Source organism: Microtus pennsylvanicus, chromosome X (assembly GCF_037038515.1).
Source record: "Microtus pennsylvanicus isolate mMicPen1 chromosome X, mMicPen1.hap1, whole genome shotgun sequence".
NCBI lineage: Eukaryota > Metazoa > Chordata > Mammalia > Rodentia > Cricetidae > Microtus > Microtus pennsylvanicus.
In genome coordinates this window covers 76,263,751-76,384,424 of record NC_134601.1, presented here as the reverse complement: position 1 = coordinate 76,384,424, position 120,674 = coordinate 76,263,751, and the positions used below count along the sequence as shown (strand labels likewise).

Genomic DNA, 120,674 nt, shown 5'->3' with positions numbered 1-120,674 from the left:
AAGTTTGAGGCTCACCAGGACAATAAAGCAAGTTCTTGTCTCAAAAACAAAGCAATATCTGAAGAGATGGCTTAGCAGTTAAGAGTTCCTGCTGCTCTTTCAGAGGACTTTGATTTGATTCTCAGCATCTACATGGTAGCTCACAAGCACCTAAACTCCAGTTCCAGAAAATCTGACACCTTCTTCTGACCTCTGTGAGTACCAAGTGTAATGCTCTACACAGGCATACAAATAGGCAAAACACACATGTACATAAAGTAAAAGTTAAAAACAAAGTCTGTTTTTATAAGCAAGACATTAACAAAAATGTTAAAGCTCCTTTAGCTTCAAAGAATGTGAAAAAATATTACCCAGTTTTATGAATATATTTAGCCAAAATTTGTCTTTTAAAGAAATATATGATGATTTTCCTTCATTCTTATGAAATGAAAAAAATTTACCATCTTAATTCTTTTTCAGATCTTGGAAAGACCCAAGTCATTTGAAGTGAATGTTTGTGTGTGCAATTTCTCCTTACAACAGTTTTAAAAATTTATCAGCTGAGAAGGAAAGCTGTGTATGTGCTACTACAAACTCACACTTTGCCCTCCTTTGTTTCTCCAGTAGTTAGGCAACATAAAGAGTTTTAATTGGTACCAGGCTTCAACAAAGGAGTCATAGGTGTATTTCATCCAAATTCAAAGCATGCCAAATTAGTGTCAAAGGGAGACAAGAAAAGTTAGACACCATGCTATTGGGGGCAAACCTGTTGCCTGTTAGAGCACAGTCACTTCATTCATTGATTCTGACTTTGTACTTATACATAAAGCTCATTAGAATGATATACACGTGAGCTTAAGATGTTAAGCAAATTTTCACTTAAATATTCTGTGAAATCCAAATACCTTGTTGTTTTTCTCCTTTTCAGAACCTTATTTGAGAAAAAAATTTCACTTTTAAGAAGAAAAGCACAATGCAAAGAAAAATGAACTTTAAAAGAGGTCTGTTAGTTGGAAATCATTTATTGCCTCTATAAAAGTTTAAATAAAAACTCTACAAAAATTCACATTACAATCTGATATGGTTTTAAAGAGATAATATGCTTCAGAGGTAGTACCAGTAAAATGGGATGCAGAATTGCTAGAAGGGATTACTCAGTATGTTAATGCAAAATAAAATTTCAATGAGGAACAATATATACCCCGTATACAGTTTAATGAAACAATCATAATTATATCAGCATGAAAATATCCCTTTTCTCTTTCCTCCTTGGCAAATGTGTTCTTAATAAAGATTTGTTTATGTCAACTGCAGGTTCACAAGTTAGTAGGCTATTTCATTAGAGCATTACAAAGCATAGCTTGGTGACGGGCGAGGCACAGTGATATCTATCAAGGTTAACACAACTTCAGAAAGAAATTAACTATCAATTTGATACACAGCAATGGTAACTCTTCAAAGAACAATAGCTTTTTTTAATTTTGGGAATTTGAATGAAAAGAAAATTGACTATAAGGTCACACCATTCCTGGCATTTTATCACGACCTCATGGATAAAAGGCAGCAGATAAAGATTTCAGAATTTCTTTCAAAGGTGATTACAATCAGGCTGAGAGGGGCTGAAAACCCCTCCCCCCAAAAGGAAACTAGTCATTTTTATCATCCAGTGTCTGTTTATATCTACCACTTAGCTTTTCTCCTATAAACTGATAAGACTGCCCAATGTAAGGGTCTTAAAAGTAGATGTTTCTGTCTTTGCAAAAATGAACTCTTGGTCATCTTTTGAGGTCTGGGTATTAACTGTATACTGAACACAGGATGTGACTAGGCCAGAGCCTTTTTTCTCCAATAGTAACAAACATTTCTATCACTGATTACAGTTGCAGTGTAAAAGTCCTGTTGATAGCTGACCTTACAACAAAACATCCCCCAGGTTCTCTAAACAGACCAATTTTCCTTTAACATTTTCTTTGCTTGTGTTAATTTTCCTATTCTCCAGGGCAATTGCAATTCTCATTTTCTTCTAACTAATTTTAACTTGGCTGAATGAGGAAGGTGCCTTCTTTTTGTTGTTATTGTTATTTCAGGGTTTGTTTTTAACTCACGTTTTAGAAGGTAAGTGCTCTCAGATATACATTATATGCTTTGAAATTGCTTGGTATCCTAAGCTTAAAGTAAACATTTAAATGCAGTTCAGTAGGGAAGAAATCCCATTTACATTTGCTTCTCTGAATGATACTTCTGATAGTATAATATGCTCTAATATTGTCAAAGCCTTAAAGAAAGAAATACTACTTAGATGATTTTCACTATGATCCACAGACACGTTCATGAAAACAGTCAAAAACTATCATTTTTCTTGTTTAAAAAATCTCAAAACCAAACATGTATGTGAAAATTGTTTCCATTATAGTAGCTTCGTATCTGTCCTCCTGAAGTACTTTAGGATTGAACCTGTGGCCCTGTGCAAGTGCCAAGCTAGCTCCCCAGTTTTATAATAGTTTTTTTAAAAAATATTTGATCTTCTTCAAGGTCTGTGTTATGTATTCAATCTGCCAAAATATGGTTGTTTTGACATTGCTGCAACTATTTCTTTTGGGTATGGCTACAGAATATCCCCACTAATATATTTTTTAAATGTTTTAATTCCTATGTTCATAAAAGATATAATTCTGTGGCTGAGAGAAAAACACCAGGATAAAAGTAGTCCTAAGTAGACTGTTAGGACATATAGCTTCTAGGTTAATGAAACTTTAGGAATAAAAGTATAAGTTAAATGTCTTCCCAAAATTATAGATATAATATTCCTTCTAAGTAGCACATCTATTAGAATTTTTAAATCAATTACAACTGATAGTTGAACACCTTTTATTAATATCGATGAAAAGGTTGACAGGGAAACATTTCTTTGTATTTTGAAGCCCAGCTTTCCTCAGTCTACCCAATGTGAGGTATCAGTGTTGTGCCATTGTACTTAGCTAAAATCATTCTTTTTGTAATCCATAGATTGATAAGAAATCCACTGTCTGATTCAGTGTCTTTTCTATAGTAAGAGCGCCATGAATGTTTTCTTTTATTTAGTGACAAATCTTTAAGTGTAAAAAATAAAATTATGAGTGTTAAAACACATAGGAAAGACTCACTCTGCAATGAAGGCCGACTAAGAAGGGTTTTAAATTCAAGCAGTTTATAAGTTCAAAGATAAACTCAACCTCACTGGAGAAGATTGTAGTAGAGATTTGAGACTAGAAATTCATTCATAATAGGATCTCATGGTATAACCATAGCATATCTGACCCCAGAAATTTCTTCATACCAGGATCTCATGGTATAACCTTAGCACACTTGACCCCAGGAAACTTGTTCATACTAAAAGAAATAGAATGGTGAAGGTAAAAGAAACTAAAATAAATCTTATGGTGAAACACAGCTGTCATCCTAGAGTTTTGGAAACAGAAGCAGGAGCAGTAGGATTCAAAAGCATCCTCAGCTACATTGGGAATTAAAGGCTGGTCTGGGCTACAGGAGACCTTGTCTAAATCCTCCATATCACAAAATAATGGTTTCTGTATTTTTTGTATACAGGGGGTGGGGGACTCTTTATCTCCTGGATAAATTTATGTGACTGAAAAATTTAACCCGAATGTTTGAGGTTCTGTTGCTCAATGGTCTTTTCCCTGAATGGAATTTGATTTGTCAGCAAGGAATACCAAAAGTTGTTTGCAAAGAACCACATGACGGTCAGCTAAAGAGCATGTAGCTGACTACTGAAATATTTCTGCTGACAAAGAAGCCATAGAAGCTGTGTGGAAGCAATGTAAAATCAAATAGTCGATAAACTGAATGACCATCAATGAACTTTACTTGTATATATTGGGGAGAAGGGACATTTCCAAGTTAAAGGCATTTGCGACTGCCTTTCTGTATTCCGAAATTGGTATCAGGGAATACTGAGATCAGAATCAGCCACAGTTAAAAAAACTTAAAAATATTTAAAGCTTGACAACTAGAACAGTTATCTAGCTGCTTCACTCTTCCTTCAGGATTAGATAATAATTCAATCATGTAATTTAGTTCCACAAACAAGGTCACAAATATATGACAGTGAGCTTAGGGAGAAACTAGTGTTTTCCCATCTATGAATCTTAGTATTCCCATCTGGTATTCTAGAAGGGAAGATCTGCAAAGGGATGTCTATAGTGTGCTACCATCTGGTTCCAACTGACAGTAACAACTGGGTGTTCATAGAATAGCATCCAGGAAATTCAGAGGACTTTAATTTACAATCAAAGTAGTATAACTCTTTTTTGATATTGTTGTTGGCTGATGGCTCTGTACAGGCCTTGTATGGAAATGAGGTAAATTTTGTGGCAAAGTTGTATGGCTAGAATACAAAAGAAAACCAATATCAGCGGCGTACTTTGATTTCCTGCTTCACAAAGTTCATGATGTGAAAGAATATTATGAAATTGTTGGTAAACTTGAAGTATTTGTGCAATATTTTCTCTAAATGAATAATATAAATTTACTATATAGTAGAGTGTAAATCACTAATACTGATCATTTTCAGTACACAAGAATTGAGATTAAAACTGTCTTTTATAAAGTACCGTTTTTGTATACTTAAATGTTTTGGCTTTTGTTGGTTAATTTACTTTCCAGAGTACTTTCCACTCTCCCCAGTTTTAGGTTTAGACAGAAGAATACCAATAACTTAAATTACATTCTAGTAATTGTTTCAATTTCTAACCATTATCTTAGGTCAAATTCTCATAGGAGTTAAAAATAAATCCTAGAATTCATCTATGTTAAACATACATTTAGGTTTTGTTTTTTTTAATTTTCAGCCCACTTTCCTGAGTACAAATGTATATGGATGAAAAGAAAATGAGAGGAGAAGGAAGCTGCAATGGCTACAAAAGTAAGACTAATAAAGCTTTAGCAACCTAGTAATGTTGAAATATGATTAATTTTATGTCTCTGGTTGAAACTTCTACTAAGATTCTTCTTAAACAATAAGCAAAAATCTTTCAAAAATCAGATATAATAGATTTCATGGCTGAATTGTTTAAAATTAAATATAAGTTTTCTAGGATTTTATAGAAGTTTTAAAAACACATTTCAAGTATTTTTACATTTGACATGCATTTTTATTGTAGCCATTATTTCTTGTCCTTCCTTTACAGAATATGCCTGTTTTAACAATGTGTTTTTCCAGTTGAAGATTATTGGGGAAAAATATAGTTATCTTGAAATGCACACCTGTTAGGCAACCAACAGAATACATCATATCCCTACCCCCAGTCACAAACTGTCTGAGGCATTTTTCTCTGATAACGAAGACACACTGAATGAGGTATCATCAGGATCCGGTGAGGCGTGACTGAAATCCATCTCTTCTAATTCAGGAGGTAAATCTGACAGCAGTGCCTTATCAGAAAAAAAATCAATTGTGGTAGATTAGTATGCAGACAGATATTTTTCCAACTTTATGTTAATAGTTGTAATTCTCTTGTTTTAATTTACTCCTATGGATTTAAATAAAGAAACATTTATTTTAAGGATCTTACACAAGTACTTATCTAAAACAGTAAGTTTTCATATAATGCTATGAAAGAACTACATATTAGATGCCAAGTATATGGATTATGTGGAGTAGAATCTTAAACAAAGGAGAAATCAAGAGGGAAATGAGCATGCATTCTGATGAGACCTGCAGCATTCAGAGTGCTTTAGAATGGCATGGGTGAAGCCATAAGCAACTATCCCAAACCAAGGATTTTTTAACCATAGGCTTTTAAACGGTTGCAGTAAGTGATTTTCATACTAGTTTTGTGTGTTGACTGCTCACTGCTAAAGGGCTTTAAAATTTCATTTTTTAATTAAAATAGTCATGCCTAGCTATGATATCATTTAATGAAACCTGCATTTCAACAAAGATCTATTTTGTTCTTTGTTAAAAGAATAAATTTAGTAGTTAGGGGGAAACTCTTCTATTGTACTTTAGATAACATTTTAACAATTTGAAACTATCGTGTGGAGTTTTTGTTTGTTTCCTTTCCTTAGACTATGTCCATACAGGTGAGGGGGAAGCACCTACCAGGGTCTGTTCAATTATGGCTGTTGTAACAAGGTATCTATCTGCTCATTTCTTTGCTGTGACAATTAGGATATGCCAACATTCTTGAGCTAAGCTTGACCATATTCTAATTGTTCCATCTGTATTTGTAGAACATGTATCTATACTAGAAAAATAAACAATCAAGATTTATGTGCTTGACAGTGCTCATGCTCATTTAACTTTAAGAAATCAGAAGTAAAACAGCATAGTCTGTCTGGAAAATTTTCAACAGCATTACTTGTATTGTGGGTTTGGGAAGTATTAGTAAACAAGAATCAAGGCAACAGGAACAAATGTAAGCTGGCCATTGTCCAATTAAGGAATGGAAAGATGGGGTATGCTGGGAAAAAATACACTGTCAAAATAAGACATGATTCTCCTCAATAAAATAGTGAGTTACACATCCTTTAATTTTTGCCTTGCAGCACACAAATGACAAGAAAACATTTTATTTTTTTGGTCAGGCTATGTAATGAAAAACTAACTTATATGTGGAGAAAGTTATTATTTATTTTGTACCACTAAATTACCCATAGATTTCTTGCTGAAATTAAGTGCACTTCCATATGAACGTACCATAAAGATACCACTTGCTTTCTGAGGTACTAAGCTGCAGTAATATGGCACATGCCATTTTCTTCTAGAAGAGTAAGCTACTGCTGATCCAGTTCAGGTACAATGGGGCCTTTGCTAATGTTGGCTGTTCAGAATGTGAGTGGGTACATCAATCACTTGATTGAGCTTGCTCTACAGTTTTGAACATGCCATATTAAGAATGGAAAGGGGTTCAAATTGGCACTCATTAACCATGAGCTTTGTATATGGGAAGGTCAAGTGGATTAGAAAATTTCATACTGTAAATTCTAGTGGAGAGATGTACAAACTAGAAAAAAACATTGCTATTTATCTTTTCTTTGTTGTATTGCATATAGTTGGCTGACTAAAATAAGAATAGAATTTAAAATGTTCAATAAATGAAGTAGTTCATAACACTTTTGATGTATAGATTGCACCTCAAAATTCTTTCAATATCTTACTGGACTGCAATATCGGGGCATTAAACAAGTCTCTGCTGATGATTAGAGTTTTCTTTTCCACAGAGATATAAGTAAGCACAGTTAAATTTCCTCTATTCTCCCATCCCCCATGTGGCAGATTGAACCCAGGATCTAATTTACTCTGGAAAAAACACTCTGACAATGACTCACATCTACAGCCTCAATATTTTTTATTACATGTTCTTCATCAGTAACAACTATTTTCAAGGTCTGACCAAGTGCCATTTTTTCCCAAGAGATCATTAACACTTTCGCCAAATATACGCTCAGTGTCTGTAATACTTATTCTAGGCTGTAAGATGTGAATGTAAAATTGATAATCATTCTTATCCTCCTTGCAGAGTGGAGAAATTGAAGTTTAAGAAAGGCAATCGATCTGGCTAGGATCACACAGTGAATTATCAGGGGAAGAAAGACTATAACTAATGACTTAGAGCAATGTTGGCAACATTATCTGGATGTTAAAATGGCTATTATTGATTTTAAAAAGACAACCTTTAGGTAATCTAATGTTTCAGTAAGAAAGTACCATATCTAGTTTTTAAACCCTGGACTTCTTTATTTGGGCAAAATAGTCCCTAGATCGCTCATCTCATTCAACTTATCCATGTCAAGATTAATGAAAGAAATACTGTATATTTTTTAAAAATAAAAAAGTAATGGCAAATGTTTCTATTTTACTAGGTAGAATATAATGTATTTCCAGAAATAAACTTCTGAATATTTCAAAGTTTGATCATTATTAGTTTAAGAGAAAACTTGGATTATTTTTGTAAATCACCACTCGTATCATATATGTAATCATATGTATAATTCATTAGTTTTCTGCATTAGAGGCAGAGTCCAGGCTGTACACACGACCTTTCTGTTTTAAATTTCCAAGTAATTACAGGTGTCTATCACCACCGTATCCAGTATAATTTATGCTTAGGGAATGTATTTTAAAAATCATTATGCTCAATCTTGTGCATGAAAAATAATCACAGGTTCTATTTAAGCTGCTGATTCTATAGGCTGTGGCATTTAGTATTACTTTTATATCATTCTCTACTTCAGCCCACACTGTGTTCATGTCTTACTTCAGTAGTCTTTTATCAGAAGAAAACTAGAAAAGGAAAAACAAAAGCATGTTAGTTACTTTTTTTATTTGTTAGTAATCATTGGGAAAGACAAGATATCCTGAGTGAATTGGGAGCATGGGGACACTGTGGGAGGATTGAAGGGGAGGGAAGAGGCAGGGAGGAGAGCAGAGAAAAATGTAGAGCTCAAAAAAGAACTAAAGCAAAGCTATGAGCTTATTTTCAGATGTCAAGAAACAAAGACATTTACTAGTTAGCTGGTTATGAAACTGAATTCAAAATTGATACTGGATTTTTTGGACAAGAAAAACTTTCTAATTTAGCCTAAAGTTGGAGCTGTTTGTGTGTGTGTGTGTGTGTGTGTGTGTGTGTGTGTGTGTGTGTGTGTGTATGTGTGTGTGTGTGTATGTGTGTGTGTGTGTGTGTGTGTGTGCACGTGTGCGCGCACGGGTATGTATGGTACGTGTTCTACAGTTGTTTGAAATCTATTATTCTATTGAAATTGTGTTCAATACTATAGCCGGGCGGTGGTGGCGCATGCCTTTAATCCCAGCACTTGGGAGGCAGAGGCAGGTGGATCTCTGTGAGTTCGAGACCAGCCTGGTCTACAAGAGCTAGTTCCAGGACAGGCTCCAAAACCACAGAGAAACCCTGTCTCAAAAAAAAATCTGTATTTTAGGTTTATATAAGTCAAACATACTTTATTTTTGTTGTCCTTTGCTTGTTTTAAGGTAAGGTCTTAGTTTATGGCCAAGCGGAACTCCAACTCAAAACAGCTCCCCTACCTAAGCTTCACTAGTGCTTGAGTGGTGGCATAAGCTACCATACCTAACCTATTAATACATTTTCAATATGCCTTGAAATGTGCAAACCATGCATAATAAAGCAATAAACTTAAAGAAAGGGATCCAAGGCAACTAAGGTCATTTGTATTGTGCTCTCCACGTATCGTCGGAGTTGAATGAGTAAATTCATACATGTGGGAAATAATAGTCATGCTGGCTTTAGTCCCATGAATGAACTCTCCTATTTTAAATTTTGTAGCTCAGTATATCAGTTAAATATATGGAGACCTTGTTCTTTGTAAGAAAGGAGAATTATGGGATGTTCAGACATTAACCTTTTCCCTGGAAATGTCTGAGATGGGCTATATATGCATAGCCTTCTTGGAGTATAAGACATCAGTGATTTTATTTTTGACAATTTTGCTGAATAAAATCTTCTAAGACTATTTACCAAATTATAGTTACCTGTATCTCATACTACTTACATGGAACTTCTCTTATAAGGAGTTAGCATGGTGATAAATAACTTAGCAGCAAATTTGGAATCATTTAGTGTTAAACATAATATTTTATATTCGGCTAAATGAATGTGTGTATTTTTCTTGAGACTATATTTATATAGTCTTGAGACTATACATCAGGTTTTTCTTGAGACTATATGTATATATAGAAAAACCTGAGGGATAAATGCAATTTGGAAGGAATCTATAAACAAATATCCATAGCAAAAACAAGCCATTTCATTTTTGGAGTGGAGGTTTCAAACATTCTTACTTACATTGCAAAATATTATACACTATGCTCACAAAGAATTTCACAAATAATTTCATGCTTTCTTAGTGAGAAGCAACACATCACAGAACAGACTGTCCAAACATTTGTGAGCTCCGGCAGCTGCTACTGAATAAAGAAATGCCCACATTTTCATTCAGAAAAAGCTTCCCAAACATGCTATCTACTTATGGGTCGAGATAGCTCCATCTCTACAACATTTTTGAGGAATTCTTTAAAATGAATTTTAAAATTTGATTTTCTCTACTTAAAGGCTTTCCTGAAATTAAGAAAATATTCTAATTAGCTATTTTGACTGTGTACTCTAGTAGCATATAAAAAATCTGAACACCTATTCTTAAGAAAACTATGTTTCAAAAGATCATAAAAAGAACCATTTGCTCCATGCAACTCCAAGCCAGAATGGAGAATACAAGTGAAGAGATATGAAGCGTCCAATATGACATGCCATTTTTCAACTTGACACATTGTGGCTTACTGGTCTCTCATGGGACTTACCTGCTGTTGTTCCTTATCATCAGCTTTCATAGCCAGAATCAGGTTTCTAACAAAAGTCTGGAGCTTGAAGTACTTTTGCTTTTGAATCTCAAGCTCATTTTCAATGAATCTGACTTCTTCATTCTAAAGGAGAAAACACCAAACAATAAAATTACCCCTGTGTGTGTTTGATGAATAGGAAAACTAAAAAGCAATCAGAGTATAGAAACAATAAAAAACAATTTTAACCAGAAAAGAATATAAAATACAGCAGGAAATTATTGTGGTATTCAAAGGTTGCTGTTTAAACAAACCATCAATAGAAACAATTTACAAATAGATTCCAGGAAGAGAAAAACAAGAAAGACTTATCTTCTTGGAAAGAACTTTCCTATATCAAACTCAATTAGAAGATGTGAGTCACTGAAGACCGGCCTTAATGTGTGATAACTTCTGGTCTTCTATCTGCTTGTGGATGCAATGTGACCAAGCAACTCACACTTCTGCCCTCATGCCTTTCTTGCCCTAAGAGGCTGTATTCCTTTGAACTTGGAAAGTTCCCAAACAAAACCTTCCGTTAAATTGCTTCTTGTCTGGTATTTGATTACAGCAATGAGAAAAGTAATGAATCCATAAATGAATAAAAATATTGTCAATTTTATTTAATTGTACATTAAATTTAAGAGGTGAATTTCACTGTGGAGACTTTTTTACTCTATGGAAGTTATGTAATACAGTACACTGATTAAATAAAAGCATACACAATATCTCTAATAATAATTATAACAACATTAATAAAATTTAAGCTGGACATTGTGGTACATTCTTAATACCAGTACTCAAGAGTTTGAAGCCAGGTTGGGATACATACTGAGATGCTGACTCAAATCCCAACTGAACAAAAGAAACTTAATTCCTTTCATCTAATAGAAGCTTGGCACCATTTGCCCATCAATCATCTCCCAATCCTCTCACCAAGCAGCCTTGGGTGGCCACCATTCTATCCTGTTTCTTTGAGTTCAATTGTTTTACATTTCAAATATAAGTGAAAAAAGTCATACTTATGTTTCTGTGGCTGGTTTATTTCACTTCTAAAATTCTATTTATGCTTCCACAGATGGCAAATAATCACTTTTGTTTAATAGTATATGTGGAGAAGATTATAAATAATGTACATTCCCACAATTATTTGAAAGGCAAAACTTAAGGTTCTTACCATAGAAAATAAGTATTTGAAGTGATGGATATATTGATTAGGTTGATTTAATTGTTTTCCATTGTATTCATATATCATACCATAACCTTGTACCTCATGAATATATATAAAGCTACAATTGGTCAGTTTACAATTGAAATATACATTATGAAAAAATAAAAATAAATAAAACCAAATATCAATCAGCCTCCTTGACAAGAACTATAGAAGTAGACAGAAAATTCTTTCTACTGGAGACCTGGTCTCAGAGTATAGGAGGACTTTAAACAGCATTTGTTCAAAAAGCTTCCTAAAGACATATTAAAATTAGTTGATTGTATGGGTATTTTAGAATTTCGGTCAAGTGGATGTTGTGGTATTAATCACATCCAATCTGTGAACATGTTTACTATATCACTTATTAGCTCAATTTAAACCTTAATTTATGTGATGAAACTGCTTCCTTCCAGACCACTTAATAAGTGAAACATCTGTCCAAGCGAAATTTCTATTCAGTCACTAACACAACTAAGTTCAAAGTAAGCACTCTAGAGAAATTCAACATGTTTCTGTTATGATATGGTTTTACTTTTATTAGAAGTCATTGTCAGAGATTTGTATTAATAAAATGCTGGCCAGAAAATGATTTTCTTCTGTTTTGTTTGCTTCATAATTGATGCACATATATGTGGTATATGTATGTGTGGTATGTGTGTGCACATACACATGTGTGAGTCTTTCTCACTCTCTCTCTCTCTGTGTGTGTGTGTGTGTGTGTGTGTGTGTGTATGTGTGAGTGCGTGTGTATAAGTCACAGGTTGATATCAAGCATTTTCTTCAGTTGCGCTCCAACTTCTTTTCTGAAACAGGGTCTCTCGCTGAACATGAAGCCCACTATTTCAGCTAGCCGCAGTTAGCCCTTTGTCTCTGCCTCTCCAGCACTGGGCTTCCAGGTATGTTTCACAGGCCAGGCTTTTCACATGGGTGCTGGAAATCCTAACTCAGGTCTGTCCGCTTCCTTAGCAAGCCCTTTAGCAATTCACCCATCTTTCCAGTCCTTGTTTTGCTTTTGCTGTGCAGTTGAGGGTACCCTTGACTTGCGCTCCACTTCCTAAGTTCTTGGTGTCCAGGTGTGTACCAGCACACTAGGCAGAAAGCCATTTGAATACAGGCTCTATCTATCATTATTTAATAACGACTCATTTGCATTCAGTCTGCCTGAGCTGTACTCATAGTCCATCAGAAAACATTTTAGAAACATTAGTTCATATTTGCAAAAGTCACGAAAGCATCTTTTCACAGGAGGATCTCTAATTTTTCATGCAAATATTTCCCTTCTTCAGTATTTATGAAATGTTTGAAAAGCATAAACAATTTTAAGATAATTTAATATTGTAGACATTTTCTTCTCGGAAGTGCTTTTTGCAAGCCAATTACATGCTTCCTAGATTACAGGCAGTAATTTATGTGTGCGTTAGAGATTTTCTTAAGTCAGTGGAGTACTTAGGAAAGCAACTAATAAGACAATAGCAGACACCGACTTTTACAAAATAAGGCCTAGTTTATTTTTGCTAAAAAACCTTCCCCACATTCCCAGCAAACTGTTTATAATTTTGCAGGATGATTGCTGTGAGACACAAGGCTGCAAATATGCCAGAGCTTTGATCTCTGGGAAGGGTATTAACAGCTACCATGCCTGATGTCCTATTTTATGATATAGTTACTCATGCCACAGGTATTGCATCCTTCAGCTTTCCTCATAAGGATTTGGGATTAGTTAACCCCCAGAAATATGAATTTCTACCGATGCATCTCAATCAGAATGCTATAACAACTAAACTTTATATTAATAAAATGCACTATAGAGAACATTCTTTTAGTTTGTTATAATAAATCCCAAGCACAGAAGATGAATTCAATATGGGAAAGTTTAAAATGCTGGAGCTTCTAATACTAATTGAATTTATACAAATAAACACTTGGGAGACTATTAAAATTATTTCCAGAGACAAATTAATTTATTCAATTACTTTCTAAGCAACTGCTTACTAAACATCAATGTGCCAGGCTCCCCATCCAAGTAACACATAGGTGATTAAAATACATTTCTGCCTTCAAGAAACTTATTATGAATATACTTAAGAAATGAAAAAAATAACTTTCACCCCTAAACAAAGAACACTAGTGTGTTTATTTAAATAGAGTATAGCAACTTTATTCGAGGTATTAAATTTCTAAACTGATATGTTCTACAGCAATGCTCAAAATATGCAATGGCAACTCCAGGCCCAACTTTCACAGATGGTAAATGGAAGCATATAAAAATAATGTATAGATAAATAGATTTTTGCTATATATGTGTAAAAATATTGTGAATTCAAGGAAAGAAGCCTAAATGTGATGGAGGTAATTATAAAGAATGACCCATTATGGGATCTCCTGCTCCCACACTGGAAAACATTGGATTACTAAACTGTCTATTAGAGTTCAATGCAAGCATTCACTGCCTGTTCTGCTCTTCCCTCCCCGGTCTTTAGCTGCAAACTCTCTCGAGTGAACTGCCACTGAAAAGGGGAGAGGTACGTCCTGGAAAAGAATCCTCTATGTTTCAGTCCAACCCTGTTTGACCTGTTCAGGAGTGCTAAGTGGGGCACACTTAACAGCTGTGCAATCCAGTCCTCTCGCCTGCACTTTCCACAGCCAGTGCCAAGCAGTGACCTGGTCTGCAAAGTCATTTTAATCCTGAACTCAGTAGTTAGAAGTATTATATGACCACAGGGGAGTATTAGTATGATCTCTTCAAACTGAAAACCAGCAACTTTATAATTCAGCTAGTTGGGAATACAGTTTATTTTTATTGAAAATTTATTCATTTTTAAGATAAGATCACATTATATATTCTAGGCTGGCCTTGAATTAATGGAGCTCCTCCTGCCTCAGACTGGTGAGCGTTGGGATAACAAGTAGAACCTACTATATCTACACATAAATACAGTTTAAATATATAATTTTATTGTGTTCTTTGACCACTCAGAAATAAATTTCAAGAGACAATTTCCCTTTGTGTCTATAACACTCAATATTTTAAAGCTTGTAATGCTATGAACATTAGGAAAACAAAATGTACAATGGTCTAAAATTCAGTTAAACTAGTCTAAAACTGCAAGGATTTTTTTTTGATGAAAGTGAAAGCTGTTTTCTAATTAAATGGTGGTCTTTGTTACTATCATAAGCTTTAGATTTTGATTATACTCCACAAAAAGAAACTTGGTATTTAGAAAGAAGCACTGTGTGCCAAAATTTCAGAAAGCCCAAAGTTTCCTAGCAAGATAGGCTGCTGAGTAACAAGGGGAGAGCACTTTCACACAAAAAACAAATTGACAAACAGATTGATAACTTATGTCAAAATTGAGTAAAAACAAAATTATTCGTGACACACTATCAGAGGATGCCTTCCAATTTAGTAACAAGTGGCATTAAGAAAAGGTCATCTCTATTCATATTCACCCTGTATTTTCATTGGGAAGTATTTTTCAAATTCTTAAAAAATGATATCAGGTATAGTCTTAAAGACAGTCTTGGAAGAAACTGAAATCCAATATAAAATTAGCAATGGACACTGGAAAAGAAATTCTTTCATTTCCTAACATGTTCTTGTTACTGTTGTGTTTATTTTGTTTGAGGGAGGGTCTTTCAATGTTGTCCAATCTGGTTTTAAATTGCTGAGCTAAAGTGATGCTCCTGCCTCATCACCACATATACCTGGGACTTCATATACACATCACCACCTCTCTCAGCTTTACCATAAATTTCACATTTACCATCACTATATGTTGTTCCCACTTGAACACAATCAATGCCAATTTTTAAGCCAGTAAACACTTGTTATTAAAAACCATAACAACCAAACAAGCCAGCAGTATTAAAATGTCCAACATTTTGACTAATTTTCAAGTTGCCTGAGATAATCAGGACAGAGACCCAGATTGCCTAGTCTATCAGATGGGGAAATCAGAGGCACTATAAATCTTTTCCACTCAATAGTTCCCCTTAATGAGTTCAGAACTTGAAATTCCCTTTACCTTATAATCCAGGAGAGAATTCACTTGTTCTGCCTCAGAATTGCTTATCATGTCACTTTCTTCATCATCGATAATTTCTATTTTCTGTAACATAGGCAACAAATATATATCAGATCACTATACACAATGTGTCCAACATACCTATATAATATTTAGTTTTGGTGACAGAGAGATTTAGGTTATCTGGATTAAACTTTGATAATTGGCTCCTTGCTTGGTGTTACACACAAGACGTGTCTGTGTTACCTCTTATGTCTTTAAGGAACTAATTTTTAATCTCTCTCTCTCTCTCTCTCTCTCTCTCTCTCTCTCTCTCTCTCTCACACACACACACACACACACACACACACACACACACACTAGAAATGGGTTCCTTTACTGTCTCAATATGACCCTTCCTTCTAATGAAAATGTTAACATATGGCATGTATCCCAAAGGAAAATACAAGGTCTAAAAATTCACATATTTAATGTGCTCCATTAGCTAGACATTTGAAGCAGCCATCTATGATAGAATGCTGAAAATTGCATGGGGATTTGTTTTCTTCATTGGACAGTAACAAAGAGAGCAAGGAGAGGACAGAGACGAGAGAGGTTCCCCTAGCTTCAGAATTAAGGCACAACAAAAAGGGCTTGTGAAGTATCTTGTGTACCATAGATAATAAGTAAATATCTGTCAAAAGGTAAACAATACATCTCAGTGCTGATTAAAATAATTACCAATAAGCTCCAACTGGAAGGATAAAACAAATTATTTAATAAGAAAACCTTTTAAAAAATAAAGAAAAAACCAATAAAATCAGTTTAAATATTATCCTTTGCATGTGAAACAATGTAGTTAAGGGGAAACAAACTGTACCTTAAAACATTTAAACACTGCCAACCAAAAGTGAGGTTTAAAAAGAGGAAAGATAAACCAGATTTAGTCAGTAGTCAGTGTTTTAAGAACAAGCACACTAACAGCAGCATGTCGTAGGCAGAATATGAAATTAGACTTTCTACCCGGGAATATATATTATATATCTATATTATATATCTATCTATATATATATGATTAAAATATATGTGATTAAAAGTCACAAACAAACTTCGAATCATCGTACTTGATATACTGCCTTTGAGGAAATGATATCATCACAGGGCTTTTGACCTGCTTTCTGTGAGTCAGGGACAGCTGCAGTGAAATTGCCTTCTACCACTGCGTGGAGATATGTCTAATGCTTTTTTTTTTCTATTAGAATCAGGATAAAGTTGAGTCTTAATCATATCAGTCTTCTCTAGGCTTTACACTTCATACTTCTTGTTCTAAGGCTTTAAGATTTGCTACCTGTTTGGATTGATTCTGGAAAAATAGAGGTAGGCATTTAAGAAAAGTAGGTACCAACAGCCACAGTATGGAGTTGTGCATATAAATGGGTCTTATATGTCTCTTGGATTTGTCATCCATGAATAATTGGAGGCACTCAAAAGTTACAGGGAGAGAAGATCAACATTTGAAAGTTTGAAGTTTTGTCTCTGAAAATCAATTGTTCTTGAAAAATTAGGTGCCAAAATGACTATGAGTCATAGCATGCCACGACTTCATTTATTATTTTTAGTTGTCTGCTGCTGGGGAGATTCAATGTAGAGAAATTCAGGCTAGAAGTGAACATATCTTTGGAAGAAAAGATATTTCAATTGTAAATAATTATTTATATTTAATATGCTGCAATTAAAATCTAGAGCAGAAGGAGATATTTGGCAAGATTTTAAATATTAGGAGAGTTCACTGTGGAAAACAATGATTATAAGTCATTTAAAAAAACCTGCCTTAAAATCAAACCTAATTTTTCAATATGTCTGTTGAATTAAAAGTCAATGAAATGCAATCCAGAACTCTATTTTAGATGTAGAAAATAATGCTAGATATTGTTGGTATTTAACAAATATGAGCCCAAATATATATTGTATGTGTTCTGCTTTTATTAAATAGATGTTTAGGATTATAGGGCCAAAGAAATAACATCTGTGATAGAAGTTACAATAAATTATGACATCACAACTACTTTGGAAACGAAAACTCCATTATATGTGCAATTTTAATGAAAATTATGCATAGAACATTGATTCAAAAGCAAAAATGAAAATGTAATGGAGTTTCGTTTTTGTGTCTGGCATTGTTTAATACTATCTTGATTTTTGTATCATTTTGTGGGGCCAAAATATAAACAAATTCTGCTAAAACAGCTGCTAAGGGAATATCACTATATGTTTACATTTTTTCCAATCCAGTTTAATCCACACACAGCCTGTTCCTGCTGCTATTCAAATTCTTAAAATATTGTCTTTCTTTCTTTGCTGTGATTTTGAACGCAATTACCAGAGTCCAATTTAACCAGGGAAAAGAAAAGTTTCCAAATACAGTTATAGATAGGTACAGTCTAAACAGACAAACCCTTGGATGCAAGCACTTGTACTAACAAAGGCTTCCTCCACAATCGCCACCTAAACTCCACTTCAATTCTGCCATCTGTCAAATGAAATGAATCTGCTCCCTTATCAGTGTGTTTAAGAAAAATAACTTGTTATATGTAAAATATGTCATATTTGAACTAAGTTTTAGATTTTCATACTTGGAAATCTCCTAAAGTTAAAAAATGAGAAAGGGTTTAAATTTTACTTATTGAACACTGAAAGATATATTAAAATCATAGGGAAAAAAGCTCTGCTTTAGTTTACAGAGTAAAACAAAACTTTATTCTGATAATATAGATGGTGTCATCAACTGGCACAATGTTCCTAAAGTCCATCCTGTAATGAGGAAAAAATTTCAAACTACATACCACATTATCTGCGGATACTGCCTGGTGCTCTTCATCCTTCTGCGTCCTGGTCTCATCAGGGATGATGTCACTGGGCTCCTCTATAAGAAAAATAAGTGAAGATTTCATATCTTGTATCTCAAAACTTCACTGAAGTTTTAAAATAATACTTAAATAATGCCTCCTTTACCAAAAACATACACATGGCAAATCTATTACAAATGTGCTTTGTTGTGAATTTTATTCATATCCAAGTCACGTATAGTTTAGTTAGTTATGTGGATGGATAGAAATACAAGGATTATTATCACTCTTCTATTTCTAACAGAAAAGATGAGAGAAAACTGTAGCTTTAACAGTGGACAAGTACAGAAGGCATTTAAGTACTATGAAGTTGCTAAAAATGAAATAAAATGACCTACTAACAAATGAAAAACTGAAAATGATAAGATCTATGATGTAGGTTTACATAATTTTGTATTTGTAAAAGAAAAAAGTAGGTTTTTAATGAATTAAAAAAAAGAATGATACCATTTGTGCTCAAGTGTTTCTGTTATTATGCCTGGATAGAATTATATATAACTGCAATGGTTTTTACTTTAATTTTTAATTTTTTAAATTCTGTTTAGTTAAGCTCTTTTGTAACAATACTCATTTTTGTTTTCTTTTCTTTCCTATTTTTTGTTGATAAGGTCTTATTACATAGCCCTGGCTGACAAAAAACTAATGTATTAGCCTTAATGTTTCAACAATTTTCCCACCTCTGCATCATAAGTGGTGAATTTACAGGCCTTTTTACTACGCCAGGCTTTGCTCATTGTAATAAAACAAAAACAAAAATTTCCCAATAAATGGCATAAAATTACAAAGGCAGATTTCCAATTTTATGAAAATGCAGGTTTATTTAAGTACTAGTATATACATGCTTACTGTTGTACATACTTGTACATATGCAAAGAGAAAATACTTGCAAAAATATGCCCTTGCTCTTGTTTACACAGAGTTTTTCACTAAGGAGTAAGAGTCTTTCCATTTCCATGGTACTTCCAAGTATTTCCTACAATGGAGATGCATTTTTTGGATCAAATTCAATATTTTACAATAATAAAATAGAGACAAATGATACTAATTTAGAGGATCTAGTCTAATAAAAAGCCCTTTGTGATGAGCTTCGGCAAATGCCTGCTTCAAGGCCAGGGTGAGTCTGCATACATTACCCCCTAACCTCTTTATTTTATAGTACCCTCTCCCAGATGCTTTCAAAACAGAGCAGCAGTGCTTCTCTCTGGCTCTCTCTTCTCTTCACAGCAATGTCATGGAGATTATTTGAATAAATATTAGTAAAATTCCTCAGATCCTAGGTAAACAACATTTTAATTCAATTTATAAAGCAGAACAAAAATTTTTATCAGCCCTCCTAAGATTTTTCTAATCCATTCATCCCCACGTAGAAACATGAAGAAGGATTAGGAGAAATTCACTTAGGAGAATTGCTTATGAGAATTCAAGTGTATGCTATCCAAGAAAACTTCAGCCGAATTATAATACAATGTTTGGTATAAATTCAATTTAACTTTCTTATCTCTACCATACACTTTAAATTAAATTTTATTGTATGTACGTGTGGTATATAACACAATATACATTTATATAGCAGAAAGACCACTATAATGAAGTAAATGAACATATTTATCATTTCACAGTTTCCCATCCCCCAGGCAACACCTGCTATCATCACATACTGAAAATCCTGACTACACAATACATTATCATTAACTATGGTCTTCACGCTCTTCATTAGGTTTTTTCTCTTATTCATCACAAACACTGCAAGTTTGTACCCTCTGAGCTGTATCTCCGTTCTCCCCTCCCCATTCAAAAACCCACTGTTGTATTATATTTGATTTATTTGACCTTCCTTGCCCTGCTATTTGCTGCAACACGGATGAACCCAGGGGATGTTAACTAAGTGAAATAAGCCAGACAGACAGAAAGAAAAAAAATGCATGATCTCATTTATTTGTGAAATGTAAGGCAAGTCAATTTAAAATTTTATAAAAGCAATGAATCCTAGACAAAGAAAAGTTTACCTAGTCATTATTTAGACATTTCAAGTCACAGACATTTCAAGTCCTACATAATCAGTGATGCAATGAAATGGAAAGAGGGAAATTTTTCATTAGCTTTAGCTGCAGATCTGATATTAGGTACAGTGGTCTCAGAAGAGGGGTTATATTGCTCACCAACAAGATCATTACTGGTACTATTCCTTACAGGATTGCTGTACACTTCTTCAGATTTACTCAGAACTTTATATACAGTTCTGGTTCGCTGACAGCTTATTTATGCATGGTTTGATTATTTTAGGAAATTTAAATAAAAGCTATTTTGAGGCTTCTGAAATAAGAAGGTGCAGAGTGATAAACTGAATAGGGGATGCTTCCTTCTGCATATAGATACTTGCAGCATCAACGAAAGTTTAAGATCCAGACACTGTCAATGTGTTTTGGTAATTCCTCAAAACAAGCAGCTTTGTTAATTGAAAAATAAAAAATAGAATTAATCAGTGAAACTTTAGAGGGCACCCTATGTAAACCATGGGGAGTTATCTTTTAATGTATGCACTCTACACACTCCACATACTAAGATACAGTTGTAAAAGAGGCACTTCTACCAATGTAATGTTGTATCAATTATTTCTATACTTTAAACCATTGGCCTCTCAGGATAGTGAAAAATCTTTAAATTTCTCAATAATAAATATATTTTTGTAGAAAACAAAGTTAAAATGAAGGAGGTGAGTTAGCCAAGTATTATTTTTGCTGAAGTTTCCAAGCTGTACATAAGGGGTGAAGCCATGTAGCTTTTCCTTCCTTGCCAGATCAGTCCACCCATGCCTAGCTTCACTCCTCCCAGGAAAAACGGAAAAGAAATGGGGAAGCGGAAGGTCAAGCACAAAGTAGAAATGAGTTGAGTCAGAAGGTCTGTGTCAGGGACCGACAAGCTTGCTCAGAAACAAAGGATTGCATGTAAAATTGTTAAGGGATCATGAACACTTTTGGTTAGCCAGCAAAGCTAGCCCCTTCTCACAATTTGAAGGAATATATTTTTTCTTGTAAAGACACTGAAAGAAACTGTTTGGTTTTTTCATGTGTTTGGTTTAACATGTATTATAATGTGCAAGCACCAATTTAAAAGTCTTTCCCCTTTTAGACATTTAAAATACTCTAATCCTGTTAAATTAACAGTTGTGTACAAGGACTATGAATTCTAGTTGTTAGGTTTTTGAATTATCTTTATAACTCTAATAAGACATCAATGCAAATCCCAATGTAAATATAATCTAGCTACATTTTCCCAAACTGGAAGAGAATATAGGTCAGTGCATGTTAGAGCTAGGGTATTAGTCTCAGCCAGACGATATAATTAGTTCTTACAAAAAGATCACATAGCCAACTCAGTCAGATTAGTATTCTCCATCAGCAAAATGAAGAAATTGTACAGGCCTAGTAGGAAACAGCACCAAAGAGGCTCCTTCCAGTCTTTGAAAATGCTTTTCTGCTGCAATTTCTGATGAGAATGAAAAGGTTACTGTGCAGTTGTGAAAAATAAGCCACCAGGGGAATTGTTTACGTCTCATCCTGTGTTTTTTGATTCATACATTAAATGCTTTCTCTTCTTATTCTCATTAGGTCTTTATTACTATGCCAGCTATCTAGACAGCATACTATTATATGACAAAGGATGCCAGTAGAGGAGCAGTGGTTTATTAAATGCAGATCATTAACACAGACCTTCAAATTAACATGCACTGTTTTCGCATTAAGTGCTGATTTTCTAAAATTCTGGTTCAGGAGGGGAAGTAGCAGTTGGGAATGAAACTCTGCACTTAGGGGCCTATGCCTTTTGATTCCTCAGAGTATGCCCTCATAGCAAGCTTGCCTTTTCAGGGAAACATACAAACCTCTTTTTCCTTACTCACTTCAAATAGCTGTCGGGCATTGGGCTCTTAAAGACCCCATCATGTAATTACTGCTACCCAAGAATCTCCAGGCACATAGAATTTTGGAAAGACTAACAGAAGACAAACACATATTTACTAGACCAACCATATGAGGACAAATGACCTTAGAAATCATACAACATTTTTTTCTTAATGATTGTGAAGCCTGCATCAGTTCCTGCCCCTCTAAGTTCTGCTATCATTTGTAGCCTTAAGTGAGAAAGATGGAGGAGGGTAGGAGAGGAAGAAGGAGGGAGAAGGGAGCGGGGAGGAGAGAAAGAGAGAAAGAGGTAGAGTCAGAGAATATTCACATTTGATAATCTTCCAAACACCTGGACTTAAAATTCGCTGTCCTCTCAACAGTGACAATTTTTCTCTGTCCCTATCATTATTCTACTTATTACAATTTGCCTGCCTGCCCCTTGGGCACGCAATTAATTGCTTTTGCAAAGAACCTCTTAAAGACTGATTCAATGGCCTCTCCTTTCTACTCAATTTCTATGATATCATTGAGATATCATAGACCCCTCTTATTTCTGAAATCTCTTTCTTTCCTTGGTTTTAGTTACGGCACACTATCCAGCTCTGTTCTTCCTGAAGGTTCTTTCAGCAGCTATTTTTCCCCCTGGGGCCCAAAAATGTAAATATTTCTCAACATACAGTCTTTCTCCATTGTCTTGTCTTGTTTTGTTTTGGGATTTTAATTTTCTCAATCAAAACTCTGCTTCTGTGGCGAGGTACTAATTAGCCTCTGTTTGTCAGATTGCTGTTTCTTCTCCCTACTTAAAGCTCTCTTTTGAGTTCCAGACCCATATTACCCAACAGGTCTCTGTGTATTTGCTGCTATTTTCTAAGCCTCAGAACTGCAAACCAAATTAATCTTTACAATGATAGCCTGACTATTTAATGTGATAGGAGTAAAAATTTTGCATACATTTTGAGGAGGAAATTGTGAGAAGATATAGCTAAAGAATTTTACAGTTCATCTAAAGCTAAAATAAAAACTTTACCAGATAGTAAGTGATTTTATAAAGCCACAGTTAAAAACAGATAAATGTAACATAATAGGAAGTTCAAAATTTTCTCATGTGTTTATGTATGTGTACCTGAATATGCATATGTATAAATACATAATTAATTTTTGAAAGCTGTACTGAAATTAACTGGACAAAGAATGAATTATGCAACAAATAGTGTACAACCGTTGCTGAACTATTTGGAAAAGTAAAATTAGGTATTTTCCTCACACATCTTAAAGCAAAGTAAATTCTCAGTGAAATTAATATAAAATTGTTAAACTAAAGCCATAAGGATGCCAGAAGCGAATATATGAGTTTATTTTCACAACTGTATGCAAGAAGAGACTTTAATTAGGAATGTAAAGGAAGAAACCACAAGGGAAAATATTTCTATGTCTGACAATGTAAAAATTATACCCCAAAATTTTACCATGAAAAATCAGAACCAGGAGGTTTCATCCAGAGAAATGACAAATTCTAATTCAAAATAATCAAATCCAAACTTCATCACTTCAATAATACATCTTGTTATCCTACACAATGTCATGTTGATAAAGCTATACCATTAATAATACTTTGATTATTCTTCTAATCCCAAAAAAGAGGAGTTGTTCACCTTGCTCTTCAACCTGGGGTGCTAATGTTTTGTAGTCACCCTCCTCTCTACATTGGAGCTTCTGAGGTATCTAAAGTAACTGGTTAACTAACATTCCAGAGCTCACAGAAAGACTCAGTAAGAACACAAAAGTTATGGCTGCTGCCAAATTTATTCTTGATCTAATTGCTAAAAATGATTTTGTATATTCAGTTATTACCCTAACATAAAATTTTATATCACACAAATAATGCCACTCTTGAAGATGACTAGTATTGATAGGCAAAAAAGCACACGCTACTCATCCAAGCTCCTGGGAGGTAAGGGTTGGGAAGTCCAAGACCAGTCTTTTGCAGCACAGTGAGTGCAAGCCAGTTTTTCTCTTTAGCTCTCTCTCCATGCATGTTGATATGAATATATATGTGTAGATGAATCATAAAAAGTTAAAAGTCAAGGAAATAAACAAGGGGTTGGTGAGATGGCTCCATGGGCAAAGCACTTGCCACATAACCGTAAGTGGGGACAGTTACCATATAACCATATGGAGTGGAGTGGGGATGGTTGCCCACCAGTAATTCTAGTCCAGTGGATCAGAGGGAGACAGGGAATTCCCAGAACAAGCAAGCTAGAACAAGAAAAGAGATCTCTGGGTTTGTGTGTCCCTACACACATCAAACACATGTATACACACAAAACAGATAAATAAACCAGAAAATAATTTGCCAATATACTTAACTGATATCGATGAAAAAAAAACAAGCAAATGAGAGGTTCTTAATTTCTAAAGCACAGATACAAAAGGACTATAGTTTTTATTATCAGATTCTGAAAAGTGCATAAGAAAGACACACTTACATAGACAGAAAGCAGGTTAGTATGCTTGATGCTGAGGACAGAAAAGGCAGTGAGTCAACATGGGGAGTTTCCTTCGTTGATTACAAAAAGATCTAAAATAAAATTTTAATGGTATAGATCTAAAAACTTTACTAAAAATGACTGGATTTTATATTTATGAGGAATATTTTCATGATATATAATGTAAATATGATACCAGGACTATTTATTTCTGTGCTCGAAGTTAAATCGAATATTCCTCTTGGGTACATGGTATTAATCTTGGCTCTAGCACGCAGACTTATTCAGGGAATCATTGAGAGGTAATACAAAGATGAGCCTGTTTAACTTCCTTTAATAGGAAAAGAAGGGAAGTCTAATGAGCAGAGTTAAATACTTTGCCTGACACTGTACAGTTTGCTAGGGGAAAAGCACTGAATGGCAACTAGTATCTCAGCTCACAAGCCTATTATTCATCTTAATATACCATACTTGTTGAAATATTTGGAAGCTCTCACCTAGCTGATTAGAATTCCAAACGTAATCATTTACCTGATTCTAGTATAAGGACTATTGCAATAGCTAACATTTTTAAAAGTAGGGCATCACTACTGTGATAGATGAATATTCTTTGTGATGACTTGATATGGAAGACTTTTTACATAGAAGCATTAAAAACAAATCTGTTTCTTTCAAACACTTGGTCATATGTTCTGAACACTCTTTACTTAAAGTGCAGTACCCTGAAAAGCAAGTAAAAATATAAGAATTTTCCAAAGGCTGTTATTAGGAGACGCAGTAAAGTACCTTGAGAGCTTGCTTCGGACAAACAGATGGACACTTCATCATTTCTGTCATTATCCTCTCCTACTTCAGGCCCAGCTTCCTCTCCTGGTGTGAGTGCAGACAAAGAACCAGACTCAGGCTGCTCAGAGAAATCAGCAGGGCCTCCTCTTGGAGGTGGAACTTCAATTCCCATTAAACGATATTTTCTTCTTCGATTCCCAATCCAAGTCTTTGTAAGAGAAATATAAGCAATTTTAGACAACCCAGGCATTAGAATAACAAATAAATGAAGCGTAAAATATGATTAGAAAGGACACATAAACACACGAAGCACTAAAACTTTTATGGCACTAAGCAAAACTAAAAAATTGTTTTTAGCAAAAGAGAGTATCTATTTAAATATTTAGACTTTCAAATGACATGCAGGCTATTAAACATTGCTTTTGTTCCTGTTTTTATTTTTATTTCTAAGGAAAATAATTTACCAAATTCTTAAAATGGATAAATGAATTTAGGCTTACAGCTACAACTGTCGCTCATGTTCCCTCTCTGTATATCTTTGGCTTCAAAATACCTGCTTCTAGTAGTCTAAATGTTTGTTTTTATTAGACTTAGAACCAATTAAAGATGGTTATTTTTTTAATCAATATTTGGAACCAAACTCAGAGAGCCAAATAAACTATTACTGAACTATATCATTAGTCTCAATTTTTGTTGCTTTTGTGCAGTCTTAAAGAAAGACTCCCACCCTGTAATCCAGGCTGGCCAGGAGCTCACAACACAGCCTGTGCTACCTTAAACTAAAAGCAATCCTTTTGCCTTCGTCCTCTCAGTGCTAAGATTACAGGTACAAGAAACCATGGCTAGCTCAAATACATTTTATCAAGATAAAAAATAAATGAAGAGTCACAAATTTTTCAAATTTCAGAGACATATTTTGTTTATTCTTCACTTTGCTTCTTGTGAATTATGACTTAAAGTATTATAGAACAATATCAAAAACAGTAGGCCAAGTGTGGTGAAACATGCCTGCAATTCTAGCACTTGGGAGGTTGAGGCATTGAGGTTGCTGTGAGTTTAATGTTAACTTGGGATACACAAATAGTGCCAGGCCAGTCAGGGCTACTTGGCAAAACACACACACACACACACACACACACACACACACACACACACACACAGAGAAAACTGGACATATTTTGTGCCCAGATTTTGGCTATAACATATAATATTCCTATAAAAAGTCATATATAACTTTTTGTATGGATATAAATTTTCATTTTATATTCTTTTTAACAATGTATGAAAGATCTTTCCAATGTTTAATAATATCAAGATATATGTATATATATTATTCTATTATTCCAGGGTTTAATTATATTGTTATGCTGAGTATTGAACCCAGGGTTATATTTATGCTAAGCAAGGCTCAATCACTAATATTCATGGAATTCATTTTGGTTTTCCTAATGACTGGTAATGTTAAAAATCATTCCACATGTTTGTTTGCTATTCCTATAGCCTCTTCAGTAAAATGTGTCTTCTAACTGAAGTATTTAAAGGAGTGTTTTGCATTTTTTAAATACTCTGTATTAATTCTTTGTTAGATATGTGGTGGACAAATATTTTATCCCCGTGTATAGCCCGAATTTCTATTCTATTTCTGCAGCATAAACATAAAACATCTTTAAAATCCACCTCCCCTGAAGTTGTTGGTCAGAGGTGACCAGATAAGCTCAAAATAATGCAGGCTGCTGCCATTGCTCTTGGTTGCCTACCAGAACGTGATGGTAAGACTTTATTGCTGAAGATACTCCACACTATAGTCACAGAACATGGAGGAATTAAGTTAGTACCAAGTAGGAAGCTTCCTCCTGGCTGACTAGCAGTCATGGTACCAGGAGATGTCATGTTGGGTGCTGAGAGCAAAAAGTCCTCAAGGGTCCTAGCGAGCTGTGAATGCGATGAGGTCCACTGCTCATCAGTGTGGCAAGATGCTATCGCCAGTGAAACAGTGGCACAAATGTTGTGGGAATAATCAACCATTTTCTGATTGGATTAAAGGCCTGCTCTATGAGAAAAAACGCTTACCTAGTTCTGTAAATCCGGTCAAGAACCCGTGGGTCGGGAGATCACAGGCCCCAGAGGGGACATAGTATCACACTGTCTTGAAATTTGTATCCTTTTTGCTGTTCTTATTCATTCATTCATTTCTTTGTTTATTTTTACATCCCAACCAAGTTTCGCTCCTTTTCTTCCAGTTCCTCCTCCTTCCTCCTCTCCTTTCCCACTCACTCCTCCTTCTTTGCTTTTCTTCAGATAATGGATTTCTGTCAGTCAGTCATGGTATAACAAGTTGCAGTGAGACTAGCACCTCCTTTCCTACTAAGGCAACCCAGTGGGAGTAACTGGTCCCAAAAGGCAACAGAGTCAGCAACAGCCCCTGTTCTCACTGTTAGGAGTCTCACAAGAAGACAAAGTTACACAACTGTCACATATACACAGAGTGCCTAGGTCAGTCTCATATGAGCTCATTAGTTGTCAATTCAGTCTCTGTGAGCCCCTATCAATGCAGGCTAGTTGAGTCTGTGGATTTTCTCATGATGTTCTTGACTCCTCTGGCTCCTACAGTCCTTCCTCTCTCTTCAACAGAATTCCCTGAACTTGGCCTAATATTTGGCTGCCATCAATTGCTGGGTGAAGCCTCTCTGATGACAGTTGGGCTAGGCAACAATGTATGATGATAGCTGAATACCCTTAGGAATCATCTCATTAATCTTTTTTCTTTCTTTGCCAGTCATGTTTGGTTCTATCCAATTTGTGTCTTTATACCCACAGATTGGTACAGTTCCCAGATCTCATTAGAGAAATGTCTTTGTGCAGTGCATGGCAGTTAATGTAGAAACTCACAACTAATGAAAGTATGGAGAATAAGGGTGCACGGTGTGTATACAACAAATGAGACATCTATATTCCACTCTTCTCTCCAAGGCTCAGTGAGTATTTCAGAAGAAGAAACTGAACAATTTTAAGAAGAGAGACATACATAGATCTAATCTACAAGGGAAGTAGAAAAAGACAAGATCTCTTGAGTAAATTGGGAGCATGGGGACCTTGAGAGAAGGTTGAAGGGGAGGGGAGAGGGAGGGAGGAAAGCAGGGAAAAAATGTAAAGCTCAATAAAAATCAATAAAAAATGATTAGAGGTTTGGAGGGAGCAGAATGAAGGACAGAAGGTCAGGACATTCGACTGTGGTTCTCATGAATTCACAGCAGATGTGGTTGGCTACACAACTTCAAGCCAATCAACATTTCAACATGGAGGATAAGTGGCTCACTCTTAAACCTCTACCCTAAGTTGAATAGGTAGGTATTAGCAGTTTCTGAGGCAAGGAAAGTGAGTTTTCTTTAAGGTGTAAGCCACTGGCAGGTTGACAGCTTCCAGTTGATGGCTTTATATCCATGAGTGTATGACCAGTATAAACTGGACTTTTTTTTTTAAAAAAAAGGACATGAGAGATAGAAAGGGAGTAGATCAGGATAGAAAAGATGGGAGGGAAGTGGGATGAGTAGATGTAGGGGAAACTGTGTTTAGCTATATTACATTTATAGAAAGTAATCTATATTTAATCAAAGGGGAAAAGACATGAAATTGGGAGGAAGTGGATCTGAGAGAAGTTATAGGGTTGCTGGGGATTAATATGATCAAAATATATCATATATATGAAATTTTCAAATGATTAATAATTTCTTTTGGGTTTTTGAGACAGTGTATATTGCTATAGACTTTGTAGATACAAAATAAACAATAAAGGAACTATATAAACAATTCTGTACACACATTGGATAACTTGGATAAGATGGAGCAGTTCTTTCAAAAGTGCGAATTACCACAGTATGAACAAATTACTTGACTAGTAATTTAACTGTTAAGACAATTTAGTTCAGCATTAAAAACTATCCTGTAAAGAACTCCCCAGAACTCTACAGCCTGCAGATAGTTTCATGCTTAATGGTAAAAAGTAGAAGAATCTAAAAAAAAAATTCTAATGAGAGTAAACAAGATATCCATTCTGATTACTTGTCCTCAGCATAGAAGTGATTTTAACACACATACCAGTTTATGGACAGTACAGGAGCATACACAGACCAGAAAGGAAGAACTAAAGCTCAACCCATTTGCAGAGTAGAGGATATAGTTTATGATCCCACGGAATACTCCAACAACTAGTGAGTGAAATTAGCAAGTGAGAATACTAATCATCACAAAGAAACCAATTGGCTTTCTATGATCTATGTAGTAAAAGTAAACATACTGACCTGGATATGTTAGCGCACATCTTTAATCCTAACACACTCTGGAGACAGAGGCAGGTAGCTCTCTGTAAGCTTGAGGCCAGCCTGGTCTACAAAGTGAATTCTAGGACACACAGGGCTAAATAGTGAAATCCTGTCTTTAACAAAAAGTGAACAGACTGAAGTTATAATTAAAAATATTCCCCAAAGCTACAGAGAAAACCTGTCTTGAAAAAAGCAAAAAAAAAAAAAAAGATATTACTTTCTTCCTCCTTTTCATGGTTCTAAGGATTAAACCTAGCAGGGACAGTAGGTAGACTCTTTACCCCTGAGATATACTCCCAGTCCTCCACTTTATTCTATCCCCCCAAAACAAAATAATTACACAAAAACTTGATACAATATGTATATATAAGACTCATATGCTAAAAGCTACAATAATTTAAAAAGGAAACGAATTAGCTAAAATTAAGTAGAAGGAAGCCATATTTAATACATATTAGATTAAGGGAATGGAATAGAAGACTCAAAAATTGGGTAAGTATGATCGGTTATTTGGCTTCCAACAAAGGTGTACAACGTATTCAATCAAGCTACAGGGAGTCTTTAAGAGGCAATATTGGACTAGTTGTATCTCCATCAAAAAATAAATAAAAATGGACTTCAACCTAAATCTTTTACCTTATACCAAGATGAATTTAAAATAAATTACAGATTTAAAGTTCAGCCACAAATTGGACAATACTCTGAATATATTCTAAAGTTTAGTTTGTGTGTGATGTATATATGTATAGTGTGTGTGTGTGTGTGTGTGTGTGTGTGTGTGTGTGTGGTGTGTTTCCATATCTGAATTCAGTACATGTCCTATTTTGCTGGTGGAGGTCAGAGAAGAACTTTGGGTGTGAGTCTCTGGCTTCTACCATGTTCAAGGCAAGGTCTACCTGCCTGTTGAGCTTCCAGAGATTCTCCTGCTTCTGCCTCGCATTTCACATTAGGAACAGTGTGATTAAAGACATGTACTAACATACCGGCTTTTCATGGATTCTTGGGATTCGAACTCAAGTCCTTAAAATTTGCATGGCAAGTGTTTAATCACTGGACTATGCCCCCCCAAGCCATTTATTCTATATTATAATTTTGTATGTATATATTAATGTGTGTACACCTATTTAAGTATATAAGTATATCACTTTCATGTGCTGTTACTCCACACTATGTAGAGCAGGCTGGCTTTATAGTTGTAGAAAAACAAGTGCCTCTGACTCCCATGTTCTACAATGAAAGATTTATGTTACCACACCCTGCCCGATCATATGACAAGGGCATTTGTTCAACTATGTTCATAGCAGCATTATTTGTAATAGCCAGAACCTGGAAAGAACCTAGATGTCCTTCAATGGAAGAATGGATGAAGAAAGTGTGGAATATATACACATTAGAGTACTACTCAGCGCTAAAAAACAATGGCTTCTCGAATTTTGCATGCAAATGGATGGAAATAGAAAATACTATCCTGAGTGAGGTAACCCAGACCCAAAAAGATGACCATGGGATGTACTCACTCATAATTGGTTTCTAGCCATAAATAAAGGTCACGAAGTCTATAATTTGATACCCTAAAGAAGCTAAATAAGAAGGTGAACCCAAAGAAAAACATATAGCTATCCTGGTTATGGGAAGTAGACAAGATTGCCAGGCAAAAAATTGGGATCTTGGAGGTGGGGTGGGAGGAGGGGTAAGGGGAGATGGGGAGAGAAAAGTGAGAAGGGGAGGATGGGGGGAACTTGGGGAAACAGGATGATTGGGATAAAGGAAGGTTGGATAGGGGAGCAGGGAGGCACATATCTTAATTAAAGAAGCCATCTTGGAGTTGGCAAGAAACTTGGACCTAGAGGGGCTCCCAGGTGCCCAGGGCGATGTCCCCAGTTAGTTCCTGGGGCAGCTGAGGATAGGGAACCTGAAATGACCCTATCCTATGGCCATACTGATAAATGTCTTGCATGTCACCATAGAACCTTTATCTGGCGATGGATGGCGATGGAGACGGGGACCCACACTGGAGCACCGGACTGAGCTCCCAAAGTCCCAATGAGGAGCAGAAGGAGGGAGAACATGAGCAAAGAAGTCAGGACCACAAGGGGTGCACCCACCCACGGAGACAGTGGGTCTGATCTATTGGGAGCTCACCAAGGCCAGCTGGACTGGGACTGAAAAAGCAGGGGATAAAACCGGACTCTCTGAATATGGCGGACAATGAGGGCTGCTGAGAAGCCAAGGACAATGGCACTGAGTTTTGATCCTACTTCATGTTCTGGCTTTGTGGGAGCCTAGCCAGTTTGGATGTTCACCTTCCTAGACCAGGATGGAGTGGGGAGGACTTTGGATTTTCCACAGGGCAGGGAACCCTGACTGCTCTTCAGATTGGAGAGGGAGGGGTAGAGGAATGGGGGGAGGGGGAGAGGAGTGGGAGGAGGGAGAGGAAAATGGGAGGCTGGGAGGAGGCGGAAATTTTTTTCAATAAAAAAAAGAAATTGAACTTATCATACAGTAGTGGTTACATACTTAGAAAAGCAAATAGAAACCAAATTTGTAAACAAGTGTTACAAAGAGAGCAAGCTAGACCATTTAATCAAAATGACATAGTATAGCAAAGACTTTTTCATATTTAACTAAATCTTTCAATTTTATAGAGGGAAAGGAAAAAGACCGTGTAATAACAGGACACTGAATTAATCTCCGGGTGCTTATTCCCTCTACCTCTTCTTCTTTATAGCAATAGTATATCACTATATAGCTCTGGGCTAGCCTAGAACTTACCATGTAGATGAAACTGGCCTAAAAAATATGCTTCTATCTCCTGAGTGCTAGGCCTAAAGCTATAAATCAAATACTAGCACATAAACTTTATCATTTTAACCATTTTTTCAATGCCAGGGTTAAAGCTATGCATACTAAGCACCCTACCACTGAAATACACTCCCAGTCCCCTAAAGACTTGACTTCTTTTCCTCAGTGCTGGGGATTTAACCCTGTGTTTTGCACATGCTAAGCAAGTGCTCTGCCTCAGTGTTCACTGGCATGAAATTAATGTCTGTGATGAACAATAGAAGGCAGGTTTTGTGACTTTTGTCATAATTCCACCACTTAGGAGGCTAAAGGGAGGGAACTGTTGTGATACAAGGTTGTTAATCTCAGCTACTTAGCCAAACTACAGAGTGAAATTCTGTTTTAATAAACAAACAAACAAAGAAAATAGCTTACTATATAATTGAAGAATATTGGTCTGTTTAAAGATATTTCAAGTCTATCTATACTCCTCCAAAAATAAATATAGTCTTAAATTTTAAAATGTACATTCATTTTCCAGGCAATTTATTAAAATTTTACAAAATGCATAATCATGTATTGTTTATACAAACATTGGGCCATAAAAGGGTACATTTGGACCTGTCCACAATAACCCAAACACAGATGGAAAATACAGGCATTATAAAAGAATTGCAGCAAGATCGAAGATTTATAAATACTAAAGGTTTTTGAGTATTTATAAGTACCCCAAAGCAGTGTTCCTATATAGTTTCTCTACAGCCTTGTGAAATATATTTCTGCTTATGACTAACTTAAGCTCCAAGACATTAAAGCACCCGCAAGTTCCTTAAGAAATCTGTAATTGAGCAAGGCGGTGGTAGCACGTGCCTTTAATCCCAGCACTCAGGAGGCAGAAGCAGGCAGATCTCTGTGAGTTGAAGGCCAGCCTGGTCTACAAGAGCTAGTTCCATGACAGGCACCAAAGCTATACAGAGAAATCCTGCCTTGAAAATCAAAAGAAAAAAAATATGCAATCTTTATACAATACCGAACAGAATGTTCTGGCACATGGTATGTGCTCTGTGCACAGTTGTTAAATGAATAAGTTAATGAACAATAGACAGGAATCCAGGAAATAATATTTAAAATTTAAGAGGCACACATATGTAACTAATAATACTTAATAAAAACCCTAGGAATCGTGTGCCAGTAGTCAACTGCAGTCTGTAAATAGAGACATTTGTCTTGACTTTCAGCAGTGAGACCACAGTCACATGGCTCTTATCACAGCACAGAGTTATAATTGTTTTATTTGTTATCAGCCATTGCTGTTAATATGTTATTGTACCTAACCTTCTCATAGACATGTATACACAAGCTAAAATCAGTATACAAAGGGTTTCAGTTTCAGAAATATACTAGAGGTCTTGGAATGCATCTTCCATGAATCAAGGAGATAATATGACATAACAAGCAAAACAAATCTAAAATGTCAAAAATTATACCATAAGTAATGGTTGACTAGGCATCTAGAAGCAAAGCTCACTTTAGCAATCAGTAACATGAAGGTCCTCTGTTCTTAACAACATATGAGTAGTTTCTTCTGAAATCTCAAGAAGATATTTTTCTGGCAAAAATTCTTTCTCAGAGCAATTTATCAAATATTGCAGAAAAAGTCCACTTGAAACCCATCATGTCTCCAAACTTTCCCTCTGCTGTTAGCATGCTAGCAAGTTAGAAATTTGTTAGAAAGAACAGGAGATTTTCCCCAATTTCCTCACTATTAGATGTTTTCACTAATTTTAAGGAAAAATAAAATATCGCTTCATCATTGTCTTGAATATTATGAGTTTTTGTAGGTACAGTAGTAGATTATGCACACAGTAAAACCTGATTGCGGTCTTCATATCAATAGCACTGTCTTAAAAGAAAAAAGAAAACAAAAAATAGTACATTCCTAAAACTCACTGAGAGAATCCTTGCCAGGAATTCTAGGGCTATATTACCTTGCATTTGGGAAGCAAACTTTTTTTTAAAAAAAAATAATTTATCATTATGTCCTTTGTTTGGAAGTACAAAAGGTCTCGTGAAGCCGTGAAACACAAAGTGCTTATTATCACCAGTGGCAGATTCAACATAAAATTTGCAGAAGGCAGAGTAGAAAGAAATGCAGGTTAAAAGGAAGAATCACAGAGGAATAGTTGTGTCCCTGGTAAAGAAAGTAACCAATACAGATAGGAGTGAGTCATCAGATTCAGAAAACATATCTTCAAGATGACAAAAACCGATACTGTGGGGAAGTACTGAGAAGGTTTGAGGAAAAATGATCAAGTTTAGAAAACTAAACAAGCAAACATGCAAATATCAAAAGGACAACGTAAGAATGATACTGTGGTTGCTAGCACATGAAAGGCTGAGGCTTCCACAAATTCCATGGCAGCCTAGACTACATGATGAGTATTAGCCAGCCAGAGCTACACAGGGAGACCTTGTCTCACAAACCCCAAAGCAAAAACTAAGTAGATTTGATGTTCCAAGGGAGTAAAGTATATTGTCCTTAAAGGAAAACAGAATTGTACCACATCGTTGGAAGGTGTCGAGTATTTACATTCTAATGATGTCAATTTTTTGCAAGTTTGTTTGGAGGGTCTCACAGGAAGTGCTACTACTTATATACCTTTCTCGGAAGAATAGTACACCTCTTTTGAGGATGCTTGCCCTTGTTAATGAATCCTCAGTTTCAGGAGGAAGACATATAGAGCTGTAAGGAAAGAAGGGGACTTCTGCCTAGCTGACGGAACTGGCTGAATCACCCCTGGTTTATCATGCCAGATCACCCTAACAACCTAATGTTCACGTTGAATATTATACTAAACAACATTAAGGGAGGATATTAGGGAAGATATGAATATAAGTAAATGGAAAGATTAAGGAAGCAATGTCAGAAGATTTTTTTAAAAGCCTTAAAATTTATAGCAAAAATTTAACAGACACTAACATGGAAAAATAGCTTCAAAAAGTGGAAATGTAAACAGATTTGTGAGAGCCAGCTGGATATTCCTCATGTTTGTTCTCCCTTGTTTGAGAGTAATAACAGGTTTATTTAGCTGAGCCCATGATTGACACAGTAAAACTCTATTTGTAGCTTCCCTTACAGTTTGGTTATGACCATGTGACAAATCTTTAGCCAATTTGATGGAAGTGAAAGTGTTTAATGATAGTTTCTACAGTCTCTTTTTGAAAGACTATTGGTATTTTCTCTGCTCTCCGTTGTATTACTAGGAGCTATATATGCCATCATTATGGATCTTGAAGAAGTGTTGTACCATACAAGTGACAGAAAAAAAAGATAGAATGCATTAGTATCTCTAAGGCTCCTCTAGAATTTCTATACTAGCTGAAGACAGTATATCCACTGGACAAAATTGTAAGGGTTTGTCTAAGCCACTTTTATTTTGAGTGTTTCTATAATTCACAGCTAATTCACAGATGGAAGTAAATACCAAAGGAATCATCAATGGAACAAAAAGTGTTTGACTTCAGCTATTGTAAAGACAGGAGGGGAAGAGTAGGTAAGTTTTTAAAACAAATTCTACAGAACTTGCAATGTGTATAACTTTACCTTGAAACTATTTAGCTGTTTTATACAAATAACTTAAAGGAAGTTAAGACAATTGCGCTCACAATGTTCCCCACAAGAACCATAGCTTAACAAAACCCCCAGTACCAGGCACAAGAAATTTCCTTTCAAATAGTTGGTCATGTAGTCCCAAGTAACTGCTGAAAGCAGCCCCTGGTTGCCTCTCAGGTTTTGAAGGGGATTCTGCTGCTGAAGACACCACAACTTAGGACACAGAACTCAGCTGGTTCGAGCTGCATCTGACCCGAAAGCCTCTTTCCTGTGCCCTAGTTTCTATGGTTCCAGAATAGGCTATGCGAACTTTCAAGGGAGGGAAGCAGCTAAATAGTCCTACCCAGCTACATCATCTAGGAATCATGACACTGACCATGATGGTAAGATATACATAAAAGCACAATAAATGGCACACTCATGTCAATGGCAATCAACAGGTGTCTTAATTGGACTTAAGGCCCACTCAGTAGGAGGGAAATCATGCCTGGTATTGAGAGTACAGCTAGCTTCTCAGGGCCATGAACCTTAGAAAAGAATCTATTTCTGCCACTTTGCTAGACCAACATAATTCTTTACTACATTCTAAATAAAACTTATCCTACCACCCTTCATCAATGGAGCCCCTCCTTACAGCAAACAAAGACTACCATGTTACAAGTGGACACAATGCAAAGATCAACAGACTGTAGAGAGCTCAGCCCTACCAGATACATCTGCACAACATCTCCCCTGTATCTATGTCTCAGGGCATATCATGGAAGAGAGGGCAGAAATAATGTAAGAGTCAGAATACCAGGAAGTGTGTGGTGAAACAATCCACCCATAAAATGGCGGCATCAACAAGACTGGGACAATGGCAATAACAATGGGTACATTATTATGAAAGGGAAAAATTTTGTGGGGTCTCATCCCTAGACAAAGAACTAACTATATATAGGCAACTTTCTGTGGAGAAGGAGAATTAGCCTCTCCTAGGGATGACCCCTATCCATGGTTGTTTAATGCAAAATGATCAGCCCTGAATTCATATACATAAACAACAAGGGACTCAGTAAGTTGTATTTATGAATTTGAGAAAGTTTGCGAAAAATTATTAACAAATAACCTCAAAATGCTGATTCCCTCCCTCCCTCTCCTTCCCCCCTCCCTGATCTCTCTCTATCTACATAACACTGATAATCAAAGAAGAGGTTATCAACTTGAGAGTTGGGGAGGACATGAGTGGGTAACTGGGAAGGGGTCAAGGAAAGAAAAGGGGGGGCAAAGTGATAGAATTCTATTTCAATTAACAATATATTTAAACATATCTAGTGCTTTATTTATTATTAGTGTTTATGTATATGTGCACATATACTGTATATGTATAGTGTGTGTGTATTCATGTTCAGATACACACATGCCACAGTGTGCTTGTGATAATCAGAGGACAATTTTCAGGTGCAACTAGTTCTCTTCTACCATGGTAACTGAGGCTTAAGTGTAGGCCATGGCTTAGAGAGCAAGCATCCTTGATTTTTAAAAATAAAACTGAAAAAAAACACAAGCCCCACATTTCCCTATTTGTGGTCTTTACTTAGGTTCTCCATTCTACAATTCCACATTCATATGGTCTCTGGTATTTTTTTTTCTTTTGGATCATCCTCTTGCTGTACTCAAAACTCTTTGAAAACAGGACGTTTCTGATGCATTTCTTTTTCATTGTTAGTATACACTCTCACACAGCAGCATACTCAGCAACACAGGATTGAAATTGATTTACACCCAGATCAAAACAAGAAAAAGCAAAGCTCTGACTAGGACAGTACGTGTTTTTAGAGTTGTATTTATTTTGAGAGAACTTTGCCCCTCATCTTCTCTTTATATTTTCGGAAAAAAAATGTTATTTCATCTGGAAGAATTTTATGTTTTGTCACTTGTTCTTTAAAAATACTTCCCTCGGGATCTTCTGAGATGACCCTTAAGTATGGGCTGAAACCATGTAATACCCTTGCACAAAGCCAAATGTTATCTTTTCTTCCTACCTCTAAGCTGAATGAGAGTAGGAAACTCAATTGGGGAAGTCTTTGTAACACAGAAACCAGTAAATGGGAAAAAATACAAAAAAAACCCTCCACAACCAAAAGAAGGCACCAGTTCCTTAAAGAAAGATTATTAAATATTTACAATACCATAATAATCTCAACCTCATATAAATGCTCTTCAAATGGCATACAAACTACTATCCCCACAATTGATTAGTACAATTATTTTCATCAATTATTTATTGTAATACACGAGATTCATTTCAGATCATTTCATGCAATTTTTCTTTTTTCTTTACTCTTCTCTCATATATTATATCCTGACTGCAGTTTTTCCTTCCTCTTCTAACCCCACCTCCCATCTTTCCCATATCCACTACCTTTCAGAAAAGAGCAGGTCTCCCAGAGATAAACCAAATATGGCATATCAAGTTTCAGTAAGACTAGGCACAAACCCTCATACTAAGGCTGGATGAGGAAACTTAGTAGGAGAAAAAGGATCCTAAAAGTAGGAAAAGAGTCAGAGACAACCTCTGCTCGGCCTCTTAGGAGTCCCATGAAAACAGCAAGCTACATAACTGTGACATATATGTAGAGGACCTAGGTCAGAACCATGAAGGCTTCCTGATTGCCAGTTCAGTCTCTGTGAGTCCCTATGAGCTCTGGTTAGTTGATTCTGTGGTCCATGTTGACCTGGTTTCCTTAACTCCTGACTTCTACAATCCTTCCTCCCTAGTCTTCTGCAGGGTTCCATAAGCTATACCTAATGTTTGGATGTGGCAGTTTTCTTTTACATAGTATAGTAGTAACACTTTTAAAACAGTTTCAATAAAGAATGTTCGGTATATCACACAATTGACTCATTTAGCATATAAACTTAAGATTTTTCAAGATATTAACAGATATGTGCATCAATAACAACAAATTCTGTAAATAATACATAATGACAAAAAAGAAACTCTATACCCATTACCACTTATTACCTTTATCTCCCTACCCCTAGTTCTTGGTGACCCCAATTTACTTACTGATTCCACATATATCTGTTCTGCACATTTCATATAAAATTAATCATATACTATGTGAGCTGTTGTCACTAGATTATTTTCCTTAACAGAATCCTTTTAAGGCTTTTCCTTCTTGAAGCATGCATCAACATCAGCTTTCTTTATATGAACCTACTCTATTCTATTATATGCCTATACAATATTTTATGTATTCATTTGAAGGACATTTACCTTATTTGCACTTCAGGGCTACAAGGATAAGACATATCTGTGTTTGAGTTCTCTTGGAGGACCTATGTTTTCTATTATGCAAGTATAAAGCCGGGAGTAGAATTACAAACACAAGATAAATCTATGTTAAACTTTTGGAGCACAGTTTTCTGAAGTGGAAATGTAAACCTCTAACATTCCTATCAGCGGTGAGCATTAGGGTATCAGTTTCTCCATGTCCTGACCTGCCTGTGAGCATCTGTATTTTTAATTATATCCATCATGGTGGATGTTACTATGTCACTGAGTTTTGATTTTAATTTCTATAATTCTGTATAGGTGTATATATACATATATATATATTAATGTTAAATATGTTTTCATTGGTTTCATGAGAATTTTATACTTTGGGGAAATGTTTATATATAATATACATAAAATATTTATACATATAACATATAAATAGCTATTTAAAAATGCTTTATTTGTCTTTTATTACTCAGTTGTGTTATTTATATACTCTGGACATAATTTCCTTATCAGATACATATTTTGAAAAAGCATGCCTTCCTTTATGCAGGTCTTTTTATTTCATTAATGATATTGTTGGCAATACCCCATGCTGCTAGTTTTCAAGCTTTCATTTATGCTCCTCATCAACTAAGGTATGAAAATTACTGAACGTGTCTTACCCGAACTATTTCGCAGTCAACATTTAATTCAGTCGCAACAGCTTCAATCTTCTCTCGACATACAGAGCCCAGGCTGGTCATACCATTGTCCCAGTACCTCTTAAGGGTAGCCAAGTCTCTGTCACTGAACTGAGTACGGTCTTGGAGCTAGAAAACACATTTAAAATTGATTATGATCAAAGGAAGCAATAATATTGAGAGGGTTCACAGGGTGGGAAGTAAAAGTACCAAGTTAAGTTCATTTGCAAAATTAGCAGGTTTAAGGGGAACACAGGAGTAAGGAGTTCAAACTGGCCTCCCCCAAAAAGGCATTCTCTATTTATCAAAGCAATAAACTTGTAACAAAGAACTTTTTTCAGTTCTGGAACAAAGGAGAATCCTATACTCCATAAAATGTTATCTTCTCTTTCAAACTGGTGGATCTTTAAGATCTCATATTCCTCTATCTAGATGTAAATTTAAAAAAAAAAACTGCCGGGCGATGGTGGCACACGCCTTTAATCCCAGCACTCGGGAAGCAGAGGCAGGCGGATCTCTGTGAGTTCGAGACCAGCCTGGTCTACAGAGCTAGTTCCAGGACAGGCTCCAAAGCCACAGAGAAACCCTGTTTCGAAAAACAAAACAAAACAACAACAAAAAAAAAAGAAAAGAAAAGAAAGAAAAAGAAAAGAAAAGAAAAGAAAAGGAAAAACTTCCTCAGAGAAAACCTCAGAGCCAGGTCTCCTTGTGGCAGAAAAGGACTTATTCACCTATCCCACAGTTACCATTATGTATGTTCTAGCCTGTGCTTTTTGGATTTCTATGAATTCTGAGATGACTACCAGCATGAGGAGAGGAAGTTAGACTACCCTCACTTCGGCCAAACTGTAAATTAATTCAGTTGCTTTTTTTAATTTCTATTTATTAAATTGTTTAAAATACAGAGAAACTGAGACTATGAGTTTATGAACCCAAGTTTCCACCAAAATAGCAGATAGATTTTATGAGTTTTACCATTTCCTTATTATGAAAATAAACATTTTCATTGTTTTAAATTTCCATAATACAGTATACTAGTATGAAAGAAATAGAATTGTTTTTAACAGACAGCAATGTAATGTTCTTCACTATGCAAACATGTTCATTACAACAAACAGATAAACAAGAAGATAATTTAAATTAACAAGCTAGAATAATACTTAACATTTTAATTCATATTCTTTCAAACTTTTTCCTTTACTGCACACATTCCCATTCATATATTACAAAAGAAAACAATGATGGGGGCTGGGGATAACACAGCTCAATCAATAAAGCACTCAGTTTGCATGCAGAGGGACCTGCTTTGGGTCCTAGGTACTCATGCAAAAGCCCAATATAATTGTGTGCTTTTGTAATCCTACTGTTTGGGAGTCAGAAACAGAGAAAAAAACAAAAAAACTTTGGGTCTCATTGGTCAGCCAACCCTAGTCTAACTTATGAACTCCAAGACAATGAGAAACTCTGTTTCAAAGGAAGTCTATGGAATCCCTGGTGATGACACACTGGCCTCTACACACAAGTCTAAATTTGTGCACATATGTATACCTCGAACATATATGAACACACACACACCAAAAATAGCATCCATCAGTGTGCTGCTTTATAATGATAATCCAGAGTTGTTGTGCAGATAGAAAGAGAAAGATTGAAGTCATCCAAAGTACTTGATTCCTAAGAAGTGATTTCACACATTTCTGACAACTTAAATTAACCTATACATATTTCATAGCTTGTTTCATTTTTTTCTATTAAATTCTAGCAATGCTACACAAAAGGTAGAGAGAAACTATAAATCTTTTTTCCCTCCCAGTTGGGCCAAACTGCAAACAATTCCATTTGTTTTATCAATTTGTTTCTTAATTCATTACAATGCAGCAGGTTTATAAACTTAAGGACCCCTAGTAATATACTGAATTTAAAAGGCAAATAAGCAAAATGTAAGAGGACATTTTAATTGTGAAAAATGAATAATATTTATAGCTTCAACATCTTTTGCTTTTAGGCTTTTAAAAAACACAATATACCACATTCTTTATATATTGTTTAATTCAATGAGTCTTAGACACACCCCTAGGAAGTAAACTAGGAACTTGATAGAATAATGACTTTCATTTTGCTGATAAGGCAAAATGAAAGGTCAAAGGACTCATTCAGTAGGGCACAAAGGGCTCATTGAAGAGGTTGAAATAAAAATATATCTAACTTTTATCTATAAGCTTTATCCCTATGATGTATACAATTATATTACAGGGTACTATAAATATCTAAAAATTGGATATATATATACATCCTGAAATTTTCTATGTGTTTGTGTGATGTGGTAAAGGAGAAGGAAAGAGGAAGTGAGAAGTAGAGGGTAGGGAGAAAGAAGGTGGGGTACAGTGGAGGGAAGGAACAGTGAGTTGGGTGGAGTGACAATGGAAGAGAAAGAGGGAGGGAGCTATGGAGGAAGGCAGAGACAGACAGACATATAGATAGATAATAGTGATTTAGAAAATGTTTCAAATCATAATGTTTGGGTTATGAGATTGTAGCATAGTATTTTCATCTGAGCATAATATGACTTTCTCATTACCACCACAGATCAAAGATAACACTGATTCCTTCATCAGGTAAGGAAATAAAACACAGTACTAGAGACTCTACTAATGGTAGTGGAGCCACCAACCCTCTCTGGTAGTGCAGACTGAAGGGTATAGGACCTCAACAGGGACTAGAATCAGTGTGCCTCCTCACTGCAAGAACCTTCAGGAGTGCTAGCATATACTGCAGATTAATCAAGTGCAGGGCTCTGTGAGGCAGCTCAGCGGTTTTCTTCCCACATATTCTAGGATGGGCATTTGTATGGTGCAGGTGGCTTTGAGCCATCCATGCTCCAGTACGTAAGCACAACAAACTCACTGATTCCCCAGGCTGGATTTGCATGGAATCTTTCCTCTGGAGCAAATAGCCATTTGTTCATTTTTCCACAGAAAAAGCAATGCAACGGGGGCTCTGGTGCTGCCTTTTGCCTGAGATAAAGTTCACTTAACTCCACGCTAAAACTACCCTTTGCATAAGTCTTACTCATATACCCTTTAGCATTTTATTTCTAACTCAAATTTAACATGGAGGACCTCCTAAATCAGATTCAGATAAAAGTGGGAAATAAAATATGTACTGTGGAGATGGTACTATGGGCAAAAGCACTAGCTGTGTAAGGATAAGAACCTGAGTTCAAATCTCCATGTCCCATGTAAAAAGCAGTGTAGACCAGTTAACCCCAGCACTGGGAAATGAAGCTAACTGAACCCTTTATGTTTACCAGCTTAGCCAATCTAGGCAAAATGGCAAGCTTCAGGCTTAATGAGATTTTCTTCTTTCTGTTTCCATGTCTTTCCCCCGTGTGTGTGTGTGTGTGTGTGTGTGTGTGTGTGTGTGTGTGTGTGTAGATGTGTATTATTAAATTCAATTACAAGGGGCTAGAAAGATGGCTCACCAGTTAAGAGCCTATACTGTCTTTTCTTGTTCCAAATTTGGTTCCCAGAACTGATACTGGATGCTTCACAACTACCTATAACTCCATTTCCAAGGGATCTAACCCTTACTCTGGTCTTCACAGGCAATTGCAAACATGTGTTGCACAAGCACACACTCAGGCAAACACACATACACATAACTTAAAAATAAACGTTAAAAATGATTAGTTAAATCGGTTCCTTCTTTCTTAAAAAGTTAAATAACATTTATTGTAAGTACTATTACTAAATCATACATTTTCTATGAATGAATCCAAACATGTCATCTAAGTTTTTTTTCTTGATCAAAGGGTATAACCTTAATTTATTTGTCACCTAGACTTACATTAGATGATTATTCTACAATGAATGCACAATAGTTGTGTGGTTAAAATTCTCAAAACGGAGAATAAAACCAACTGTTGAAGATTCTAGGGAGATTCAGATAATTCATCACAACTGCCGTTATGAATATTTCCATGAATTTCCATTGCGCCAAATTCTCCAGTGCGAGTTAACCTACATTACTGTCAGAATGGAAGGCATAATGAACAGAACACTGAACACACTCAGCCAATTAATTTGTAATTCATTTAGAAGACATCCAAAGCTGATTCATTCTTTAAATTGAACTAAATAAAACCTGATTTGATTTGCTAGAAATGTGCTGGGGTCTCAGCATTAGTAATGCTAAAGGTGACCTATTATGACAATGCCTATTAAGTAGAAGCTTATGAAAGAGGCACGGTTATTTTTAAAGCTCCTAAGAGCATATTTTAACTAAGAAAATAAATAAGGTAATAAAAATCTATTAGCATTAAAACTGTGAAGACCATTTAGAGAAGGAACAGAGTGTGTGGACATTTAAAGGATAAGGTGAATTCTCCCCCAAGGAAGCCTGAAATTGAAGTCAATTTTGTCTTTCTATTGGACTCTCAGGCCAACTTCAATTTATGAGACATACTGAAACCTAAAGTGCTGGCTTAGGTAAAACACATGGGCAATTATTTGTGTAAAGGGTAGCATTCCAAAAGCTCGGGGCTTTGTACACATGAGAAAAGTACTGTCAGGAAGCTACCCTGAAACATGAAATACAACCAAATAAAAACAGAAAAGTATAAAATCAATTACTATTTCTCCTTTCTTCACCTACAAACCTAAAATTATAACACCAAATATAACAAGTAATAGTAGATTACTCCACAACAGTCTAGAACTAATGCAAATACAGAGCCATGTGCAGTGGCTCATGCCATAATGCCATTATTTCAGAGGCTGAGGCAGGAGAACTGCCTGAATTTCAGCCTTAACTGCACAGCAAGCATTAGGATAGGCATAAGCTATGTGTGAGATTCCCTCTCTTCTTACCACACACATGTGTGTGTAATTATATGTGTATGTATTTATATGTATGTACATACTATATATTTTTATCTAAAAACCTATAGATGTAATATCAAAAAAGCAGTAGTAGTTTCCTTTATATATATACACACATATACAAATATATATATATATATAATATATATACAATATATATACAAATATATATATAATAGCTCATATTACTACAAATGGCGCCCACGTGGACAACTGCTTTCACATAAAGCCTGAGACAGCTTGGGAAGTAATTCTAGAACAAAATGACAGCTTTGTGCATGGTTTCTTGGTAGCAGCACTCTCTCGGGTCTACTCTGCTTGATAGAGGCAAGCAAGCGCTCTCGTCTAAGAGAGGCTTCCTGACTCAGCTTTAGCTGCAAAACCCTGCAGCTCTTAAGAGGTCCAGCCATGAAACACTTAAATGGTGTTGATAAAAGCCGACTGAATGCTTGTTTTCAGCCATAGCAGGAAAAAAACTGCAGCATTTAAAAATGCTGGCTTTCTGGGCTATCTTGCCAGGGCAAACTCTGACTCTTTTACGCAGGCAGTTCGTGTGGTTTGCAAGCACAGGCTGCTGAAGCTCACTTGCTGGCAGGAACCTTGAAATGCCATAGAGTTGTGGCAGTAAACATGGCTATAGCCTGTATATCTGCCATGAGGCTGGAAAGCTAAGGAATGGACTGGATCTAGCTGGCAAAGCCACGGCTTTAATCCCACCCATATTGCTCAGTAATTTAAAGGCTCGTGTGGTCAGAAAAAGAGAGATATACAGTAAAGAGAGATTCAAAGACAAAATTTCTAAATGGTTTACTGTGTGTTAAAAATATATGCAGGCTAAAAGTTGAAGTTCTTAAAGTTAAAAAAAAGGAAGAGAGTTGTTGTGTGTGGTAGTACACAACTTTAATCCCAACACTTGGAAGGCAGAGGGAGATTGACCTCTGTGACTTCAAGGTGTGGTAGCACCGCCTTTAATCCCAGTGCCTAGAAGGCAGAGACAGGCGGATCTAGAGTTCAAGGACAGCTTGGACCACAGAGTTATTCCAGGTCAAAGATATACAGAGAATATAAAATAGAAGTAAAAAGAAATGAAATAGAGATTGAAATAGAGATTAAACTAAAGCCGCACAAAGATGGAAAATACACAGGGACTTTTGATACTGTATGCTATTATGCTCTCTTTGAATTGTTTGAATGTTGAGGAAGGAGCAACAGCTGCTAAAAGATATTTGTTTATAAATGCTGCTGAACTAATCTAACATAGATATTTTGAAAATGCCTTGACTTTGAAATTTGGATCGAAGGACATGAAGCTTTGGAAAGGAGTTTCTTATTTTGTTTTCACAGAGGATGAGACCCTGTTCATTTCTTCTATTCTGATTTGGTATGATGGACCACGCCCTCCTGAAGGGTTGTTGTGAACACCTTCAGAAAATTGCTTCGTTCAACTGCCAACTTAGATGAAACTAGCACATAGGTTATACCATGAAAGACCTCATTAACGACGCCCCCATTCAGCAGGAAGCAGTTTGGAGAGAAAAAACTGCGCCCATGTTCCCAAATATGGTTTATAAACATTCTTTAACATTTAAAGGGGGATATGATATAGATATGAATAATTTGTATTAGTATAGATTTTGCTTTATTGATAGAGATTTAAGGTCAATTTTGTTATATGTATATGCATATTTCTGCTATTGATTAAGATATTGTGATTGTGTAGTTCATTTAAAAATGTAATATATAATTAAGAAATAGGTTAATGGATAATCATCAGTAATGGTCAAGCTTGTAGTCATGTTAGTTAGATTTTCTAGATATATAGAGATACATTTCAGTTAGACAGACATTCTTCATATCTTTCAAGGACTGCAGAATATGGCATTTAATGTTTTAATAACTTAGGACTTTTCATGACAATGAGACACTCTGCCCCTGGCAGCACCAATCTGCTTCAAGAAGAAGATGGGCATCGAAGAGGATCCTTATGGAGTTTGATAGCCATTTGGGCAAGAAACTGTTCTTGCCTGGACTATTGCATAAAGTGGATACAGAGAACCTGCAGAGAGAGGACTACTGAACTTGCCTAAAGGTGAGATGATCTTTCGGGGTTCCTGATTCATGAAGGAGTCTGCAAGACATTCTGCAGGACACAACAGATAGTGACTGAACTGACTTTGAATTTTCCTGCTTCATGGAAATGTCTGCTGGAAACTATGGGCCTGTAGGCTGAAGATGGATGCCCCAGCTGTACAGAGGAACTTTGGGTGACTGTCCAGGCAGCGAGATGTCTCTGTCATTTCTAGGGTTTGAAAATTGCTTTTTTCTTGTTTGCTTAGGTAATATTGTATCTTTCTGGAGTCTTTGATGGAGTTAAGAATAGTTAGTTATAGTTATAGTTTTCATTAGTTATGATAAAGATTATTGTAATTTTTACTTGATAACTGTTTTGTTATATGTAATTTTGCTATGTTAAAGTTAAGCCTTTTTTTTGTTTAAACAGAAAAAGGGGAAGTGATGTGGGAGTGTCATATATCAATCTGTTGATTTCATTGGTTAAGCAATAAACAAACTGCTTGGGCTCATAGCTTAGAACATAGGTGGATGGAATAATCAGAACAGAATGCTGGGAGGAAGAGGAAGTGAGCTCAGACTCGACAGCTCTTCTCTCGGGGGCAGATGCCTCAGAGAGATGCCATGCCCCGCTCTCGGGCAGACACACGCGATGAAGCTCCGACCCAGGATGGACTTAGGCTAGAATCTTCCCGGTAAGACCGGTGCTCACAGATTATTAGAGATGGGTTGATCGGGATATCAGAATTAGCCAGTAAGTGCTACAGCTAAAGGGCCAAGCAGTGTTTAAATGAATACAATTTGTGTGTTGTTATTTCGGGGCATAAGCTAGCAGGCGGCCGGGGTGCTGGGGACGCAGCCCCACCGCCCCTATCACTACATATGGGGACTTGCTGTCAGATTTCTTTCATTTCTTTTTTCTTTCTTTTTTTTTTGTTTTACATTTTAGGAACTGAGCCCAAGAGTTTTGCATACAGGTCCTTACTATTGACATACATCTGCCATTTGACTTAACTTTTCTTCAAAAACTTATTGTTTCATGGCCTTTTGGCTAATCCTAAGTAAAATGAGTGGTGAGCTAAAAGTGGCATTGCCCAAAAATTTGACATCTCAAAGCAGTTTCAAACAGCATGTAAAATACAAAGAGAACACTTTGGACTGATAAGAAGTGGGGCAGAGACCTCTATTACTATAGATCAGCTTAAGATATTGAATATATGCATAACTAGAATTCCACTAAAAACTGTCTTTTTAAATAAAATTAAACATTGTCTTTGAACATAGTGGAAAACAGTAACAATAAAAATAGAGGTATTATGGCTAGTTATATAGTTTCAGTTGGTAAACTACTCCCCTAACATGCATAAAGATCTGGTTCAATCCTCAATACTTCTTAAACAGGGCATGGTGCTATACAGGGATAATACCAGCACCTGAGTGATGAAGATAGGAGAATCAGAAGTTCAAGCTCATCGACATGCAAGTTTAATATCCAACCATCCATTTGTTTTAAACTTTAAAAAGGAAAATTATTTGTCCTTCATATATGTATAAGAACAAACTAGGCCGGGCGGTGGTGGCTCATGTCTTTAATCCCAGCACTCGGGAGGCAGAGGCAGGCGGATCTCTGTGAGTTCGAGGCCAGCCTGGTCTACAAGAGCTAGTTCCAGGACAGGAACCAAAAGCTACGGAGAAACCCTGTCTCGAAAATCAAAAAAAAAAAAAAAAGAACAAACTAGAACAACAACAAAGCTCCAAAAGTATTACACACTTAGCCCCATCACTTTGATATATACATAAAAGTTCTCCAGCAGAATATTAAAAGAGAAAAGTAGCATAGATCCTTCTTATGATGCACACATATTAAGGACTTAGAATTTTTAATAAAGAGCAAGTCGTAATTTTTCTCTTCAGTGACAATTAGCTGGAATCAAGAAAATCCTAAACTTAAATTTAGCTCCTTGTCTTCCTAATTGTGGGCAGGTGATGTAATTTCTGAGGCTTACTTTCTTTATCCTATAATGATGGGATTAAGACTATCTTTCTCTTAGCACCACTAAAAGGATTAAAAAAGAAATTCTATGCAAAATAAATCAGGCTCATAATCACAAGGACTTTATAAGTGTTATTCTGACTCCTACTTTCTCCACATGCATATCTCCATCCTAAACGAGAAAAAGGTACAAGATGTTTAGAAGTAAACTTAATTCCAATGAGAATCCCAGCTATGTCTGGGGAATAACCATGAATAGAAAGAGCAGTATTAGCTAAAACTGCCTGGAATTTTCCCAGCCCTCTTGTAAAGGGCACCATACCGTGAATATTGCTTTCATATTTTAGAGAGCATATATTTGCATATATTCAAAATACTAGGTGTGGCCAAAATGTTTCCTATTTACATTTCAGTCACAATTTTTGCATAGCTTGAATGCCCCTGGATGATTTGTAGTATGGAAAGGATCTGATTTCCTTTCTTTTATGCAGCTATAGCTTCATTACATTTTTTTTAGAGATTTTAGGAAATCTCTGTTGACTAATTTAAATTTTGGAAATATACACTTTACAGGTAAGTATTGGAGCTGAAGGGGAATCTGCTACAGGGTCATCTAATTGGGCATCTCATCAACTACTCATTTCTACCATATTTATTTCTAACTTCTTACAGATATTAGACACCGCTTGTGTTTTCCCATTTCTCATTTGCCAATAGATAAAATTAAGATGAGATAAGCTAAAAATAAATTATATTAGAAAATTTACACTATAACATAATTTGCAAAAGTTGCTTTGTTGATATAATAGAATGATTGTCTACTCTTTTTTTTTAATAGAATGAGCATGTAGATGTCTTGTGAATAAAATAACAGGTACTGGGAGAGAAAGAAGAAATGTGTTATAAAATTATAGATCAATGGGTAAGTATAGCAGCAAATTTAGTAGTAGAATAATTAAGAAAACTTACACAATTTTATATGTATCACAACCTTAAACAACAGAAAGTGTTGTCATATCTTTCAATAAAATAAATTTTGGCATCATGAATCATTAATCAAATTTAATGCATAATTTAAACACATAGTTGAAGAATATAAAATTGTGCATAATCTGAAATAAGAGAAATTAGCAAGCCTTCCATTAGATATTTCATCAGTTAATTAGCATTATACATATGCCATGAATGTGCATATATAAATGCAGAATGGGATACACACACACACACACACACACACAAACACACACATAGGGCGAATGAGTGAGAGAGCACAGCACTATTTACAACCTTACATTTCCTTTCACTAAAATCTATGTATGACCAAAATTCTATATGAGAATTTTGAACATTGATAGATTTTTGTTGTAATTCTTCTGTCTTTTAATACCAATTCATTTTATACACCTTTTGGTGTCTGTTGCATTAAATATGGTATGCAAAGAAAAAAAAGATTTATTTAGTTCACAGTTCTGAAAGTTCAACAGCATAATATGCACAATCTTCTTGGAACTCCCAAGGGTCTTCCTATTGGTTCATAGCATACAGAAAACAAGAGTGCTACAAAGAGCTGTCTTGTATATTATGCTTTAAGCATTTTCAGCTTCACTCAAGTAAAAGTACAATAGAGAACCAAAAATTAGAATTTTGTAAAATGTATTTAAATTTTCAAAGCTTTATCATAGCTATGACTTAACTGTGCTCTTATCTACAGTAAGTATGAAGTATCAGCTGTGATGTAAAAACAAGCAGTTCAATTCAATAAAATCTGTGTGCATCTGGAAATTTCCTTGCCATTCCATCACTTGTCTAAAAGTCCCAGGTGCAAGACAAAACAGTGGTAATTACTTTGACAATATATTTAAAACACTTATTGCTTTGAAATGACAGTGTTAAGATAGCTCCTCTCATTAAATTGCCTGAACTTAGACCTGCATTACTTGCACTAAAAATGTCACTTTGTTCTCTAGCTTCTTGTCTAATCACGTGTTTTTTCCCTCTTGTACTTGCCCACTTAATTATGATGCTGCCTGATCATCACTAGAACTGAATTGACACTGGTGCTATTCCCATAAACTTTCAGAAATAAACACATGGATCATAAGGGACTAATATGAACAATTGGGAAATAATGGAGAAATGGTTAGTTTTGAAAAATATACAAGCCAACCATGATGAGTTTTTAAAAATTAAAAAAATTTAAGTGGATCAATAACAGGTAATGATGGAATCTACAATAAAAACTTCTCAGTAAACAAAACAACAGCATAAATATGGTATTAGTGGTAAATTCTACAAAACATTTAGAAATCATTGACATCAATTCTTCTGAAACTCTTTGAAAACACCATACAGAAGGTAAAATTTCCTAACTTGATTTTTAAGACCAGTATTAACTGATACCCGTGCCAGACAAGATATCATGATTTTATTTTATTCTGCTTTTTTATTACTTTATAAATAATATCAATCAAAATTCCCACTTCCTCCCCTCCTTCCACTTCCCTCCTGCTCCCCCACTCACCCTCCTCTCACTCCTTCGGTCCTAAGAGAGGGCAAGTCACCCTGCCCTGTGGGAAGTCCAAGGCCCTCCCTGCTCCATCCAGGCATAGGAAGGTATACATCCAAATAGACAAGGATCCCAAAAAGCATTGAACAAATGCTTTTGTAGTATGATTGGGCAACTTTTGGGTATGCCTGAACTGGCTGTATCCCGTCTTGAATATCACCATAGAACCTTCATCCAGCAACAGATGGAGACAGAGACAGACCCACATTGGAGCACTGGACTGAGCTACCAAGGTCCAGTCGAAAAGCAGAAGGAGAGAGAATATGAGCAAGCAAGTCAGGACCATGAGTGGTTGGTTCACCCACTGAGACAGTGTGTCTGAGCTAATGGGAGCTCACCAACTCCAGCTGGACTGGTAATGAAGGAGCATGGGATCAAACTGGACCCTCTGAATGTGGCTGACAATTGGGGCAGACTGAGGGGCCAATGATAATGACACTGGGATTTGTCTCTACTGTATGGGGGGTTGAGAAAATGGGAGAGGGGAAGAGAGGGGAGAGAAGGGGAGGGTTGGGGAGAGCTTGGGGGAGTGGAATGGTTGAGATGGAGGAAGGACGAATATGGGAGTAGGGACGTCATCATGATTTTATGCCATTACCTGCTAAGTAAATTTCATAAACACAGATAAAATTATTCAAATCAATAACAGAGAAATGGAGCTAAGCATGTTCGCTATACATTATGATCAATTGGGATTTATCCAAAAAGAAGTATGAGTTTGGTCCAACACACAGAAATCAATCATACAATATATTAATAGAACTAAGGAGGAAAAAAAAATCTCACATGATCATGTTAATTGGCACTGGAAAATTGTGTCAATATTCTACATGTTTTAATACATTTTTTTCAAGTAGTTAGCAATAGAGGACACAGGCAGTACTTGTACTTTGTTACTACCAATTTCACTGCTCCTTGAAGTATATTAAATAAATTAGTATTCTGTGCAGAACTCATATATCTTTAATTTTTGAGAGACAGGGTCTTATACACCCTGGCCTGGCCCTAGACTCTCTGCTTTGATTGACCCTGAACTTTGGATCTTCCCATCTTCAGCTTTTGAGTCCTTAGATTACAGATACATACCACCATATTCAGCTGTATGTGGTATGGGTTGGACTTGTAGTTTTGTACACACTAGGTAAACATTCTTATATCAACTGAGATATACTTCACCCATGGAGAACTCACTTTTAAAGACTTTTCTCACACAATACACCCCAACTGCAGCCTCGTTTCCCTCCGCTCCTCCCAGTCCCCATCCCACAGATTCATTGATCCTCTGCTTCCATTTAGAAAAGAGCAGGCTTCCCAATGATATCAACCAAATAGGGCATAACAAAATGAAATAAAATAGGCACAAACCCTCATATCAAGGCTCAAGGAGGCAACCCAGTAGGAGGGAAAGGGTCTCGGGAGCAGGCAGAAGAGCCAGAGACACTTCCTCTCTCACTGTTAGGAGTCCCCCAAACACTTCAAGCTAAACAACCACAGCATGTTTGCAGAGGACCTAGCACAGACCCATGCAGGCTCTGTGATTGATGTTTCAGTCTCTGTGAGGCCTCAAGAGCCCGGCTGCTTAGTGGATTCTGTGGGCGGTGGGAGAACTCACTTGATTTAAAAACTTATTACCAAACCACACTAATCAATACAGTTCAGTACTTCAGAAAGATGGAGAAACACCAATGGAAAAGATTGTTTCCATAAGAAAATGCATGCATCTCTGGTCAATTAATTTTTGTTGTTTTTGAGATGGGGCCTCATTTAGCACAGGTTGGTCTTTGTTTTGCTATGTTGTTGAGGATGACATCAAGTACTGATTCTTTTACCTTGACCTCTCAAACTTGTGCTTAAATGTGTGCCCCATTATACCCAGCTTTGGTTAGTGGGTTTATGAAAATCATGCTAAAGATCATTCACTGGAAAATGCTGGTATGACATCATAGTCACATACATAAAATGAAGCTGGATCTCTACTTTGTGCCATATAAAAATTCCCTTAGAACTGAACAACACCTGAATGTAAAAACTACAACTATAAAATTCTTAAAGGAAAATACACACGTACATCAATTTGTTTTCCACTTGGTAAAATAGATTTTTAGACATGACACCAAAAGCATATGCAACAAAAGAAAAAAAAAACAGAAAAACTGAGCTTTATAAGGACTAAAGATTGTAGTAGTTTAATAATTTCAGACCTTATATCAAGGTCTTTGATTGCCTAGGCAACAATTTTCTCAATAGAATTACAATGGAGAAAAAAGACAAGACAAAATAAGTAGGATTACATTAAATTAAAACACTTTTGCATGACAAATCAATTACTAGAGAGAAGAGAGAGTCTACAGAATGGGTGAAAAACCTTTGCTAGCTATCTTAAATACCAAAAAAAAAAACCAGACAAACTGGGCTGGGGATGCAAAAGAATATTTGCCTAGCATACACCAAACTAACAACTGCAGTCCCAGCACTTGGGAGGTGGAGGCAGGAAGATCAGGCATATAACTCAATACTGAATCAAACTGGTTACATGAGATCTTGCTTCCCATAAATAAGCAAACAAAACAAAAATTGGTGAACGAACTTAATAGATAGTTCACAAACCAAGTATAAATGACCAATAAACTATATGTCTTTAACTATCAGGTAAATGAAAATCAAATGATATTGAGATTTCATATCACCCATTTGAATAGTTGTCATTGTAATCAAGAAACAAAGAACAAATGCTAGCAACGGTAGAGGTCTTTATATAGTGTGTGAATATAAATTAATAACTTACTACAAAAATCATTAGTGACCCCCCCTGCCAAAACAACTAAAACTACAACTATCATATGATCTAGTTATACCACTCCTAGATCCTTAAAGGAATTAATGTCAATAGACAGCAGAGATGGCTATATATTCAGGTTTGTTGTGGTGCTATTCATAATAATTGGGTTACAGAATCAGCTTAGGTGCCATGGATGGATTACAGATAAAGAAGAATGTAATAATGTTGCTGTAGGAAAAACAATGGAATTGGAGATCATCATGTTAATTGAAATAAGCCAGACTCAAGATGACAAATATCACATGTTTTCTCTCATACTTGAATCTAGATAAAGCAATCAAAAAACAATACACCAGGAAAACAGGGATTATCTGAGCATAAATAAGGGATTTGAAGGAAAAGGGAGGGGAAGCAAGAGTGAGGGAATAATAAAATTGTTATGTACGTATGTATGAAATTGCCACAATAAAACCCATTATTTTTGCTAGATATATGATGCTAAAAATAAAAACAGAAAAACATAATGTCTGAAGCAAACAAAACATTAGGCTTTTCACTGTGCTTACTGTCCATCAATGATGAAGAATTTTGACCGCTACAGGCTCCTGCTTCTGTGATGCTCTATCTCACAGAAATATCAAAAACACAGAGACAAGTAACCAATTAAGCCCTCTGGAATTGTACACCAAAAAGAAAATGACTTTTCAAGTTGCTTATTCAAGTACTGTGCTGCAGAGATGAGAAAAACAACTAATGAAGAGGTTCCAAGGCAAAATGTCATATAAATGGAAGGATAGAATTGCAGCTTATAGAACTAGATTCTTCTTTATATATATGATTATATATAAATACGTAGATATGTGTGCCCATGCATGCATGCATGTGAGTGCATTGAATATAGAATCCCTCAGAAGTATTGGATTTTTCTGGAGCTATAGTTATAGGCAGTTATAAGCTGCCTAATGTGGGTACTGGGAATCAAAATTGGGTCCTCTATGATAGCAGTATGTGCTCTTATTGCTGAACCATCTCTTCCGCCCATTAGCAATATACATTTAAGATGCACAGTCATTTTTGCTTGTCTTCATTCTCTTATCACAGTCACTGAATACCCATCAACTGTATGGACGAATAACATTTTGCTTATCTGTCAACTAAATAGCATACCGGTTATTTACAGTTTTTGATGATTAAAAACAAAGACGCTATTAATAATTATATTTGGATGGACATACATTTTCTGATTGGTTGAATAAATAACAAGGAATGACATGCTGCATTATTGGAAAGGCTATTTTTTTTTTACTTTCTAAGAAACTACCATACAACCTTCCAAATTGGTTACAACACATTTCATTCTTGTTGGCAATAACTATGACTTATTATTTTTTTAAAAATCAGTAATTTATATTCCTAGTTTTTGGATATACATTTTCTATTAAGTACATGCCTTTTTAATTGTATACATTTTAAAATAACATGAAATTTCTTCATATGGACCCTGCATAAAATTGCTTTTTTATGAAACTTTCAGATTTTTAAAATATTCTTAAGTTGTAATTGTATTTTTTATAGCTTAAAATCTATTTGTGCTAAAATATATTCTTGCTTGGGAACTATTTTTTAAAGTCTGGAACTATTCACTCCATTATGATTTTAGTGAAATAAATTATAGTAACTACATCATTTTCATCAATCATCTTAAAATGTGATTCATATTAGCATTCTTAAAGTGTTAGATTCTGGTTGAACTTTTAGTTGCTTCATTGTTGAAGAATAAAATAATCCAAATCTAAAATAAGGAAATTTAGAAATACTGATACTTAAAATAAGGGTCGAATGGAATATTTTTCACATTTTAAATAACATTTAAAAGGCTCAAACCTGGGTAGAACACTTGCGTAGTACATGTGATGTCCTAGTTTTAAACCACAAAAGTAAGGTAGAAAAGGAAAACCCAAATTTATTTTGTTGGCACTGAGAATGAGCTGGGTTGTTTTGTTTTCATATGAGGATAAGACTCGATAGGCAAGGATTTAGATAGGAACATTTCATTTGCATCTTGCTAGCTACTTCTTCTGGTTAGGCAGGGAATTAGACGTGAGAGAATCAAGGTTAACTGTGTCACTTGGTTAACTGTGTCACTTAAATATTAGAATGTCCCTTGTAGTTAAATATCCTTGAAGGTACAGTTGTGTTTTTCTCACTCCATCAGAAACTCAGGGAGCACGGAACTCTCCCAGTTCTAACACAGGCACACTAACGAAGGTCTCCATTCTCAAAACACCCTCCCTTCACCGTCTCACTTACTTTGTGGTTTTGATACTCCCTTTTGAGCTTTTTATGAGGATCATGGGCTATTGTAAACCACCATAATTTAAAAAAGTGGAAAAGGGGCAATGCAATACATGACTATATTACTATTCTCATTAATATTCATAAAATTATTAAAAGTCCACAACATAGAACCCAGTGAGGTGTTAGCTACCCCTTGAGGTCAGCCCCTTTCAAGTTCTAATTACTCTCTGAGGTGAAATATTTGCTTTGCTTTCCTAAATAAACTTTTATTCAAACATTCTGTGTCTCTTGGCCAAGTCTTTTCTTTTGAGAAGACAAGATATGGCGGGATGGGGGAGACCAGTATAAATACATTGTCAAGACTGATCATAGTGCTCAAGATCACTTAGAGCCAGTCTGCAAGTAGTCAAATCAAAACTACAAGTTTGCACCATCAAACCTGGTGTTTTTTTTTTCCAATTCTTTCTCTAAGACAACATATTATAAAATTATCATTGAAATTTTATATAGTCATCAAAAGACCAAAATCTATGTCTTTACTTCTTTTGAACACATGTAGAAGTACCTGAAAGATTTCAAGTGCAAAGTACATTGATTTCAATGTATTGATTTGAATCTGAGGGTGTTTTTTCTTATTTGTGTGTTTTTACTAATTTGAATACACTAGAGTAGAAATGGACAGCATTTAATATAGATATTTGAACTGTCTGATAGGCCAATACTAAGTCATAAATTATAGAGTTGGTAATCAGGCTAAGTGACATTCTGGTAGGCTACATGGCCACATAGACAATAACCTATTTATAGCCATGTATAGCTTTCTTTTAACTAATTTGTTAAACTTAGTTTAAGCTTTCTAGAAATAAAATGTCTATATACATAATAGAAAATTCAAAATGTTTATCATAAAATGTGAAATGTTAAACATTCAAGTTTCATATAAAAGTTGCCCAATTGCAGTTAAATGTGTTCTACACTTAACAATATTAAATCAAACGAAAACCACATTACAGTAAGGGAAAGACAGGAAAAACTGTGTGTGTCTGTGTGTGTGTGTGTTTCTGTTATAGACAGGATCTCATGTAACCCAGGTTATTCTAGAATTCACTATGAAGTTGAGGATGGCTCTGAACTTCTAATCCCCCTGCCTGAACTTCTCCCAGTGTTGAGACTGACATGCACCACCACATCCAGCTCATGTAATCCTAGGGGTTGAACCAAGGGCTTTGTGCATGAAAGGCAAGCACTCTACCAAGTAATCTACATCCTCAGCCCGTGTGTTTGTGTGTGTGTGTGTGTGTGTGTCTTTTGATAGGGTCACATTATTATGCACCTCTGCCTGGCCTGGAACTTACTATGTACAACAAATAACTCAAACTTACAGAGAAACCTTTGCTTCTAAAATGTGCTGAGATTCAAGGTATGCACCATCATATCCCACTGTGTGCTTTCTAAAGTCACCTTTTAAGCAAACCAGATTGATAATCTCACTTTAAAAACTTTAGCACAAAATTCTTAGTTTTCAACTAACCATTTAAAAAGAGCTTGTTTTAGTAGGCAGTGAATTGTTCTAAACATATGACTCAATAAAAATAATAAATTTCTTAGATTACAGAGAATACTTGAATTGTAAACATACTTATAAAACAGATTCATATTATTAAAATCTATAGACCTTTTATGATGCCTATTACAGGCACTTGTGTTTTTCTAATCACAGAGCTATGATACACGTACAGAACACAAAGCAGTCCTATGATTCAGCAAACTTAGAACCAAGTAGCGCAGCTTTTGAAAAACCATCAGTTAATTTTTGTTCAACAGTTAACTGATACTGTGGTCAAATGAGCAAATCTATTATTTTCAAGTAGAGAATACTATAACATTGATGATGGCTTACTACTTCCAGTATCACCATAGGACTCCAGGGGCTGCTAGAGGGAGTGGCAATGTCTGACCAGACCACAGGAGCATCCACACTGGGGTGACTGGCTCCCTTGTCTCCTCCTTCTCAAAGCACAATACTTCAAGTATGCAAGAGGAGAAGTCGATTTGTCTCTACAGGAGTCCGGAAGTGTAGGTGGCTGCTTAAGCCAGAGTAGGGCTGCAAACAAATTACATAGAGCAAAAAAGTAGCCACAGGGGTAAGATTGGATTCGGGACCCTCCTGGGATTTCCAAAGTACCTGTCTTGTGTGGTGCTGGGGCGAGGCGGGGTACGTGGGAGGCTTTGGAGAGCAAGAAGTTTTTCAGGGATCTGTCCATCCACAGCATGTAACCACTTGAAGATTGCATGTAGGGCAGGGCTGTCTCTACTCCAGTTCTGTGGAGCTAAAAACTCCAGTCTTTACATGTTTTCTTCTTGAATGGATTTCCCTCCTCCCATTTCTTTACCTCCTGCCTATGTCTGTGTACTTTGCCTTTCTAACAGTGCTGGGAGTCAGCAGGGGTTTTCTTGCTCATTTTAATTTTCCACTACAATAAAATAAAATAAAAGGCCTAGGGCTGAGTTCGGCTAATCTCAGGAACTCTCAGACAAAAAAAGAGGTGTGAGTCCTAGGCACCAGAATTGTGCCCACAAAAGAATCCCTCCTCCTAATCCCACAAAAGAATGGTATGCAGGGGGTGTGCCGGCGGCGAAAAGTAGGCAGGGAGCCAGTTTGCTGGCTGGCCAGTAAAAGAAGATCTTTGGGAAGGTCCTGTGGGTCCAGTCACAATGGGTACCAGATGGCCCTGTGTGGGAAGTTAGGTAGTGGATTTCTGAGACAGGATGGATTTGGTGGGAAAGTGGAGGCCGGGGTATAGGTGGGGGGTTTCTGGGCAATCCCACAGTTCATCCCCATTGGGGGCCAGCTGTGCTTTAAATGCTGCTACCATGCGCAGAGAGGAAGAGCTCAGTGGAGTCCCTCCTGAAAGAAAAGGCTTGGTGGTGGTAGTGGTGGTGGTGGGGTAACAGGCTGTTGAACAGAGATATGACCATTTCTGTCTTTCCGACAGAGGATAAGGCACCTTCTTCCATTTCTTTTATCCAATCATAGCTGCTGCTTGTTGGAGAACTGCATAGGGTATAGAAATCATGACGGGGTTCATATCTACGCCTTTTTCCATCAGCCTGGTTGCGGTGCTATTGCCTGCTGCTCATTTTGGTGCTGGCTAGGCTCAAATAATAGGTCAGGTGGTCGCATAATTCTTCTTGCAGCTGAAACATTTGGGTCAGCTCCGTGATGCGGAACACACTGGAAGCAACGAAGCTCAATCGAAATTGGTGCAGCAATTTGAAGGGTTCGCTGTTTTTCCGGTTGCCATCCATTTCTGATTCATTAAGACTGCCACTTTGCTCCGCATAAAACTCTCGCATCAAGTAATTCAGGTACATAGATAGCCATCTCCTCGACTCCCATGGTAATGTGATACAGCCACAAATATAACAAAAGATACATGCGTTGTACGGCCGTGGCGTGGTATCTACCATATGTATTTTCCTGCAGGATGTCCTTAAATATGATACTTAATGATGGTTCAATGCCAAAAACCTGGCACAGCAGTTGCTGTGCCTTAATTTTGCTACTTTGGTCAGATTGGACAACGTGTTATGCTGCGCCTTCTAGCCTAGTGGACAGTCTTTGGACATCTGCTTGACCTTGGCATTCTCTTTATCTCTTCCTAAAACCATTATCCTTGTCCTTGACACTAGTTTTTCCTACTTCTTAAGCTCTGGTGTCTGCCTGACTGCAGGTTGAACAGCTGTATACAATGACATAGGAAAATGGCCACAGCCCCTGAATAAAATGGCGCAGTGCACCGAGAAAAGTTCCAAGGTGCTCCAATCCCAGTGAGGAGGCAGAGGGCTCCCACAGGAAGCTGGAGGAGGATTTTTGATTGGTTTGTTTGCTTTCAAATTGTATTTATCTGTGTCTGGAGTTTAAATGCTTTTATTTGCTGCATGCACAAAGCATTGTCTGCATTACTAGGAGAGCTGAGAGACGATGTCCCCACATCATGATCATATCTCCCAGTTTACCTCACAGGGATTACATCTTAATAGACTAACAGTAACTAGCAGGGAAATTCTAACCACAGGTATAGACACGTCACTCACTTCCCATGGTCCAGAAAAAAAAAGAATAATTATGAATGGAGTGGGGGGAGGCAGACATAACAATGGAATGGGAGAATCAGTATAAGAGCAGTATGAAGAGGATGGATGGGGGTGAGGTAGGGAATACAGGGAGGAGCAGCTAAACTAAGGGGCATTTGAGGGGTTAGATGAAAACCTAACACAGTAGAAGCTTTCTCAAATATATAACTGTATGAAGACAATCTAAATGAAACTGCCAAATTACAGAGGAAATGGAGCCTCACCTGGACATCTCTTGTCATCAAATGAAGCCTCCAGTTATGGGAATGGATTACATCCAATCCAGTTTGTTGGCCAAAGAGGTCTCATGAGATCCCCAAAACAACCCTGCTCATGAAGAGGCTATTTATTGGCTGCTCTCCATAAAGTAACATTAAGGCCCTAGTGCTGAACATAGAGGAGTAGAGCTGGTGCCTTCCTATAGCCTTCACCCCTATGGACTAGTGTTCATGGTACTGGAAGTTACTCTGTTTGCTACCATAGGAAAAAGGTAAACACCAACCCGGCTACAAACCCGTTGACTTGCCTGCAAGATATACTGGATGCAATGGTGTCACAAAACTTGTGGAGGCAACCAACCAATGTCTGATTTGATTTAAGGCATAGTCCATGAGATGGAACCCATCCCTGATACTGACTGCTTGGTATGGATTTGAATAGGGGGGAGAAGTGTGAGAGATCTGGGAGGAATTGAAAGAGGGAAAACAGTAATCAGAATATAATGTATGGAAAACAATCAATTTTCAATAAAAGAAACATTGAAATAAACAAATAAGCAATTTTATTTGAGTGGAAAGTTTAAAATTTAAAAGTAAATACAATAAAGGAAATGAAGTACTCATGATAAAAAATGAGATTTTCTTCTTATGGAAAGCGCATACCATCATTTTTTTCTAAATAGGTAATTAAAAAGAGAGTGTAGCTCACTTATTTCACTGGCTTTTCAGTTGTAAAAAAATATATGCACATATATTTATTAGATAAAATTTTACTTTAAAAATATTCATTGATTTGAAATATACTCCATATTTAATTAAATGTGAATAGAAAAATAGGAAAAATTCATTTAATGTTTTGTTTATAAAGAGCAGTCCAAAGAGAAAAAGAGCTCAACCAGTAAGAATGTTAAGTCAAGTGTCTGTAATTTTTAGAAAAGCTCAATTCCTATTAAACTTAGCCATTCAACTTTTGAATTATGATTACACATAACTGGGACAACTTATTTTCCCTAAAGTTTTAATATCCCGTTTTTTACATAAATAGGGCTGATGAGACGCCAAGGACAATGGCACGCGGTTTTGATCCTATGCAATGTGCTGGCTTGGTGGGAGCCTAGCCAGTTTGGATGTTCACCTTCCTAGATATGGACGGAGGGGGGAGGACCTAGGACTTACCACAGGGCAGGGAACCCTGACTGCTCTTTGGACTGGAGAGGGAGGGGGAGAGGAGTGGGGGGAAGGGGAGAGGGGTGGGAGGAGGGGGAGAAGAGTGGGAGGAGGGGGAGAAGAGTGGGAGGAGGGGGAGGGAAATGGGAGGCTGGGAGGAGGTGGAAATTTGTTTTTTTTCTTTTCTTTATTCTCCTTTTATCAATAAAAAAAAAAACCTTCAAACCAGACTAACGCTTTCTGTTTTTGAATTATTCGAACTGTGATTGTATACGTCAGTTTACAACTTTTCAAAAGGTACACCAAACCAGAAAAGCTGGTAGACATTTTAAAACTGTTTCAGGGTCCTTTTCAGGTCTGCAGTGTAAGTCAGGCATATGGCTGACTCATAGTAAACATAACTCAATTAAGAAATGATTACTAATGCAATGGACACTAGGCCAAGCTAGAAAGTTCAAATATGGCTGGCAGTTAAGAAAAACAGTAAGAAAAACTGATGAATGTGGTATTATTGCCTAATATTAAATGCTATAAAGAAATTTAGATAAGGAAATAAGATAAAGAGTGACTTAAGGTGTAGAGTTCGGGGCTATGAGGACCATAAAAGGAAGCTTCTCTGAAAAGAATTATCTTCGAGTCAAGACCTAGATAATGTCATAGACACACACAATGATGTTTCTGATAAAAGATTTAAAAAATTTATTTTTATTTGTGTGTATGTATGTGTATGTGTAAGAGTTTATGTGCACTATGTGTTTTTGGGGAGACAGAAGCCAGAGGACATCAAATCCCCTGGAACTGGAGTTATAGGCAGTTGTAAGTGTCCAGTGTTTATGCTGAGAACTAAACAGGTTCTCTGCAAAAGCAGCAGCAAATGTTCTTAATAACTAAGTTATCTCTCCAACCTCCCCATGTAGGTATACTTTTTAAATTAATATATCTTCCATTTTATAACCTCAAGTTATGAGATGGCTACACCAAAATCAATACAAAGCAAACTAAACAAAATTCCAGTAAGCAATTCTCTCCCATGACTGTGTTTTTGTAAGAATTTTACAATTCTATTCTAATGACTGAACTTATGTTATCAAATCAGAATTCTTTTGCCCTATATCTCAAATTAACAGTGCTGATTTGTATGGAAACTAAGAAAAATATGAAACTAAAATTTTTGTGAGACAATCTGTTTAATTTGCGTCTAGATACAGAGGATAGAGGTGTAAGGATATAAAATATTTAGGAAAGGTTGACATCACTTCTTATTAAAAAATATTACTGTTACTTTTTCTTTGTTTAAGACAGTGTCTCATTGTGCACACTTGGCTGACCTGAAACTCACTATGTAAACTAAGCTGGCCTCAAATTCACAGTGGTCTGCTTGCCTCTGCCTTCTGAGTTTTTCTTTTAAAAATCAGATTACAAAGTAGCAGGTTTATGTCATACTTACAAATATTCTAAAAATTAAATTTGTTTTACAACATATTTCTATGATTTTGCTAAATACTTTTTAAGTTACTTTGATTTTTAGGAACATAATATTTGTACATACTTATGAGGTGATTAGAAAACTTTTACTATTTGTTTATGGTAAATAGGTTCAAAATATTCTATGAACTATTTGAGACACAGAAAGAATTATTTTTAATTATATCAACTCCATCGTGCCATAGACTACTAGAACTCATTGCACTTGTGTGGCTATTCTTCAAAGAGAGTAAAACTAGAAATTGAAATTTTTACTTTAATGACGAATTTATATGGTACTATTTCATTGCTTTATTTTTTCTGAAGAAGAATCACCTGTGCGAGTTTAAATTATTCCAAGCTATGGGCAATGGTACACACCTATGATCCCAGTACTTGGAAGGTGGAGGCAGAGGATCGGGAGTTTAAGATTATCCTCAGCTACAGTGAGCCTGGAGATAGCCAGAGCTACATGAGACCCAATCTCAAAACTACCTAAAATTAATATTCAGTATCTAAAATATTGCAATCATTTAGCACTTTACTATGATTCTCAAAAGTCTGGAAATAGTGTGAATTTTCAAAAAGAGTTTCAGTTCACTAGGAATGCATATAATTAAATGTGACTTCAAGCTTTAAAATTTTCTCCTTTGTTACTATTTTCCTGAGTAAATTATATATAACATAAACTACAATTTTAAGAAAATGTCAATGTACCTATTGAAGTAAAAATAATAGAAAGAGCATCATTAAAACTGTAAATAAATTAATGAAGGCTTCATAGTTCTGTTCTTTTTTGGAAAAGTCATCTAAATTTTTAGTAAGATTAATTTGGTTCAATTAATGCCAGCCAGTGAAATCTGATTACTGTACTCCAATCAGAAGAGCCAGGAGAGTAATCCACAAGGTTGCATCATCATAAGAAACACATGGGACATGTATTAAGAACACACTTTCCAGGTTTCCCCCTAGAGAATCAGGGGGTGGAGTTCAAACACGTACTATTCTTTTTAACAAGCCCGTAGACTCCACCATCCTAACATACATATTTCAGTGGTTCTTATGGTCAGACAGTGTTGTAAACAATGTGCCCACTAAGTGAATCTTCCAGTTATTGACTGCTTTCTCTAGGTTTGTCCTGAATTCCAGAAGCAAAAAGAGATGGTCATTCATTTTCAGTTGGCTAGATAAAAGTATACCTTCCTTATACCTCCAAACTTGAATGAGACAGACACGTACATGCCTTCATTATTCCATATTTCTTTTACACAAGCCTATGGAAACCCTGAAGGAACAAAAATTAAAAGTAAACATGTTTCTACAAAAAAGAAAAGAAGATACAGGGACTAATGCCCAAAGGAGACTGTAGCTTTTCCCTTTTCCTGATTATACTACAAGGAAAAACAGTAAGATTGTACAATGTAAATAAGAAATAACCTGAATTCTTACTCAGTTCAATCATGTAAAATGTATATAATATCTTTGCCATTATGATTTTGGTTTTTTCATTTGCAAAATCAACATAAATGCTTGTCCTGTTTCTTAAACTATTTTCTTTACAAGGATTAGAGTGGGACAATCTGTGAAATTATTAAAACAAATCATGGGAGAGCTTCAGAACATTTCTCATGGCGTATCTTTTGGACTATTGCCTCAAAAGCACTAGCACCAAAAGAAATATTTTTTAAATGCCGTTAAATAAAAATAAAGTTCTTAACAAGAAAGAAAAAAAATCATTGAATGATGAGATAGTGTAAAAGCTTGAAGTAAATATATGCAAACACATGACAAGTGATTAATATGCAGATAGTATCAAGGAACTGAAACAACTCAAAAGCAAAAAAATAAATTAATTTTTAAGAGCAAGTGATCTTAAAAGATTTTTTTAAAGAAAGTGTACAAGTGACCAGTAAATTGCTGCATACTCTTATCTAGAGAGAAGTAAATAGACAACTATGTACTTGAGACAGAGTATCAAGTATACATTACATTTAGAATTTTAGCAAAGCCAAACCCTGGTGAACTAAGACTGTTGGTGAAAATGGGTAAAGAGTAACTTAAAAGACCCTAAGTGACCCCCCAAATACCTGCATCACTACAGAGGCTCATTTCATTATAGATGGCGAATTCATGTAAGATGAATCCTAGAACCCTCCATTCAGCAAACTTTCTACTTCCTATCTACTCTAGTGCCTCTCAAGATTCCTTGCAGGTGGGGGAGCAGTAGAAGGGTAGACTGGACAGAATCTCAGGTGAAGGTCTTGTAACCCTACCCCCACCTCCTTCTTCTAAGGAGTGATAACAACTCCATTATTACCACAGACCTATCACTACATTGTTTAGCTCAATGAGTTGTCATGGTTACCAGGCCGAGATAGTCTCTACTCCAATATGGTGATGAGATCATGGTATATCCACTGAAAAAAGTCATACTACAATACATTTTTTTTTACCAAAAAAGAAAGCTTGCTACCACTAATCATTCAGGAAATGCTAATCAAAACCAGTCATTCTGGCTCTTCAATAAATTAAATAGAACTACCATGTTGTATCATCACTTCACATAGGCAGGAAGCTTGTCCCTCCTAGAAAAAAAATGCTTTCCAGATAACAAGGCTTTGAACAGAGACGGCTTTCAGTAGGATGAGAATGCACATCACTTCCCTAGCCCTGGGTTATAAGAAGCCTGAGCACTATCCTAGCTCACAAGTCATGTACTAGATCCACATACCCCACATGCCATGTCCCACAGGTTAACTGTTAACCAAGTTAACTGTTCTGGAAAAGTCTCCATCTGAAATTTTACCCAAAATTACGCTAAGGACTTTCCAGACACCTGACCCAACCCAACAGCTGAACACATGAGGCCTTTCAACGTAATTTGGTAATGGCAAGGAAAATTTACCTACTTCGTTGTGGGTCAGCATGTTCCCACAATCTCCCACCGCTATGGAACCTTAAAAGAATACTTTTCTTTGTCCAGGTGGGCTGGCACTTTGCTTTAGATCCTGCTGTGCTGCCAGATCTAAAAACCTTTCACCTAAAGAGCAACCATGCCTCCATGCCTCCCTTGAACTGCACTCTGCTCGCTTCTCTTCTAAAATTCAACATCGCTTCTCTTCTAAATTCTAACATTTTGGTGCCCAAGCTTGAGGTAGGTATTATTGAGGTGGATTGTTCTGTGGGGCTGCTAAATCTCTGCCACTGTTCCTTGTTGTCTTTGCATCTAACAGATGTCCTTTTAGTATCCAGAACTCCTCGTCTATCTGTTCCAGAAATCTTAAAAACAGGTCAGGGGTTACTGCAGCCTTGGAGTTGTTTTCTCAACAAAGCCTGTTGAGTCCAGGGACACCAATGCTTGGTTTTCATTAACTGGCCGTAAGTAGCCTGGCCACAAATCTAGAAGGGAAGCTGAGGGACACAGGGATACTTTTCTCCTTTGTACCCTTTCTTCTGGACCTGTTTAACTCACCAGCCTTCTTAATGAATACCACCAAATCTCACCTAATGAAAGATTCTCCACTTAGCTGCCTTTTGCATAACCTCAAAGCATTTTATCATGTGGGAGATACCAAAAACTGATTTTCTTTGAGTGTGCTGTCTGGCCACAAACAAAATGGCTAATAGGAGTCCAGTGACCTGAAAATGGTGCCTTTGGTTATAAGGTTCTTACAGGTTTGGAGAACTTCATATAGAGCTATTGGAATTTGTCTGTAGTTCCTTACATGCAGGCTTTCTTCTCCCTCTGTCACTGACCTTTTCTCTGTCAATCTTTTACTGCCTTCCACATCCTGCTACTAAATGAAAAACATGTTGTTTTGGAAAAATGTACCCATTCCAAGAGACCCTTGGTTGACTTTGGCCCTGCTGACCATGCTGATCATGCTGACCCTCCTTCTTCTTTTGTACATCGAGCCCCAGCTCCTCCCTGAGTCAGCTTCCTTTCCTACCCCTTCAGAACTGCATTCTTCTTCCTCCTTGTCTTGCACCTCTGACTGATTACCCCAAGCGACCATGCTCCATTTCCTTGCCATGTGGCACTAACTAAACCACCCGTTTATTGGTGAAGACCTGGGACTGTGTGGAGCGAATTCTGAACTAGAACTCCAAGTAGGAACTTGCAGAGCCAGTCCATGGACTCGGACTGAGTGGAGCCCCACAATCATCATTAGAGATTCCCAGAACCAGTCTCCTCTGCTCCTATCTGTCTGCCTAATAAACCACCCCATCCATCATTCCATCCTGTGATTACTGGAGGCCCAACCCAGACTTCAGAGTGTTCACACGATTGAAAACCAGGCATCATCCAGCTGGTGCATAACCCACACAACAAAGGGGAGAGAAGATAGGCATATCACAAAACACCACAAAATCACCCACGGATGCTTAGCGCTACTGCAAAAACAAAAACATAAAAAACAAAGACAATATTCTTCCTCGTGAAACCAACACCCTAATCATAATAATTCTTGAGAAAAGCAACTTAGCTGATATACAAGACAAGGATTTACATAATTTTAAATATGTTCAATGAGTTTAAAGAGGATATGAATAAATACCAGAATGAGGACTGAAAAAATATTGTCGAGTGAAATAATAAGAACAATTCACTATACAGAAACAGAATTAAACAAAAACAATCACTGAAGAAAAGCCAAAATACAATAAAACTTTAAATGAAAGATTCAGTAAGTCGAACAAAAACCTCAGAGGTAAACCTCACCCACAGAGCAGAGATGAGAGTGACAGTCTCGGGCACTGAAGACAAGATAGAAGAAATGGAAACTTCAGTCAAAGAGAACGTTAAATAGTAACAATAATAAAAGAGAGGAACAAAAGAGTCGGGAAATCTGGGACACTATGAAAGTACAAAATCTGTGAATAATAGGACTAGAGAAAGAAGAAAACCAGGTCAAAGGCATAAAGAATATTTTTCAACAAAATCACAAATGAAGATTTCTCAAATTTAAGGAAAGAGATGCCTATCAAGGTGCAAAAGGCTCCCAGAACACCAAATAAACAGAACCAAGAAAGAAACTCCCTGAAGAACACAATAATTAAAACACCAATGTAAAAAATAAAGGATATTAAAAGCTGTGACAGAGAAACAAAATCACATATAAAAGCAGGCCTATCAGAATAACAGGCATTAAAAAATGAATAACTTTTCTTTGTATGAATGTTGCCTGCACTTATCTTTGTAACACCATATGTGTGTCTGGTGCCTGTGGGGTCCAGATTAGGGACCTGGATTCAATGGAAGTGGAGTTAAAGACTTTGATGAACTACACATGAGTCCTGGGAATCACACTTGGGTCTGTTGGAAGAAAAGGCAATGAACTTATCTGCTGAGCCTTCTTTCCCACTCTAATACCTGACTTTTGAATCACACATTGAAAGTTAGAAGGGCCTGGACTGACATACTGCAAGTTCTGAAAGACCATAGCTGCCAGCTCAGACAAACACTATTAGATCTAAAATCATATATTAACCATAGTGCAGTGATAGTGGGTGACTTCGTTCTCATCAATAGACAGGTCATCCGGACAAAAAGTAGAGAACCTCTGGAGTCAAAGACAACATAAATCAAATAGACCTAACAGATATCTGCACAAAACCCAAATATCCAAGAATATACTCTCTTCTAGCAGTCCATGGATTTTTTTGTTAAAAGTGACCACATAAAAATGTGACAGACACAAAAAAGTGACACAAAAAGAGTCTCAACAAATATAGAAAAACTGAACTAGCATCCTGTCTCCTATCTGACTACCATGGATTAATGACAAAACCCGCACAATCTCATGGAAACTACACAACACACAACTAAATGAAAATCGGATCAATGGAAAATATAAGAAGGAAAATTCTTCCTAGAACAGAATGAAACTGAAAACGCAACCTATTGAAACCTATGGGACACAATGAACGCAGTCCTAGGAAAAAATTTTATATAGCACTGAAGTTTACATACTACTACACAAAAACACCCCGAAGAGATCACACATTAATAACAATACACTTGAAAACTTTAGAGAATCAGCAGCAACAACAAAACACTTGAATTAGTATATGTGAAGAATCAAACCTAGGGCTTTAATTAATGAAATAGTAAAACAAAATAAAATGAACCAATGAAAGAGTTGATTCTTTAAAAGGACTGACAAGATTGACAAGACTTTTTGACAAATTCAAAAAAAGAGGATCCAAATGAATAGCATTAGAGATGAAAATTATAACACACTGAGGAAATTTAGAAAAAAAATCACAATGTCATGCTTTAAAAATTTATATTCCACAAGACTGGAAAATCTCCAAGAAATGAGCAAATTTCTAGATGTGTATGACCTACCAAAGTTAAATAAAGATGAACTAAATAATATAAAAAGATTCATATTAATGATAGAGATCAAAATATTAATAAAACATTCCCGATTAAAAATGTCCAAGGCCAATGAGTACATCACAGAATTCTATCAGCCCTTCAAAGAAAAACTAACAGCAATACTCCTCAGAATATTCCATAAACTAGAAACTAAAATAGTATTTCCAAATTCTTTTTATAATCTAGTATTATCCTAATATCAAACCAAAGGCTCAACAAAAAAATAAAATTATAGAGCAAGATCTCTGGCGAACATAGTTACAGAAATTCTCAATAAAATGCTTGTAAACTGAATCTAGAAACATCATCCACCATGATAAAAGATCATCCACCATGATCAAGTCGACTTTGTCTCAAAATGCAGGGATGATTCCACAATATATGTAATCCATAGGCTAAAGTACAGACCACATAATCATCTCATTAGATGCAGAAAAGGCCTTTGAAAATATCCAACGTCCTATGCATTGTGACTTCTGATACGTGAGTAGTTGAGTACTTTTCCAATCCATAGAATGATCTCCCTGTTCATGGGTTCTAGTAGTTATTCATCTCCTGATCCAAGAGAAAATACTCCTAAATGGTAGAGGTTCCTTAGGTTTCCATCTTTACATGTTTCATTACCTATAGCTTTTCTTTTTTCTTTTTTGTTTTTTTTTTAATTTATTTATTTATTAAGGATTTCTGCCTCCTCCCCGCAACCGCCTCCCATTTCCCTCCCCCTCCCCCAATCAAGTCACCCTCCCTCATCTGCTCTAAGAGCAATAAGGGTTCCCTGACCTGTGGGAAGCCCAAGGACCGCCCACCTCTATCCAGGTCTCCTAAGGTGAGCATCCAAACTGCCTAGGCTCCCCCAAAGCCAGTACGTGCAGTAGGATCAAAAACCCACTGCGATTGTTCTTGAGTTCTCAGTATTCCTCATTGTCCTCTATGTTCAGCTAGTCCGGATTTGTCCCATGCTTTTTCAGACCCAGGCCAGCTGGCCTTGGTGAGTCCTATAGCTTTTCTTAACCCACCAAACAGTCTCGATGATATCCCGCTTTTGACTCCAAGCTATGCAAGCCCCTCTCCTTCAAACTCTTGTCATATCCCTATATAGATGTCTTTCCCTAAACACAACTATACTTCTCTTTTCTTCCTCTCTCTGTACCCCAGCTCTGCTCCACCCCTTCAAAAAAACACTTCTCATAATTTCTATGAGGTATTAGGCAATATCCTTAATCATTTTCATAGTGTTTCTGACTCTACCTGCTCTAGTTCCTACACAGTTTATAGATGGGATCATAACCAAAATACATGAACCTCCTAGCAGGGTACACTATGGTTATCTCAGTCTTAGTTCTGGAGTTGGGGGATCCCTCCAACCTGGTATCATTTTACAACCCAACCTTTGAGCTTCTTGCACTAACCTGGCATAAACCTAGCAAAGGGATTACCAATAAAGTATCTACACATAAACCTTCCATATTATCCACAACCATATTCCCATTTTGGAAGGAGAGGGGCTTCTTATCATCCAAAGGGTTCCTCATAATTAGAAAATCCCAATGCCAAAACTATTATAAACTATCTCCTTACTACAGCAGGCAGCTATCCTTCATCATATATAACACCAAAACCAAGATTCTCCTGTAAGGCTGGGAACCAAGAAGACTGATAGGGAGGCTAAATTTCAGATCCTGTATTCTCCCCCTCTCCTCACTGCCTTGTCCCTTAATCTAATCCTTGCTCACCTAAATTTGGGGAAGGGGGCTACCCCAGGAAGGTGCTACCTTATATCAACGCTGGTTTACAAAACGGGTCAAAATAATTTAATCTAAGTGAGATACACTTAAAAATGTTGCAGCCCTTTTCGCTGTCTGCAGTTCCTCTTGTTCATCCATCTGGACATACCTTCCATTCATCTCAGTGTCTCCGCCCTTTCACCTCTGTAGCTAGCTAGACTTAAGTCAGCAGTTTCCCCTTCAAACCTTTGACATGCAGCTGCCTGACTAATATCAGAAAATCCTTCCCTGAAGGTCCCTTCTGGTTTATTATCTTATCTACTCAGAGACTCGCACATCTCCACTTGTTTCTCAATATCAGCTTCTCAGTCCTTTTCAAAATTCCTTGCCCCTTTGAACACTGTAGTCATTGTACAACGTTCATACATTCTCACGTAGACAGACAGAGACAGACAGATAGACAGACAGATTACATTTACTGTATGGTATGTAATGTGTGACCTGAAAATAAATATTATTAATTAATATTAGAACAGAAGAACCTGTGTTCCTTTCACGAGGGTTACCAGTTGGAAATGTCTGGCAAGTAGTTGACACTGAAACTGCCAAGTCTTGTGAAATTATTTTAGTTCAATAAATTCTGACATTGGAGAAAAACACAAACACATTCTTCTATATTTCTGACACAGCATGGAACACAAGTTAGATTTTAGTGGAATCATACTTGGTTCTGTTGGTGGTGTCCTATATAGGGTAAAAGAACATTTATTCGCATCTCCCCTAGAAAAGTTTTGTGACAATGTGACACAGTCAGAGAGCAGAAGACACAAGTTATCAGCTTTTGGAGAGCAGCTTGTGCAATGGGAAAGATAACAAACACCTGGAGTCTTTAGCCAGGTCTGCAGATAAAGATGGGTCATTCAAGTTGGTCTACAAAGAGGAGAGGGCTGTTTTTCCAAATGCAGACACAAACCGAAATGTAAAAAGATCATAACAACAAGAAAAGGAAAAAAATTCAAACTAATCTCCAGAAAGGAACCCTAAAGAAATGAAGGCTATGAATTACCTGAAAAAGAAGCTCAAAACATTACAAAATTCATAGGTGACTACTGAATTTGAACCAGGAACATGATGTATGATTAAAAGAAAAACATTAGCAAGATGAATGTGATAGAGAAGTATCAACTAGATTCTAGCTACTAGAAATTAAGGAGAGGAGTCATGTAATAACAGAATTAAAAAATTAACAGAATAGTTAACCTGCAGTCCTAAGCAGAAGAAAGGATCCGTCAACTTGGAGACATGAGTTTAAATTATGTAGTACATAGATAGTAAGGAAAGAAATATTAGCAAAGGATGAAGAAAGGGCAAGGGAACTATGAGGTATCATCCAGTGAACAAATGTATATGTGGAAAAAGTCTCACAAAGGCAAGAATATATAATAAAGATTATTTAAACTTTTAAAATACCACTATTATATGTCAGGATTGGGCATACCATAGACTTTGTGTGAACAATCTGTAGTAGTAGCTTCTCTTCTTCCACAAAGTGGGTCCTAGGAATCAAACTTAAATGCTCAAGCATGTCAGCAAGTATCTTTATCTGCTGAGACAACTTGCAGGCCCAAGATCATTTAAATATGTACAGTTTTAAAAATTGTATTATATATATGTGTGTATATATATTCCCATATATATATATATATATATATATATTACTTAGAGAATAGACTGTAGATGCTATCACTTCAGGGAAAAAAATGGCCAGCAAAGTACATATTAGAGCATTTGCTTACAGTCTTTGCAAGCTCTAAGATTTAATTTGCAACTCTGAAACAAACAAAGCCAAGAATGATAAATATGAGATGGACAAGCTAACTCTCTTCAATGTACAAGTTTATAAAAACTATATTGCAAAATGTAAATGTAATAAAATCCTTTAAAAGTAAAGTTATTTAAAATACCTAAAATTTGTAAGCTCTGGAAGCATGCTGTGCTTATTTTTATAATACTTCATTGTGCACTTAAACTATTCAAAGATACCAAAGATGGAGGAAAGGTCTTAGAGCATGTCAGGGAAATGCTTTACCAGGGAGACACATACCCTGTTTACTTACATTCTTTAAGTCATAATATCTCATGCTGTATTTTTGCAATTTAACAAAATCATCGTAAAAATTATTTAGGTATTTCTGCCTTACTTACCACACCAGATCTTTGATATCTAATGTATAATTTATGTTTACTTCACAGGCCATTTTGGAGCTACATTATTATTACATGTACTATGACTGCATCTAAATTTCATGAGATTTAGAGTTTTCAAAGTATACTAAAATATCCAGGTGTACCAGTAACTGAATAGAATGTTAGTTAAAGATTTATTGAGGTATAATTAAGTTGAATTATTAATTCACTCAATAATTTCAGTCTATCTACTGAAGTTTTCATTTTTTTTCGTTGTCTTAAATTCTACTTATCTGCACTCAAGTTCACTTAGTATATATTCTTTTATCTCCATGTCAATACTGAGCCAACTACCAATTTGTTTATAGATGTATTTTTCAGTACTATACTTTTATTTATTTCACTATGATAATGTCTAATGCTTTCTTTAGATTATTTTATTAAGTAGGGGGATTGAAGCCAGTGCCCAGTGCATGACAAACAAGCCAACTCAGCTAGCCCCCCACCATTCCGTTCCTGTTTTTAAAGATAATCTGTAAACTGCTTACTGAAGTTTTTCCACGATCTGTGTTCTAACTTGTTTGTCTGATACCAGCATCTGACTCACCTCTGTGTTTGTGTCAGTAAATTGCCCTTTATCGCTCATGTCGCAACATTCCTGTTTTTCTGTCTACTGAGGAATTTCCACCAGGCCCTGGACTTTCTGACCATTATCTTCCTAGGCTTTTGGGCTTATCTTTTATTTTAATAGATACCCATTCACTGAGGTTCGGCATAGAGATTCTGAAGGTTTATACAAGTTTATCACATCACAAGAATGGGAGCCCATGCCTCTAGAAACAAGCCTTCCAGGTAACCAAGTTCCAAACCTTTAGCAGGGCAAGAATACACTCAGTTTCCCTGATGCCCCCCCCCCCCAACAGGCCGATCACTGTCATGCTGGTAAGGCATATGTTATCTAGGACCTTTGTTCTGTGTAAATTTCCACTCACCCCTTAACCGGAGATGTGGTTGGAACTTTGCAAACATCTGCCTTAGCCCCAAACCATAAAGAGCACAGTGTGTTTTAACCTAATATGGTCATGTTGACTGACCTAAGGTCTACTTCTTGTGGTGCAACATTTACCATTCCCTAAGAAAACTTTCAAAAACAGCACCCTTAGGTTTCTCAAAGTCATCTGTAACTTTACCTCAGACATTGCCCCAAGGTTGACTTGAATTAACCTTTTGCCTGTCTTGAGACATCTCTGGAACTACTGTGTTCTTATAATCTGGAAATTTAAGAGACTTATAGTTTCAGTGATTCTTTAATTTCTATGATCTTTAATGCTATTTTCATGTGATCTGACACCACTGGTGCTTCCACTAATCTTGTTAATGCCCCCGAAAGCAATGGAGACTCAGACACTTGTGAGGCTATCTTTCCTACTAATGCCACTCAATAGGCCCATATCAGTAGAAAACAAAATGGATTCACTATGTTTCAGGGAGTTCCTGTTGTGACTTGATTCTTCTTGATGGCGCTGACTATCAACCTTGTTTGACACATGGAATACAGAACTATGTAGTGTATAGGACACAAAGAGAGGCTCCCCAAAGCAAGTCTGTTGAGTGTTCTCTGTTAGCATTTCAACTAGGTGTCTCTGGGAGAGAAGGAGAGGTCTGCCCCAGTTAGGAAGGCAAACACTTCCGTGGCTGCAAACTGTAAGTAAGAGTTTCTTTCCAGCTAATAGTCCTAGACAAGTCACCAAACCTATTTGTGGAACCCTTGGGGTGAGGTGAGGATATTGGTGCTTTTTTTCTATTGCTGGTTTGAATGTCATTTAAATTGGGTACCTTTCTACCTTATGGTTTCTCCATGTCCTGGATTCTACAACCCTGTCACCTTCTCTCCACTTCTCTGAAATCTCTTACTTTATTGTCAGCATTGTGTCTCTACTTTATGGGGAAGAGAAAAAAGTAAAGCATCTGAACAGTCTTGTCTCAAATCCGAAGTCATAGATCTAATTTCATTTGTCCTTAAAACTCATCAGTCATTTGCAACTTCAGTTACATTTCTAAATGTCTACTTATTTCTTTTTCATGGTTTAATAGTTTTCTGCGTACCAGTTACAATTAAGCATTTTTGGTACTTGATTAAATATAGTTTTATGGGTCCTACAGAAAGTCCATAAGAAAACAATCTTAATGATTTTTTATATTAGAGTTCCAAGCCCAGAGTTGTTATAAACACCAGTTACAAATTCCTTCTAAATACTGAATTGTATTCATTGGTAAGGTGGTGTGGGACCATGGTCTGTATTCTGTCAATTATATTTTAAATAAATGCTGATTGACCAGTAGCCAGGCAGGAAGTATAAGTGGGACAACCAGACAGGAAGTAGAGGCGGGTCAAGGAGAACAGGAGAATTCTAAGAAGGAGGAAGCCCATTCCTCCCCAGTCCTGTCACAACCACAGAAGAAGGAAGATGTGATTGCCCCATTGAAAAAGGTACTGAGCCATGTGGCTAACACAAATAAGAATAATGGGCTAATATAAATTATAGGAGCTAATAATAAGCCTGAGCCAATGGGCCAATCAGTTTATCATTAATATAGACCTCTGTGTGATTTCTTTGGGGCTAATCATCTGTGGAACCTGGTGGGAGGACAGAAACCAGAAAGGGAAAAAAAAAACTCAGACAACAAATGGTGCCTACGTGAACAAGTGCATCCACATAAAGTTTGACAGAGCTTGTTAAATAATTCTAGACAGAAAAGAATAGAGTAAATCATGGCTTCTTGGTAGCAGCAATTTCTCGGGTCTGCTTTGCTTGCTATAAGGCAAGCAAGCACTGTCATTTAAGAGAAGCTTCCTGACTCAGCTTTGGCTGCAAAACTTTGCAGCTCTTTAAAAAGGTCCTGCCACAAAACACTTAAATGGTGTTGACGAAAAGCTGACCGCATGGTTTCTGTTGGTGGCAGGGACCTTGAAACACCATAGAGTTGTGGCTAAAATCTCAGAAAGCTAAGAAATGTACTGGATCCAGCCAACAAGGCCATAGCTTTAATCCTACCCATACTGCTTAGCAAATTAGACTCATGTGGTCAGAAAAAAAGAGAGCTATACATTAAAGAGAGAGTCAAAGATGAAGAAAACCTCTAATTGGTTTTCAATGTGTTAAGAATATGTGTAGGCTTGGTAGAGAAAAGAAAATGGTTAAAGTCCTTAAAATAAAAAAAGAAAGAAAGAGTATTTGGGTGTGGTGGCACACGCCTTCAATCCCAACACTTGGGAGACAGAGGCAGGCAGATCTCTATGAGTTCAAGGTGCAGTGGCACATGCATTTAATCCCAATGCCTGGGAGGCAGAGGCAGACAGACCTCTGTGAGTTCAAGGTGTGGTAACATACATCTTTAATCCCAATACTTAGAAGACAGAGTCAGAGAGACTGCTGTGAAGTCAAGGTGTGGTGGCATACACCTTTAATCCCAGCACTTGGGTGGCAGAGGCAGGTAGATCTCTGTGAGTTCAAAGACAGCCTGGTCTACACAGAGAGTTCCAGGACAGCCAAAGATATACAGAGAACCTGTCTCAAAAAGTAAAAGTAAAAATAAAAGAAATAGAGATTAAAATAAAGTCATGTAAAGATGAAAATTACGCAGAGAATCTTAATACTGTATGTTATTATGCTCTCTTTGAATTATTTGAATGCTGAGGAAGGAGCAACAGCTGCTAAAAGATATTTGCTTATAAATGCTGCTGAATTAATCTAAGATAGATATTTTGAAAATACCTTGATTTCAAAATTGAAGTCAAAAGGTATGTTACTTTGGAGAAGAGATTTTGCTTTTGTTTCCACAGGAAATAAGAAGCTGTGGATTCATTCTGAGTTAAGAAAAATCAGCTTTGATCAAGAAAGACTAACTGAGAAATCTCCAGTAGAAACAGATGGCCCAGATGTCAGAGTTCTACATCCAGAACAGATTCAAGATACTGTCTGAGATGATCAAGCCTCACAGGATCAGGACTTGATCATAATTCTAAATTTTGTTTAGGTCCCCATAAGATTATCAGCACCCCCAACCAGCAGAAAGTAGCCTGGAATACTACACCCACATTCCCAAAAAAAATGGACTATGGATGTTCTTGGGTTTTTGTTTTTGTTTTTTAAAGAGGGGGAAGTGGTGTGGGACCATGGTCTATATTCTATCAATTATATTTTAAATAAACGCTAATTGGCCAGTAACCAGGCAGGAAGTATAGGCAGGAAAACCAGACAAGAAATAGAGGTGAGTCAAGGGGAACAGGGGAATTCTGGGAAGGAGGAAGCCCATTCCTCTCCAGTCCTGTCCCAACCACAGAAGAAGAAAGATGTGATTACCCTGCTGAAAAAGGTACCAAGCTATGTGGCTAACACAGATAAGAATAATGGGATAATATAAGAGCTAATAAGAATCCTGAGCCAATGGGCCAATCAGTTTATTATTAATATAGACCTCTGTGTGATTTCTTTGGGGCTAAACAACTGTGGGACCAGGCAGGACAGAAACCTCACACAACAGTAAGGCATATTTGTAATATTTATTATCCTTTAAGATTAAACTGTATGCTCAACTAAATAGTAGGAAACTGAGATTTTATGAGTTGCTTTAAATGTTTTCTTTAGTTATAAATCCATTTTCTTTAATTTTTGTTAGATTTTTCTTTGTTATAAACTGCATTATGAAAAACTTGCAAATAAAGATATAAATTTGTTTTTAAACAGAAGTCCTGGCCACAGAATACTCAGTATATTGATTTCTGCACTTTAATTAATGCTGTCTTTGCAGATTAAATAGCATGAGCTGGAAATACATTCTTCTGAGATAATTCAGTTTTATCAAAGGTAAGTTTTACTAGTTCTTTAAAAAATCACCAACATTTCAAAGGCATTCCACTAAGAATATGAGAGGCAATGCATTTGCTGCTTGAAAGCAAAGGTTACTTACTGCTCTTTTCCTAGAACACCCTGTAATCCAAGGCACAGTAAGGGTTCCTGAAATCTGTGGAAACAACAAATGGAATCTTAGTAAAGTATGGATTCACATTGCTTGTAATGCTGATAAACACTAAAAAACACAGTGCATGCTGTGAAGATAAATAGATAGATCTGTATTCAAATTATACTCCAAATCAAAGGTATTTTTCCTTACCAATTTAGAGGGCCTTCCCTTGCATAAAAAGAAAAAAAATTAAAAATGGTACAAAATTCCCTTAGAAATTACAAAATAAATGTTTGTTGGGTCCTGTAAAGGATATGAAAGTGTATGGAAAATAAAATTATTTTAAAAATGTAATGCTTTATGGATTAAATAGAAAATGGAACTTCTTAAAAAGCACATCATCACAAACAAGAGATGATATTATAAATGAAACACATTAAGTATTTACTTCGAACACTCAGCAGTTGCTAACATAAATATTGTTATAGTCACCTTCTTAATGTAAACCTTAGGGATTCAGTGCAAATCACTGAATCACTGTTTCTCTAAATTGTGTCCTCACTAGTTATCTATCTTGTTATGCATTCCACTCTTTATCCACCCTTATCATAGAATGATAAAATGTAGATTGTAAAAGACCACTGAATTAAAGGACAATACTTCTGTATAAATAAAATATGGCTGTAAAAGGTAGCAAGGTGAACTTTTAAGCCACATCAACCACATCAAGACTATCAAGATAAGAATGTGTCCAGCAAAATCTGTTCTTTTTGAGTCACAGTTCAGTATTCAGTGTTGAAGTTGTGCAATGTTGCAATCATGAACAGATAGGTACATCTTCCAGAGTCTACAATTATTTCATATCTTGGCAAATACTTGCCAATATTGTCTCCAAATGTTAAGAGATTTTAACTTTTACAAATGGAACAGAGTAATGGTCATAGTTACAAACACACTTGCTTCAATTCCCTGTATAAAGGAGATGGGAATTTGGCTTCACATAGTAAAAGTATTTTTCTTCATTGTAAAATATTTTCACTCAGTGTACAATAAAATGGCGATTAGCTAAATGCTGAAGGTCATGACAGAGTTGCATAATTGACTTTTTATTTTAAAATAAGTAGGGTAAATCAACTAAAATAATCACATTCTGTGCTCCATAAAATAGCAAAATTCAATTATTTCGAATTATCGCTTTACATAGTTCTATTAGTGAGAATAATTCAAGAGAAGCTTCACAGAACTTCTAGAAAACAAGTATGCTATCACAAAAAAAATACGGCTAAAACAGAATTGTAAAACAGCAACTACTAAAGAGTTGGGTAAAACTAAAATTTTATAATCAACTAACATCTACTGTAATATATTCTTTATTCCCTTACATTTCTAGCACAATCTAAAGAATGGCTAGCCAGAGTAGCTAGATTTGTTTTGTTTTACAAAATTGAAGAATACCATAAATAAACATTTATATAACTTTGGGGAGTCTTGTTTGGTACAAAATCGAAGGCAGGATTCTGTTTCACTAGAACCTAAAAAGCATAGTACTCAAGTGAAATGGACAATAAGTTTTAATGTTTTACATAAACAGCTTGGTTTTAAAAATTATGAAAGGAATTTACAAGGAGTGAGTCAAGGTGGATCTTACATATATTTCAAAACTTACACAGCCAAATGAGTGCTCTATATTTTAAAATAGGAAATTTAGGATATTATAGACTCATTACAATAATGTTGTCATTGTTGAAAGCATCTGGGAAACTTGGAAATGTCAGTTCATGCCTCATCCAGAGATTCTGTCTTATTACTTCACACACCTTTTATTGTAACTAAAAAATACACCCTAGATTAAACATTCATACTATTCACTAAATGTGGCTCAGAATGAATTCTATTTTCCAAAATCAAATTTTGGTGATGATTTGTCATCACTAAAAGCATTTAAAAGAATCCCACAGGTACTTAAAACAATTGTAAAAGACTTCAAAAACTTTTTGACAAATTGAACATTATTGAAATAAGTAGATATAACTTTCCAAGGTATCTAATTTAAATTCTGTTCAAATGTCTATCAAGTATCTCTCCTATATGAGATTGTTACAGGAAATAAAAAGATAGGTAAAAAACCTAATTTCCTGGAGGGCAAGAACTATGATTTGAAAGGAAGAGATAAGAAAGGTACATGAAAGATTTTAATACAAAGAAAGCTATAGTAAGAGTTATAATGGATGTCCAATAAATAAAGCAGTACAAGTTCAAAGTATGGCAAAATTACACCCACTTGTGGATTGGTATCTCAGCTGCATCTTAAAAAGTGAGTAGAATATTGATAGAACTAGAAAGAGATATTCCAAGAAAAAAAGAATTGTATTACCACTGTGGCATAACAGCATAGCTGTGTCCAAGGAAATGTCAGTCACTTTGTTGAAGTAAGGAATGCCATCTACACTTCAATCTAATTCTATAGAAAATATGGAGCTATTGAAATGTCTTTGGTACATCTGTTATGTGGCAGAACTATATTTTTGTAGATTAGGAAGTTTAATATGTATAAGAAGTACACAAACTTTTCTAAATATTTGTGCAAGAGGCAATACAGACTTGACTAAGATAGAGGTATGAAAGGTTAAGAGAAATGCAAAATATCAATACATTAAAAGACAGATATTATGTATGGGACAGAAAATAATTGAATGCTTGGGAGGTGACAATGGGCTTTGTTTGATGAACATCAGAAAGATACTTCCTAGACAGGCCAACCCATTCAATCTAACCAAGAATCATAAGTTTAATATAAGGATATGTCTTTTGCTGGAAGTCTGTGTCTTATGACTAAGCATGGATATATTTGGGAAAAAAAATGCAATTGCTTGGATGTAAATTAGAATTACATTGTGTGTGTGTGTGTAGTTGTGCATAGTAATTCACATGTTTCATGTAAAATCATGCTTATACTTTGAACTGATGATACAAATCAATATATAATTTTTAAATCATTTTGAAAATTAAAATTATTTCCTTTCAGAGAATTTATATCCTACAAATGTCACACAGAAATTCCATTAAATATTAACCTGATTCAAGAAGTAATTTAGTTATTTTGTTCGTTAGTGTTTTTTCAGCTTGACACAGGCTAGTCATCTGAAAAGAAGAAAGTTCAATTGAGAAAATGTCTACAAAAGATTAGCCTGTGTGAAAAACTATGGAGCATTTACTTGATTAATGGTTGGTATGGGAGGGCCCAGCTCACTGTGAGCAATGCCACTCCTGGGCCAGTGGTCCTGAGTTGTATAACAAAACAAATATTGGAGAGCAATTTAGTACGCAATATTCCTTCATGGTCTCTATTTCAGTTCCTGTCTTGAGGCTTCTTGTGTTCCTGGCCAAAACTTCCTCAATGATGGATTGTAATGTGGACGTGTAAGTCAAATAAACCTTTTCTTCCGAAGTTGCTTTGGTCATGTTGTTTTCTAATGGGGTATTATTGTGGCAGACCTGACCATGTCATTTCTGGGAGGGTTGTGATATATTTTGGGATGCTGGGCTGGAAAAAGCCATTGACAACTCAGAACTTAATGAGCTGTTCCGTGGTAACTTGAAAGATAATGCTGAAAAAGATGCAGAGAATGGAAGCCTAGCTTGTTATATGTTTTAGAGGGAAGTTTTTGAGAATCCTGCAGACTTTATCCAGGTCATTCAAGTAATATTTTAAGTTACAAATATATGATGTTTGCTCAGTTGGGGCTGAAATATCAATTATGATTAACAAGAGACCAGCACCACTTCAATAAAACCTTTGCTTCACTGGGACAATTGAGCTGTTGGCTTTGGCTGAGCGATAACTATGATTAATAAGATACCAGAATCATTGAGGAAAAAATAATTGAGAAAGTGTTCTCTCAGGTTCTGCACACAAAAACTGTGGTCCTGAAGGGGACAAAATTGCACTTCATATTGACAGCCAAACTTAGTAATGTGTATGAATCTCTCACATGGTACTTTTTTTTTGAAGTCATGAAGTGGTCCTGGAAAGCACTGAGGCTCCACACTTTGAATGGTCAGGAGAGGCCATTCATGAAGGTAAATCCTCAGTTGTAGAGGAATACCCAGGATTGAAGTGATCATGGGGAAATACCAAGGCTTGGAACCAAGTAACAGGGTTGGAGTCCCTGAAGAGAGGCTGGGAGTTCATTGGTCAAGGTGCAACATATGGAGACCCCGGCATTTTGGAAAAGTCAGTAATATGAGATGACCAACAAAGTCAGCAGCAGATTTAGAATGGAGCCCACCTGAAACTATGAAATGAACTGTGTGCCTTGTGGATAGAAGAACTAAAGAAGTAGAACTGCCCAGGTTCTGCGGCACCCAGAAGATCTTGAGTAAAGTCTAGATGTGGGACATTCAGTTACAAGATTTGATATACACTGCTGGATGTTGGTTTTGTGTTGCTTTGATGGTGACTATACATTTGTTCTTTCTTGGAGCAATAAAGTATTTAGATTGTTTCCTTGTTTTTTTACGAAGTTATAACAACTTGAATATTTTAGAAACATCAAAACTTTAACAAGACACTAAGTTTTCAAAGACAACTTGGCTTTTAAATTGTTGATTATTTTTGAAGACTGTGAAACTTTAAAAGTCATACTATGTTTTATATTGTACTATTAATAGTACTATGACATTTTGGAGACAAGAAAGAAAAGATTATGGCTAATAGTGATGTGTTTTTTTTTTTTGTGTCAAGCTGACAAGGGTCAGTTGTGTTAGTTTTGTCAACTTGACACAAGCTAGAGTCATCTGAGAAGAGGCAATCTCAATTAAGAAAATGCTCCATAAGATCAGCCTATAGGCAAGTCTGTAGGCAAATCTATGGGACATTTTTCTTGATTAATATTTGATGTAGGGGAGGCCAGCTCATTGTGGGTGAGGCCATCAATGGGAAGATGGTCCTGTGGTATATAAGAAAGAAAGAACAAGTCAGAAAGAACAAGCCAGTAAGCAGCATCCCCCCCCCCCATGCTCTCTGCTTCAGTTTCTACATCTAGGCCCTTGCTTGATCTCCTGTCTTGACTATCCTTTGTGATGGATTGTGATGTGGAAGAGCAAGCCAAATAAATTCTTTCTTTCCCAAGGTGCTTTTGGTCATGGGCTTTATTACAGCAATAAAAACCTAGGACATCTATAAAGAATTCCACATACAACGTCATAGTACTACTAATAGTACAATAAACACACTTTTTAAAAAAATTCAAATCATTTTATGAATATACTGAAGTTACAACCTGAAATATGTTTAATTTTATGTGAGTTATGAAAATTGAATTTTCATTAATTAGCCTTTCATTAAATGCAATTTGATTAACTGAACCAATTAGGCAATAACTGTCTCTCAACTATAAGAAATTCATAAATCAATGTTTTAGCTTTCCTTCAATTGTTCTGCTATTAGGAGAGCATTAATGCTTGACAATCACAGTGCTTAATTGGCAGAGTTCTAGTTTTTTTTTTTAATTATAAGGTGCATAGCATGAGAATACTGTTAGGCATATGATAAGTCTATAAATATTTTTCATTTAATTGAATTGGTTACAACCTTCACTGTTCACTTGTTATAACTTTCTGAAACAATAAAAAGACAAACATGATAATATGCAAAAGACTCTTTTACAGAATAAGAACATTGGAATAGAAGAGGAACTTGCTTCTGGTTAAAAAGAACGTTTATTTTATATGTATTTTAAATTAACTAAAATAGGTTTCCATATGACATTTTATATATATTTAATTTTTGTTGATTATTCTCCTTCCCACTCCTTTTCTTCCTACCCTCCCATTTCTCTTGTATACTCTCATTCCCAGTATTTCCTCTTCCATTTTATTTTATTATCTTCCTCACCCCCTTCCTTAAAGCCCTACTTTTCCCAAGTTTCATGGGGTCCTTTCTAACTTCCTAAATTTAACTAACACTTACGCAATCCTGCTTACACATATTTAACAGCTAGAAGCTAGGGATCACACATCAGAAAAAGTACTAAATATTTGTCTTTTTGAGCTTGGGTTGACTGGAAGCAAGAAAAAATGATGTCCTGATGCACACATAAAATTTTTTCACTCTTCTCCATATAAAGTCTCTGTCAAGGCTCTGAGAAGTAGATTAGCTTGACAAATCACTTTTTGGTAGTAGCATTTTGGGATAAGCAACTAACACATTTTGGGTATATCAATTTTTTTTCATTAAGTGACAGTAAAATGGTATTTAGGAATGTTTATAAGCCCACCAAAATCCTTGCAACTGACAAGTAACTTAATTTTGACTTTATTTCTATATAATTTTTAGTAATTAAATTGTGTAAGTCACAAAAATGAAGAACAAGAAAATTGGAATTCTAAGATACGTAAATTAAATTAGAAAAAGTCTTCAGATATTGCATAAAAACTAATTTTATTTGCAATTCTTAAGATACTTGCTGTAAAATAGTGCCAATTTATAAATAAAATGATATTAATTTGTATCTGGAAATATCATTTTCTGATTCAAAGGCACTAGGTGGCAATTATAAATCTGAAAATAAGACCTCCAAAATACTTGAATATATTATCTAAATTTGTTCACATAAAATAACATTTGAGAAAAATATAAACATTTGATGTAGAATGGTCTTCTGCATGCGAATATGTTTTATTACCATTGGTTAACAGGTTAACAATGAAGTTGATTTGGCCAATAACCAGGTAGAATAGAGCCAGGTGGGAAATCTAAGCAGTAAGATAGGGAGAAAGAAAGCAGAGTCAGGGAGATGCCATCGCTGGAGAAACAAGATGTAAGGTAATGCCATGGCCACATGGCTATACATAGATTAATAGAAATGGGTTAATTTAAGATGTAAAGGCTAGTTAGTAGTAAACAAAGTCATTGGCCAAACAGTTTGGAAATATTAAGCCTCAGAGTGAATATTCAGGAACTGGCAGGCTGGAGAGAAACCTCCAGCTACAAATGGCACCAACATGTAGCATGAGTTCTAATAGGTCTTAATAATAATAGCCTAGAGTTAGATATTGGGGAAAATGTTGAGAGATCAGAGAGATGAAGGAACAAAACCACAGCCACTCAACTTCCTAGTCAAGAGACTGAGTTCCTGTCTCTTTCCACCTTATCACTTTGTTGCAAGGAGGGCCTGTTTGTTTGTCCCCTTGCAACATCACTTCCTGTCTGTCTCTATAGACCTCCAGACCTCTATGGTGAACTATTCTGCCCTCTGATCTTCAGGTCACTTTTATTTGTACAAACAAGACATCACCATAAACATCATAAGTTTTCCATACATTTTTATAACTGAAATGAGGTAATTTTATGTCATGACTAGTAACAGATCAGAACTCAAAGCAGAAATAGAAGATTTATTGTTGTTAGTAAACTACTGCTTTTGGAGGGCTGGACTTGTGCTTTTACCACAGATTATCTTTGCATACAACTCTGTTGAAGCAAACTATGGTTTGTTTATTTTTTTTTAAAAAAACACCATTGCTGTTCATTGTACTAACCTTATGTGGTCTAATGTAATATCTCTGTAATTTGAAAACCAATAATAGATTGAAGTTAGCAACAAAATAACTAAGAATTTCTAGAAACTTGTTCTGTCAAGATGATACTAAATAAATAACTTAGTTGGATGGAAGTGAGAATACATAACCAGAACTTGGCGGTCTGAGGCAGGAGGATTGCAAGACGAAGACAAGCCTTTATGGGCAGTTCCAAGCCAGCAAAGACTAAATATTGGGTCTCTATGTCAAAACAAAGAAAAAAGAAAAACAAGTGGTAAAGGACCAAAACAGCATTGTGGCAGTTCTGAAAACCTGTCAAAACCTACAGAAACAAAGCAAATGACGAAGAAACTGTCCTGGTCAATGTGGTTATAAAATGTATGGCATTTTATTGAGCCATTTTAGACAAATATTTTTTAGTGTGACATGACTTGAAGGTAGTTTTGGCCCAATACATAGTTTTCTTCTGTGAACAAGAAGCAGACTTAATCTGATTGTATTTTTCATTACTGTAATGTGTCTCAGGCCATCTGAGGGATCGGTCTCTTTATCTATGAATTGGAAGTTCAGAGAGACAAACGTGGTGCAGGTGAGCTCACAGGCTAGAGGAAATGGTGGAAAACAATGGACAAGGGTTGTGAAAATCTTATGGAGAATGATGATCCACAGAAATGTGTAGAAAGATAATAGTAATTGTGAAATAGAATAGAATAACTAATGGTTCCTCAAGAAGCTAGAGTGAGGCTCAGACAACTTAAAATATTTTAACATAGGTACTAAAACAGAGGAATTGTTAAATATGCATAAGTACTCAGTGGAAACCTGTGAACGGACTAAAAGACCTGAAAACACTATGCTAGACTGACCAGTGAATGTCTCCATAAAGCCAGGATGCTAAAACTAGAAAAGTTTGTTGCTCCCCAAATTATCAATATAAAAAGTAGTGTATGAAAAGAAACAGGACACTAGTGTCCATTCAGAGAAAGAAAATAAATCTAACAAAATATTCCAAGAGAATCTCTAAGTAGTGGGCCTATTAGAAAAAAACCTAAACTTTAAAAAATAATTTTCACATTTTATTCAGACTTAATGATAATCATTAAGCAAAAAAAAAAAAACCTTTTGGTAGTTATACAAAAGACAAAAATGGAATAAAAACATATTATTAACAAAACAACTTAAAATTATGAATTAAGACATCCAAACAGGAATAAACAAAAAAAGGAACTGCAAATTAACAAATAAGAATATTAAGTCCTTACCTGTCAATAATTACTTTAAATGTAAATGGATTTTATTCTCTAGTCAAATATAGAATGGCTGAATAGAGAAAACAAAAACAAGATTCAATAATCCTTTGGCTACAAAATACTCATTTTAGATTCAAGAATACCCATATTCTGCAATTAAAGGCATGAAAAAATATACTGTCTACAATAAGCAAAAGAGAACCAGGGTATTTACATTTAATATACGTAAGTTTACATTTAAGATAGGACCTAATTATGTAGCCCAGATTAGCTTGAGACATTTGGATGTCCTTCAGCAAATGGTAAACATTGTTGTTATTAGAATTAATAACACTGTCAGGAAATGGTGACATATGCCTATAATTGCAACACTCAGAAGGCAGAAGCAAGAGGATAACAAGTTTTAGTCCAGATCAGACCAAGCACAGCTGTGTATCAAGTCCTTATGGTAAATCAATCATTCAATAAATAATTAAATAAAACACCAAAAGAGTAAAAAAAATAAAGATGCATAAGGTGATGAGGATATTAACGATATAATTCAACATTATATTAAATATGCATTTTGGTAAAGAACAAATAGAAAAATGAAGTAACTCCTAATCACCAACTTCCTCTTTGTTAGGGGCTTACACTAGGAAGGGTGCTTTCAGGTCTATGTCATTGTTTTTTTTTTTAATTTTCCTTCCCCCATTCTCATTGTCTCTATTGTTTTTACTTTGAGATGGGCCTCACTATGTAGCTCTGGCTGGGTTGGAAGTTGTATGTAAATTAGGATGACCAGGAGCTTGTGGTGCTTAGGAACTTATACCACTACAGTCAGCTATTGCTTTCCAGTTTGAATTATAAAACCATACAGTAGAGAGGCTTAGGAGAAAATGGTGTCTTAAATTAGGAACATCCTGGGAGCATCTTTCCTTCAATATTGTGGTTGAAGAGCTAAGGATGTATGGCTAGTAGCAAGGAAAAATAACAAGCATCCACACCCTCTTATTTAAATTCTAAAAATCATATTTTTTAAGGCAGAAGATCTTAAGAAAGCTTCTGAGGTAGACTTATACTTCACAGTTAAAGAGATTATCTGAAACATACCTAAACAACTGAATATGTAAAACAGTAAAGAAATAATACTGTTTTGTTTCCAGGTCTAAAGCTTAGTAAAGACTTACTCTGGATATAGCTTTCCAAATAAGTGTCATACAAAAAGATTATTTGATTAATGGTCAACTTAGCATTTGAATTAGGCACCTACCTTTAGACAAATCAGTTGGCTAAACTGCCACAAACTCTAAGTTCTTAGCCATTGACATCTAAAGGGCTGATTGACTCGCTTGCCTATGTATTCAAGGAAGGCAATTGGGTACATAACCAATTTAATTTTATTTTAGATGTGCGAAATGCTATATTTTATATAAAGGTGCCATTTCTTGAACAAAAATTTTTTTATGTCAGCAGTAAGATGCTATTAAATGACTATATTTCTTATATATTTTTTAAAGACTTCACCATTTTAAAACTTGATATGCACAGTATTCTTCAAGGTATTGAAAACAATCCACCATTTTCAAATAAAATCTCAAATTGCTTAAAAATATGAGTTGTGACCTATGCTATGATCTAACTGTACACAAGCATTGTTTTTCAATCAAGCATGCCTTTAAAAATCTCCATAAAACAACTTAATACCTTACCTGGTAGTTATTTTGGTTTTGTGATAACCTCAATTGGTTTGATGATACAAAATGTGGAGAAAAATTACTCCGGGATGGATTAGTATTACTGTACATAGTACTAGGTGCTGTATGCAATGAGGTCCGTGGTGTCAAATGGTAGTCTCTATTTTGATACAGTACATTGTCTGACAACTCTCTAATATTCACCATTTGTGAATTTGGCAGGTTTCTTCCTGGTCCAGGCAAACTTGTACTTTGGTTCTCAGCTCGAAGAGAATTGCCACTTTCATAAAACCTTGAGTAGCTTGTTATCTGTGCTCCCATTGATGCCAGCTCTTCTTCTCTAGCGTACTCATCCTCTGCATCAGCAGTCTCCATCGCAATGGACAAACAAGTTCCTTCTGCTGAACCAGGCTTCTGTGTGGTATTTCCTCCCAGAATTCTCTGAGGGTAATCACTGACTGCCAATGAAAACACTTCACGAATTTCCAAGTTTTGTGTTCTACAGTAAGGGTCTCTAACAGTTGGCTTTTGCCCACATAAGTTATGTGATGCCAGACCTGCATGTTCAGGTTTATTTGACCTTTGAATGCCAACTGGTTCAATTTTGCAAGGTCGGTGGCACACAGACGGCTTTTGAGGTACTGTCGTTTCAGAAGCTTGCACCGGAGAGCTTCCATAGTTTTTCTTTGTGTGGTTGTACACCGAGTTTCCAGCATTTAGTACGCTTGTCTGTCTTGACAAAATAATTGTCTTTTCCCCTAGGAGCACAGAAGCATTTTTACAGTGTGCTACTTGTCTTTGAACAGGAATGTGCAATTGAAATTCAGTGTCATTTTTACTGGCTGGTTTCTGAAGAGGAATTTTATGTGCTTCTGTAATTTGTGTATTTGCATTCTTTGTTGTCCCTTGCTTACTCGATGAGCTTGCTGGACTGTATATACCAGTTAAAATGACATCATTATTGGTAGAAGTCCAAGAAGATTGCTGGCTTGAAGGCCGGGCAATATTAACCACATTTCTGACTGTAATGTCTGGAGCTGCCAATGAGGTACCAGAAACAGTTCCTGCTGTTCCTAATTCAGAGTTCTTACTACTCATTTTTCTTCGCTTATTGCCAACCCACGTCTGAAAGGATAAAAGAAAAAAATACAATGGCAATATAATAAAAGGTAACAATGAACTTAGAAAATCCATTTCCATGTAATAAATTATATTCTTGTCATAGAAACAGAGCTTAGACATGGGCGAAAGGAAAAGATCCAATAAAAGACAAGGTAACAAAAGTCTAACAGCAAACATGATTAAGTACTTAATAAATACATGAGAACTTCAGTAAGAACATATTTCTCTCTGCCATATGATCCACCAAATTAATATGTCCCAAGAATTGCAAAAATATTGCAGAATTCTAAACGTGTTTATATCTTATGGCCTATTAAATACATTGCCAAAAATATATCTTTAAAACATAATTACAGTTTGACCAGTTATAAGTCTCTGCACTTAGTACTTCCCACAGCAAGAAGGAACTTCTCTGACCAAAGATGATAGGGGCACTAATTTGAGTATAAACACAGTTTTTTAGATGGCAATTTAATGGCACATAGTGTCCGTTTTGCAAAACAGTAGCAGTAGCTTCCCCACTAGGGCTGATGGCCTTCCCAACCATGTGATTTTCACAAGGTTTATAGTACCGGTAGTGGATTTCTTCCTGTAGCTCAGGACTCATATCTGAGATAAGAGTAGTTGGTTATCCTTTTAACCTACTTGAGCCTACCCCTTACTCCCCAATCTATCAGCAGATAGCTGATAGTTGATATAATAATAGCCATGGGGAAGACTCACCATGCCCCAACCATTCCTGTGAATCTATAGGAAATTAATAATTTCTGGGGTAAAGGAAACACATGTTTTCTTCAGGGTCATAGCTTCCAGTAATGAGCTCATGCTCCTGTAAACAGTTCCTCCCCTAGAACCCTGTAAACAGCCTTGATATGAAACTCAGAGTCATCACATACTGATACAAAGACAAAAAGAGAAAGACACACTGGAAGGAGAAATATGACTAGGTTGAGAAGAGAAAGGGGATCATCAGGAGTGGGAGGTGAAGAGTAGAGAAATGGAGGTGAAGATGACCAAAATACAGTATATAAATGCATGAAAATGCCATGATGCAATTCATTATTATGTATAATTCATATCTGCTAATAATCATTAAAATGTAGGCACAGGTATAGACAAAGCTTAGTTAATCACATTTATTATTTATTTATAATATCAAAAAAATGAAAGAACACTAAAGTCAGCTCTTTAACTCATTAGAAAATACTCATTGCATTATTAATCAAATGTGAATTCATAATCTTCAGACTTAATGACATCTATTGGGTGGATATATATATATAATGTGGTTAATATTATACTACTATTTATATTATTTTTAGAAATATTCATTATTATATACTTCATTTTGCATAAATCTTTGTGTTGGTGGTTCCTTGTCATGCAATTCTAGAAAAGAAATAGCAAAAATCTATTATTTTCTAAGTACCCTCCAAAATATAATTTTTTTTTACCTCAAACCTCCAGTTTAAATCTTCTGTAGTTTTTGCTAATCTGATAAAAGGTACATGATTGTTGCTTTGATTGGATTTCAATGGTTATTATATTATTTTGATAGATTTTAACATGCATTACATATACCTATTTTCATATTGGGATATTTGCCCTTTTAACTGATTTGTAAGAGAAGTTTTCTATAAAGGTAGTAACTTGGTTATATTATACCATTCTTTGGTTTATCCTTAATTTATAGTAGTCATTTACTTTTTTGTACTTAAAAAGTTTCATGCAATAAATATATTACTTTTAAAAACAGAAAAAAGTAATGCATAAAGGTAATACAATAGGTTGGCATTTAGAATTTAATTATAAAATACATTCTTCTACATAAGTAATTTATTATAATTATCTTAGTATAATTTCCCTGAATCATAGTTCTTCTTAAAATATGCAATAAATATATTGCATTCCATAATGTGATTATGCAACTTTATATTAAAAAATTCATGCCATATGATAAACTACTAAAACACGATAATCTTTTAGGGATTAAACAAAATAAATGAATAAATGAAAATATTAAATAAACTAATCTCACAATAAATGATGTAAGATTTATTTTTTGCAAGTTTTTAATGATGTGCATCTGAAAACCTCAAAAATTATCCAATTTGCAGTGTTTACACAATGTATAGACAACATTAATTTTGCTATAGTATTGCATGTACTAGATTCTACAATGGCTATTCTTTATATATTTTAGTTATATTAGTAGGTGCTACATTTTAAATTATATAGATGAAAAAACTGAAGTCCAAAAATAATAACTTTGGGGAAGATACCTTGTCAGCAAGTAGCAAAAATCTGCTTGCTCTCGAATGGATTCTTCTTTCATTACCTCATATGAAGTGACTAGAATCTCCTGAACCAGTTACCCATCGACTATCTTACTTTTATGAGTTTATTTTTAATAAAGAAAGTATTCCACAAACTGTGATGTTGCCCTTTGCTTCACATGACATAGTGGGAATTTGAAAGTCACTCTGACTTCCTTGAACAGGAGAAGCAGGATCTACAAGCAAGATCTGAAATATGTGTAAGCACAAATATCACAAGGGAAGAAAACAGAGGAAAAACTCTTTGGAAAAACACCATTTCCCAAAATGTGAATTTCATAAACATTTAAAATGTTTCCAGCTTTTCAATTTAAAAATGCATAAGAAGAATTATGTATACTTACATTATAAACTATATATAACTAAGCTTACAAAATATTGAGGAAAAGCATGATGAATTCGTAAGCTTGATTCTAGGAACTAGTATATCTAGAGGCATCTTTCACAATATGTCATACTTATATAATTTTGTTATTTACAAATATAACTGCATATTATACATAATAGCACATATGGTTTGATATATTATGTACACATCAAAATTAAAATGCAGTAAAATATCATGTACATATGAAATTCAGCTATCTAGTCATCCAGAAACCTCATTTGTCTGAAACACAGTCTACACAGATTAGGTTAGCCCATTAATATAGTGACTACTAAACTTGTAGCCTACTTTCTCTGATTTTACACATACTTTGAACAAATAGAGTATCATACTTTCCTACAAATAAAAAACAAAAACATAGAAATGGAATTGGGAGTAATAGAAGTTCTTATAGGGCTCCCTGATAATACTTAAAATTATTCACTAAACATGGCTCATTAAAAAGGAGGGAGAAAGGATGCAGACTCAGTCTCTGAGCAACTACTAACATTGTATATATGTGCATGGACAAGGAAAGGGAGGTATCCAAGTTAAGATTTCTCACTAGCTGGATTCCATCTTATATTCTTGTTCCTCAAAACCCATTTAGTGGCAGGGGGAGTTTATATTTACAGTTCTTTTTATTCATTTCCAAATCATTAAAATAATTTATGGTTCAGGGTAGTGTGAAATACAGAAAAATGAGTAGAAAAGAAAAAATACTAGCAGACTGGTAGGAGGAGGACATGAAGCTGAAGAATACTGACCTTGCATTAAGGAATAGAGTCTAAGTAGGTATGGTAGTTACTCTTGATAACTGCTTTTATGTCAATGGGTAGACTGAAAGTGTGGATGATACCTTTAAATAACTATAGTTCTGAGTAAGGTTAACATAGAATTAGTGGCCCAGATTCCCCACTTACATATGGAAAATAAGAATTTAGTGTCAGCAAAATTTCTGGAGGTTTGGAAGTCCTGATAGAGAAACGTCCACATCTAATGTTAAGCTAATCTCAGTTTTAATAGTAACAGAATTCAAGACCACAGTATAGTAGCTCTTCCTTGACTTGTAAAACGGGGATATTATAAAACATTTTTGAACTGTTACAGCAAACCATACATTTGGATGGATTTGCTAGTATTCCTACATGTGTAAAACAGTGATCACATCTTGTTTCTTTATGTATGACTTCATGTATCCTTAGGAATGACACTATATAGCTAGCTGTTCATTAGCTCCCATTGTGAAATTCTCACAGTGCTTTAAGAATTTAAATTTTTGGAGGACCATGGACTTCCCACAGGGCAGGGAACCCTGACTGCTCTTTGGACTGGAGAGGGAGGGGGAAAGGAGTGGGGGGAGGGGGAGAGGAGTGGGGGGGGAGGGAAATGGGAGGCAGGGAGAAGGCGGAAATTTTTTTCAACAATAATAATAATAAAAAGAAAAAAAGAATTTAAATTTTCTCATTCATACTATTTTAAGGAAGTTCTGTTTACTAATTGCTTTGTTGGGTAATAATATGTGATTAGTAGGATAAAGAAAGCAGCATCATTAGTCTGTTTCAGAGGCCAAATCATTGACCAATATTAATTCATATGATGTTCAACTCAAAGTTTTCAGTTTGTTTCCCAAATGATTTATTTGTATACCATTCCCATGGAGTGTTATATTTCTGAGTAGAACCTTTAATTATCCTTCTTATAGTTTTAGATCATTAATAAATATAAGATTTAAGTGGCATGTAGTAGGCAGTTTGAAGAATAGTTAAAAGCAAAGCAGTATTGAAGTTTAGATTCAATTTCAATAGATCACTACTAAAATAGAAAACCATCTGGAGTAGTATATGTGCTTGCTTATATGGCTACTAAATAAAATACAAATATCTCACTTGTCATGTTGACTCCATGTACAAAGCAATTGCTTTGTTAATCTTGGACATATGGTTTTTCTCTGTTAGCTTACATAGTTGTAAATTTCCTTTATACAGAGACTCTAGCCCAAACTAGACTATGTAGCAAAGGATAATATTAAAGTTGTATGGATTTGCTACAAATCCCCAGCTGCCCTTACTTCTGTACCACCCAACAAAATTTACACGGTGCTGAGAATAGAACCCAGGGTTTTGTACATGTCAGGCAAGTAGTCTATCAACTGAAATATATCTCCAGCCCAATTTTTAAAAGTACCAATAAATTAATTGTACTTATGCATCCAAGATAATTTAAATTACATATAGAACTACTAAATTTTATTAGTTTGTTTTTAGTTTAGATATATAATTTCTTTTTCTTTTGAGACAGGGTATCATATAGTAAGACTATCCATGAACTTACTAATATAGTTTTTCTTTAGTTTTTTTACTCTATGGGAACCCACCAACCAGCTCCCAAATAAATACACTTGGAGACTTTTTCTTTCTTATGAATACCCAGCCTTAGCATGGCTTGTTTCTAGCCAGTTTTCTTAAATTATCCATCAACCTGTTGCCTCTGGGCTTTTATCTTTCTCTATTCTATATGTCTGTCTTCCCTTCTTACTCAGTAGCTGGAGATGTAGCTGGGTGGCTGGCCCTTGGCGTCCTCCTCTCCTTCTACTTTTCTTGCTTCTCTCTCATCCTTCTTTCTCCTCCTATTTATTCTCTCTGCTTCCCAGCCCTGCCTAGCCTCTCTTCTGCCTAGCTATTGGCTATTCAGCTCTTTATTAAACCAATCAGATGTTTTGGCAGGCAAAGTACAACAGCTTTACAGAGTTAAACAAATACAACATAAAAGAATGCAACACATTTTTGCATCATTAAACAAATGTTCCACAGCATAAACGAAAGGAACACATCTTAAACTACATTCCACTGCATACTATGTACTACAGAGTGAGCACAAATTTCTAAACACCCTGTTTCCACCTCCCTAGCACGATTATCACAGGTGTGCCTAATCAGGCTTTGCTGCTTGAATGGGCGCTTTAAAATAAGACCCATTTTAAATTTAAAATAAGACAGCAAAACTGTTTCACAACTGACTGAAATAAAATATTTGGGATACATTTTGTGGGAGGATTATAAACTCAAAAGAAAAAAATTCCTACCTAATATTAGCAATAAAGTTCCTCTTTAAGTCCTGAAGAATTCTCATTGCACACTAATGCTTGTGTTTCTCTGACAGGGGCTCATGATGGTCAGGATGGCACCAGCATGCTATGAGCCCAAACGTGAACTTGGACTCCTGATTCTCCACAGCCATTTTCTCTCCAGTGCTCTGACTACAGGTGTGCCCCCAGGACATTGGATTTTAGAGTGCTTATTTTAAATTATGAGGCCTTAACCCTATACAAAGAACTATAGGCAGCTGAAGAAATCTGAGAGTAGGAGAAATAGTCTTCCCCTGGGAAGAACACACCAACTGGTGGTCCATTGCCAAAGGGTCAGCCCTGAAAACATACATACAAGTAACATATGGATTGAACAGGTTATTTCTCAGGAATATATGTCTATACATATGCAAGTATGTGTGCAGAAAATGTTAGTAAAAAAAGAGGCTGTGAATTTGAGGTATAATGGGAAGTGATGTATGAGAAGGCTTAGAGGGAGGAAAAAGAAGGAAGACATGTAAATATATTATAACTTCAATAAAAATCTATATCTTGACCTTTTTATCAATTATTTTACTGATATAATCAAATTATTGTCCTTTGGCTTATAAACACTTAAATTATCCACACAACCTTAAAGACTTGTTCATTTTTGTGGATGGTATTTTCCTGCAAAAGTAGATTTTATATTATATAGAACTTTGTGGTTTGTTTTAATGCTTTTTTATGGTAATATCTATTTTCTTAAATCTTTGAAGTTAACACTTTTGTGCAACCTCTTTTTTGAGACAGGGTTTGGCTATGTAGATAGGCTGGCCATGAATTTATAAAGACCCTCCAGGCTCTGCCTCCCCTATGCCGCAATTATGCTCCCCAGCTCAACAGCCCATTGAAGAAGCCAAATAATATTTTCAAAAATTACAACACTCCTGATCCAGGAGAGAGAGAGAGAGAGAGAGAGAGAGAGAGAGAGAGAGAGAGAGAGAGATTGAGAGAGAGAGATCCCCAAAACAATGTAATGAAATGCATTAAGCATAACTGACATATCCTATGGCGCACGCCTTTAATCCCAGCACTCGGGAGGCAGAGGCAGGCGGATCTCTGTGAGTTCGAGACCAGCCTGGTCTACAAGAGCTAGTTCCAGGACAGGTTCTAAAGCTACAGAGAAACCCTGTCTCAACAAATGAAAATAATAATAATAATAAGAAGAAGAAATCATGAAACAGCAATCAAAAACTAAGAGTTCAATTGTTTTCCAAGTTCTCCATTAAAAAAGGAAAAATTATATACTTAAGAAATACTTGTACTTAAAATGCTGAAAATAAAATTCATTATTCATGAATTACAATAATTAAACTTTACCCTAAACTGCTCAGGAGTAGGATCTAAAATTTATGCCTACCAGATATAAGCGCCCACCTCTTGCAAATGCCTAATTCATGAAAAAGAAAACGTATGCCATACAAAACTGGTATAATGAAAATTTAAGGTGATGATCTAGCAAACAGACTATATATGGGGAAAAATAAAATGGATTTGAGTTGCCAACATTTGGAGGTCATAAAATTCTCTTTCAGCTCTATCTTAAAAATAAACTATCTTTAAATTTCTTCTTTACATACAATGTTTATTAAAATGCCATCAGCAGTCTATAATCATTATCATCACTTAATGTCAGAATATTTTTATTATTTTTGTGGGGGAGATTAGCATGCAAAAGAATAGGTTTCTTATATAACTTATAGTGTTTTCATATCTCCGTGTTTTACATTTTATACCTTTTTCTATATCTCACAGTTTGTTTCATTTTGATTGTTTTTGTTGGATGTTTTATTCACTGTTTTAAATTCAATTTACATTTAGAGTAAATATTTAATATAATGGACTTAAGTTCTTCTGAGAAAAAACACAATAACTTTATATTAAAAATGAAGATCTCTTTCAAGTTGGACATATAACAGCAAAAGTTGGGGGAGATCATAGACTTACAAATCTACAAACTACCCTGCTGAGCTTTTGTTTGAATGAAAAAATAATGAAAATTATGTTGGGATTTAGTTTCAAAACAATGCATTTTTGTACCACTGATGCTTTCCTGGAATGAAGAGAACTGACTGCTTTACACAGTGCTAGACTCACAACCTTACATTCTAAAAATTGCAATCTACTACTCTCACTGTTTTATGTTTTCACTCCATACTCAGTATAAATATAAATATCTATATTTCTATAATCTCTATATTTAAAAGCAATAAAATTAGCTTTAAGGGAAAGAGTGCAATGACAATTATGAACTCTGAGGGACGAGCCACATCACTGCTACCTGGGAAGACAATTTAGTTTAAAGTAATGTTAAGACAAAAGGGAAGAAAAGTCGAAAAAAAATTACACTTGGAAAAAAGTCATTGTATAAAGTGCAATCTCAACAACTTGAAATATCTTATTATTTTAATAAAGCTATTAAATACTTTTCTTTGAGATTCAGTGGTTAATTTAAATGTGCATTTAGAGCTATCAATAAAAGATGTTTCTGTTTTTTAGAGAAATGTGAATATTATAGCTGATCTCAAGCAATAAGAATACTTCTCCCTATAATAAATGGCACAACTTTCTATTTGAATGTGAATATAACTTTAGTTCTTAAGAAGAACTTTTGAAACAGTTCCATCCACAGATCTTTTCTCTGGGATCTTTGAAGATATGGCAAAACAAACTGGAAAAAGATATATCATTCCTTCCCCCACCCCAAATTAGCCGAGTGACTGCCATGAATGGGAAAGTTGTGAAATTTTGAATCACTAAGGATCCACACCAAAAGGATTTGTAGAATGTTTAGATAAACATGAAAGGACCAATGCATTCAATAAAATCGGTCCTTGGTTCTGTTAGATTTATCACTTGCTATCACCTCATTGCTGTAGCAGCTCTGATTTTTTTAACAACAGAATAAGAATGGTTTCTTCCCTTGGGATTGCCTGTCTCTCATTCACCAACTACTAAATATTTGCATTTTACTTAGAAAGAAATAGGTATCTGTAAAAAAAAACTATTGTACTTTCCAGAAAAAATGCTCAAATCCTAAATGTCTGAGGAAAAATTCTAAATACAACAACAAAGTGAGGAACATGGAATTGCCTCGAAAAATCTGCTTCACCATCAATACGGAGGCTCTAAGTAGATTAAATGAGCATTTCAAAAAAGCATATAACCAACAACCCAAAATTAATGCTACCAGTATTTATTGGTTTGAAGATTATGTAAGAGGTATGTCCACACTGCAAGGGTTTTAGTGTTCTCAAAGTAGTTATGAAAACAAGTATGATTGTGTGGTATCTCTATTTATCAAAACAGTATTCTTACACCAGGGAAATGAAGCTGTGTATAAAGTTAGGACTTCATACCCTGAATACCTTTTCTTATATTAAGCAGATATCATTTGTAATAAAAAGCTATAAATTAAAGTGCAAGACCTCAATACTTACCCTGACTACACTGAAGTCCAGCTTAGTCTCCTGTGCACACTGTAATATGAGCTGAAAGCAATTTTTACTTTGATTTGTCATTCCATTTTCATAATAACGCTGTAAAATCCTTTGTTGTTCTACAGTAAATACAGAACGTAGATTCATCTAAAAATAAAAGAAGATACTCTGAAAATTGGAATTAAAATTTGGAAGGTGTAGAATTTGAACACTTTTGTTTTCTTGATACAATTTCAGTGCTTCTGAGCTGAACAACTTATTTAAGTAAATTAATCATCGGGAATGGGCAGTAATTTGTATCCTAGAGGGAGACAGCTTCTCCCTAAAAAAATATACAAACATTTAATTTGCTTAGAAAAGCACATACTTCAAAGTCAGAAATATAGAAAATGAAAAAAAGCAAAAAAAAAGAGGCATGCTCTTATCTGGTTAGTGTCAGTTCATAGGGAAAAACGGTTTTCGCTGAAATAAATATTTATGGCTAGTAAAGCCAGAGATGGTGTTAGCCATACACAGTCAATTATCAACAGGGACACTCACTGTTCTCCGTCAAAAAAAGCATCTGGCATATGTCTTAACAGTCAGAAGCCATGCTTGCAAACAAGGGGACTCTACTCTTTTTTTTTTTTTCTGAGATAAAAGGAGTTTCAGTATATATTAAAACAAAACCTCTGTTTAATTTTGTTTGTTTGTTTGTTTGTTTGTTTTTGCTCTTGAGATAGGATTTCATGTAGCTCATTTTGGCCTCCAATTCCTCATCTTCCTGCTTCAACCAAATTCTAGAATTATAAGGGTTCACAAACACCTTCAGCTCAACAAAACATTTCAGTAAAGATTAGAAAAAAAGAGGAGGTTAATAATCATGAATGTTCCTTTGCTGTATGTAATACTAACCAAACTAATTATTTTAATAACTATAGTATCTAAATGAATATTCAAAATCAGTATAACTTACTAAAACAATGTGGAAACTCTGTATTGTTCAATTGAACTGATACCATAGTAATTAGACAAAGTAAGTTTACTTTTGCTGCCAATAAATGAGATGTTTAATATGAAGGACTAAGAACTTTGTGTATTTCACAAATAAATGGCAAGTCAAACTCTATTTTTGAAAGGATGAATTACAGTAGTGTATTTTTATAAGGAACACTTGTAATCTGATTAAGTGAGTTTCAGGTTTTTATTTAAAAATCTGTCACACAGAAAGACTTTCTGAGGAAAAGCTTCTTTAGAATTAGGAAAACTTCCACAACAAAACAACCTCAGTCAAACTAAGCATTCTTCCTAGTATAGAGTGTATTGAATAATCAAGTTCATTAATATGGAAATACAAATTATTTTACTCTACTCAGAGTACATATAATAGTAAATCTATCCAACAAAAATTAATGAATTATAAAGTGTAACCCTATACTACTATGTATGTTATTGCTATTTTGTTTTAACTTTCTTCCTTGCTCACACAAGTCCATCTCTAACTGTTAAGAGATTTGATTAGAGAAAATTAAATGTAAGAGAGGTCACAAGAGAGATGAGAGTAGAGTTTCTTTCAGGAACATTCAGAAATAAAGACCTCCATTAACTTTCTGCAGGAGAGCTCTGAAGGATGTTCAGTAATGTAGATGTCAACTTGATGAAACACTCAAGGATGATTGCGACAGTAGGCAGGGACAGTGTCCATAAAAACAATTTTGACTATTATGGCTTCCAACTCTGAGTTTACCTAAATGGTTCAACCAAAAGCAGAAGAAGATCCAGACAATGGAAGTCAAATACCTGAAATATCTCAACTGATTTAGAAGCCAGGTATCATGGATGGATTCTGAAGTTTGAAAACTGCAAATTATGAATGCATAACTAGGATAATCACTCTTTTTCCTGTGCAGTTGTACCTACAGCAAAAAGCCTATACTGCAGGAATCAGGTGATACCAAGTGTGAGGATACCTCCCTCTAAATATAGGATGGACTATATTCCTATTGGCTAGCTGCAATCATTACACTTACCCAAATACAATAAGACCCTTATAAAGAACAACAAGACTTCTCCACTGATAATCAATATTCAATTGTAAGCAGCTGAGCACCAAACACATCTATAATACTGATAACAGGAAATGCTAAGAAATGTTTTGTCTTTCTCTTAAATTCATCACTAGTAGCAAAAAAGATGCTGCTCAAATGAGCTATTTTTACTGTAACAACTTGACAAGCATTCAGAACAAGATGGCATTAGATCTACCCATTCTAGCTATGTTTGTTTATATTAAATGAACACACAGCCAAATTTGCTAACCATTTACAAAGCAATAATAATTAGAAAGATCTTTTTTTAAAGAATAATCACTTTATGTAAAAAACAAAACAGCATGCTATTGGTTCCATGGAATCATCGACATTGGCTTAGCATGGAAATATGGTGTGAATTGGATGACTAATCATTGAAACCACAAGTTATTTAGCCATATCACAATACTCTATGCATCTCCCATACAACCAGCATTCAGAAGACCATAGAAATAAGACAGCCTTAATGCTACCTAGGCTGAAATGCTTACTATTCAATAAAAAACTTAATTTCTTGAGCATACTGTTCCTGGTGTATAAAATGCTGGATTGCAAAATTTGACTTATCTACTAATTAATCTCAGTTCCTACAAAACAGAAATTTGAGGACACTTTCCCCAAATTCTCAACAATGTAATATTTATACTATTATCATAAATAAGGACTTAAATAATTAATTTCAGGGATTGAATTTCTCATGTCCCTTTTGGGTTTAAGATTCATTGTCTTAATGTGTTAATAAAAAAGATAAATTATGCTCAGTATTTCATACTCAAGTAACCAGAGCAATGGATAAATATTTTAAATTTGTTGCTTTAGAAGTACTTAAAACATACAGTTTCTAGAAATGACTGCTTCTTTAGATGTACCCAATAGCCAAGGCTCTATATTCATGTGGAAATATTTCAGATAAATTCTGATATGACAGTGCACTTATATATCTGATGCCACACTTAAATTTAGACCAGGGTCCTCACTACTTAAGCTATTTGAAAATTCACTCACAGCTACTCATTCTTTGAAACTTATTTTACAAATGGGATCAGGTACATAAATCCATCCCTAATTTACATATGATACTTTCCCAATATTAAAATTTTGAATTTTACGTCAGTCATTGGTGCTTTTCTTTACAAAATGGAGAGTTGAGTCTAGTAAAAAACCACATACATCTTTGACAAGTATGTCTGCATTTACATTGTCCTCTTTATACATCATTATTATCATTCAGTTTTAAATCTCATGCAGTAAAACTAAGTCTTTTGCAAATATGGTATTAGTAAGGCAAATTCATGTAGTCATAAACCTATCATTTCAGTCAAGACATAGAATATTATAAGCTCAAGCAAGCAATTTCTTTATGCTGCCTCTTTGTCATCAATGCTTCCAGTGACCTCAGTTTGTCTCACCCACTAATCTATCTGTTCAGATAATTTTGACATGTAAACAATCCCACATATATTGTATCATACAGTATGCTCTCCTGAGCTTTGCTCTTTTCATTCAGCATGTTTTATTTCATATTAATTAGGGTGTTCAATACTTTGCTTTCTTTTCTTTCAGAGTTTATGTGTACAGATAAGTGTTTTTGCATAGATATCTAGGAGTGGGATTGCTGGGTCATATGCTTAAGTGTGTGTTAAACTCTAAGTCATATGCTTTCAAACACAATATTCGATGAAAGGTAACATTACTTCATGTCTCCATCTGTACTTGTTACTGTCAAGACCACTGAAAATGTGGTCAATGGGTGTGTCATTTGTACATTTTTATAGTTACATTACTTTTCATTTTTCCCGTGGCTAATAATGCTGAACATTACTCATATACTCATTTGCCATCTGTGTATTTTATGTGTGTATCTTGTTCAAATATTTTAGCTATTTTTTAAGCCATCATTGAATTTTCAGTGCTCATTACATATACCGAATTTTGTATGCTTTATTGTCTTAAAGGCTGCCTTTCTATCTGATAATGTTTTTTAAATTAGTGTTTTAATATTATTTTATTTTACTGTTACTTTTAGATTATTGTTTTTTTCATGAATGAGCGAAAGAAAGGAAGTGGATTTGGATAGGAGGGGAAGTAGGAAAGATCTTGGAGGAGTTAGAGCATAGAAAATAATAATCAAAATATGTTGTATGAAAAAAATCTTTCGATTTAAAATTTAAAAAAACAAATAAAAGAACTTGAGAGGGAATAAGGTGCTGGGCTTGCAGAGGGGAGGGCCTTGGTTGCTGGGAAGAAATGTGGAACAGGTTGGTGGGAGAAAAGAGAAGGGGGGATAATTTAGTTATAATTTTATATTTTAATTGACATTTGAATATATATTTCACAGAGCAGGAGTTTTAATTTTGTTAAAGCCTATTTATATTTTTCCTTTTATTAATTGTGCTTGTTTATATTAATTACGCCTAAAATGGACTATTCTATATCCTATACCTTTCCACATGGATTTTGCAATTAGTTTGGAATCCTGCTATGATGTATTTGTGATTATACTGAACCAATAGATCAGTTTAATGGAATTCATATGTTAGCACTATTATGCCTCTTAATTCATTAATATATTTAGTTACAATTTGATTTCTTGTTTGTCAGTACACGTTTCAAACACATGTAATATTAAATTTATACTAATGTGTTTCTTATTTGCTAGTAGGGTATTACAATAAATGTTATTAATTTTTGTATATCTAGTTATTTATTGTTATTTTATTGACACATAGTAATTTTAGTACTTTGCACAGTTCACATATCACTTCTAGAAGCTTTTTTTCTGCCATTTACACAGATAGGATTACTTCTTCTTTTTCAATATTTATGGCTCTTATTTTTCTATGTTGCCTTACTACACTGGGTAGGAGCTGCAGCATGATTTTTTTTTTTTACTAAATAACAGTAACATTTCCTCCTTGTGTTTTATTTTACAGGGAAGAAGTAAAACTTTCACCATTCAGTTCAATGTTATTTGCAGATTTATCAACACTACCCTTATTAGGTTAATAAAAATATCCTGTATTTTTATCAAATGGAACATCATAATCAATGGGTACCTAATTTTTTCATGTCTTTTGCATATCTATTGAGATAACAATATTTTTGTCCTATAATATTTTGACATGGTAAATTATGCTATTTGATTTTGAAATGGTAAACCTGACCTCCATTCCTAGCATAAACCCCAGTTGTGACTCATGCATTTGTTTTTTATATATCACTTGAAGTACTTTTTAAGTATTATCACAACTTTAGATTCTATATGTTCAGGGATATTTGTGGTTCCCTTGTACTCTATTTAGTGTGGGTTTTAAGCTAATGAGTGATAAAACAGATTTTTTATATATATTCAAAAAAGATAGTATATAGATGATGGAGGAGGTTCATCTGTCTATCTGTAGTTTCATTGGTTAATTAATAAAGAAAACTGCTTGGCCTGATAGGACAGAAAATTAGGTGGTGGAGTAGACAGAAGAGAATGCTGGGAAGAAGGGAAGTGAGACAGATACTATAGCTCTCCTCTCCAAGATGGACGCAGGTTAAGATCCTTTCTGGTAAGCCACCACCTTGTGGTGCTACACAGATTATTCGAAATGGGTTAATCAAGATGTGAGAATTAGCCAGTAAGAGGCTAGAGCTAATGGGCCAAGCAGTGTTTAAAAGAATACTGTTTCCATTTGTAATTATTTCGGGTAAAGCTAGCTGGGTGGCGGGAAGTGGCGGCCGCCACTCCTATTTCTACATATAGAACTGCCATATTTTATCTTAAATAAAATGTTTAAAAATTACCAAGTTTAATTATACAGGTTCAAAAGATAACTCAGAGGATAAAGGTGTTTGCCAACCAGCCGAAAGATCTGAGTTAGAGACCCAGGACCCACACTGTGCAAGCAGAGAACTGACTCCTGAAAACGGTCCTTTAACTTCCACATATGTACATACACTCACTCACACACACACACACACACACATACACACACACACATATACACACACTCACACACACACAAATGTGAAAAATAATGCCATGGTTGTCATATTGTGAAGTGGTAAACTACAAATTACATTTCTATATTACCTAAATTATCTACGTTTGCATGAGTTTTGGTACTCTATCTTTCAGGCATTTGGTTCATTTAATATAAATTGCTGAATTCAAAAGTGTGAATTTATTTATTCCATTTCCTTTATACTTGTCTAATGACTATAGAATCTGCAGTGATTTACCTTTTCCCTTCTTAGTATTGGTAATGTGCTTCTTTCCTCTTACTTGTGAGCATGGCAAGAAGTTTATCACTTACATCGATCTGAAAGAACTAGTTTTTCATTTCACTGATTTTTCTCAACATTTTTATCTTAATTTACATTTATGCTTAATTTCTGCTCTGTCTCTTTCCTGTTTACCCTTCCCTTTATTCTGGTTTGTTTGGACTCAATACCACTTTACACAGATTCTTAAGAAAGCTCTTATACCATTGCTTTGAGATTTACTTTTCACAAATATATGCAATTATTGTCATACACTTTTATTTCTAAGTAGCATTTCACTCATGTCCTGCAAATTGTGGGAACAATTTAAAGTTGCCATTCAGTTCAAGGTACTTTCAAAGTTCCTTTGTTTACAGTTTAGTATTATATTTTTCTGGTTTTGATTTTTCCTTTGTAAGCAGAGAAAGTACTTAAGAATTACATTGAAAGGAGGAGACTTGCCCATGTATGATCATTTTTTAAAATTCTGCTTCCCTTACTAATCTTCTTGCTTTTGTTTATTTCTGAAATTACTTAGGAAATTAATTTTTATGTGTTCTCTCTTGCTAAATGTTCCATGTACACTTAAATGACTATGTATTGTATTGCTGCACGAATGTTATCTAGAAATGTCAATTAAGTTACATTGGCTCATAGTATTGTTTGAACCTTTTATATATTTACTGATTTTTCTGACTATCCTTTTAAACAGTTACTGAATTAATCAAGTCACCAATTATAATTATGGAATTATTCTGTTTTTATTTATATCAGGTTTGGCCATATATATTTTAGAAACCTGTTTTTCAGCACATGGACCTTTTAGCATTGTCATATATTTTGGTATAGTGAACTTTCATTTAATAGTCATTTTCTAAAAGTCATCTTACTTCCTTGTGTTATGCCTTGACCTGCATTCAACTGTGCTTGATATTAATCCGTACAGCTCAGTTTTCTTTATATAACTGTGTCACAATATGATATTTTCTGCCCTTTTACTTCTAATCTGTGACTATAATGTAAAGTGGATCCTTTGTATTTTATTTTTTATTTACTTTACATAACAACCACAGTTCCCTCCTCCACCCCTCCTTTCACTTCCTCCCCCCATTCACTTCTCAGATAGAGGAAGGTTTCCCATGGATTTCAACAAAACCAGGCACATTAAGTTGAGGAAGTACCAAGGCCCTCCCTTCTGCATCAAGACTGATCAAGGCATCCCACCATAGAGAATGTGCTTCAAAAATCCAGCTCATGCATCAAGGATAAATCCTGGTCCCACTGCCAGAAGCCCCTCAAACAGTGGATCCCTTTTTATAAAGCAGATAGTTGAGATTTTTTTTTCTTTTTTCTTTCTTTATTTATTAAGGATTTCTGTCTCCTCCCCGCAACCGCTTCCCATTTCCCTCCCCCTCCCCCGATCAAGTCCCCCTCCCTCATCTGCTCGAAGAGCAATCAGGGTTCCCTGACCTGTGGGAAGCCCAAGGACTGTCCACCTCTATCCAGGTCTAGTAAGGTGAGCATCCAAACTGCCTAGGCTCCCACAAAGCCAGTACGTGCAGTAGGATCAAAAAACCCACTGCGATTGTTCTTGAGATCTCAGTATTCCTCATTGTCCGCTATGTTCAGCTAGTCCGGGTTTATCCCATGCTTTTTCAAAGACAAACACATAGGCATCCTCATGAATATTAACCTTCATCAGGCGATGAAAGGAGACAGAGACAGAGACCCACATGGGAGCACCGGACAGAAATCTCAAAGTCCAAATCAGGAGCAGAATGAGACGGAGCACGAGCAAGGAACTCAGGACCACGAGGGGTGCACCCACACACTGAGACAATGGGGATGTTCTATCGGGAACTCACCAAGGCCAGCTGGCCTAGGGTTGAGATTTTTTTTAAAAAGAGCAATCAATGCCTTTAGAGTGATTAGTATACTGATATTCAATATATTGAGATAATTAAACATATATACTACTTAATTAACTACTGTTTGACACTGATATTTTGTTTTTTGATACCTCCTTTCCAACTTGTTGACTTAATTATGTAGAAACATGGTATTGTAACATTTGATAAATTTATGTACGTTTTTCCCTCAGGCTGGCTTCAAAATCACATGTATCCGAGAGTGACTTTGAACTCCAGATCTTCCTACATCTACCTCTTTGTGTTCAGACTATTATAGGTCTGGGAAAACAAGCCGGAGTATTTCCCAACTTACTTTGGATTATTTTAATAGTTATGTTTAATTCATTGAATTTCTGCCTAAAAGTCCTATATACATTTACATATAATACAGTCTTTTCTAAAAGATAGCAATTTGTCTTCTTAAATTCTTACTTTTCTCTTCTAAGTTTAATACATTTCTGCCTTTAAATATTAATTCCTTCTTTTTTCTTTGTAGTGAGTGCAATGTTTTTTTTTCAAAATTTTAGAGCTCTCTCACATATTTCAATTATTGATTTTATGACCAGAGAACATCCTTTGTATGAGTTCATTTTTCTCTTCGTGACAGTTTTATATCCCCAAATATGGTCCACTTTGATCAAATTTCTGTGTGCATCTTAGAATAGTATGTATTTTGCTATTGTTTCGTGGACTGTATTAGTCAACTAAGTAGTCAATTTTTGACTCAAGTTGTAGCAAATACTAAGAAAACGTGTTAAGCTCAGAATACAATTGTGTTATTGTCTATTTCTTTTTTATGTTTTTGTTTCAAATTTTAGAGTACTATTAGTTGATAAAAAGCATTTAAGATTTTTATGTTCTTTTAATCAACTGATCCCTTTATGAGACTGGCCATCTTTATTCCTAATAATATATTTTCTTTTTTGATTCTCTTTACCTAATATATTGATATAAATATGCCTTCCTTTTCATGGTACATTTTTCATTCATTTATATTCAATTGTCTGTGTCTTGTTATTTTAAGTGAGTTACTTGTAGGCAGTTTATGTCTTTTAGATGGCATATTTTGACAGTTTTCAACTGACAAAATATCAATATGGTTGAACTTAAGTGTATAATATTTCTAATTATTTCCTATTTCTCTCCTATTTGTCCTACCTATTCTTTGTTTTTTATGTTTTTTAATCATTAAATGTTTTTTGTGATTCTAACTTATTGGCTCATCACTTTGTTTCCTTATTTTAGTTAATTACTTGGAGACAATGGTATATCTTTTTAACTTATTTCCATGTTAAGTTATATGATACAACTTCATACATAACAATCTTCCATTGATATACTTCAATTTCTTCCCTCACTAGCATTTATTCTATTCTCAAAACAATTTCTTCTTATATATCTTTTAAAGCTTCCAATAAATCTTCATTAAAAACATAGAGTGCTCTTTTACTATGATTTTGAAAAGTATGTTCATTTTTACCCACAGATGTATTTCCAGCATTATTTTTACTATTACGAACTCCATATTACAATTCGCTATCATGTTCTTCTTCTTGGAAAAGGACTTTCTTTAATATTCTTGTTAGTATACATCTGCTGCTGCAACATTTCTGAAATATTTTTCTTTTGCATAAGGAGAACTGTATTTTGCTTTGATTTTTTTCTTTTTTAAAAAATTTATTTATTTATTAAGGATTTCTGCCTCCTCCCCGCCACCGCCTCCCATTTCCCTCCCCCTCCCCAAATCGAGTCCCTCTTCCTCATCAGCTTGAAGAGCAATCAGGGTTCCCTGACCTGTGGGAAGTCAAAGGGCCGCCCACCTCCATCCAGGTCTAGTAAGGTGAGCATCCAAACTGCCTAGGCTCCCACAAAGCCAGTACGTGCAGTAGGATCATATTTTTGATAAGGAATTTTTCGAAACAGATTCTCATGTATCCCAGGCTAACCTTGTACACACTCTGTAACTAAAGACTCACTTTGTAGCCAAGGACTACATTGCATTACACTTGTATGTATTTATTTACTCATCTTAATAAACGTTTGGTTTTAATTTATTTATTTATTTTACATCCCTACCGAAGTTACCCCTCATTATTCTCCTCCCATTCTCTCTCCCCACCTCCCCTCCACCCCGTCAATCCACCCCACTGTTTTTTTGTAATTCTTTCTCTAGCCCTTTCTCCCTCCTTCCTCCCCTCCCCACCCTACCCCTATGTGCCTGGAGATTAGAGGACAGTTCTCTGGAGTTGGTTCTCTCCTGCCACCTTGTGGGATCCAGAAAGAGATGGTCAGGTCTGTGAACAAAGCCAGCAAGCTAAGTCATCTTGTAGGCCACCATTTCTGGGTTTTGAGACAGTTTCCAACTTGCTACATATTGGAGGCTGACCTTGAACTTATATCCTCCTGCCTTGACCTCCTGAGTGTTGGGATATCGAATACAGAGCCTCATGCATGCTGGACAAGTGCTCTGTCAACATCCCCAGTACAGAGATTGTATTTTCTCTTTAAGTGCATAAAAGGTGTGGCTTCACTGATTTGTATCTTGTTTTCAATGAAGTCCCTCATTCTTGCTGAATCCCCTGTATATAAAATGTATCCCCCAACCCTATTTCTGTTTTTTATACATTCTATTTCTCTGGATTTTGGCAATTGGATAATCCCCAATGCTGAGATTACAGGTAGATGACACCACATTCAACCTTCATTCATATACTCTTACATTTCTAGAATTTCAATATGAATCATTAAAAATAGCTTCTATTTATAGTATCATCCTGTTGCTTTCTTATCTTCATGGATATATATATATAGAGAGAGATAGATAGATAGATATAGATTAGTAACAGCAGTGGTTTAAATAGTCTTTTTAAACTATCCTGCATTCTGGCACCTTAATTATATCCTCCTTGAAATGTGAGGAATGGTATTTATTGAATTATTCACAATCTGGATGACTAGATGGTGACATAAACATTAACAGAAGACTATTAACACCATTTCACTGGGCGTGGTGGTACACACCTTTAACTCCATCACTTAGGAGGTAAAGACAAATGGATCTCTGTGAGTTCAAGGACAGCCGTTTCTGCAGAGCTACTTCCAGGACAAAAATCCTGCCTTGAAAAATTAAAATAAATATATATTTTTTTAAGTTTAGAAAACAGCCTTTACATACCACATTATAGGTTAGCAAGTATTTTTGTGAAGAAAACTCATTAGGAGACATGTCTTATATCCCCACTATCCAGTTGAGGATGTTCATGTCTAAGAGTTTGGTTATCTGTTTTAAGATTGTGGAACTAGCAAGTAGTTCTAAAACCCAATGAATACAAAGATGTCCTGACTTAAATTCTGTATAATTATTCATATTTACCAGCTTCATAAAGCTATATTTACATTCATCATGGCACAGGAACAAATTGTAAGACAATTTTATGTAATGATCTACAAAATATATAAGAAAATACAAATAACTACAGAGATACATTTATATTTTAATTTCCAATATTTGAGTCTTTTTGTTTTTAGAAGATAGAGTCTCACTTTGTAACACAGACTAACCTAGAACTCATTATATATCCCAACCTAGCTTAAAATTCATGACATTACTCATGCCTTAACCTCCTGAGTGCTGAGATTACCAAAATAAGCCACTATGTCCAGTTCTAATGTTTAAATTCTGAAGAATTTAGGAACTGTTTATTCCAAAGGGGAAAAATGTATCAGCAAGTAAATGCCCTTGATCTCAGAATGATCTGTAAATAATAATAAATCAGCCTTAAAGACATTTGCCTTTATCATGTGTTAATGATAAAATTAAACTGCCTATAAACTATAAAGATATTTCATATATTTGGGTAAGAATATTCAACTTATCATAAAAAAGAAGAAAGATTATTTCAAACAGACACTCCAGCACAAGGCAGAAACATAAATAAGATATAGGGAAATATGATTATTTAGCTCTGATTTCACACAATAAATATATAGCCCACCCCCATTTGGAATATAGGAAACTAATCTCTTGTGGTTCATAGTACAGCCTGATAAACTAATCAAGCCCCTTAATTTATACATTTTTCACGACTAAGTTATACTTCTTTTTATATCGTTGTGCCTAAACAAACACTGCAAGTAAAGCCTTTCTACCTTCTATTATACTGAGACTATGTTCTTAATAATCCCCTCTCAAACTGATTTATCATATAACTCCATCCAATTTCTCTTCTTACTCTAGTCTGAGAAAAAAAAATGTTATTGGTGGATAAAATTTGTTCTAAAAAGTTCATGTCATATTTCTTTCCTTAAACACTCTTTTAATGTTTACTAAATCCTGTTTTCACAGCTTATATTAAGAGTTAAGGGTAATTCTGTCTTGATAGGAAGAACTGGACTATCCAAATCTTTACTCCAGATTTCTTATATCTCCTGTTCCTGATTTTATGTAATCCTACAAAATCCTAGAGGGAAAAACTTTTCAGTACATAAGCTGTTCTTTAGGATTTAGGAAGAATACCTCAAAGCACACCATCTAGTGGTTAGTAAGTAACATTGTATAAGCAAACAAATTATAGTGAATGAACAATATACAAATAGACACTTTTTTTTTCTTACCTAAATACTGGAAACAGATTTATTTCCCTCAAAGAAAAAAAGAACTCAAGCAAACTGTTGGTAAAGAGCTAGAATTGTATGGCCATTATAAAATACAGTATGGAGGTCCCTCAAAAAATAAAAAATAAAAATAGAACTCTTATATCATTCAGCAATGCCATTACTAAGCATATATACAAGGAAATGAAATTAATATATGCACTTCCTTGTCATTATACACCTATTCACCGTAGCCAAGATATGGTGGACTCAATCTAAGTGTCTGTAAATGAATATCTAAATAAAGGAAGTGTGTCATAGCTATGCAATGACATACTATTCAAATTTAACAAAGAAGGAAATCTCGCCATTTGCAACAACATAGCACTGGGGGACATTATGCTAAGTGAAATAAACCAAGAAGAGGAAAACCAATACTTCATGATTTTGCTTATACATGCTTATTTTTGAGGTTGTAGATGGAATTGATATTAGTTGTCAGTAACCATAAAAATTATTCTACATTATCTGAATGGGATAAATGTAATAATCACAAAAGTCTAAAATGTGAAGATGGAGTCATATAATGATGACAAAAAATGATGAACTGTCAAAGAACTAATCAAACATTGCCACCTCTGAAGATAGAAAGCTGTAAGACAAGAAATGTGGATAACTTCCAACAGTTGAGAGAAACAAGGAAATGAGTTCTTCTCTAGAGATGTCAAAAATAGAAATTATATGGACAAAATTATTTTAATCCAGTGAGAATCATTTGAAAATTATTTATTTCGTAACATAATGCATTTATGTTATTTTTTTCCAGTCAAGATCTTGCTAAGAAGCCAGTACTGGCCTCAAACTTGTGATTCTTCAGCCTCTCCTTCTGCCTTACAAGTGCTAGGGTTATACTATTCTCCACAGTTTCAAATTTATATTATCTTAAACCACAAAATTTATGGCACTACACCTAAGCAACAAGAGGAACTCTGTTTAGTTTCTCCACTGAATAAATCTGGGAAAACCCCAATACATCTATCTACATGCTTTTTGTGACACTCTTTTGATTCTGTTTGTAAGTCAAGTAATAAGTATCATTTAAACAGTGAGGCCATTACTATCATCAAAGTAAGTGGATTCATCTAGACTCAACAATTTAATTTACTATATAATTATAGCTATCCTTCTAATGAAATAATATCAACTTTGTGATAGAAGGAAGCTGACATACATTAGCCAGGCAATACACAATTGAAAATATTTTATTACATATTTCTTTGAATTTCTGAAAGTGGACAAAAAGAAATGGTTGTCTATGATAACCAGTTCTCATAAGTCTAGGTAATGAAGGAAATCTGATTTTGATTTCCAGGTGTTAACTTGAATATAGACCACCTGGGGGATATAGCTAAACTACAGAGGTTGAGCCAGTTGTCTGCAGTTGGGTGAAAGATTTGCAGTTTCTAAGACTTTTCCATGTAATTCCCATATTTTCATTCCATGGAACATACTTTGACTATCACATAGTTAGTAGACACAAATACACTAAACACAACTAGAAAAGTAAATTTAAGAATAAATGACTTAATGATGTTGGAGGTAAGTGTGAAGCATTTTATTCCCTAGCTAGAAATAATGTAAACACAGACTTTTTCAATACATTCATGATTGTGATACCATATGTCAGTAATACATTTAAGGGTGGAAAGTCTAAATGAAATAAATAACATATATTAAAACTAATTCAAGTGGTTATATTGTCATCTTAGACTAGGAGAGATGAGTCAAGGCTGAAAATTCGGATATCTAATGTAATACTTCCCACTAATACAGAACATATTTTTTCTTCCACATTTTACAGGCTCCTAGGTCTCTACCAATCATCCTCTTTCATGAAGATTTTGACACAAATAGTAGTTAGTTTACAAAAGGGCATAGCTACCTTGAAGATAGAAATCAGATAATTACTTTCTCAAATGTTGCAGCTGTTCTACCATAAAACATACAACAGGTAGATCTAGCTAACCAAATAGGAAATTATTAAAGCAATAAATTACTGCAGTTGAAAGTATATAATCTTCTAATACATTGTTTCATAAACTCAGTGAAGAAGTGTATTCACCATTGGTTGTTTTGACATAGTAAAGAATATGAATCTATTACATTATGCCATTTAAAGCCATTAAAGGGTCACACAATGACCTCTTTTTCATAATTCTCAGCTTTATGTATATGTAAGAAAAATGTATTCACTGGGGAAAACATAGAAATGCCATAGACTTTACAGACTCAGAAAGAGAGAATTTAGTGGACATATACACAAACGTATACTTGTATAAACATTTGAAAAATAAAGTAGGTTTCAACATTGAAGTGCATAGTTTAGAATAACACCATACTTTATGCCCAAGGTATGTCACTTAGCAATTGCAAGACCTTGCACAAACAGCACCCCAAAAATACTTGTCTACATGGGGGAAATGCCTTCTGGGTTATGTATGTCACATATACTCAAGACATATAGCAAAGGAAAATTTCTCCAGTTCAAGAAGAAGAAAAACTAAGGAGATAAGTTTCCTGAACTTTTGGCACGCTGACAAATAAAGGGAGTAAAGATCCTAGAACAATTCAGCTGGCCATAAAATTAGCTGTGAAACAACAAGGACCAACAAAGTAGTGCAACTACTCTTGTACACCTTTACATAAGGCAGACATAAATGTAGTCTTGGCTTGACTGACATGGTACAATACCCTGTATCCAACTTCAGTGTATTTAGATTTGTGGTTTAATCCAGGCAGTTTTTCTACTAGCTGGCACAAGGAAGACTATTTATACAGATGAGTTTTACCTTATTGCCTTGTATTACTGATGACTGAAAAGGTTCCAAGATGCCTGTAACAGTTTCTGAATACGCTACACTTTCCAGCTCTGTGTGTGTGTGTGTGTGTGTGTGTGTGTGTGTGTGTGTGTGTGTGTGTGTGTATGTGTAATGTTGGGGATCAAACTTGGGGTCTAACTTTACTAGGCTACTGTTCAGTACTCTGATCCTATAGCTGTTACAGCAGGGCTCATTTTAAGGTATAAATAAATATTTTTGTTTGTTTGTTTCTGAGATTGTAATTTAATTACAACATTTCTCTTTTCCTTTCCTCTCTCCAAACCCTCCCATATACTTATCCTTGCTCTACTTCAATTTCATGGCCTCTTTTTTCATTAATTGCAATTGCATACATATATGTAATTGTATCACGCTAGATTCATTACCTATTACCTTTTACTTCCAAGAGCAGCGTGTCTAAATATAGTGTACTCAATGGAATTATATACCATCACTAATTTCAATTTTAAGTGATTCCATTATTAAATCAACATCAGCAATTCAATTTTTTATCATGTTGAGGATTCCATTGTTTACAAATATCTTTTCTGCAAGGCAATTTTTAAAGTGAATGAATTCAGTGGTTTTAAAAAATAATTTTATGCAACATTTCATATCATCTTTTATTATTAAAACACTGTATTTCTTAAAGATTTATTGATGTTTTATTTTATGTGTGTTTTGCTTACATGTATACATGTATACTTTGCAATGGTCTGGTATCGATAAAAATCAAAAGAAGTCACTGAATAACTGGGGAATGGAGTTATGGACTGTTGTCCGCCATGTTGGTGCTTGAAACCAAACCTGGGTCCTCTACATGAACAGAAATGCCCTTAACCCCTTAACCACTGAGCCATCTCTGCAGCTCAAGACTTTATTTTAAGAAAATACTTAATATAAATATAAGCATACATCACTCAGTCTGACTTCACACACGTATTATGGTTCATGGAAAATATACAACACACACACACATACCACAATGGGCCAGGATACCAGAGACCTGGATCTTCATTATGTCTCCACTAAGAATTCATTATAGTACCTTTCTAACGGATAAATTAATGATCATGGAGTCAAACGGATAGACACATGGGTACTGACGGTGACATGGGAGTCCTAGATGTATGGTCCATAGGCAAGTCAACTACTTTCAGCCTCCAGTGTTTCAATTTTAAAATGGAAAATAATATTAGAAGCTGTTTTCAAGGAAAGTTAAATGGTTTAAAAAACGATAAACTACTTAAGATTAGGATAATGTAGAGAAAATGCACAATGTTTGGTACTAGTGTTGGCAGAGTACTTTACATCTCTAGGCCTCAGACTCCTGACATGTAAGATGAGAGAACAGGCGTATCACTAGGAAGTCCCTCCTAGTTCAAATTTTACAACTCAAAGGAAAAAGAAAACAATCTGTTTTTTCTACATATAAGAACCATACGATGAACCTTAAAGCACAAATGACACATTCATCTTTGATCTTTTAAGCTATGTAAAATAAAGAGCATTTTCAACCCTAAGCCCTATATTTTATTCAAAGTTGCCTAAGTGAATCATTCTGTCCACTGGCATGCAAATAAATGTCTAATGGAATCATATTAATTACTATAGTTGTTGTCTATAAACTAAAACTGTTTTGAAAGAATTTGCATAATGTATGTAATAGGAGAAAAGATCAAGGAGAAAGGAAATTCCCTAATAATAAACAACATTCATAGTTCACCTATAAAAACATATCATAATGATTTTTAAAAGTTTAAATTATAATAACAATTGTAATGTCCTTCTGAATTGTTTCTAAGCTATATTCTCAAACCACAAATACTCTAAACATTAGAATGGTGCCTCAAAAGAAGCAGGAATTGAAAAAAGAAAACCGTTAAAAACAAAAACAAACAAAAAACCTCTATACTTAAACTATGACTACACTGTCATTCAAGCAAAAGTACTGCTCTGTGGAACAATGAAGGTTTAATCCCAAGAGATATAACATGCATATACAACTGTGATGACCATCATGATGTTCAACTATCAAATAGAAACTATCAAGGGTAGTCAATTTAATAAAGCAATTAAAAGTACAAGCAATAAACAGTGATTAATAATAGATTTCAAGAAAGGATGCATGATACAATGTGATCAGAAAGAAGCACAGAGAGATGGAATATCTTTAACTAGTGTCTTTTCAATGAAAAGAATTGCAAACTAAACTACTTCTGAGGCAATGTTCCTTTGGTCGTGTTTCCGAGGACACGGCATATTTGAAAAGCACTCATGCAGCAGGTATCTCTATTATTCTTTTGCTGTGACTCACAGTCAGGCTTGTTTAGTCACCAGAGGAGTCCTTGCCTGACTAATGATGACTAAAATGCTACGTGTGTACAGTTCTGTACAAAGCAATATTACTTAACTCCCCAGGGGATTGTTTTCTAAGGAAAAAAAGACGTTAAATGTCTATAGCTGTTTTCGTTAGTCAGCTAGGTGTGTGGGAAGATGGTAAAGAACTAGCTGGTCTGTTCCCAACCCCTAAAGATATAAAGTGCAGTTAAAGAGTACATAATAACACACACACACACAGAGAGAGAGAGAGAGAGAGAGAGAGAGAGAGAGAGAGAGAGAGAGAGAGAGACTGCTGCACAGTGACACAGTAGACAGCAGGGTAAAAGAAAGTGATAAATAAAAGAACAGATATGAAAATTTTTAGGAAAGGTGATCTATATAGTCACACTTGAAAGGTGTTTATAGAAGGTGTTTTGACTAGAGCTTCAAAGATGGACAATATTTAAATTATGTAGAATAAAAGGTAATCTAGGTAAAGGGGGTGACAATGGTGTGAGAAGCAAAATTAAAGAAGCAATTGTTCAAGCAAAATTGTTCAAGAAACATTAAGAGATATATAGTGAAGAATAAAGTAAAATAAGTGCTGCTGTTCCAAAGGGCTAGATTTTTGCCATTTATGTGGAGTCTGAATTGGAATTACAGATAAGAAGATAGAGGAAATAATATTGAAGTAGTATTCACAGACAAGCGGTCTTGTTGGGAGAATCAAGTATTTGGAGCAAAGGTGCACACTGGTTAGGAAGCTCCTTCAGTTATTAGAGGAGTAGAGAGAAGAGATGAAACCAAGGAGTAAGCGAGGAATGGTCGTGAGATGACAGTTGAAGGAAAATTTGCCAGCAAACTCTTCATTTTAAAAACTGGAGAAAAATCCAGATTTCCCTGTAAAATGGGAACAAAAAGATGAGATCATGGTGGGAGACTAATAACCCTACTTTACAATCTTTCACCAAAGACAGATGGGCAGATTGTTTCTCGAAACAGCTGACTGACATAGCCCTTCCCAATGAAGGAAGGAGAGACAAAGTCTCTTTAAAATAACATTTGACTTAGATATTTCTAGCAGAAACATACAGGAAAAAGAGAGAAGGAAAGGATCTGAGATGAAGGCTGAAGATTTATGAGATGGAGCTAAGATGAAGAAAAGACAGGTGGGTAAAATGTATTTCTTTGAATCTCCCGATGCGCAAAATTACTGAATGTCAAATCGAATCAAAACTCTTTTAAGGTTGAAAGTTGAAATTCTTTGAAAAATTGGTGTGCCCCCCAACACAAACAGTTTCTTATCTGAGAACTTTAGTCTACAAAATCTTCAGGTTCCTTCCTTTACATAGAACCTAAGTTTCTGGAAATTAAGTATTTTGCTCTCTCAAATTTATCAGGTTCATTTTGGTGCTGAGTACACTCAGTAGGCCAGATGCAAAGACCAATGGCAGATCCTCTCACTTCAAAGTGCACCTGAAACATCTCAAGGCCAAATCCCTAACCTTTCCCTTGTTCAGTTCTGACAGAGCTCAGCCCCACCCCCTCCAGCTAAAGGGAAAAAAGGCGCCTGCGCAATCTCCTTGCCCATTCTCCCTGCAGTGAACCGCCCCCTCCCTCTAATCAGAGTGCTTTTATGCGCAGGCGCAGCGTCCTCGGTGCGTTTGAGTGGGGCTATGAGAAATCTACTGTCCAGTGAAATCCAGAAGTGGTAGAATTCAATCTTGTCCTTTCTTCAGAAGCAGAGGCACCAGTTTCTCTCACTATCGGGCCAATAGTAAGTCCCAGCCATCGCCCTCTTTCAGAGCAAGGTCCTGCACTGTGTGGCAATACCCACAGTATCCTCATCCTCAGCTCCTTTCTAATTCCACGCTCTTGCTGGGCTTTGCTGGGAGGGTAGAGGCAGTTGGCTTCCAAGAAGCCGCACCAATTTATTGGCTGTTTCTTTAGGCCACAGACCCAAGGGCCCCCTACTGGGTACATTATCCCAGTGTCTTGAAAGTCCTCTTTTGCCCTTCACAGTCACCCAGGTTAGGCGCTTACCTCGGGCGTGGTGCGGTCACGGAAGAGTTCAGAGGATCCAAGATGAAACCAGGGCCAGAGCAGACGGATTCCGCGAGATTTTTCCTGGGTCTCCACTGCCGCCTCAGACAATGAAATCAGCGTGTCCGATCATCAATTCTCATCATGATCGTGACGTCACAAAAGACAGCGGCCAATGGGAGCCCGAGATCAGCTCCGGACAGTCCCTGGCCTCAGACCAGAACCCAAGAGTGGGGAAGGGGGGGGAGGGCTTCCTGTAGTGGGGCTGCCTTTTCTCGGCACTTATCTGCTTGATCTATGTAGAGGCCTCTCAGTACTTCTCTCCATGGATAGCTGTGAACATCCAGCATCCCTGTGCCAACAGTAGTTTCATGACAATCATTTGAGTCAAGTGATGACTGGTCTTGAAACTTGAGATTTGCTTTGGGCAAAATTGTTCCCCATTACCAAAACTAAATGATAATATAAGGGTTTAACTGATAGGTATATAAACAATGTAATCAAAATCAATAAGGTCTCCAAGGACCCTTTGGAATTTTTCCAATAAGATTAAGTGTACTCATTTGTGACTGATTGACAGTAATGACTAAGGCAAGAAATGGAATCCCTTCACTTCATTTTTA

General features: G+C 35.5%; 1 protein-coding gene across 1 annotated transcript; it reads right to left on the bottom strand.

Moving 5' to 3' along the window:
* Positions 1-987: 987 nt before the first annotated feature.
* Positions 988-120,206, bottom strand: Hdx (highly divergent homeobox). Its single transcript, XM_075957796.1, has 10 exons — positions 120,052-120,206; positions 99,988-100,134; positions 89,608-90,717; positions 79,131-79,184; positions 40,274-40,420; positions 25,628-25,835; positions 18,391-18,470; positions 15,569-15,652; positions 10,313-10,435; positions 988-5,409 (listed from the first exon to the last, which is right to left on the bottom strand). Exons 2-10 carry the CDS (start codon positions 100,132-100,134, stop codon positions 5,284-5,286), a joined length of 2,079 nt encoding a protein of 692 aa, XP_075813911.1. The 5' UTR covers positions 120,052-120,206; the 3' UTR covers positions 988-5,283.
* Positions 120,207-120,674: the final 468 nt, after the last annotated feature.

Bases quoted from the DNA above. Each gene is read 5' to 3' on its own strand.
- Hdx (XM_075957796.1), bottom strand. From the start codon at position 100,134: ATGAATCTACGTTCTGTATTTACTGTAGAACAACAAAGGATTTTACAG. The intron at 25,836-40,273 runs GTAAGACACGTT...TCTCTTACAAAG, and splicing joins TTGACTGCGAAATAGTTCGG to ACTTGGATTGGGAATCGAAG. The intron at 18,471-25,627 runs GTACTTTACTGC...TTTTTCTTATAG, and splicing joins GTCCGAAGCAAGCTCTCAAG to AGGAGCCCAGTGACATCATC.